The sequence below is a fragment of the Hyaena hyaena genome, unplaced genomic scaffold (assembly GCF_003009895.1).
Source record: "Hyaena hyaena isolate Hyena2069 unplaced genomic scaffold, ASM300989v1 scaffold_586, whole genome shotgun sequence".
In the NCBI taxonomy this organism is placed as follows: Eukaryota; Metazoa; Chordata; class Mammalia; order Carnivora; family Hyaenidae; genus Hyaena; species Hyaena hyaena.
The window spans coordinates 890,906-1,013,515 of NW_024081218.1; the positions used below are offsets into that span (position 1 = coordinate 890,906).

The 122,610-nt window shown below is 34.8% G+C and overlaps 1 long non-coding RNA gene across 1 annotated transcript; it reads right to left on the bottom strand.

The window, feature by feature from the left end:
- Nucleotides 1-46,236: 46,236 nt before the first annotated feature.
- On the bottom strand, nt 46,237-121,680 carry LOC120248371. Its single transcript, XR_005532563.1, has 3 exons — nt 121,640-121,680; nt 111,368-111,499; nt 46,237-46,522 (listed from the first exon to the last, which is right to left on the bottom strand). It is a non-coding gene; the product is annotated as an uncharacterized LOC120248371 (long non-coding RNA).
- Nucleotides 121,681-122,610: the final 930 nt, after the last annotated feature.

The window sequence follows — 122,610 nt, forward strand, 5'->3', positions numbered from 1 at the left end:
TTCTGTGTCTCCCTCTCTCTCTGACCCTCCCCTGCTCATGCTGTCTCTCTCTCTCTCTCTCAGAAATAAATAAAATATTAAAAAAATAATTATAAAAATAAAACAAAATTACAAAATAAATGTAAAATGTCTAATATTCAAAATTGAAGTAAAGGTAATAATACTAATCTGCTATGTCAGATGATTTTGTTTAGCTAAAACCAAATAGTTGATTACACTGCAAAGCTGGTGCTAACTATGGTCCAATTTCTTTTAAAATTACAGGGCCTAACCATGTATTATTATACAAACTCAATTTTTCTTTTTTTTTTTTTAAAAATTTTTTTTTTTATTTATTTCTAGGAGAGAGAGAGACAGCGTGAGCAGGGGAGGGTCAGAGAGAGAGGGAGTCACAGACTGAAACAGGCTCCAGGCTCTGAGCTGGCAGTCAGCACAGAGCCCGACGCGGGGCTCGAACCCACGAACCGTGAGATCATGACCTAAGCGAAAGTCGGACGCTTAACCGACTAAGCCACCCAGGCGCCCCACAAACTCAATTTTTCATTTCATAGCATTAATTTAAGTAGTGAAAACCTGTGTTAGTACAATGAAGCATAATCTCCTTTTCCCTTCTTGAGGCATGAAGACATCTTCTATTTATTTATTAAGTCAACCTCAGTTCTTCAGCTATTTGTCCTAGAAAGTTAGAGAAGAGCTGCATCTCGTATACAAAAGATCTTAAACCCGATCCAAACTGTGACAAAAATCCTGTGGCAGTATATGGCTTTTTTTTTTTTTTTTCAAATTTGTGAAGAAATTACCCTTTTAAACTTGAATATAGATTAACAGAAAAATGAAATAAAATAATTAAATTACAGACCCAGAGAAAACAGTTGTGCAATCACTTTGAAAAACATAACTGGGGGAGTGCCCGGGTGGCTCATCTGGTTAAGCATTTGACTTCAGCCCAGGTCATAATCCCACAGATGTGGGTTTGAGCCCCATGTGAGGCTCTGTGCTAACAGCTCAGAGTCTGGAGCCTGCTTCAGATTCTGTGTCTCCCTCTCTCTCTGCTCCTCCCCTATTCATGTTCTGTCTCTCAAAAATAAATAAATGTTAAAAAGAAAAGGAAAGCATAACTGGTCCATTCACGTATCTTGTCTTATGATATCATACCTGCTTCAGATGCAAATGTCTTTGAGCTAGAATTTTCTGGTAGACCAAAACAAAAGTGGGGAACTAAGCAAAAAATGATTTGATAAGTAACAAGACGGGGGCATTGATGGAATTTTATAGTACCATCTAAGAAAAGTCATCAAAAACCACCCAGAATAACTGGAAACTTAAATGGCTTGAAATCTTATTTTCATATTTAAGTGCCTGTCTATATATATAATACGCATATACATATATATACATACATACATATATACTCATACACATACACTGCATATATATGATATGTGTGAATATACTTTGTTATTTTAACCCCTATGCTTGCCTGTCATGAATAGCAGTAAATACTTCAAACCAGAAAAGACCCAAAAATTTATTTTAAGGAACAGCAAAGTAACTGGAAACTGAAGAGATTCAGTACAGATCTGTGGTCAGTTTTAGATGGAAAATATATTATGTGGAGACAAATGCGAGTATGAAAAGTAAAACAACAACAAAAAAATAAAACAAAGACTATCAGCTAGTCTCTGGGAACACACACACACACACACACACACACACACACACACACTCACAGCCATGCCCTGGCTTCTGTTAATTTATGGTCACAAAAGAGAAATTATAGAAGAATATTTACATGAAACACAGTAGTAAATTTACCCAGAAAAACAAGGATGGATATTCATCATCTGTGAGCGCTACTGCTTTTTCAGGTCTGAGAACTACCTAACAGTAAGTACAATTCTGTGGTAGGATTAAAAAGAAAGGCTCAGTCTTCCTGACACTCCCAATCCCATTACCTCACTACAAGCAACCAATGTTAACAGCTGGTTGATTCTTCCTTACTTTTTGTTTTAAATTTTTTCACTTATTTATTTTTGAGAGAGAGAGAGATTGATGGAGAGAGAGTATGAACAGGGAAGGGGCAGAGAGAGAGAGAGAGAAAGCATCCCACACAGGCTCAATGCTCCACTGAGCACACAGGGGGCTCAAACTCACGAACTTCAAGATCATGACCTGAACAGGAGTCCTGCACTTAGCCAACTGAGCCACCAAGGCACCCTGCTGATTCCTTCCAGCACTTTTTAGCATTCACTTATGTGTGAGATGATCTCCCACACTTTTTATTTTTCAAAATTTATTAATATTTTGCCTATATACTCTTACTGATCTCCCTTAGCAACAACTTATTTATAAGTCATTTCAGGAAAGAATAGACAATTCTATTTTGTCTTAACATGTAGGTGACTCTCTACATTTTCAAAACTTTTTTAATTAACATTTTTTGGCTTTTCATCTTTTCACTATTGATTTTTGGCACTGTTATGGACTCTAGATGTATTTTGTTGGGTATTATGAAAAAGTTTTCAATGAAAAAGTTTTCAATCCTGTCATTTTTCATTTAATATAATTTATGCTGTCCGTTGTCATAAAAATACATATTGTTATATAGTTGTACTGTCAAATTCTCCTTTTGTGTTTTAGTCTTCTGCCATTGTTGGAAGATCATTGTAAACTTAATAATTTTAAAAGTCCAATTTTAAAATTCAGTCATTTACTATTTTATTTAATATGGTTACATACTTTATTGATATGGAATTCACTTTGTATAATCTGAGAGGCAGGAACATAACTTTATTTCCTTTACAACACTCCATTCTTAATTCTATTTTTTCAATTGTTCCTAGGACAAATTAATAAATAGTATATTTTTTCACTTTTGATACTGTTACGTTCATAAGTTGTCAATCCCATATTTACATGGAACTACTTCTGGATCTTATTTAAATTCTACTGATCTACTTCCCTCCTTGTAAACCATTTTCATACTCAATGTCTATAGCTGTGTAATAAACTATGGTAACTAGCAAAATAAAGTCTTAATTCATTTTTTAAATGTCTTAGCATTTTTTGCACTTACATATTTACTATGAAACCCAGAATCAGTTGAAATTGTAAATTAATGTGGGAAGATTTGACTTCTTTCTAAAAATTCATAAATAATTGAATCATATAGCACATACACTTTTTTTTGCCTCTTATTCACTCAACATATTTTTCATAGTAATACATATAATTATATTTGTCAGTAGATTATTATTTCCATATTAAGTATTCCATTTTATAGGTATCCTACATTTTGTTTATCAATTCACCCTGGATGAACATTTAGATCGTTTCTTTTTGGTGTTTTTTGGCTATTATGTATAAAGTTCCTATAAATATTTATGTATAAGTTGTTAATGAACATATATAGAGTTGCTTCTTGAAAAACATGGATTTGAACTGCATGGGCCCTCTTATACATGGATTTTTTATAGTATGATACTATAATTATATGTTCCCTTCCTTATAATTTTCTTAATAACATTTTCTTTTCTATAGCTTACATATTCTAAGTTTACAGTATATAATGCATATAACATACAAAGTATACACTAATTGTTTATGTCATCAGTGATGCTTCTGGTCAAAAGCAGGTATTAGAAGTTATGATTTGGGGGGGTCAAAACTTACAAGCAAGTTTTCGAATATGTGGGGAGTCAGCATCCCTAGCCTCCTGCATTAATCAAGGGTTAACTATATTTTTGTTTCTTTTGAGGAAGTATCTAGAAGTGGAATGGCTGGACTATATAGTGCATGTGTGTTTAACTGAGTTTTATTTATTTATTTATCTGTTTATTTTAAGCTATTTATTTATTTTGAGACAGAGAGCATGAGCTGGGGAAGGCAGAGAAAGAGAGGGAGAGAGAATCACAAACAGGTTCTGCATTGTCAATACAGAGTCCAACACCAGGTTTGATCTCACAAACCATGAGATCATGACCTGAGCTGAAATCAACAGTTGAATGTTTAACCAACTGAGACACTCAGACACCCCTTTACTTTATATTCTAACCAAGAAGTTTACCAAAATGATTGTACCATCTGACATTCTCCCAGTGTGCATGAGAGTTTCAGTTGCTACATATCTTCACTTACACTTCTTGGTGTCAGTTAAAAAGTTTTAACTATTTAGTGAGAATATAGACATTGTGGTTTATGTTTGTATTCTCTTGATGATTAATGGTACTGAGGATCTTTTCAAGTGTTTATTTGTCATCCATATATCTTTTTTAAATTGTCTGTTTAGATATTCTATTTTTAAGCTGAGTTATTTGTGTTAGTGCTGCATTTCAAGAGTTCTGGTTTTAATTTTTTTTTTTTTACATTTATTTATTTTTGAGAGACAAAGAGAGACAGAGCACAAGTGGGGAAGGTGCAGAGAGAGAATGAGACACAGAATCTGAAGCAGGATCCAGGCTCTGAACTGTCAGCACAGAGCCTCATGCGAGGCTCAAACTCACAAACTGTGAGATCATGACCTGAGCTGAAGTCGGATGCTTAACCGAGCCACTCAAGTGTCTCCAAGAGTTCTTTATATGTTCTGTATACATCTATTTGACAGATATTTATATTGCAATTATTTTTCCCATTATTTTTCTTTAATTTATGTTTTGTTAACAAAGTATTTCAAAGAGCAAGTGTTTTAATTCTGATAAAGTTAAATTTATTAATTTTTATGTGTATGTATGTGTCTTATATAATAAATATTTGCCTAACCCAAAGTTGCAAACATTTTATTCATGACTTCTTATAGAAATGATACTGTTTTAGTTTTCACAATTAGGTCAGTGATACATCTCCAATTAATTTTTCTGTATGACATGAGGTTAAGACTCAAAGTTGCTTTTTTCATATAAAAATATAGTTTTTGTTGCACCAAATATGTGAGAATCTACTTGTGGGTTTCTAATTCTCTTCTGCTGATCAAAATATGTAACTTTTTAAATATATCTGACTCTGAAATTTAGAGCAATTCTTGAAATCAGTTAGTTGAAATCCTCCAAGTTGGCTCTTTTAAGAAAGTATTTTGGCTATTTTGGATCATTTACATTTTATTGTGGAAGAATTGGTGTCCCAACAATATCGAATCTTTCAAGGCATGAATATGATATATCCTCCAGTTATTTAGATCTTTTAAAATTTTCCTGTGTAATGTTTACAGCTTGCAGCATCAGGATATTAACAGATAGTTTGTTACATTTCCATGTGTTTGTGTTTTGGTTTTGATTTCTATTTCTCTTGTGACAATTTCTTTTTTTCTTTAATATTTTATTTATTTTTGAGAGAGAGAGAGAGAGAGACAGCATGAGCAGGGGAGGATCAGAGAGAGAGGGAGGCACAGAATCTGAAACAAGCTCCAGGCTCTGAGCTAGCTGTCAGCACAGAGCCCGATGCGGGGTTCGAACCCATGAACCGCGAGATCATGACCTGAGCCGAAGTCTGACGCTCAACCGACTGAGCCACCCAGGCTCCCCTCTTGTGACAATTTCTATCTTGCCTTTCATTTAAGAGTGCAAGTTTTACCTTGATAATCTTTTCCTTTAAGAATGTTTTTGTTCCTCGCATGTTATGGGTTTTGGATTATGTTTCAGATATATTTGGTACGTTGTGAAGTCTCTGGGACCTGTTAAAATCTGATAGCGGCAAGTCTTTTTGTTTTAGCCAACAATAGACACAATTAGGTCTAGACTGAGAGTGGCCTCAGCTCCTTGGGCGGTGGTTCTAACGTCGGATCATGTTTCAGAGCTTTTGTTAGACTGCTTTGAGTCTGGTAAAACCACTGCTCTGAAGTTCTGTTGGTTCATACGCTGATTAGGGGGTCCCCCTTGCCCACATCCTGACTCCCAGAGGCTGCTTTTCCTGGTCCTCTGTCTTGAATGTTAGGCTCCTCTCCAATTTATAGTCATGTGCCCTTCAGTGCAGCACTGCATGACTGGGCGCATCCTCTGAACAAGCACCAAGGAAAAACTTGGGAGTTTTTCACACAGGAATCACAGGACCTCTTTCGTCTCCTCTTCTTCCCTCAGAGTTTCAATGCCACCACTGCAGTGCAGCTTCATGATGGGGGTCACCCATAGGCAAGCTGACAACTTGCCCAGTCATATCTTATTGTCTGTCTCTTAATCTCTCTATTGAGAAATTCCCCGTCTATTAACACTTATAAGCTTATTTTCTGTATGTGGTAGTTTTCATAACTACCCCATTCTATTGCTTTTGTTTCTTTTTCTGACCATTAATGCTTGTGCTTGATAAAAAGCCATATATTTTGCAATTTAAAAAATCATTATCTGAGAAATTTTTTAAGATTTTTGGTATGACTTATGTTTGTTTCTCCCAGGTGCCTGAGGGCACGGGCAATTTAGAAACGGTCTAAAATATATTCTAAGATGAAAGATTTCCAGAAGACTTGAGTGGTATGATTTTGGATAAAAAAAAACTTCTGGGAGAGCAGGCTTGTCAAAACAAAAATGTCAAATCTTGTTTATGTAAACAACAACTTCAGGGAAAGTTATTTTTCTATTTTCTCCTTTCACTAGGGGGTTGCCTTCCAGAAGCTATATTTGTTTCTTTGTTTGCTTGTTTGTTTGTTATCTCTGTTCAGATTTCCTGAATTGTGTGGGACCCATGAAGATATTGAAAACCAAGTTTTACATCGTTAGTGATTTCCAAATGACCTCTGGACTGTAGTAGCTTCAATCGTGCCATACCTTTTTGGATTTTGAAGTTCTTTGCTTACATTAACTGCCCATACAGACCAATTCAATGAGTACAATATGGGAATTATTACATTATATAAAAATTGTAGTTTTTAGAAACCTGTAGGTAGGCATAACCCACAGATACTATGAATACTCTACCTGTACTTAAATGATTTTTCTTAATCTTTCAGCAAATCATCCTGTGTATTAAAAAATGTCAAGGTCACATTCTTTGAGCTGGAAAATAAATACTTTCAAGAACAGCACAGAAGGCTAACTGTGATTCATATCTTCCTCAGTGTCATTTACAAAATGGCCATGGTTATATCTATACCTTTCGTAGGAGTCTAGAAAGAGGAAAACATGGAGAAATAGGAAGGAGAATATAAAAACAGAATTTTTGTGCCTCTCAATTTGTATAATTTTCTGTGAAGTGTGGTTATAATTCTTATGGTCATATTTAGGACACTTTCATGTACACAATAAATGTAAGAGTAATATATACATAGTTTAATAAGTATTCCATGATCAAAGGACATAAGATGAGTGCTTTAGGGAACAGAGAATGAAATGAGGTCAGAGCTAAATTTTGATTTAGAGAGAGGTTAAGGAATTCAAAAGTAATGATTTTCAAATGTATTTCAAGGAGTTTCTTGAAAGAACTCAAGGTAGGCATGTCGACTTTATTCTGCTTTTCTTTTCTTTTGATATCCTGCTACTGCATCAGAGCTTGCAATTTATTAAAATAAAATAAAATGAGGATACGCACACACAAACACACACACACACACTCACACACTTGTATTTCTGTTGAAAGATATAGGTTAAAGCTCATTGCAGAGAAATTATTTTTTAAAGAATCCTGTGCTCTTTACTTTTTCTCATACAAGTTTGGAAATTCATAATACTTATAGTGAGATAATCCCTTATCCCATAATCTAGTAGTGGGCAGTTAAGTAATTAAGCTCTACAAAGTTTAAGTTATCTGTCACAATTCCATTGCTTCTGAAAATACTTGTGTGTCCCCAATATTGTCATATAACGTTGCAAATCATCAAAACAACTTAAAATGTCTTTTATGATCTGATGCTTATTTAATTCTCCAACTTAATCTTTGGCAAATTCTCAGTATACTCCAGCAATACTGATTTTTCTGTCTGTAGTTTCAAGTTTTTATTTAAATTCCAGTTAGTTAACATATAGTGTAATACTAGTTACAAGAGTAGAATTTAGTGATCATCACTTACATATAACACCCACTGCTCATCATATCAACTGCCCTCCTTAATCCTTATCCCCTAACCCTCCACCCTCCTCTGCACCAACCTTCAATGTCTTCTCTGTAGTTAAGAATCTGCTTTATGGTTTGCCTCTCTTTTTCCTCCCTGTATGTTCATCTGTTTTGCTTCACGAATTACACATATGAGTAAAATCATGGTATTTGTCTTTCTTTAACATTTTTCGCTTAACATAACACACTCTAGTTCCATTCATGTCATGGCAAATGGTAAGATTTCATTTTTTATGGTTAAGTAGTATTCTATCATATAGATAATATATTCTATCATATATTCTATTTATCTATATAAAACCTCTTCTTTATTCATTCTTCAGCTAATGGACGTTTGGGCTCTTTCCATAATTTGGCTATTGTTGGTAAGGCTGCTATAAACATTGAGCTGCATGTGTCCCTTCAGATCAATATTTTTGTATCCTTTGGATAAATAGCTAGTAAGTAATGCAATTACTGGATCATAAGGTAGTTCTATTTTTAACTTTTTGAGGAAACTTTGTACTGTTTTCCAAAGTGGCTATTCCAATTTGCATTCCCACCAATAGTGTAAGAGGATTCCCCTTACATTCTATCTTTCCCAACACCTGTTATTTCCTGTGTTGCTAATTTTAGCCAATCTGACAGGTGTGAGATGATATCTCATTGTAGTTTTGATTTGTCTTTCCCTGATGATAAGTAATATTAAACATCTTTTCATGTGTCTGTTGGCCATCTGTATGACTTCTTCGGAAAAATGTCTATTCGTGTCTTCTGCCCATTTCTTAACTGGATTTCAAAAAATTTTAAAGATGATGCCTTCTGGGAGCACATGCTGTTTCTTTTGGTCTTATGTGCTTATTACTATTTTTCATGCTAAATCTTGTCATCTATTATTTAAAAGTACATCATTTCATGCTTATTAGAATACTGTAATTTATTTGTATTAAGGAACTAAAAATTTAATATGTAGATAGATATGAGTATGTGGATATTTGCTAACAACATTTGGAAAGCTTTCCTAAATATAGATTATGTGCTCTACAAAGTACTCATGTAACATACTGGGTTTCTCTTGGCTTTCCACAGCCTAAAAATTTCCATTTATTATATATTACTCTAATAATCTGTTTGCTAGTCTGTTTTTTCTCCCTACTATGAGTAATAGCTACCATTTATTGAACTCATATCATGTTTCAGGCTCTGTGGTAATTACTCAACATGTATTACCTTATATCACAGAATATGGAATACCTTTTTTTATAGAAATCACTATCAAATAAAATCAAAAGACATCACTGATTATACATAACATTCAAAGATATTGAAATGTGAAGTAAAAGGGGGTTTTTTGGAATCCATGGAATATGCTATTTACATGTGTTCTTTATAGCAACCATATAAGAAAGATGGCATTAAGCCTCCTTTATGAGGCAAGAAGGAAAAACTTAAGGAGATTAAATACCTTTTTCTAAGTTAATAACAAGGTTGGAATTTCAGCATAAGTAAGTTTGATGACAAGGCTCATTCTCTTAACAATTTTATTTACTTTATAAATATGTGAGAATAAGTGTCAGGTCCATCTTGTTAAATATTGAAGTCTTAGTGCTCAGCACAAAGTAGAAACTCAATGAGTATTGGATGAATTAAATAATAAATACATTTAAAAAGTAATTTATTAACTGTGGTACTGCTAAGACAGAAGACCAGGTTTTCTGAGTCAGAACCTTGTACCTTTGATACTCTATCTTGATTTTCAAAAGTATCCATGTGATTTTCTCTAGCCCGAGCATTAATAATTTTCTATACTCGATCATTTTTATAAGATTCACGAAGAAATAAGATTAATACCTATAGAATTATACTAACTGATAAGATAAAAGATGGACACCTATGATTAAGACTACTATAATATGGGAAGAGAATAATAGAAATTTAGTATTTGAGGGAAACTAAGTAGGAAGCAGAATCTGACTAGTCAGAGGTTCTAGGAAAAGTATCTATCTCTAGGCTGAGGAGAACTAATAGGCTTGGAAGATTCATTGCCAAAAAAAAAATAAGGAAAAAAATCTGTTCATTAATCCATTGATTTAAAATGAATATTGGAATTGTGGAATATTAGAGCAAGAATGGCTAAGTAGGAAAAGGCCATGAGCCCAAAACTTTTATAAGACAAACAAATCAGTTAATATGTGATAAGACAGAACAAAATTTTAAGTCTTTGAAGGTTTAATTAAAGAAAGAATTTGAAAAACTAATTTGATAGGAATTTGCCTTATCGGTTGGAGAAGGACAGGTCCAGGAGTCAGAGGGTCAGTTTTATGGCTCTTGTAAAAACCCAGGTGTGAACAGCTGAAAATGATAAGGAACTGAACCATGACAATGATTTCAGCAACACAATCAAGTCATTTTATACCAAAAAGTAAAGAATCCAATACCTCTTGGGACTGGTGAATAGGGCAGATAAAAGAAGTGAGTAAATGATGGGCTTATATTTTAAAATCAGAGAATAAATGATTCATTGCCAGAAATCTAGAAGACTGAAAACAAGAAAAAGAGGTCAATCTTCTACGTTGTTAACATACGTGAAAACTGAATTTTACATTGTAATTTCCTATCTATCATCTATCTAATCCGTCTAATATCTACCTAAAGTGTTACTATGTGAAACTTAATAAAGCCACTACTATGACATTTTCCACCACAAGCTCATTGATGCCACCAGAATTATTTCTAAATAATATAAAAAATAAAAAAAACATGTCCTGTGTTTATTAGAATGCTGTGATTTATTTGCAACAAAAAACATGAAAATTCAATATATGGTTGGATAGGTGTATGTGAATGTTTGCAAACAACATCTTATGTGATCATTTTAGAGTCATGAACATTATCTCTGATGTACAAATCTCGGTTTTCTCATATGAATTTCACACTCAATGATATTTTGATTTTTAGTAATATCTAACCCATAAGTATATTCAATGGGTGCAATCATTGTCCTTCTGTTTCTGAATTGAATTCCTTTTAGCCAATGAGCATATTTAATAAATTGGGTAAAATATAATATTACATAATGCCTAAAGTAGCCATATTTGATAGTATTTAATTCTCTAGGGCTAAAGATTTTCTTTGTGCCTCATTCAACTATCATAAGGAAACATAATTATAAATGAAATGTTGGAACTTTAAAAATATCCTTTAAGGGAGTTGGCCAATAATTCTCTCATCTTTACCCCTCCTCTTTGACAATCATGTAGTGGTTCACCACACATGCACAAGCTCAATTTTCGGCAGAGGTTTTTGGCTTAGTCTCCACTGTGCCCATAAATCGTGAATGACTGTTTTTATGGGCATGCCCTTTATCAGGCACTTTAAAGATGAACATCAGTAAACTCATGTGTTCAAAAAGAAAATTAGAAAAGCAGAGTTTGGTTTTGGAGTACCTATTTTGTTTCTTTTTCCATGTTAGAAATTATTTTTACTTTTATATTTTTATTTTTAAAATTATTTTTAAATAATTTTTTACCATACTACACTGATACAAAAGAGTACACTTGGCATACAAATAAAATACGAGTGAAAATAGAAAAAAATTTCATCTTGGCTACTGCCATTATTGATCAGAAAATACAAATCACCCTTTTAAAATAACCTAAAACTTTTCTTGAGGCATAACAGACATACAACTGCACACATTAAAGTGTACATTTTGATGTTTTGATATATTTAAAGACCCATAAAACTATCACTCTAATCAAGATAATGAATGTATCCATCATCCTAAATTTTTCTTCTTTCCCCTTTGTAATCTCTCCTTTCCACTCCCCATGCCTTGCCTTCCCAGAAACTAATGATTTGCTCTTCGTCATCACAGATTAGTTTTTATTTTTGAAAATTTTGTACACATGGAACAATATAGTTTTTATTATTTTACCCTTGGATTGTTTCAATCAGCATATGTTTTGAGAGTCTTCCATAATGTTGTGGAGGGTTCAACAAACTATTTTTTTCCAAAGGGCCACATAATAAATATATCAGACTTGGTGAATCATGTAAGATTTTTGTTGAATATTCTTTATTTATTTATAGCCCTTAGAAATGTAAAAAATAAGAGCTCCTGGGTGGTTCCAGCAACTAAGCATCTGACTCTTGATTTTGGCTCAGTTCATGTTTTCATGGGTTCATAAGTTTGAACTCCACATTGGGGTCCAAGCTGACTGCGTGGAGCCTGACTGGAATTCTATCTTTCCCTCTCTCTTTGTCCCTCCCCCCCTCCCCAATCACAGTCTCTCTCAAAAATAAATATTTTTAAAAGTTAAAATTAAAAAAACAATAAACTTAAAAATATTTAAAAAATATTCTTAATTTGTGCATCATATAAAAACATTCATAGACCAAATTTAGCTCAGGGTCATAGTTTGCCAAGCCCTATCAAAGTTATTTCCTTTTCATAATTGATCAATAGTCCATTTGATGGAAGAACCAGTTTGTTTATCTGCTTAACTCTTGATGGACAGCTGATACGGTTCCAGTTTTTGGCTAAACATAAAGCTGAGGGGTGCCTGGGAGGTCCAGTTGGTGGAGTATGGAATTTTAATTTCTGCTCAGGTCATGATCCCAGTGTTGTGGAATCTGCTGAGTGTTGAGCCTGCTTAAGATTCTCTCTCTCTCTCTCTCTCTCTCTGCCCCTCTGTCCCATCCACAATCTCTCTAAAATAAAAATAAAAAATAAAAATAAATAAAGCTGATATGAGCATTCATGTAGAAGTCTTTTGGACATTTATTACCCCCTTTACAATGATAAAAACTTCATAGTAAAATGCCTGACAAGTGTATACTTTTCAGAAACTCCAAATTTCTTTTCAAAGAGTTCTATGATTTTTCCTTTGCACTAACAGTGTATGAAAGTTCCAGTAACTCTACATTCTAGTAAACAATTGATAAGATCAATTTTTAAATGTAAATGTTCTAGTAGTTGTGTAGAAATATATTATTGTGGTTTTTATTTTTATTTATCCAGTGGTTGATTGTGTTAAATAGTTCTCAAGTGCTTATTTGTCATTTATATATCTTCTACAGTGAAGTGTGTATTTTAATCTCTTATTTTCTTTAAAATTGGGTAATTAATTCTCTTATTGGATTTTAAGGGCACTTTATATATTATAGGTAATTTTTTTTTTACCATATATATGATTTATAAGTATTTTCCCAGTTTTCAGTTCATCTTTCCATTCTCTTAGTAGTGTCCTTTGAAGAGGAGAAGTATTTAACTTTGGTGACAACAAATTTATCTTTTTTTTTCCTTTTTTACATTGTGGGTTTTAGTGTCTTAGTTATAAAGTACTTTTCCAACCAAGACACAAAAATGTTTCTCCTAGGTTTTCTTCCAAAAGTAGTACATCTTGGTTTTACATTAGGTCTACAATCAAATGTGGCTTAATATTCTTTATACAATACAAACTACAAACTTGTTGTAGTGCAGGTATACTGCTTATGAATTATGTTAGCTTTTGTAGGACTGAACACATCTGTCCTTTATCACTATTTTTGAAATACATTTTATTGAGTATAGGGTTCTAAGTTGTCAGATATTTTTTGAGTATTTTGTTATTCTACTGCCTTCTAACTTACATTATTTTCAAACAATTCTTTCTTGCTTTGTTCCTTCCAGTCATATCTTCTTAAAAGCAACTTTTAAGGTGGTCTCTTTATAAATAAGTTTAAGAAATTTGATTATGATATGCCCTAGTGGGGTTTTCTTTACATTTCTTATTTTTGAATTTGTTGAATTTAGGCATGTGGGTTTATAATTTTCACAAACTTAGAACATGTTCAGCTTATTTCAAAAATAAGTTTTCTGTCTCTTTTGTCTCTTCTTTGGATACTCCAATTGTTTGTATATTTGACCTTTTGAGGCTTTCTTATAGTCCAAGGATGCTATGTTGTTTTTGCCCAGTATTTTCCCCATTGGGTTTGATTTGGGACAATTCATATTACTTTGTCTTCAAGTTTACTAATTTTTTTGCAGTGTCCAATTTATTGTTAATCATACTTAGTGTTTTATTTATTTATTTTCTGTCTTGGACACTGTAGCTTTCATCTCTATGAGTTTAATATCAAGTTTAAAAAATGTTTCATGTCTCTACTTACCATTCTCAATATTTCTTCCAGCTTCTTAAACAGATGTCATATAGTTAAAAAAGAAACCTGTTTTAATGTACTTGTCTACTAATTATACAATCTGAGTTATTTCTGGGTCTTTTCTGAGTAATCAACTTTCCTTATAATTATGGGTTCTATTTTCCAGCTTTTATTTTTACATGCATGGTGATTTTTGATTAAATATAAAATGTATATTTTACCTTCTTATACGTGAATATTTTTTATTCCTATAATATTCTTGAGATTTGTTCTGGGATGCAATCAAGTTATTTGGAAACATTTTGATTCTTTCAACTCTTGCTTTCAAAGTCATTTTATGTGAGATCAAAGAAGCATGTGGTCAAGTATTTAGTTTGTCCTACTATTGCGGCAATATTCTTTTGAGTGTTTCAGGCATGAATTAGGAGGTTTTTTCCACTCTGTCTGCTGGGAACAAGAACATATACAGTGATCAATTCTCAGCTGAAGGCTCAAGGAAATCTCTCTACAAACTCCAGATCTCTTGGTCTGAGCATGTGTCTTTTCTTCTATACTTTATCTTGAGAACTCTATCTACTTTAGATTCTCTAGGATCTCAGTTCTGTCTTTCCTACCTAAGGAAAATATTGTATTATGCCTGGTTCCACGCGCTGTGCCACAGCCTGGAAATTCTCCAGGCACTGAAGTCTATCAACTATAGGGCTAATCTCATTTGGTTTTAAAATCTTAGGCTCATTGTCCTTTGGACTAATGTGTAATATCTTAAATTTTTTTTCTATATGTTTCATCAATTATTTTTTACTTGTTCAAAGCAAGAGTGGGTTTTTGGTGCCTGTTACTCCATCTTGGCTAAATGCATAAGTCCTTATTTTCAAATAATTTCACCAAGGGTAGTGTGTATCTCTTTAATTATATATGTTAGAAAATATATCATTTTACAAAAGAGATCTGTTCTTTGTCTTTGGCTTCTGGGAGATAATCTCTAAGCTCTAAATTTCATGCTTGCTAGTATTTTCTTTATTCTTGCCTTAAAGACCAAGGCAAAGAAAGAAGTATGACCCATGACAAGATACAAAATGTCCCTGGAATAAAACATACCTTTTCTCATAAAAACTGAGATATTAGAACAATATGTACTGTGAGTCTTTAGGAAGGTAGTACTCATCATCTCTAAAGTTTGCACATTTTAGATATTTACCATGAATGGATTATGATTTCAAAATTTTGGCAATTACAAAGATAAAACTATAGTAGCTCTAAATAAAATTTGCTAGTACTTTAATTAATTTTTAAGGAGAAAGTATTTATTACAACCCAGGAAGTTTTATAAACATTGGTTGATATACAGAAATTGTCCTGAGGGAGAAAGAAAGCACATTACAGCCAAAGAAAAAAAAACATAAAGAAACAAATTCTGAGGAGGTTAAAAAAAATCATAAAGAGAACTAATAAAAATGATTAAACAAATATTTTTCTATCTCAAATCTCCAATTTCTTTATTAATGAGTAAGTTTCCTAATATACTTGCAACTCTCAAATAGAAATAGAACAAAAACTAATGAGCATATGGAGAAAAACTATATAACATAAAGAAAGATCTTGCATATTAAATGTAACTTTGTTGCTTCAGAAAATGTAAGATAGCTTCATATAAAAGACCATAGCAATAGCATAAGTAGTAAAACTTTATAAGGAGAAATGTCTGCTATTGTTGTTCATATTTCCATCATGATTAGTATGAATAGATAAATGGAAGAGCTGGCAACTGGAATGTAATTAATAAATATTTGTTGAAATGAATACCACTCCTTCCAAGTCTTCTCCCATCATTTCTTCTAGAACAACTCTAGGCTGAGTAAGAATGAGAGTGAAAGGAAGCAAAACAGATATCCCAAGGATGGTAAGAAAGAGAGAGTTTTAAAAAGAGCAAGAGGAAGAAATGGTAGTAACATAAATTGCATTACTTGGGCTTGTAAGAAGGAGTATATGTAATAGATACAGCTATCTACATTCTGACATGGGAGATACAATTTGCCTTCTATCTCAAAAGTTGCAGCTGGTTGACATACTAATATATGCAAATTATTTGCATAAGACATCATGGTGACAGAATAAAAAAAACAGCATTCCTTCTTGTGGACACCCAGGGATGAATGTGCTAATTGTAAGATCACTGTTGCTGGTACTACATGACTTGACTTGCATGCTGCTCTTTATCTGCCCCTACAGGTACTTGAAAATGTACCCTTTGCATGTATTATGATGACATATGACACATACCTTTCCTATCTGTCTCGTACAGCAAGAGAGCATTCACTTAGCCAAATACGGGGAATTTTGAAAAATGAGTTCATGGTTTGGTCAAGTCTGTCCGATAGTAAAAACACAATTGAATCACTGAGCATTGCAAACACACATCCTAAAATCACACATATCAAACAAACAAACAAACAAGCCAGAGTCAGTTGACAAGTGGAGACTAACTCCTTGCAACACCGAGAGATTCAAGCCTATGTTTGGTATCTGAACTTCTTAAAAACTTCCTGGAATATCACCAAGACTGTCTCATCAGAATTCATTTCCCCTGCCAAAGCATTCCATAAGTGTGGAAGAGATAAAACTGCAACACAGAAACATATGGGCAGAAGATAAAAGGAGATCAGTGAGCAGGAAAATATGTTTCTTAAAATCTGTGCTGCAGTCATTTTTCTTCTCAGTTTTGTTGTTTATTTTGCCACTGAATGCCCATAGCCAACATTAAGAATGTTTCTACACAACAGCAAAAGAATAAATTGATTCTGACCAAAAAGAGTCAATTCAGTTAATAAAATAACAACGAGAACAAAAACAGAGACAAATAGAAATAAAGTTGTTCGGTATTTTATAATAGATTGGTTGGTTTGTTTGGGTGTTGTGGAAGCACAACCTGAATGGCTAGTAACAAAGGTAAGTTTTTCATTAAGATTTTGGCTTACCTGCAATCACAAGTCTTTTATTATTTTATTTTATTTATATATATGTATTCATACATTATGTTAAGCTCACCACAAGTGTAGCTACCATTGTCGCCATACATCACTATTACAGTATCATTGACTATATTGCCTATGGTGTATCCTTTATAACTGACTTACTCATTACCTGTATCTCTCACTCCTCTCCCATTGTCCCCATGCCCCAAGCCCCCCCACCCACCAAACATCAGTTTGCTTCCTGTATTTAAATCATGAGTACTTTTAATATTTATGTTCCATTATGCTTTATGCAATGTCTGCTGTGATGAATTCTTTACTTTCTTCAAAGTATTATATTTGAAAAGTGGGTAAATTTCCGTGAAGGGGCTAAATGCTATTTGCAAACTGGTCTAATATCCTAATGAGGCAGGGTCCCATGGGTTAGTGAGGTAGCAATAGATGTTTATCTCAGCAAAACATTTTCTAGAAACATTTATTTTCGGTAGTGTATGTAATGCTAAAATCATTGATTTAAACTGTTTCCATAGTTAAGTTTAAAAAAATAAATTTTCAGTTCTGTTTGTCTAAGTTCTTTTATAACATCATAAATGGTTGGACAAATTCTCCGAGTCACTGATTGGCACTTGGAATAGTATTTACTTGTCTGGAGTCTGGAGTTTCTAGCACAAGCCCACTTCAACTATTTTGTTAAATAGTGCCAATACATTCTGAAATATTCTAAACCTTTAAACATAAATGAAATGAAGAACTGAATTAAAAAATAACTGAATTAAATAAAAGCTTTAATAGAACTTTACACATCAAAAAAGTTGCTGGTCATAAAATATGGAGATGCTGATTGAAAAAATGTATAACTGATCACTACAAAGCAAGTATGTTTACCAATATTAGTTGTATTCCACCACTAGGTACATAATTTGCATATTAGTGGTGTCTGTCAAATTTTCAAAAGAAAATTGTAAAGAACATAACTGACATCTCCTATGTGAATGGCACTGGTTGGACATGACCTTAAAATAAATTGTCCTCAATGTCAATTTTAGCTTTTAGGAATTTAGCCAAAGCATGAGTGATTGGAGAGACTAAAAGGGGGAAAAAAAAGGGAAAAAATTAATTTAGTATTTCAAGACAGGGGACAAACAAGCAGCAAAAAAATTCTATTTCTCAGCCTTTCATTTTCAATTTCAAAACCTCAGGTTTAACTAGCAATGTGTAAATTTAGAATGGCCTGTCTTATATATTGCAAATGGCAAACATTCAATAAACATCTGTTGAACAAATGAATGGATGAAGAGTGGATATGTTAAAAAATAAGATTACAATAAATCAACTGAAAAACAACACTGTCTAATAGACCCTTTAGAATTAGCATTTGAAAAGCAATTGTTAATAATAGTTACCAAACAATCTATGAGTATCTCCCATTAGTCCTGGAGATACTTTGAAAATGACAATATAAAACAAAAAGTGCATCTCTCCCCCTATCTCCCCAAAGTTAGAAGTACATGAGATGATATCAGAAAGACATAAAAGCTAAGCTGAGAATTAAAGTGGGATCATGTCTTGCAAAATAGGATGGCCTCTTTGATGTAGTGACATTTAAGGTGGAATCTCAATGATAAGGAGAAAACAGCTATCGAAAGATTGGAAAAATATGACAAGCAAAGAGAAGTTAGTAAAAAAGCTATTGTCTGATGTGTGTCATTGCCAAGCTGAGTAGAAAGTAGGCAAGTTCATCTAGAGGTTAGGGGGATAATTTATTAAAGGGCAAAGAAGATGACAGGGTTCAGATCACTTAAGCTTTTTTAAGAGACAGGTGGGGTGATTTCCATCAAACAATTGGAGGAGTTTAAGAAAAAGAACGTCACTGAAGTTATATATTACAGAATATTATATTGTTTATATTTATAATCACTGAATCTGGAGTTATTAGAGAATTCAAGAATGGAAATAAAGACAGCTGAGTGACTCCATAGGTGTTTAAACCATGAGGCTGCAGGATTTAAACTAGAGAGTGAGATAAAGGAGAAAGTTACCAAGAAAAAGAGTCTTCAGAGAAAACTGAGAAATTGATTATAACCACAAAGTGCGGTGAATATTTGATGATTTGGTTTTTTTCATTTCCCACTTTTTAAATGTTCAAATAAGAAATTAAAGAAATTAAATTATTTAATTTTTAAATAAATAAAAATTAAAAAATAAAACTGCCATCGTGTTTTTTAACTTACCTATTGTTTCTGTAAAAAATGGGTCAGTAACCTTGCCATATATGTAAATTTATAGGAATTTGCAGATCTGCACATTTTTGAAGAAGATATTCAGAATCCCAAATTTTATTTTATTTATTTATTTTTAAATCCTGGCTTAGGAAAAAAAATACTGGGATGTCTGGGTCACTCAGTAAGTTAAGCATCCCACTCTTGGTCCTTGGTCCTGCCTCAGGTCATGATATTGCAGTTTGTGGGATCCAGCCCTGCATTGGCAGCACAGAGCCTGCTTGGGAATTTCTCTCTCCTTCTCCCTCTGCTCCTCTCCTGGCTCCCACATGTGTGTGTATGCTTTCTCTCTCCCTCTGTCTTTCTGTCTCTCTTTCAAAATAAATAAATAGATTTAAAAGAAAAAAGAAAAACAAATACTACTGAATCAAAAAGTATTTGTGGAGGGGCACCTGGGTGGCTCAGTCGGTTAAGCATCCGACTTTATCTCAGGTCATGATTTCGCGCGGTTCATGGGTTTGAGGCCATGTAGGGCTCTGTGCTGACAGCTCGGAGCCTGGAGCCTATTTCAGATTCTGCATCCTCCTCTCTTTCTGCCTCTTCCTAGCTCTCTCATTCTCTGTCTCTCTCTTTTTCCCAAAAGTAAATAAACATTAAAAAAAAACAAATAAAACAAAAAATATTTGTGGAACTTGAATGCTCATTTATTGCTGATTGATTGAGTTATTCTGATGTACACTCAAATAACTAAAATAAATGTCAGTGTATTTTCTGATTTAATTCTGAAATTTTTTACTGACCAATACATTGATTATTTAAGATAATATGGAGGGAGACATATTTAAGATAATATGGAGTGCTTCCAAATGTTTAGATGAATTGCTTAGAGAATTATCTAATTTAGACATACCAAATAGATTTGATTTAGTAAAAGTATCTTATTATTTGGGCTGATGCTTTTTTTTTTTTAAATCACTTATATGTTCAAATTGTCTGAATAACAAGTTAATATTATGGCCAAATTATCTAACCTACTGATATGTAATTAAAATATATTTAGGATTTGTTGAGTATTCTCCACTGATGAACTTCCAAATCATTTGTGAAGGGAACCATCCAATATAATAGCACCCCCTCCCCCTTATCCATGGTTTCACTTTCCTAGATTTCAGTTCCCCACAGTAAAACTCAGTCCAGAAGCAGATGATTCTCCTGATATATAGTCACATTGCCGAGAGTAGCCTAACACTATGTCAGAACCCCTAGGTCCTTCACCTCACTTCATCTCATCACATAGGCATTTTATCATCTCACATCGTCACATGAAGGAGAAGAGTGTACAATAAGGACAGTAAGATATTTTGAGAAAGACCACATTCACCTAACTTTTATTACAATACATGGTTACAATTGTTCTATTTTGATTAATTATTGTTGATATCTAACTATGCCTAATTTATTATAGGTATGTATACATAGGAAAACCCATAATGATGTATAGGGTTTGGTACTATCTGTGGTTTCAGGCATCCATTAAGGGGTCTTGGACCAGTACCTCCAAGGATAAGGGGGCACTGCTGTATGCCACATGACCTAAAAATTCAAAGTATACTTTCTCTGTGTCCAGCGTTTTAGGATAATTTAGAAATAACCTTGATATTTTAAGCATATTTTTATTTTATATCATGGAATTGTCTAAATTGGTAGTAAAACAACAACAACAACACTTGGGCATGTACTACATGCCTATTTGGGTCATATTGATCATATTGGTTAGTGTGTTGGGTAGTGTGCAATTAGGAATGAAATAGAATATTAGAAGGCGGGTTAAGCATATAGAATTGGAATGCATATTCTATGTAAACAAGCTTAGATTTTTTGACATTTTAGAGTCTGCCATGGAATATGGGGTGCCTAGGTGGCTTAGTCAAGTAAGGGTCTGACTTCAGCTCAGATCATGGTCTCAAGATTCGTGGGTTCGAGCCCATGTCGGGCTCTGTGCTGACAACTAAGAGCCTGGAGCCTGCTTTGGAATCTGTGTCTCCCTCTCTCTCTGCCTCTTCCCTGCTCTCACTCTGTCTCTCTCCCTCTCAAAAATAAACATTAAAAAACAAGTTTATAAAAAAGTCTCCATGGAATAAATACACAGTTGCAAAAGAACTCTCAAATCTTCTATACCTATCATCAAAGCATATAAAGTTCTCTTCTGTGCCATCCTTGTTGCAGGTCCCTGCATGGTCAAGTTGAGTATTGGCAAGTGGCAGAAACATTCTTGGTAGAGTTGTTGTTCAGCACCTGGACATGGAGCAATTTTATCCCTACCTTATTAAATAGATTGTAAGAGATTTTAGCTTGTTTTTAACTTTATTTTCACACACTTGGGAGTCTGAAGATCTTGAAACATCAACTTTATATTGCAACTACAGAAACAGTATTTTTTAAGTTTATTTTGATAGAGAGAGAGTGAGAGAGAGAGAGAGAATCCCACTGTCAGTGCAGAACCCAATATGTGGGGCATGAGGTCATTACCTGAGCCAAAATCAAGAGGAAGATGCTTATCAACTGAGCCACTAAGGTGCCCCAGAAACAGTAACTATTAATCAAAATTTAAAAAATGTAAAGGAAGCTACAGGTCTTTTTATATTTTTGCAGTTTTAATTTTGTGTATGATTTTAATTTTTTTACTTTACATATGTGTAAAAGATGAGTACTATGTTGTGTATATTCTAAAACACATATTTATCTTTATATTGGTATCAGCATCTGTAAAATGACCGGATATCTTCTCCAAGGATGTATAAACTAATTATTTAAATAATGTTTAACTTTTTTAAAACACTAGAATTGCTTTAAATTTACAAAATTTGTTTTTTAAAACCACTCATTTATAGTGTTCCTGGCCACTTCAACCTTGCAAATGTTGGGATCATGCTGATACATATTTTTAATGAGGAAGCTTTACGTCCTGATTTATTGGCTATATCATTAAAGAACAGATGAGCTTGCATGTGGAACAGATTACATTTTGTTCTTAATTTTATATTTTTGAGAATTAGAGCAGATTTTTAAGCTCCCAAGGGTTTATGCATTCATACGTCAATAGCCATAAAAGAAACAGCTCTTGCTACTATACATAAATGGGTTTATTTACTTGTTTAGGATTCAGAGAACATGGGGCTATTTTATGCCAAAAAAGCCATAATATTTTCATAGAAAATTTAGTGTTTTTTCTTGCTGACCACTGTAATTGATGTGATAAAAATAGCAGGCCTGAACTTCAGCCTGTGTACTCAGAGGGAGTTCTTCCATAGAGCTACATTCAATGAGGTTTGAACCCAGCATGTCGCTTGTCATGGTAATATGAAGACATGCTCATATTTCTGCCCATATTAGATTGTCAAAATGTGAGAGTCAGGGTGTTTTGTTGTATATCCATCTGTCAAGTGGCTCAGAGAAGAAACAAACACATAACCCCGATATTGCAACATCTTTTCTACTGTCCATACTTGACACATCTTTGGGAAAAGGTAGGAAGGAGAAATGAAGGGAATAATATAATATTTTAAATTGAGGGCATCATAATTTGTTATCTGTACCATGATCTTGGCATTAAAATTAGTGAGATGCATGATTAGAAATGCCAGTGTTGGGGTGTCTGGGTGGGTTAGTCAGTTAAGCATCTGACTCTTGTTCTCCACTCAGGTCTTGATCTCAGGGTTTTAAATTCAAGCCCTATGGTGGGCTCTGGGATGGATGTGAAGCCTACCTAAAAAAATGCTGACATGGACCTGTTATGGCAAAGAATACACTAGATACTTTAGTGGTCTCACCTATGATTTTTCCTGTGAACCAATAAAAAAATTTCTTTTTACGTTAGGAACATCTTAATACATTTATTTATGGTGTATATTTTTTTATGCAGCTAAAATTCATGGGACTCTCTGATCTAGGATATTTAAAAAGTATTTTTATTCCTTTTTCAAGAGCGTGGGCAGAAGAGTAGAGAGAGAGAGACAGAGACAGAAAGAGACAGAGAGCAAGACAGAGAATCCTAAACATACTGCATGCTCAGCCATGAAGGGTTGGATCCCATGATCAGGACCTGAGCCGAAATCAGTTCAACTGACTAAGCCATGCAGTCACCCCTTTTACTGCTTTTTTTTTTTTTTTTAAGTTTATTTATATTGAGAGAGAGCAAGGGAGGGGCAGAGAAAGAGGGAGAATGAGGGAGAGAGATAATTCCAAGCGGGCTCTGTGATGTCAGTGCAGTGCCAGAATCAGGGCTCCATGTCACAGGAATTGTGAGATCATGACCTGAGCCAAAATCAAGAGTCAGATGCTTAACTGACTTAGCCACCCAGGCACCTCCTTTTTAAAATAATTTTTCACTATCTTATCTTATTCACCAAATTATTTGTATTTATCAGTATGATATGCACTAAATCTGTTTATTTACTTATGTATGCTTGCAACACTTTGAAAAAAATAGTGTTTTTTCCATGTTCTTCCAATAGTTAAATACAATGTGATACATATAGATAGTTGTCATAGTAATGAAGAAACATTTAAAGCAATTAGTAGAAAGAACCAATCACAACATTCCAAAGATGAAAAAAATCTCCAAATATTTTTATGATATAAAGATTGCTTTTCAGTAGAATGCCTATCAAATATTAAATGTTTGATGTTCAATGTTTTCAATGTTTATTTATTTTTAAATATTTAAAAAAAATTTAATGTGTATTTATTTTTGCGAGAGAGAGCGTGAGTAGGGGAGGGGCTGAGAGAGACGGAGATAAAGAGTCTAAAGCAGGCTCCAGGCTCTGAGCCGTCAGCACAGAGCCAGGTGCAAGACTGGAACCCACCAACTGTGAGATCATGACCTGAGCTAAAGACAGACGCTTAAGTGACTGAGCCACCCAGGTGCCCAAATGTTCATTTATTTTTGAGAGAGAGACAAAGTGAGTAGGAAAGAGGCATAGAGAGAAGGAGACACAGAATCCTAAGTAGGCTCCAAGCTGTCAGCACAGAGCCTGATGTAGGGCTCAGACTCACAGAATGCAAGATCATGACCTGAGTCAAAGTCAGACACTTGATTGACTGAGCCACCCAGACACCCCATGATGTTCAACTTTTAATGTTGAACATTTAATGTTCAAACTGTTGTAATTTGTTTGATATATGGATAACATTGATTTTGTGTGCTTGCCTATGACTTTCTAAAACCAGATTTGTGTATTAGGCCAGTTCCCAGGATGAGACTCATCACAGGGTCTATGCCATTAAGAATGAAGAACATTTCTGCAAATCGATTCTCACCTGCCAATCTCTGTAGTACTATTCTAATAACAGAGCTGGGAAGAAGCTCTTGCTATCCCTCTTATTTACTTATTAGGACACTGAATGTGGGCGAGATTTAGTGAATTCCCATGAATTTACAGCAAAGAAATGACAGACCCATGATCGAATCCAGGCTTTTCTGCCTGGAAGAAGCATCCTTTTTCCATAGGCAGGTGGCATTGGTGTCACTCCCAGCATGTGGAAGCCAGCTCATCAGAAACATGCATTAGAACATGTAAATAGAAAATTACACAAGATTATGTGGAAACTAATTTGAAAAATAAACTATTTGAAAAAAAAAAAAAAAAGAAAATTACACAAGAAAACATGCATTAACACAGTTCAGTGCTTTGAAATCAATCAAGATATCAATTAATTGAAGACATATTTATTACAGCCTCTGTTCAATATACTGAACTAAGTCCTTACTATCTACCCATCATCTATCTATCTATCTATCATCTATCTATCTATCTATCATCTGTCTACTTCTACCTACTTATTTATATATATATATATATATATTATATATATATATATATTCAACTATATATATTAAGACATTGAACTTAACCTGGTAACTGACTTAGACTCCTGGGGTGCCTGGGTGGCTCAGTCGGTTAAGCATCCAACTTCAGCTCAGGTCATGATTTCGCAGTTCGTGATTGTTGACAGTTTGAAGCCTGTTTGGGATTCTGTCTCTTTCTCTCTCTGCCCCTTTCCCCTCTTGCACCCTGTCTCTCTCTCAAAAATAAATAAATATTAAAAAATTAAGAAGCCTAATTAGAAAAACACACACACACACAAAAAACAAAACAAAATTTAAAAAAACACCCTAAATAACCTGATGAAGAAAGTAATAGAAACTACAGCAGCTGTGTGGTAATAGGTATTTGACACTCTGACTAATTTAAATATTCTCAATTTATTTCTGTGGGTATTAATAATTAAAGATAAGTTGGGGGAAAATTTATTTACCCTCTTATTCTAAATCATCACAAAGCAGGTCTCATTATTTCTATTGTCTTTGTCTCCTGGTCCACTACACTTATTCTTGCTACTGTAATCTCTACAAAGTAAACCAAATCATACTTTTAGGCTGATAGATAACTTTTCAGTCATTTAAATATGGGGGGGCATACTTTAAACTATCAACTAGTCTTAAGGTGCCTGGATGACTTAGTTAGTTAATTGTCCAACTCTTGATTTTGGCTCAGTGTTTGGAGCCATTCTGAGCCCACTAGTCGAGAAAGCTCATGATGAGGTTAAAGCAAGTTTGTACAGTCTCTTGCCAATCAGATGACGACCGATATCCACCCTGCACTCAATCATTTCTGCTTGATCACCGACCCCCAAGGTACCTTGTTGATCAGTATTGGGAGTGACTTGTCCCCTTATTCTGGCCCTGGTATGATGGTTGCACCTTGTGAAGGAACTTATTGTGGGAACTTCTTTTAATTATGGGAACAGACATCATGCCTCCAGCAGGTCCTGTTTCCCTTGATACTCCCCTTGAGCTATGAACAGGCTAATGACCCTTACTCAAAAAAGATTGACCTTTACATGTACAATTCTGTTTCTACTGTTGCGTTAGTCCAAGAGGTTTATACAGCTCAACATGTAAATCAGCTAACCAAAAATGTCTCTCATGCCCTAGCTATCAAGAAATCATAGACAAAAAACTAGACACAAAGGTAAATGCACTCGAAGAGGCTATTCTATGTTAGAATAGAATATTGGAAATGAGCTAAACTCTTTAAAGGTACAGTTGGCTCTCTGGTGCCATAAAGAATATAACTGGAAAAATCAAGTCTTCCCCAGAGACAAAGAACTTAACTTGGAGAGAAGGAACAGATAAGGGCAGAACATAAGTCACTATATATACCTTTGCTAACTGATGATGTATAGCAGTCCCTTCCTTAAGGCCTACATTCCACAAACACTTTCCCTTACACTGGCAGCTGTGATGAGGATGGATAAGAGTATCTACAAGTTAACTTATGACTTAATGTTAGCATTATTAAAATGTGTGTTATCCTGTTTTTCACTAAGGACACCTTGTTATTTTCTTAGTTACTCAACCTCACTATAATTGGGGTAGTTCTGCAAGAATATTTCTGTAAAACCTGTTTCTGTACATTTTCCAAAACATCTTATCACAGAGAACTATCCATGGTAAAAATTCCATTTTCTGATGCCATGTGAACATTTGACCTATAAATAAAGACACCAAAACCGACAGGACAGAGATGCCTGCCTGGTGATCAGAAAGACTCGCGTGGCTCTCTCATTCCCTCCCTTGCTGACACCTTCCATCCTTCAGGGACCCCTGGACCTGGCTGGAGCTGGACTCTGGCAGCTCAGGTCATAAACTCACGGGTTCATTAGTTCATAGTGCAGAGCCTGCTTGGATTTCTTTCTCTCTCTCTCTCTCTCCTTCTCCCTCTCTCTCTCTTTGCCCCTCTTCTACTCATGCATTCTCTCTCTCTCAAAATAAATAAATAAACTTAAAAAATATCAACTAGTCTTACAAATAAAAAATCATTTTTAGTGATTTTAAAAACTGAATCAATTAGGAGATTGTTAAAACAAATAGTATCTCAAGAAGTGGCACCTAATGTTTCTGAAATCCTGTCTTAAATGATCAAAGGGTTATACAAGCAGAAGAAAAACTAATATAGGGAGGCTAATATCCATGAAAGACAGACCTTGAGAATTCCTTTCACATAAATTGCTGATAGGATCGGATAGAAGAGAATAGCTAGCATCTGCTCACAATTGGCCTTGAGAAGATGGTGCTTTAGCCACAGGATGTAAACAGAGCACAATTTGGCCAAAGTGCTCCACACCTAGAATTTTCTTTCTGGCAGGGTGTGTTTGGATGCTGACTAAAGACATTCTAAAGGAAAGATAAAGGGCTCTTTCCTTGCAACATCACACTAGCATGAATAAGCAGCTGCATTAGGCTTTCCCTAAGCAACCTGACCACCTCTAATACAAAGCATCCCAAGTGGAAAGGGAGCCTTTTGCCTCAAAAGGCTTTGTACTGAGTAAAGCTGAAAATGGTCCCATAATCTACCTAGTATAGAAGCCAGACCAAAGAGAAAAGTATCTTAAGTGTATAAAGTAAAGCTCTACACTGGCACAGTGGCTTCTCTAGACATCAAGAAGAAATTCAAGACAGAAATTCTGCTCCTGAGGTGGTACAGCCACTGTTCTCCGCATCACTGGTGATGGACCTGGTAACATATTCTTTTATTTTTTTTTTTTAATTTGTTTTTGATAGAGAGATAGAGACAGCATGAGCAGGGAAGAGTCAGAGAGAGAGGGAGACACAGAATCTGGAGCAGGCTCCAGACTCTGACCTAGCTGTCAGCACAGAGCCCGATGCAGGGCTCAAGCCCACGAACCGTGAGATCATGACATGAGCTGAAGTCTGACGCTTAACCGACTGAGCCACCCAGGCACCCCAGTAACAGACTCTTATAGTGACTGATTAACTAACCATATAGATCGAGGAAAAAGAAAAAAAAAAAAACACCTTGAAAAGGAATGGAGGTCATCAATACAATGAGAAAAGTAATATATCAATGGTGAATTTTGAGTTACATAAACAGAGTACAGAGAATAATTCTTTTTTATTACCCCTGGAACATTACCAGATTTTGGTTACATTACTTTCACACATCCCAAAAATTCAATAAACTTGAATAATCAACCCAATAAGTCACATATTTTGGCCAACATGTAATATAACTGGTAATTAATAGCACAAAATATGAAACATTAAAACTCATATGTATAAAAAATCACTTTAAAAATCTTGTAAATGATAACTTATTTAGGTAATTGAAGTCAATGAACACAATACATATAATAATATATGGGATATAGCCTAAATCTATAATCAGAATAAATAATAAGCTGTAAACAATTTACTTATTAAACATAAAAATAAGTTTTCAACTCAAAAAAGTTAATAAGTCTTATAAATATGGCTGGATTTTTATAAAGGATATGTTTAATAAATAAATCTAGGGGCTGGATAAACTATAAAGGGTAAATTTAATAAATATATCTAGAAATATTGAAATGGCCAATATAAAACACACAAATAAAAAATATGTCAAGATCAGTCGATATAAAAGAAAAACACAAAGAGAATGAGAAAAAGCTTAAAATCTTAAATAAAGAAGGAATGGAAAATCTCTACCTCTGGTACAATGGCAGAGTAGATTCTCCAAAGGTCTTTCTTCAGAGTATGCTAGACTGTCAATTCAGTTACAGAAAATATACATTTCAACACTCTTCCAGAATTTCTAGATCCTAATGAAACCCTCCTCTCCCTCCCCCACTCTATAAATGAAACAGGAAGTACTGAGGATTAATACAGCTCAATAGATGGACAAATATCTAGATCTGAACTGAAATGGAACTCTGTGCTTCGCACCCTTGGGAAAGAATTGGAGTGGAGTCCTAGACTTTTTTTCCACTTAGAACTTCATAGATGGAAGCGGTCAATGGTAGTTGAGGAAAAAACAGACTCCTTGCTGGGAGAAGCCCATAGTTAGATTCTCAGGATTACCATAAATATAGCTCATGACAACAACAAAAAAGCCCAACAGATAACAAAGCTGCATATACAAATACCTTTTACTCATTCTACTTCTGGCAATATATCTCAGATACACTAGCAAAAATACATAACAACACATACACAGAATATTAATTGCAGCTTTATTTATAATAACTGAAGACTGAAACTATATACTGGACTGGTGAAATAAAACATGGTTTATCTGTAATTGGATTATTGTGAATATATAAAAAGGAATAAGTAAGGTCTTCATATACTATCATGTAACAACTACTAGAATAATTTTTAACTGAAAAAAGCACAAAAAGCAGATCAATGTTTAAGTATTCATCATATAAAAACATCTTTTTTGCTTGAAAGGGAAATATATATGTCTGTGTTTATCTGTGTATGTGTATATACTTGGCATGTGTGTGTATGTTTTAATTTTAAAAATTAAATCAAAAAAGAAAATAAAGCAATGCTTAAAAAGTGAAAGTAAATTGAAAAAAGAGTCCAAATATATAAGAAATTATTAAAACTTATTTTCCTTCACAACTTTGGCAAAATTTGACCTAATTCTGTTCCACTTTTGATTCTCAATCATTTATTACCTTCATCTTTTTTTGTTGGTGATGTTAGTGAATGTGTTTATTTTTGGAAATGTTCATATATATACATATATACACATATATATACATATACATATATATATATACACACACACATATATATATGACATTCTTTTCCATTGACTTTCTCATTTTTTTCCTGGAATTCCTACTATGCAAATATTAGATTCCTCTAATAAGAAGTCATAGATCAAGAAATGATTGCCAAATCCAATATCATGAAGCTTTCCCCCTATGTTTCATTCTGAGAATGTATAATTTTATCTCTTACGTTTAGCTCTTTGATCTATTTTTAGTTAGTTTTGGTATTTGGTGAAAGGAATGGATCCAACTGCATTCTTTTGGCATGGATGATACCTAGTTTTCCCAGAAAAAGAATTCACTTTTAAGTAAATATTTTCATAGACAATCAGATGCTCTGTCCCATGCACCATCGGCTAGAATGCACATGATAAATTCTCAGACAATGAGGATTTTCTTTAATCTTCATATTATAGGTAAAAAATACACACAGACAAAATGTCTTTCCCACAATTTCATCATTTGTTCCTCCGCTGAACAAAGTACAGCTGAGAAGCAGTCACATAGAGAAGGAAGTTGTACACTTGTTCTGACTCTCAGTTTAATGTTCATTCCTTTGCCTAAAACTATATTTCTTGTTATTCTTTCATTGTTTCCGAAATTGAAATATCTGAGCGTTGCTCCTGGGAAGGGAAGCAAGGGCAGTGTTAATTTCACAAAAATGGAAATTTCTGAATATGAAGCAAGCAACACTGTATATAGGGTTTAAAAGTTTAATAAGGTTAGATAGAAAGATATTATGAAGCTGTATATTACTAGTATTAATATTTAGCCATTATTGGAAGAATAGAATTCTCCTTCTATTCAGCATTAAGATTTTAATTAATTTTATTGATGCATGAAAAGATTTTACTAATAATATATAATCCTCAAACATTATATTTAGAGATTTTGGTTTCTTTTGATGCCTTTAAAATCATCAAACTGTGTCCTTTTTTCCCCTAAGTAATAATTTTCTATATTATGGCTCTCTTCTCTACAAAAAATTCTCATTAAAAAATAGATTTAGAAAATTATGGTACTTGGAATTCTATTATCATCTCACTCACTGGAATTTTGTAACACAGTTGCCTAACAGAATTTGGCTGATTGCTTAAACATCAGATCAAGTAAATGGAAAATAAAGGCAATAGAAACAGTTTGATTTTCTTCTCTATGGGCTTTCCAAATGTCATGCCACTGTTGAGACCGCTTTGTAAAAGCAGCATAAGAAACAGTGCCTCTAAAATGCAAAACTGATCAAAGACAAGAGGAATCATTACTGAAAATTCTCCCCTGGAGGAAAAGGAGTGGGTGAGCTTGAATAAATAAATGTGGACCAAGCCAGGGCACAGGAGACTCAAGAAAATGTTCTCCAAAACCTATACACTAACAGATAGATCATACCCTGACTCATAAAGGCCTAGCAAATCTGAAAAGAAACACTCTTGTGAAGACGTCTGTAGGACTGCAACCCTGGGCAGCCAGCCCGCTTATGAGCTCTGCAAATGTAGTCTGGATACTGAAATGATGTGTGTATTTTCCTGGCACCTGGATTTGGTGGGGGTGCGGGGGAGATTCCAGAGGCAAGAGAGGACTCTCTTCTACCTTGTACTCCAGACTAATATAAAGGGCGAAACTGAGAATGCACTATACAGGTTTCCTATAATCAATAAAATAATATTCCACAAAATTAAAAACCCTCATTTAGATATATTTTTTTTAAAAGACCATATGGAAGGAATTCTCCATGGATAGCATTAGATGTGGCTTTTGGTAATTTTTTAAGATATATCATTGCTCCCTGTTGAGAGCCATGCTGAATAAAGAGAAAGTTGAACAGAACTGAAAAAGAGAAAGTAATGATGGGGTTGGAGCAAACAACTGGTGAAATAAAGAATAAAGTCTCTCCCTTCACTGAGGAGATACAGACATGTCAAAACAATGAGCCTGAAGGGAGACTGCACAGTTGATGCTGTTGCCGACACCTTCAGTTGTCTAATTTTCTTGTTTGGGATTTGGCTACTAATAGCAGAGGACTGTATTTCCCCAAACCTCCCACTACCCAGCCATCATGTGAGCAATTAATTATTAAAGAAAAATGATCTGCAGCAAAACTGAGGAATAATTCCATAGCAAAGAAAGATGGAAAAGGCTAGGGTTAGGCTTGTATGAGTAAAAATAACTGTAATAATAACAGCTAGCATTTATCATTAAATATCTGTCAAGCACTTTGCAGACATAAAATGAATTCAACATATGTAAGGTGCTTTACATATATAAGACATTTCTTATAAATAAGAACCATATTTATTATCTTTAGCCTCCATAGATGATGAAGCTGAGGATGAAGGAGGGTGTGTATCTTACCTCTATATACAATTGGAAAACATCAGAGCAAACCTAATCAGTCTGACTCCAGAGTCTGAAAGCTCAGCAAGATTACTATATCACCTCTCTACAAGCTCTTTATTGCCCCTTGCACAGAGCTCTTTATTTCTATAACCAGCCCTCACTGATCTTCTCAGTCTAAAGAATCTGTACACCAACACAGAAATAACTTAAAATACAATGTACTCAATAATGACACTCCTCTGTAAATGCTCAAGAGAAATGCAAACATATGTGTATCCAAAAGATATACGAGTATGCTCATAGCAGCAGTATTTTGCCCAAAGCTAAAAATTACCAAAATTTCATCAACAGTAGAATGGAAAAATACATTGTTTTGTATTTATGCAATTGAATGAGAATGAACTCATTCATTCACTACAACTATGCACAACCATGTGGATGAATATCCCAAACAAAATGCTGAGCAGAAGACAGATAAATGAAGCAAGCTAGACACTGAAAATCAAACACTGCATGGTCTTATATGTAGAGTCTAAAAAGTCAAACTCATAATAGCAGAGTTGAATGGTGATTTAAATAAGGAGACGTTGGTCCAAGTGTAAAAATTTTTAGTTGCGAGTAAATTCTGTAGACTTAATGCACAGCATGGTACTATACCTAATAATAATGTACTGTATACCTGAAATTTGATGATAGACCTCCATACAAAAAAAGGTAATTATGTGAGGTGACTTATATGTTCATTAGGTTGATTGTGGTAATCATTTCACAGTGTAAACAGATGTCAAGACATCAAGCTTTTACCTTAAGTACACATAATTTATATTATTATATATATATACGACAAATTTTTTATTTCTTGATCATACCTCAATAAAGCTCAGAAAAAGAGTATCTTTGTCAGCACTCATTCTTCCTCCTTTTTTTAGAGAAAAAATATATTCCTCCTTAGAGCCATACATTTAATATCAAAAATCGGAAATAAGCTAAATGTTCATTATTGTAGGAAGAGACAAAAAAATACTTCTGTATCAAATAGCCATTTTAGAAAGGAGGCATTTAGAGACGGCTGGGTGACTCAGTCAGCTGAGCATCCAACTTCACTGACTTCAGCTCAGGTCATGATCCCATGAGTTGGAGCCCGAATCAGTCTCTGTGCTGACAGATCAGAGCCTAGAGTTTTCTTTGGATTCTGCATCTCCCTCCCTTTCTGCCCTTTCCCCACTCATACTCTCTCTCTCTCTCTCTCTCTCTCTCTGTGTCTCGAAATAAACATGAAAAAAAAAACTGCAGGCATTTAAAAAAATGTGATACACAGGATGTCTGGGTGGTTCAGTCTGTTAAGTGGCAGACTTTGCCTCAGGTCATGATCTTGAGGTTCCTGCGTTTGATCCCTGAATTGGGCTCTGTGCTGACAGCTCAGGGCCTGGAGCCTGCTTCAGATTCTGTATCTCCCTCTCTCTCTGCCCATTCCCCATTTTCACTCTGTTTCTCTCTCTCTCAAAAATAAATAAATATTAAAAAATATTTTAAAAAAGTGATATATATGCACATTCACCTGGAAATATATGTTTTTCAATGTAAATTATAAAACAATATGTATAGTTATTTATTTTTTATAAAAGCAAAATATATTTATGTGTATACGTATATATGTATACATGTTCCATCAAGGCATACAAAATAAATCAGCTAAATATGTATCAAATTGTTAGCAGTGTGCAGAAGAAGGTGGTTTGGGCTAAATTTAGGGGATTGATGCTGGGGCATTGAAAGTCTAAAGATAAGAACTTATTCTCCAAAACTTAAAAAAATGGCTACTTTTAGTTTTTTGTATTTTCAGTAGTTTAAAAACTTCAAAAAAGGAAAATAAATATTTGACTTTTTACTTTTTTATATTTTAAAAACAGTTTACTTATTTTGAGAGAGAGAGAAAGGAGGACAGAGAGAGAATCCCAAGCAGGCTTCATTCTGTCAGCACAGAGCCCAACATGGGGCTCGATCTCGAGAATGGTGAGATCATGACCTGAGCCTAAATCAAGAGTTGGACACTTAACCAACTGAGACACCCAGGCTCCCCATTGACTTTTTAATAATCTCTTACTTTTTCAAGATAATTTCTTTCTTAAGATTTCTTATCCTGCTACCCTCAAATGTTTACTTTTCTTTCCCTCCTCATTTCTTTCCCTCAGCTTACAAAATGCATTCAAGTTTTATTCTAAATAGAAGAAAAAAAAAACAATTCATCAATTCCAAATCCCCTTTAGCAAACTATCTTGTATCTTATTTCCTCCTTTCATAGTCAGGCTAATATATATTGCCTTCACTTTCTTTCTTGTTTCTCTTCTTATGCTTTAACACACTGAAATTAGGCTCATATTTCTGACTGCTTATTAAAACATCTAAAGCAAAGTTCATCAATGATTTCTTAATCAATACAATGGATTACTTCTAACATCACATTATTTATATTTATTTGTTGGCCTCTAACATTAGTCCTCTTCCTTCCTCTGAAAACCCTCCCTCAGCTTTTGAGTTAGAAGTTTCCCCCTATGTTCTTCCTAATTCTCTAATTATTTCTTCTAAGTCATCTTTCTGAAATCACTTAGTCCAGCTCCTTCTTAAATGGTGGTGGGTCCAAGGATCCTGTTCTTGGTCTCTTTCACTCTCACTTTGAATAACCTTGGATGATGGCAACCAAACTTAGAGATTTAATCACTACATGGTGAAGGTACCCAATCAATGAGATCAAGTCTGGAGTGCAGAGCCCCTGTGAGGAACTAGTCTCTGAGTATTGATATTGGAACATCCTCAAGACAGTTCAAAAGCGGCATACCTCAAACTAGTCTGCTTCTCTCCTTTACTCCCTACGTTAGTTACTATCACAGGTTCACCATGTTTCTAAGCTAGGAATCTGGGTGTCTGTCTTGAATTTTATTCATTCCACCACTACATTTTATCCATTGCCAAGTCATATAGATTCTAATCATGTTTTGTGTAAGAATCTTCCCTCTGCAACTCCAATATTTGTGTGTTGATTCAAACTTGTGTCATCTCTCACTGAGATTATTCTGACTTTAAAAAAAAAATTTAATGTTTTTATTTATTTCTGAGATTGAGAGAGAGACAGTGTGAGCAGGGAAGGGTCAGAGAGAGATGGAGACACAGAATCTGAAGCAGGCTCCAGGATCTGAGCTGGCTGTCAGCACAGAGCCCAACGCAGGGCTCGAACCCACAAGCCGCGAGATCATGACCTGAGCCAAAGTCAGACGCTTAACCGACTAAGCCACCCAGGTGCCCCTGTTCTGACTTCTTAATTCATCCTATTCCTTCCCTTCCATCCTCCATCTGCACAGTGCTGCTGATCTTATCTTCCTGATAATGTAAATCTGATCAATGGCTGCCATGATTGAATATTTGCAGTGTTTTACATTGTTCATAGACCATCTACTGACAATTCTTCCTTTATATTTTGCCATGCCTTTCTCTTCATATACTTATAACTAGTAGTACCCTAGCTAATTATGGCTACTGTAATGGACCATGTTGTTTTGTACCCCTGTACACCTGTCCATGGAACCAAGAGTGCTCACCCTTTCTACCTGCTTAGTTCCTTTTCATTGTTTAACATATTTTCAAAGATCTTTTGGGAAAAATAATATAATTGCTCTGTGTATCCCTGCTATCCTAAGACTAACTCCAGAATTTTAAATTCCCAAATAAGCAAATATCAGCATCCAAGTATACCAGTTTGCATTTTACACAATCTGTTTCCAAGGCAACTAAATGCTTAAGATGGCAAATCTCATCTCGGCTATGTGGTTGGCCATCTTTGTTCATTTATATGCTAATCCAAATGGAAAGCAATATGATGTAATGATGATGGTTATTCCAGAAGACTGTGTGCCTAATACCTTTTTAACACATAATTTAATATTGTAATTCAGGGACCAGCAATAAAACTTGATGCCTTCTGTTGTTTTGCAAATCTGTTGATTATTTCCTTAAGGAAATAGTGTCAAACATTTACTTCTCAGTTGAAGGGGCAGCAAGGTCTTAAAATCTGTTCTGGCTCATTGAGCTTCTTAGTTATACACACAAATGTTGGAGTAAGTTAAATGACTGTGTAAAACAACAAGAAAAAAAATGAATGATGGGATACAATGTGGAATTCTGCCCACTCACTATAGACCATAGTATTCATAAGTAACAGAAGCTTCTTTAATTATATGGCTTACTAAAAGACTAAGTATTTTGGTTTTAAGGAATGCTTTAATAAAAATCCATGATCAAAACATTTAACTGATAATTTTTCATAGCACTAATGGGCTAATATTTTTATTAAATTACTTTATAAACGTTAAATTGGTTTTTAAACCCTGCCTATGCAGATAGTGAATTTCATTATCCTCATTTTACAAATAGAGTCTACATATTAAAATTTTCAAGTTCCTATATATATCAATTACTCATTTGGATGAAGGACAAAGATTTCTTCATGTTTTGAGTTAATCTGTGTATCATAGAGTAGAGCTAATATAAACAAATGTGTCTTTATATTTCGGCATTTCTCACTTCCATTCTGCCAAAATGTCATATAGTTTAAGTGGGCAGCATTCTAAATTTAAATGCTTTCCTGTTCTCTAGTACACAGTCAATATCAAGTTACTGGAGAGATGATTTTTAAAAGTGGCTAGAACATAATCCATATAGACCAGATTTGGCACAATGGTAGGACCACTTAGCCATCCCATTCATGAGGCACCTACTTTATATTACCCTCCTCTTAACAGTAATTTGCATATGCAATTTAAGTATAAATGCCTGAGGTCAAGGACTATGCCTCATGTGTCTCAGTAATCCCAAAACTACTAGATTAAACCCTGCACATGGCATCCAATACTAAGTGTTTATTAATTTATTGCCTGAGATATAGCATTATTTGGAATAATATGTCTTTGTTTTGAAAGAGTTAAGCTTTAATAATTTAGGGAAAGAAAGAAGATGTTTAAGTGTTTGGGAGCTGGAAGGAAAAATTAGCAGTAACAACTACAATCTAGTGTACAGGGCATGAATTCATATTGCTTTTGTAGAGTAAAACCAGGCATATGGTTAAAAAAAGACAAAGTCACAGGATACAAGGGGCTCCTGAGTGGAAACTCTTTACTAATGTTTGAAATTTTATATTTTCAAGAAGTAGTGCAAAGAGAATAAGCAAGGAATGCATGCCTTTTTGGATGTGGGGTGAACGTGAAAGGTTTCAAACATTGCATCTGATTTCATTCCTAAAAGTGGAGTTCCCTCGGTCCATGAGTATAGGTCACCTGAGACCATCCTAATCCAGTGTTCAGGGGTTGCTCCCTGGGATATTGATGAGCATAGGACATCACAGAGATCAAGTCCTCTTCCATATTTGAGAATCCTGTTATATTAATCAGCTAAGTAATTATCAGTCAGAAAAAATCTCAGAGTGTAACACAATGAGCAATTTTTTTCTTGCTTACACATCTTTGGTTCAGCTAAAATGGCTTTAGTTCATATTGCAGGTCTTCTGCTTCAGGCTATAGATGTGTGAGTCTGTTGAGATGCCTCTCACTTCTGGGCCTCCTTCTCCAATATAATAACTTTGAAACTTCAAACAATTTAAGTGATAGGCTGGTAATGTTAAAAACAAATAGTATGCAAATGTTATCCAAAAATAATTTTTTAAAAAATTTTTCCACCATCAATGCAAGCTCAAATATTAATCATACTCATTGAATTCATGCCTGGTAGTTGTGTATGTAGTCTACAGCTTGAATGTTTTGTAGTGTATTTGACCAAAAATGTTTGCTGATGATGCAAAAGATGTAGAAGTCATGGAGATCTATAAGAAAAGTAGTAATGTGAGTCAAAGGACTCCTAGAGGGCAAGAACATTTTTGTATACTCAATGTCTATGGGACTTTCCATAATGTAAAAGCAAGTGATGGCTACATCCAGAATGCATGAATAAATGTAGTTTCACTTTTGCAACAGCAAATTGGATAAGAGCAGTGTAAATAACATAAATGACTTAAATTTTTTTTAATGTTTATTTACTTTTGAGAGAAAGACACAGAGAGAGAGAGAGAGAGAGAGAGAGAGATAGGAGAGAGAGATATGAGCCTGGGAAGCATGGCAAAGACATAGAATCCAAGGCAGATTCCAGACTCCTAGCTGTCAGCCTGATGCAGGGCTCAAACTCACAGACCATGAGATCATGACCTAAACTGAAGTTGGACGCTAAACCAACTGAGCCACCCAGGTGCCCCTTTAATGTTTATTTTTGAGAGAGAGAAAGAGACAGAGTGTGAGTAGGTGAGGGGTAGAGAAAACAGGAGACAGGCTGTAGGCTCTGAGCTGTCAGCACAGAGCTCAACTCAGGACTTGAACTCACCCATGAGATCATGACCTGGGCCAAAGTTGGATGCTTAACTGACTGAGCCACCCAGGAACCTGATAGTAATGTAATTTTCTATTGGGCCAGCTCCTTCTTACCAAGGGCAGAGCTGACATTGCTCATTTATCAGTCATTAAAGAGTTTTAATTGGAGGCCCCCATTGTAATGTTTTGGGGTCACAGATATAAACATTTTCTTACAATGGAATCTCAATGTTTTCAGGCATCATTAATGTTTATTCATTTAAAATATTTTAGGCAGTTAATCTGTTCCAGGTACAGTTTAGATACTTCAATAACTCTGGTGAAGTAAAGGTCAGGAAACATCTTTTCTTTTAGGGAGCTCACATTCTCAAGGAGGAGAAAGACAAAGAGTTTTGTTTTTGTTTTTTCTTTGATTTTTTAAGCAATAAAATAAATAAGAAATATTTTAAAATATGCATGTTCTAAGGAAAATTAAAATAGGTTGATGTGGTGGAGCATGGCTGAGAAGTTACTTTTTTTTTTCTTGCATGCAAAAACATGCACTTATTATAGCATGAGGACAACATCCTTGGGCAGAAAGAGCTGACCGGGATTGTGAGGAGCTATATTGATTATATACTTTTAAGTTGGGGTGGGGTAGAGATAAAGGAAGTCTCTAAAGGGATTTTCATAAGTTAAAGGGGATTGACAGAATCAGGAGGTCTGGCTATTGTCAAGCTAGGTTGCTTTTGATCTCATGATTATAGAAAGTACCTTGAAAAGGTGACATTTGAGACCCAAGAGAAGGAGTGAGCCAGGTAAAAACTAGAGGAAACACATTTCAGGCAAAAAGGCACTTTGTGCAAAAGCCTTGAGATAGAAATGAGGTTAGCCAGTTGAACAGAGAGAAAGCCAGAGTGGCTGGAGCATACTGGCAGAGAGTAAGAATGGAACAAGGTACAATAGTAGACAAAGACAGAATGTTTTGTCATTTAGCGTTTTACACATCAGGATAGGAAGTTTAAATTGTACTGTAAGTGTGATGAGAGAATATTTAAACAGAGGAATGATTTGACTTGACTTCTATTTTTAAAAGATAATTAAGACTACAATTTAAGGAATCATTTTTAAAAGATAGTAGCAGTCTGGGGGGAGAGATGGCCTTGACTTTGACTTGAGTGGTTAGGGTTAGGGACAGAGAGAAATATACAGATTCAGTATATGCTCTGTAGGCTGACTACACAAAATTTTGTTACAACTGATATGAGAACTGAATGAAAGAAAAAAAAATCCAGGTTAACTTTCTGATATATGGCTTTAACAATGGGGTACATGGTAGTGGGGTTTACTGACATGGAGACAATGCAGCAATGAGAAGCTTAGATAAAATTCTAATGTTCATGTTGAGATTCTTATCAGAAACCCATGTGGGAAATCACATGGTAGATAGCTTAATAAAAGGGCTCTATATAAAGACGTGTGCTGGGTATAAGGTACAAGGGATAGAAATTGTAAGTTTGTTTGTTTTTGCTTTGTTTTAATTTTACCATCTTTATGTTAAAAACAACCAGAGGATTAACTGAACCTGGAAGGAGTTTCCTATAGAAGGACTACTGTAAGAGAAAAAGTGGAACTGGTCAAAGAACACAATCAACTCATAGATGCTTGCAAAGAGGAAGCTGAAGAATTAAACATCCCTACCAAACTCTCATACTGGGCTCTGGTCTGCTGCTAGTGTTCTCCATTGGCTGAAGCCAACTGGAGAGAAGTCAAGAAATCTAACTATAAGCCATACAAATCAGCCTCCCAGGGCACAGAATAGGGTAGAAAAGGGTGGAGGAATAATAAGAAAGGCAAAATGGAAGCTCTGTGGCTCAATGGCCACTAGATTTGACAATTTAAACTTTGTGGCTGACTTTCACTGGAAAAATATTCGTAGATTGCTTGGAACAGAAACTCAGATGAATATGAGTTGGGAGATTTTGAGGTGAGGGTGTGGAGAAATGGACTCTATAACACACATGGCTGTGAATGAAATCAGAGTTATGGGAGGGGTGAGGGGTCCTAGTGTCAGGTGCGGGTCAACTGAAAATTCTTGTTTTTGTTATAGTAGAGAATGTACGCTGAAAGGAATGATCTAACAGAAAACAAAAATATACTTGAGAGACAGGGATAATGACAGGAGGAATGATTCTGAGATCAGATGAAGTAAATCAAGAGTAGGGGAAGATTTGGTCCATGACAGGAACAAAGTAAAGTAAACTTGTATACAGTACAAAAATTTTTTTAAAAAAGGAAAGCAAGTTTGTGAATGAATATTGGTAGGCTTATCTGCAGAATGGGAAAATTAGGAAAATCCTATCTTACGGAATCTATTCTCTTAGTCATCAGGTGAGAGTAAAGTTTGCAGAGGAAAAGCAGAGAAGAGGAAGAAGACTGAAGCCTTTTCTGGATAAGGGGAATATGAACATAGTAAGGAAATGCAGTAACTTTGCTTGGAACTTGTGAGTACTGCCAGATACTTGGCCCTGAATTTAAATGAAGCAGTCAGCAAATGTATATGTTTCCCTTTAGAAACACTCACCATCTTAAACTCAGGTGCAAAGGCAATAGAATGTTATGTTTAACCTTAGCTGGGTATTTAGCATTCATGTTCAATGAAAAGAGAAGCAATGAAACTAAAGGGTTTTGTAGGAAGAATTAAATAAACCATACATTCTAAGTTTATAAGGAGTATCATGAGAACATAAACTTGGTAACTGAGCAGGAGAAAATGATAGGTAATTCATTAGAGCTCTCCATGTGGTGGAAGGTAGGATATAGAGGGTATTAAAGTATATACGCTAAAAGGTTAGAAAGTAGCAAGAAGGAAGGATAGTTGAAGGTTTTATATCTGATGCATTTAATAAAAATACCCCTGTGACCATGGCTGAAGTGATAGTGGAAGAGAGAAGAAATGAAGGAACGGAAATACCAAGGTTCTGGAAGTATCATCCATGTGAGTGGTGAAGGTGCCAGATAGTTGATTATAGCGGTAGAAAGGTCAGCAGTGAGCAAGGGGAGACAGTAGATAAGAAACTTAAAAACAGTGACTGGCAGGAGCCCAAGAGTTTGGGGGGGGGAAAGCAGGAAAGAAATTGTTTAAAAGAAGCAATAAGGACTAAAGAGTATTTCAATGCCAAGAATTAAGGTAAAGCTGTGTGAAAGGAAAGGAAAACAGCCTTCACCAGAGAGGGCTTTGCAGGGCTGAGTAGATTTCATTTGGGGCAAGAGGGACAGTTCAGAGGTACTGTTATGGATATAGAGTATTTGCTGTTAGTAGGGATCATTAGCCATAGAAAGGAAAACTCAGGAAAGGAGCAAGGGACTAAAATTCAATCAGCTTAACATATGCACAGAGTGGTATGGAATTGGAAGGAGTCTTCAGGCTAGGCTTTGGCATCAAGTGAAGGAAATAAGAATGTGAGGCATGAAAGGATTAATCATGACAATCTCTTGCCGAAAGCTAGATCACCAATTTAAGTTGAATGTAAGGGGTCTCAGACAACTTACACAATATTCTTAGGGATAAATGAGCTAACCTTAAAATTAAGAACTCATTTTGCTGTCTTGTTTAGTGCTCTCTCACACAGAATATTAAATAGATTCTGAAAAAAAAAAAAAAAAAAAAAAAACTCCACAATTAGGTCTAGGTTTTTCCAGGAGCAATCCCATGTGGGTTCAGAAACAAGTACTGGACCTCAATAAATAGTTTTTGAATGAGTGATATTTACATGTGCTCTTCTGCTATGGCTTCCTAGTTGACACTGGCTGCCTCTAAGCCATTTGAAAGATGCATTTTCCCCAACTCTGTTTCTGATGCCCTCTGTCAACACTGACCAGGTATGATCTTATTGCTCAGCCTGCCACCATCACTCATGGTGGCTCCACAGTCCTGCTCTGAGTTTTGTGCAGGAATGAAGGGAATGCCCCTCCCTTCAATCCTCCTATCTCAGACAGCCCTGCTTCCCTCAGGCTTTATGATTCTTCAACCTGCACACCATAACATGTAACTATAACTATGACCATCTGGTAGACAAGTGCTGTATTTTCAGCCATTTCCTTCTGCTATTGTTTCATCTAGCTTTCTTGCTGACTTTCCCTCTCAGATCCACTCTGGCATCAAAATATGTAAATACCTATTTTGGAAGACAATTGCCCAACACACCTACTTTTCAGTTAGATTCATCACAGTTTATCAGGTAACTTATATGATAAAGATTCCTAAAAAGAAAAATGTCTGTCTCATTTTCTAATGTTTCTCTTAATTTATTGTACATGATGGTACACAGAACGAACTTCTTGTTATGCATTTTTTCCCCTTAATTCAACTGCATAGGATTTGGAGTATGTCAATTTATTTTCCCCCAAGTTATCATATCTTGCATTTCTTAAAGTGATTCTACTAATGGGGGTTGGTGTGGAAAGAGGATTGATTACATGGGCCCAACATTCTTAGCTAACAACCAGATTTAGATGGCCCTGATTTAGTGGGAATTTTAACTCTTTAGAAATTTAGTTAAACTCTTAAGTAATTCATAGAAGTGAGACATTTATGTAAGAAGTTACACAGATTAACATCATTTCTAAATAATAAAATAGAATCTGATGAAAACTAATCCTCAGACATCAACAAAATGTTTCCATCATATTAAATATGAAGAATTTTTATTAAAAATGAAAACCATTAGGTATAGGTAATGTATACTATGATCTGAAATAAAAAGTTTAATCCTTAATGTTTCAGAATTGTGATCATTATTAAATCCAGGTAAAATATTTTATAACAGAGAATATAAAAGAAGGTTAGCACCATCATTTAAATCTAATAATTCAATAAGGCTATGAGGATTATAAAATCTAATATATCTGGGCAAGTCAGTTAACTTGTTATGCTTAAGGTTTAAAAAAAAACCTTTACATTTTAAGTTACATTAATTTTTTTTTAACATTTTATTTTTGAGAGACAGAGAAAGACAGAGTGTAAGTGGGGGAGGGGCAGAGAGAGAGGGAGACACAGAGTCTGAACCAGGCTTCAGGCTCTGAACTGTCAGCACAGAGTCTGACGCAGGGCTCAAACCTACGGACTGTGAGATGATGGCCTGAGCTGATGTCTGACACGTAACTAACTGAGCCACCCAGGTTCTCCAAGTTTACATTTTAAGTTAACACTATTGACATATTCACAAGGTTGTTGAAAGATGAATAATATAAAAATTGTGAAGCAGTTTAGAAACATAAAATGCTACATAAATGCCTGAAGATGGCTATCCTTCTGTAAAGAACGACCAAATTTCTATTTATTTCATCAGTATTAAAGTGAAACACTCTCATATTACTTGAATGTTATGACAGAAAAATCAAATCCAAATTCTCCACACATAATGAAGAAATAGTTGACACAAAATGAATTGTGACACAAAATTTACATATTTCAGCTCTTACCTGACCTTTTCATATTATCTAAAATCTTTGCCTACAATAAATGGCTACTTAGTCATCTAGAAAGTCAAATTTAGTTGGACCAAATACTTTGCAATAAAGCTGTCCCATAAACTAAACTGCCCTCTGAAGAAACTATTCGTGAAAAGAAATATAAGTATCAGTTGAAATACTGTCCCTGGGAGACTAATTTAAACTTATCCAGAGAATTATTTTATTTATCTATGCCAAAATCCTCAGCTGACTGACCCTGTGTGTGACCCTAGATGTGTTCTCCAACTCTAAGCTTCAGGTGCTGCAACTATAAAAGAGAGGCAGATAAAAATACCTGCCTTACAACTTTGCGAGGTAATCATAATATGATCAGATGTGTGAGTATTTGTTAAACACATTTCTTGCATGTTTACATGTAAGGAAGAAAACTGCTGAAAAACTAAAATGTGACTTTTAAACATGTTGACCTAAACTTCCCACTTAAGAAAAGTAAAATATCGAGGTGCCTGGGTGGCTCAGTCGGCTGAGCATCCGACTTAGGCTCAGGTCATGGTCTCACAGTTCCTGGGTTGAAGCCCCACTATCGGCTCTGTGCGTAGGACTCTGTGCATCAGGCTCTGTGCTGACAGCTCTCTCTGGCCCTTCCTGGCTCAAGTTCTGTCTTTCTCTCTCTCAAAAATAAAATAGAACATTAAAACAATTTTTTAAATGAAAAGAGAAAAGAAAGGCAAACTATCTATCCATGTACCTACTTTCCTTGCTCCCTCTTTTCAGGAGCAAATGTTCATGATAGCAACATTTAATGAAGAAATATTTAAATTAGTCTTCATTTATTTTCATTTCAGAAAAAAAACACAAAGAGTTAGCTCGTAGACATATATGTATATAATAAAACATCTATAACCTGGTTAAATCATTATAGTTTCATTGGCGGTATGTTGCAAAGTATGTTAATAGTATAGTTAGATTTGAACTAGTGCATTGCTACATATATTTCTGTTAACTCACCAAGGTAAAGTAACTTTTTGGTATATATCTCAGCAGCCAACTTAACTAATAAAAATATTTCCTTGAGTAAGCCTTGTTGAGAAAATGTAAATCAATGTATTCAAACATTATGGAAGTAAAAAGAAACAGAATTATGATTCTGGGACTGTATAAGCAGAAGCAATGTCTATTAAGTATGGTGTATGTATGTACGTGTGTTTGAGTATGTGGGTGGCATATAATAAACACAATTATTATTTACTTTGTTTTATAAAACAAAATTATTATTTTGTTTTTATAAAAATGGGATTATAGAAGATGCTCTCTAACTTGCTTTTTTTGTCTAACTGCCTCTATCTATGTATCTATCTATGTATCTATGTATCTATCTATCTATCTATTTATCTATCATCTATCTATCTACCTATCATCTACCTACCTATCATCTGTCTGTCATCTCTGTTACTATCTGCAGGACCATCTTCCACAATTACCCTTCATATTTACTTCTACAGTATGGTGGTATAAGAAACAGTAGAGCAGGTAATGTAGGCATGCCAGTTCTCAAAGTCAAGACAAGAAATGGGAATCACAAAAGTCTCTCAGCAGATAGCAGGACCCTAACCGGGAAGCTCAAGGTCAGTGGAACAGTGCAGTCCATTGGAGACAGTATGGTAAAAATATGAGTGAACCAGCCAGCAGTAGAGGATTTAGAGTTTTTGTTTACTAGAAAATGGAAAATTAAATGGGAACCCAATTATCAGAATTCAAGCCTAAGGTTATATACAGGGCAGAGTAGGGAAGAAACATGTTGGGATTTGAGAACAAGGAAGAAGCCTGACAAAGAAAATTTTCATTCTTCCATTTCTTCAAATGTGTCTTTTTCTCACTTCAAGGCCTTCAGTATGCTTTCCCTCTGTCTGAATGTAGTCCTCCTGACTTTCTTTGGCTGGCTCTTTCATAGTAATCCTTCGGATACCTTCCTCAGAGAAGCCTTCTGGAACTCTACAAGCTAAATTGGGTCCTCTAACATGCTTCATATCAGTTAGCTTCCACTGCATAACAAAATACTCTGAATTTGGTAGCTTAACAGAAATCATTTATTTAGCTCATGATCATGTGAATCATTATTTGGCACTGTGTTCAGTCACGTTTTTCTTCAGCTGGTATCAACTGAGCTCACTCACGTCTCTGTGGTCAGCCACTGGTTCTACTGCCAACTGGCATTTTGGCTTGAAGCTGGCTGGTCCAAAATCATCTCATTCACAATGTGGGGACGGACTGGCTGTGGAATAGGGCATTTCAATTTTCCTTCATGATCTCTCATTCTCCAGTAGGCAGCCTGGTGGACTCCTGGTGCTCTCAAATTCTAGACATAGCAAGAGAATAAGTCTTTTTTTTTTTTTTTAACTTTTCTTTTTCTTTCTTCTTTTTTAAATGCTGATTTATTTTTGAGAGAGACAGAGTATGAGTGGGGGAGGAGCAGAGAGAGGCAGATACAGAATCCAAAGCAGGCTCTAGGCTCTGAGCTGTCAGCACAGAGCCCAACATGGGGCTTGAACCCATGAAGCGTAGGATCATAGTCAGCCGCCCAACCAACTGAGCCACCCAGGAGCCTCATTTTTTTCTTTTTAAATTAATTTTGAGATATAATTGACATATAATATTGTATAAGTTTAAGGAATACAGCATAATGATTTTATATATGCATATTTTACAAAATCACAGTAAGGTTAGTTGACGCATCCACCACTCACACAGATACAATTCTCTGTATTTGTGGTGTGAAGTTTTAAAATCTACCCTCCTAGCAATTTACAAATATGCAATGGAGTTTTCTTAAGTATAGTCACCATGCTATACATTATATCCCCTAACTTACTCATTTTACAACTTCAAGTTTCCTTCCTTTGACCACCTTCAGCCATTTTCCCTACCTCCCACCTCCTGGTCTTAGCAACCATTAATCTGTCTCTGTTTATATGAGTTTGTTTTGTATTTTGGATTCCACATATAAGTAAGTTCATACAGTATTTGTCTTTCTCCACCTGACTTATTTAACTTGGGATAATGTCCTCAATCTTCATCCATTTTGTAGCAAATGACAGGATTTCCTTCTTTATTATGACTGAATAGTGTTCATATATGTTATATGAATTATATATTAATATTATGCACATTATATATAAATTATATATATCATATACACATCATCTATATGTATGGCCACCTTCCCTTAATCCATTCATCTGTTGATGGATACTTAGGTTGTTTCCATATCATGGCTGCTGTAAATAATGCTGCAATAAACATAGGGATGGAGAGCAAGATTTGATGTGCAAAAACTTCTCATGTCTTTGTTTGCATCATATTTGCTAAAGACCTGTTAGCCAAAGTAAGCAGTTTTTGCTTAGGTGAAAACGAGATTCCATCTCTTGATGGGAAGATCTGCAGTGTTATATTACAAGGGCATGAATTCAGGAAAAGGAAGTATTTGTGGCTACTTATACAATCTACTGAGCACTCTCTCATAATCTCTTGAATTTTTCTTCATAGTATCAATATTTATAAATATATAGTTATTATAAATACTATCATAAATTATGAATTTTATTTTATATATATTCTATATTACAGATTATAATCATATTATTTATATATGTTACTAATTATTTTTTACTATTCTATACCTACTATTAGTTTATAAGACTATAAATATCATGTGGATAGAGTCCATGTGTATATTTTTTTGCCACTCTATTTTAACTGCCAAGCCCATGGTCTGCCTGATAGCAGGCTCTTTGTACTTAGTTATTGAATGGATGCATGAATGAATCAGAACTGGGACATAAAATTACAGCTTGAATTGTAGCATGGGTAACTCAGTAATGAGTCTGAGTGCTGCATTACAGATGCATAAGTGCTTCTTTCTTATAGTTCTCAGTTTATAGAGGAGAAAAATTAATTTCTTCTTGCTTATCCACTTATATTTTGGTTATAGTGGAATACAAGTCCTAACTGATACAGTAAAGGAAATATGTAGCATTGGTTACAGATAGATCTATAAAACCTATAATGGCATCATCATTTTGGTGATAGGACTATTTAGGTTGTAACACAATTGTATAGGTTAGAAATATTCATATAGCTATGGCAATAATAAAACCAGTTTCTTCCTACTAAAATGGTTATTTATCTGTGTTTTTAAAAATACTTAATTAATCCCTTTTTGGTTCATTATCATCAGACCAAGGAATGAATCTCTGCTGTATCAGCAGGATAGACTCAGTTATTAGCCTACTGAGATTTTCTGATCTGAAACTTCACATTTCGGGTACCAGATTTTTTTTTTTTCATAGTGACTTGTTTCTCACTGTAGTATGGTCTGCAATAAGAAACTGCTATATGGATGCTTCTATGATATTGGTTGTTCTTTTTTTTTATTGTTTATTTATTTTTGAGAGAGAGACAGAGTGTGAGCAGGGGAAGGGCAGAACGAGAGGGAGACACAGAATCCAAAGCAGGCTCCAGGCTCTGAGCTGTCAGCACAGGGCCAGACGCGGGGCTTGAACTGAGAGATCATGACCTGAGCTGAAGTTGGATGCTCAACCAACTCAGTCATCCAGGTGCCCCAATATTGGTTGTTTCTTTTTAAAAATTAGTAAAGTTAACAGTAAATTCTCCTATGACCTATGCAGATAGGCCACCCCACCAAGGTGAGTGACTGCCTCATGTACTCTGTGCTCTCAGTTGTCTTTCAGGACATCTGGCCTTCATATCACATCACATTAACTAACATGAAATTGGAAATTAGTTAAAATCTTACTTGTCAGCAGTCTCTTCTGTTATCTCATCTCAGAACTTTGTAATTTGCGGGTGAAAAACTACACGATGTCACTGTCAGTATTTTCACCAAAGGCTCAGTAGTTCTAACATACGGTTAGTTTTTGATAGTCTTAGTAAAAAATACAAATATATAATAAAATAAAATCTATTGAATACTGAGTCTTGGATTCTCCTTTTCAGTTTTATTTTAAGAAACAATTACTGTCCAAAGACCAAACTGCTCTACTTACAGTTTTTAATTATTTCATTCTCACACCTCTGTTTGGATGTAAATATGATTAATCAGATTTTGCAAGTATTAAAAGATGTTTTCCCCAAGGTCAAACTGAATTTTAAAGCTTTTCAAAACAAAAAAACATTAAAATATAAATTGTTCTCTTTATCTGTTCAATTAGTGTGTTTTTCTCTAGATGACACTATTAAGTTGCAAAATTATTGAAGGCAAAGAGAAGTGACATAAATTTAATTTTGTGCAGCCTATTGGACTTTTTACTACAGTTTATTTTGAATGGGAATTATGTTAATTATGAACAATGAAGATAAAAGTTTGCAAAACATATTATATCAGCTTTTCAATTAACCAGATAAACATGACGATACAGCATGGTATGGATGGGTTCTCAATACTCCAGGATCTTAATAATATACGGGAATCTTTAATCAGTTACCCCATCTCCCAGTTTGTTTACTCTGGATTTTATAATCCTTTACTTGTTCATAATTCTCTAAACTTCCTTGAATAAGGAGAACAGATGAAAAGAATAGGGCTAAGAATGGAGCTGGGGTTTAATTTTGGTTTGGAATAAAGGAGAGCAGACAAATCAAAGGAAGGAAGGAAGGAAGGAAGGAAGGAAGAAAGGAAGGAAGGAAGGAAGGACACTGCATTCCTAGAAAGGACAGCAACATTATATATTCTAGTTAAGATTAATTAGTTAGGATATCTCAGTATTTTCGCTGAGGATAAGAGAGTTGGTCAGGAAGGGATTAGCTGAGCTGCACACAGGAGGGGAGGAAATGAAGGCGGGATACCTTCATTCATCAAAGGGTAAGCAAAAGCCAGCCTAGCAGAGGGTCTTTATGAGGGTAAGTGTAGAAGGGGAACAGGAATCAGATCTCTCAAGGCCTCCAGGCTAGGGGAGGGCCAGGCTTCTCTGTGAGCTGCTAGGCCCTGGGAGGCTGCTATAATCGATGTACATTTTAAAAGGAAAATTCTAGCTGCTGGGGTGAGAATATATTGTTTGAAAGATAAAATCAGAGGAGCATGATTCAAAATGAGAACAGGATATAGAATTACACCAGCTGTACTGCTGCCCCATTATTTTGTTTTTAATACGTAGGACCAATTTTTATGGACCAATATAACTAACAATATCCTATTTATTCTTATAAGAAAAGCAACTAGGGGCGCCTGAGTGGCTTAGTCGGTTACGCGTCCGACTTTCGCTTAGGTCATGATCTCGCGGTTCGTGGGTTCGGGCCCCGCGTCGAGCTCTGTGCTGACTGCCAGCTCAGAGCCTGGAGCCTATTTCAGAGTCTGTGTCTCCCTCTCTCTCTGACCCTCCCCTGCTCACGCTGTCCCTTTCTCTCTCTCCTAGAAATAAATAAAAATATTTTTAAAAAATTAAAAAAAAAGAAAAGCAATTAAAAAGGTAACTCTTGTTTTCGTATTTTTGTCAGATTGAAGTATCCTGTATGAGAGAAAAGTATGAAAAGAAAATAGAAATTTAGAAATACATTAATATATTACTTGAAATAGGTAAAGAAACAGTCCATTCATATCTTATGATGAACTGACCGTACAAAGGCATTTTGAATTGATTAGTGAATAAATAAATCTCTTCTGAAGAGCAATGAGAGAAATAAAATTGGAAGAATTAAAAGTTTTAGAGAAGCTGAAATGTATTACTTCTTGTAACCAGGTGTTATTTTTATTAGAAATTACCTTTCTGAAAAGAGAAAGCAATAAATGGAAAACAGATCATTTAAGACACATTCAGAGAAGCCTCCACAAGTTCAAATAATTATCTCAGAATAATGGGGCATCTATGCAGGACTGCCATAGAAATTCTAATTGAGTTGTATCTTTTTCACTTGTAAGATATAAGACATATTCACATAAAATAAATTATGTAGAAGATAAAAAATAATGGATTCAGCTACCATATAAGCACAACACAAAACTCTGTGCGCTTTCATTGTTTGCTGTGGAAAAAAAAAAACAAAAACAGAACAGGAAAACTAAATTCTGAATATTTGAGTCATCGACTTTTCCATTCTGGAAATAATTAACTTTTTAAAAATCAAGTGCTTAGTGATGATGATGATGATGATGATGATAATGGATAATAAATATTTAGATACAAATCCCAACTCTTATTTCCAGCTGCATGGTTTTGGGCAAATTAAGCCCTTAAGCATCAGTATTTCCATCGGCACAATGAAAATAATAATAATGAGATATGCTTCATAGGATTATTATAAGTGATTAAATGAGATAGAGCTTTTAAAGTGCTAGCACAATGCATAAACAATAAACACTACTTTTTCTAGATGTCACTTTTTATTATACATATTCAAAGAACATCAGGAAAACTGGTCATCCAAAAATTATACCATAATATAGTGTTCAAAAGTTTTCTTTAGGTTTCTGTAAGGGTCTAAATAGTTTATTTTATATTGTCTAACTTAAAAATAATTTTCATCAAAATTCTATGCCCTTGCCACAACAATCCACATATTTTGAGGAGCTAAGATTAAATATTGTGATAAGCCAAAAGGTTATATTATTTATTTAACTATCATAGAGTATCTTTCATATTTTCCATGTTAAAAATACTGTGCTTTTTGGGGGTGCTTAGGTTAGGAATGTCATTGAAAATGTTTTCTTAGGAAAAGGTAGCCCTTCACATCTATCATTTTCAAGATCTTAAAGAAGGAAGCCTGCTAGGCAGAGCAAACAGCTGACACAATTTTCTCCAATCCTGTCCTTCTGTCTTTAATACTCTTTCCCTAAAGAAAGAACCATAGTCAGGCACTGTATGACTTAGGCATTGAAAGGCTATGTTCTCTTTTATGGGCCTCTCTTCTTTCTTCTAATTCATTTCTACACAAACCATGGCCTACGGACACCCATGCCAGTCTATTAACTGATTCTTACCAGCTTATAAGAAGAAGGTCCAGAAAATGAGAGGAAGTACTTAGAAACAAGATAAAGATATTGTCATGCATATAAGCATGTAGTCAGTGGATTCCTCTCCCTAAACAGGGGGTAAACCAGTTCGGACCCACTTGGGTAGAGTTGCATTTTTATTATGTGCAGGAGGGTCATATAAAAGTTATGAGTGTTTTTAATACTTGTTTTTGAAACAAATTGAAGCATATAGAAAATTTTCAAGAATTATAAATAACTCCTGTAGATTCTTGGTCCAGAAACCCCACTTATGTTCTTCCAGAAGCAAAAAGGGTACAACCCAGGCTCATCTATTCTACCCAACTGTCTTGTCACCCTAGCCTTTAACCTGGAAGTATTACTCCATCTTTTCTTGAATTTTATGCCCTTGAAAATTTTACCAAGATTACAAAGCAGTAATACCACATACACAATGTCATTCAATTTCACTTAGAGTGTCTCATAATTAGACACAGATTATATATTTGTGATAGGTAGATTACAAAAATGACACTTTTTATTTCATCTTATCAGGTGTCGCTGGATATTAATTTGTTTCATTATTGGTGATAACAAATTTGATAATTAAACTTTTTTTTATTTGTTGAGAGAGAGAGAGAAAGAGAGAGAGAGAGAGAAAGTGAGTGGGGGAGGGGCAGAGAGAGAGGGAGATACAGAATCTGAAACAGGCTCCAGGCTGTGAGCTGTCAGCCCAGAGCCCAGCTTGGAGCTTGAGCCCATGAACGACGAGATCACGACCCCAGACAAAGTAAGACACTCAACTGAGCCACCCAGGCATCCCTGTAAATTTGATAATTTGATTAAATTGATATCTGAAAAGTTTCTTCATTACATAGTTGTCTTTTTGCCCTTGTAATTAAAAAGTATTTTGTAAAGAGATGCTTTGACACTATGTAAATTTCTGTTTCTCATTCTATTTTTGCATCCATTGGTGTTTCTTGATTTTATTATTAAGAATATTGCCAAAAGGTTCTTTTCTTACTCCACATTCCTTCATGTATTAGTTGTCATTCTATCTAAAGAAAGCTTTACTATATGTGATATAGTATATGTGTATATATGTATATCTAGAAAGAGAGAGAGAGAGAGAGAGAGAATGAGAGTGACAATGTGAGTTGAGAGGTTATTTATTAGGCCTATCTTTTCCTTGTTTTGACCCCTGATTATCTGATCCTTGTCCCTATGGTGTCATTTGGCCTGGCTGGACCCAGGAATAAGAGGGGCACGTCCCCAGAATTGGCACGTTTCCCTAGTGATTGCACCCCATCACCATCATTGTGCCTGAATTCAACTCCCATCTGACCCCACCATTTCTTTTGTTTTAATATATAAGACTTTATTGAATGTTTAGAAATGTCACTGTGGGGGTTCTTGGGTGGCTCACTTGGTTGAGTGTTTGACTCTTAATTTTGGCTCAGGTCATGATCTCATGGTTGGGTTAGATGGAGCCACTATTGGGCTCTGTGATGAAGCCTGGGGCCTGCTTGGGATTCTCTCTCTCTCTGCCCCTCTCCTGCTTGTGCTTTGTTTCTCTCTCTCAAAAGAAATAAAATGAAATAAAATGAAATGAAGTGAAATGAAATGAAATAATAAAATAAAATAAGACATAAAATGTCATTGTGAGACAGAATAGAAATTTTACCTCAAAGGTTTTTTCAGAGGCTTCTAAGGCCACAAAGCAATAAAAACCACATAAATACATGTTCTATGAACCACATCTGAACGAGGTGCCAGAAAAATCAGGGCTCCCGTCAGTATCAGTGATTTGCAATTGCTGGGTACAGAGTAGGCACAAGTAAGGGATCCAATCCCTATCTTTTGTAGATGGTCTTGAGTCTGATGAGTCAGGTTGATTACAGTAACACTTCTACCCTTTGGTCCTGTCTCAGGTCCTTCAGTCACCTGTGATTGTCAAGTAGGGAATTCTCCTTTATAGACATCAGAAAACCATGAGTTTCCTCAACAAACTCAGCTTTTGACATCCCAAGACCCTACAGGGCACACTCTGGGTGTCTCAAGGCCTCACACAGCACAGCCTCTCCACTGTGGTCCAAAGCATTTCAATTCATGTTGAGTCTTTCCAGGACGTTACTGTTGGTGAAAGCTGAAGAGAGATCCTTGCAATAGACGCTAGTTAACTTATATATTTGTCTATGTTTATTAGTGTGGATTTATATTTTATTCAATATTATGCTCTGCTATTATCATTATTCAGTTTAATATGGAAGTTATCTTAGATTTGGTCAGTATAAATACCTTCAGGGCAGGCTGCCCTCTGTGTCTTTGTGACATGCATTATTTATTGAGTACTTCCTTATGTTCACCCACAATAAGATTATGGGGTCTTATACTATGCATTCCCTCCCCAGCCTTGGGATTAGCCATATCTCCAAGGAGCACTGGTTATTTTTAGAAGAGTGTATTCAAAATCAGCATGTGGGTACTAGATATGCTCACTATCACAAAGGTATTTCTGCTCTCAGACTATATCTGTAGAAAAATAAATATATAACTTCTCCCTCTGTTCCTGTTTCTGTGTGTGTGCTCCTATCTCTGTCTCTGTCTTTGCCTCTCTGTCTCTCTCTCTCTATATTCTATGTATATGTGTGTATGTGTGCACTGTGCAGACACGTGTGTGTATATTCTCTATGTATATGTAAATGCATGTAATACATATGCTTCCTTATTTGTATCTATATTTATATATCTGTCTATATGTGTGAACCATCAATTCATGCTGTTACTTCTGATTCTAATCCAATAACACAAAGTTAATTCTAGCTTCTCCCATTTCTATATTTGTACCTCCTTTCTCCATCAATAAGAAACCGGCATCCCTTATCCTCAATATCTTTAATTATTACTAAATCTCCTGTATTTAGCCAATCTCCTGACCGCATCAGGGTTCTCTCAACTGCTTTTATGAAGCCATTCTCAGGAGGCTGCCACTGCTACCTTCTATGGTTCTACCTTGCTTGCCTTCTGAAGCCATTCTCATACAGACTGACAACACTGACTATCACAGTAGTGTCTCTGGTCTATAGCTATCATCATCTGCCTCAAGCCTGCTCAGTGAAGTGTATGTATGAGCCCTGTATGTATGTAAGTATAATCCCTCATTTAATGAGTTGGATGTTGTGGCCATAATTGATGACAAATTGATAAAATCACTATATGTTACTCCTGGAGATGTCCTGCATAATGAAGAAATGAAGTCATCATGTAAGTGGCATTGACAACTTCTTAGAGGATAGTTTAGATGGGTAGGAAAAACTTGGTTCACAATTTCTTAAGTTTTTTGCAGGAATGCCGCTTTACCGTAACCTACCGTAACCTGGCTTTGTATATTGATTTGGAGAAGTCTTGAGATTCTAATTCTCTTTCTCTTGTAAGTTACTTCATCTTTTTGTCTAAAGGATCTATAGATTTTGTTTTTTTTTGTTTAAAGGTCCAGTAGTTTTACCAGGATTTGTATTGGAACTGGCCACTCTTTTCAATTTCCAAACTAGTTGATGGAATGCTTTAAGGTATACATTCAGACTCCTTTTTCAATTCTGGAAATTTTTCTTGGGTTATAGTTTTAAATGTCAGTTCTGTACCATTGATTTAATACAGTTCTGTGACTCTAATTGTATAAAATGTTGGATCTTGCTTGCCTGTATTTCATTTCAGCCACTTTTTCTCTGACTTTCTTGTTTCATTTTTACCCCATTTTTAGTCTCTTGGTAATGAGCCTGTTTCCTTAAAAGTCCCTTACTAAAATTTCATTTAAATTTTCATTTGCATTTAATTTCTGCATTATGTACTTTGCAAATTAGACTTCATTTCTGACATGATTTTGTTGTTCTCTTCTATTTCTTTCTTGACTTCAAACTCTCATTTTATTTCCATTTATTTTAGTCAATTTTTGTTGTTAGTTTCTGATTTAAAACAAAAACAAAAACAAGAATCTTCACATCCTGTTGGAGAATATGCAATTTTGTTTGGAATATTGTGGTGCAGTTAGGTTTTTTGGTTTGTTTATTTTGTTTCTTTGCACATAATTTTCACTAGAAAAAATTTCACTACCACATCATTATTTTAAGAATTTTAAATTGTTTGGAGTGATATGTTACACTTCTCCTAAGATTTTTTTACCTTTTTTAAAGTTTGTTTATGTATGTATTTATTATTTATTTATTTATTTATTTATATTAAATATTTTTATTTATTTCTAGGAGAGAGAGAGACAGCGTGAGCAGGGGAGGGTCAGAGAAAGAGGGAGTCACAAACTGAAGCAGGCTCCAGGCTCTGAGCTGGCAATCAGCACAGAGCCCGACGCGGGGCTCGAACCCACGAACCGCGAGATCATGACCTAAGCGAAAGTAGGACGCTTAACCGAGTAAGCCACCCAGGCGCCCCTGTATGTATTTATTTATTGACAGAGACAGTGTGAGTGGGAGAAAGGCAGAGAGAGAAAGAGAGGAAGAGAGAGAGAATCCCAAGCAGGCTCTGTGCTTTAAGTGCAGAGCCTGAGATGAGGCTTGAACTCACAAAACTATGAGATCATGACCTGAGCCAAAACCAAGAGTCAAATGCTTAACTGACTGAGCCACCCACGACCCCCTCAGCCTCTTTTTTTGAGGGTAACTGGTAGAAATTTAATCACTAGAAATGTTTTGATTTGCATTAATGGATTTTTTTTACTCTAGTAGTTGTATATAGACATGACCTATTTTTTAACAGGGCTCCTGTTATGGGAATGCCCTACTCTGTCATTTCTAACCTATTCTGTGCAGCTTACTTTGTGGATATATGATTGGCTATGGTGGAGAGGTGACTGGAATATCTTGGTTCTTTTCATTTCTGTGGGATTCTATTTTCCCTCATTATTTCCTTCTTTTCTTTCAGTTCCACCAATCCAAGAGGATCCTGTCTTCTCCATAAAATCTAATTCTATCCCAGATGTAATTCTTTTGTACGTATGCCTCTAAGTACCTTGTTTATTTTTAAATCCCTCCTTTGGTGACAAACTTTTGAATTACCAAGTCCCAGACTGTTTTAATATATTAACATTTAATTTTGAATTTCTTCCTTCTTGGGTTAGTTTTGTCCCTATATCACCTAAGTCCTTCAGTCATATGAAATCATTCCATAGGGTCTTTTAGGCTTTTAGTTATTTTAAATCTTTAAGCTTAGAACGATAAGTAATAGAGGAGGATTTATTAGAACGTGTTTATTTTTGTACTTACAAATAACCAGAATGTTATAGTACTTTTCTTTCTCTCATTACTGTTGAGGCATTGTTTTATTTGTTTTCCTTGTTGATTTTATTGTTTCGGTGGAGGATATGTAGAGAGAGTAAAAATCAGGGAGTTATCTCTGTCCTCCAAATCTAGACATTCCTTATAACTAATCTTTTTATAGTAAAAAATATTGATGCTAATAAGATTTTTGGTCACTTTCCTACTTCTACAGTCTTCACAGAAATATATATATATATATATTATTTATTTATTTATTTATTTATTATTTATTTATAGAGAGAGTGAACACAGGGGAGGGGCAGAGAGAGACAGAGAGAGAGAGAGAGAAAGAGAGAACTGCAAGCAGGCTCCATGCTCAGCATGAAACCCAATGAAAGACTCCATCTCATGACCTGAGCCTAAATCAAGAGTCAGACGCTCAACCAACTGAGCTACCCAGGTGCCCAGAGATATTTTTTGATGTACTAACTTTGCCCCAGAAAGAACCATGAATTTTCATATTATAATATTATACACAGTCAAAATATATAATCAATGATATCCACATGACTAAAAATGTTATAAAGATATAAACTATGTGGTATGTGTAAATATACTTTACTATAACAAATTTCCTGTCATGATTTTTATTTGATTTAATATTTTTTCATTCAAGAATAGCATGTATACTCATAAAACATGAGGAATCATGGAAACAACAATAATCAACATTGTTAATCATTTGGTTTCTAGCTTGATGAAATCAAATATCTTCTAATATTTTGAATTTGTAAAAACAGATTGCTAAGAAGGAAGAGAAATCTAAAAAAATAAGACTAAGAGGAAGTAAGAGATGTAATTTGTCACTTTATTTGTTGTCACTTCCATTTCTATGTGGTTCTAAAGCAGAGCTTAGAGGATGATCAGTAATGAACAGATAAAATTAGTTAAAAAGCCTGGGTGGCTCAGTTTATTGAGTGTCCAACTCTTGATTTCAGCTCAGGTCATGATTCCAGAGTTTGTGAGATTGAGCCCTGCACTGGGCTCTGTGTTGAGCATGGAGCCTACTTAAGATTCTCTCTCTCATCCTTTGCCTTTCTCTGTTGCTCACATGCTCTCACTCTCTCTAAAATTAAAAAAAAAAAAATACAAAATAAAATATTTTTAAAAAGCTAGTACAGAGAAGACTTATCCCAAACATTAAGCAATAGTAAATAATTCATTTCCAATTATCAAACATGTAAATATTGAAAAACCTTATATTTAAAATGGAAACCAAGTTGAATTTATGGTAGCCCAACCCTACTTGCCATGGCTATGTTTCCTTATCTGATTTTACCTACCTAGTTTACTCTCTCAGGGGTCTAAATATTCTTACATTTTATAAACCTGTCAGCTCATATTATATACACTGATGTCTTATGTCAATAGTTTTTTCTATATAGACTTAATTTATTTTAACAATGAGAATATAATTTAGGACAAAGGATAATTAAAGATTAACAAAGCTCTTCCACTATGTCTTCTAGGTTCTTTCACTATACTAGTTGTTTCCCATGGGGACTTTTCTTTCAGTTGTCCTTCTTAAAACATGACACATAGCAATGCATGTCTTCAAATTTCAGTTAAAATAGTGGAGTGCAAATCTAGAAAAGGATAAAGGAAGAAACAAAAGAAAGAAGAAAGAGAAGAAGGAAAGACAAGGAGAAGAAACTGGGAGAAGAGAATTTGAAGAGAAATTTGAATAATGGTGATAAGTTTTGTGAGAATAAAATTCCTTAATACGATTTTTTCCTGAAAAATTTATATTAAATATGCTCTCTATATTTCTTATCCTGTTCCTTAGAGAGAAACTATACAGCTATGTTATGTTTTTGAAAAATATGTTTAATATATGCAAGACCAGCCAAATTCTAACATCCAATAATTGGTCTAAGTGCATTTTTAAAATGCGTAAATATGAACTTGACACTGTTGGCATTTATTTCAATAAAAGACTTCAGAAATCCAAGTGTATTAGCCATTCAACTAAATTCGTAGTTCTGGATGAGCTATTAGGTTTTCTAATATGTGTTCTTCTATTATTCCTAAAATGCGACAATTTTTCCTTTGAGTATTTCACCATTTATCTATCCTATAGGAGTAAAACCATTTTACGCTAAGAAGTTTTAGTAAACAGCAGGAAAAAATATGGCCACAGTTCTGTTGCTATTGAGGCAAAACCTGAACAGTCTTCCTCTTAAAGGTTAAGTTCGAAACCCACAATCACAAACTATTCATTACAAGCAATTAGTGTGTCCTTTGTTGCCACTATGTATCATCTGTTCGATCAAAACATTGTTGGATAGTAGTAGGCAGAAAAACTACCCAGACTTAAGTAGATAGCAAGGAAATGAAATGAAGTGTCAACTGCAATTATCCTAACAAGCCAGGATTTAACAAAATAGTGTCAGGATGAAAAGAAAAAGTATTGCCTTCATTAAAAATATTCAGATGATAAGGCTAAAATTATAAATGGGTTTTTGTTTGTTTTGCTTTTGCTCTGAAATATTCAGAATATTGCCTAAATATCCAAGTTCACTTTATTATTGAAGATGTACATTTGTATAAGACTACAATAAGAATTAAAAAGTTTGTGCTACACTTGAGTTTAAAGAAAGCTTAAAATGGCTGAACAGTGGACAACATTCTATATGTAAGCATATTCTAATAGTAAAGAAAGAGAATATTACTATAAAATAAAATAGTCTGGGGCGTCTGGGTGGCTCAGTCGGTTAATGTCCGACTTCGGCTCAGGTCATGATCTCACAGTCTGTGGGTTCAAGCCCCGCATCAGCCTCTGTGCTGACAGCTCAGAACCTGGAGCCTGCTTCAGATTCTACGTCTCCCTCTCTCTCTGTCCCTCCCCTGCTCACTCTGTCTCTGTCTCCCAAAATAAAATAAAAGACATTAAAAAAATTAAAATAAAATTGTGTTCACTACATCATAGGGCAACAATAAGAGGTCGTGGTAAATATTCGAAGGTGAAGAAGGGAGACCTGGATTCCGACTGTGGATCTGGCACTTATTAAACTTATATGATCACTGACAAGTAGTGCAGTCTCTTTCAGACTCAGTTTCCACATGAACTCTTGCTCTAGTTTACACAGTAATATGAAGATCACATGGTAATATGTGGATGAAAGAGGGTAATAAATTTTACAGTTTATTGCAATTAATCTATGGTAAATTCTAACTAATGTATTTAGGCTTATGATTTTCAAAACCTTAATTTGACAACATCTTTATTATCCTTAATAAAATTCATGGAGCAACTAACCTACCTACATACATAATTTTGAAAATAAGTATTGCAATTGCCAAACTACCTATATGGATGAATATATAAAGATAAAATAAAAATAAATTATAATTAAATAGTATGCATTTCAGCATATAAATATTGTCATAACATACCTAGAAGACATAAGTAAGCTATATAGCACGACTATATGAAGATTATCCAGAAAATCATAGCCACATAGACTGATGCAGCTTGGCTCTATAGGTAGTTCTAAAACCACCAGCAGTCCTGTGTTCAGTGATGTCATTTTATGAAATGGTTAATGATTCTTACACATTTTTGAATGAAGAAAATGTATCCCTCTATTTGCAAGCTGGTAGCACTCCTGGGAATTCTATAGCAACTAAATATTACAAAAGTAAGCTATATTTATTTTCAGTTTGAGTAAAATTCTAGTCTAACATGGTTTTAAACAGGTTTTTCAGTTACATTAAAATCTGGTGGACATTGGAAATGTGTGCTGACTGTGAGATCATTCTGTATATTTTGCAAGTCTGTTTTAAATATTGTAGGTTGTCTAGTGTTTCTGACTACCACCCACTGAAGGCCAATGTTTGCTTCTAATCATTTTGATAAATAAAAATATACATATTTTATAAATACTTTTGTGTGATGATATCACCACTATTCCAAACTATGAGTTCATATATCAGTAACATCGAAGTCATAATTTTCCCCAGGAGTAAGCCTGAGTATAGAAATCTATCATATTTTAATAATGATGGTTGATTAATTTGATTTATATTTGATTGAAATGTCAGTCAAATGTATGTGGAAACTTTATTTAATCTCACTTTTACTAAGATTATGAAGTCCATCAGCCTTCATAATGATCCAATTTTAGTAGAATCATCCAACTGTCTAGTACCCCATACCCTTCCCATTCAATCTTTCCTGCACACAACTTATGTGTTTTGCCCATGACACCACTAGTTTTATCTTTTATAGATCTGGTAAGGATTATTTTTTCATTCTTATTCTTTTAACATTACAATAATAGTAATGGGGGTACCTGAGTGGTTCAGTCAGTTAGGCATCCCAACTCTTGATGTCAGCTGAGTTCATGATCTCATGTTTGGTGTGATCAAGCCCTGCATTGAGCTTTGTGCTGAGCATGGAGCCTGCTTGGAATTAATCCTCTCTCTCCCTCTTTCTGCCGCCCCCCAACTCATGATCGCTCTCACACACTCTCTCTCAAAAGAAATGAAAATAAAACATTAAAAAAATTTTAAGTATAATAATAATAATAAATATTTATAGTTCTTTATACACACTAGGCAAATTTATACCTATGTACCTCTGCTCACAATGCTTATTCTATGTGTAAATACCTGTCTTAATCTCATTTCTACTGTATTCTGAATTTTCCTCCAATGAACATAAAATCATCTTTTGTTGTATAGTATAATAGTCACCTTCTCTAATTTTTTTCAAGTAAATTTATGAATCTCAATAACTCTGTTTTAAATAAACTAATATCACAATACTTCTCACAATTAATTTTAGTATATTGTAAGTACATTCTCCTTCTTAGTTAGTTGCTAAAGCCTGGTCAATAATTATTTCTCACCCCTCTGAATCAATTATTTCTTATTTATATAAACCAAACTTAAATTCTGACATATGAGTCAATTAAAAATATTTATTAAAATATATAAATAAATTTGTTGTTATTAGATATGTTGATAGGCCTTAAGGACTAATGGTCTGGCAAAAGTATTTAACATTTTTTTCTTTTTAACTAAAAAAATTAAATGAGATTCACCAAGAAGGCAGAGTAATTTGCAAAGGACATGTAATATCTCCAGGGTTCAGAATCTGACTGATGTTAATTTAATAATCTTAACATTCTTAAGAGTGATCTGACAACATTAAAATTTCTAAGGAACAAAAATCAGGTGTCTTTTCAATAATGAAATGAAGTTTTCTACTTAGATATTTTAAGCATAGCTTGTCTCCTCCATTTTTTTTTCTTAATCAGATTAAGACATTATTTGGTAGTTTAACCAAAATCTCTTTTGGATTTTCTTTTAAAAACCCCAAATAATTATTATGTGTAGAAACAGCCTTAGGAAAGACAGACCAAAATATTTTTTAGAAGAAAAAATATTTTTATATATATCATAAGCTACTGGGAGATAGAGTGGACTGTCAGGGTTTGCCAAGAGCATTGTGAAAGGGCAGTGAGTGTAAAGTCAAAATTTCCTTAATTCCTTAAATCAGATTTAATATACATGGTGATATTGCATGTGCTCCAACAAACTATTTTAGTTATAGTTGGTAACTGGTGTCAGACACGCTATATTTCCATTAAAAATATTTACAATGTAGTATAAATTTAAAATTAACCCAGTATACTGTCATCACCTAGAATGAGAGAATGATATGAACAGTATTTATTATAAGCTTAAGAACTTGAATTTAGACTGGTTTTTAAACTCCTCATTGGGGAATCAGGTCTTCAAAATGGCAAAAGTATGTCAAAGTCTTACTTGCTTTGATATAAATGTTTAACTAGACCCCAAGCTATTATAAATATAGATATATTTATTTATATTTATATAACAATATTTTTATTTATTATATAACATATAATATTTATATACTACATACATTTATGTATTACACATTTTAAAAATTATAAATATACCTATATGACATCTACATGTTAATTTTGAGGATGCCCTGGAGCTTCCCAGTCAACTGCTTCTGGAAATTTTAGCTATCATAATAAATATGCTTCCATTTTTGTATTTAAACCTCTATTAGGCTGCAGATCTTCTCTATCTTGTTCACTTCTGAATCACGAATGCCTAATAAATATTTATTGAACGGAAGATGACTCAGCAATAGATATTTTTGTTGTAGTGTGGAAGGAAAAATAATTAATGTTATTAATTTAGATGATTTGCTATTTGATTTTTTAAGTTGGTATATACACTAATAATAATAATTATTAAAAGGAAGAGGAAGAGATAAAGAAGAAAGAGGAAAAAGAAAGAAGGGAAGAAAAGGACAAATAAGGGGAATGGGTGAAAACAAGAAAGTATACGGATAGGATAGACTTGATAGGGGGAAGGGAGGGCGCCTGGGTGGCTCAGTCAGTCTATTGAGCGTCTGACTTGGGCTCAGGTCATGATCTCACAGCACCTGAGTTCAAGTCCGCCTCAGGCTCTGTACTGACAGCTCAGAGCCTGGAGCCTGCTTCGGATTCCGTGTCTCCTTTACTCTCTCTGCCCTCTCCCCGACTCTGTCTCTCAAAAATAAATAAAAAACATTAATTTTTTTTTTAATAAAGGAGCAAGAGAATAGAAAGTATGTAGCAGAAGGGAATTGGGACAATTTATATAGTCAATAAATTGTGTTACAATAATTAGTAATACATATGGAAAAATAAAATAAAATTGCTCTAATATACCTCATACCAAAAAATGTAAATTCCAGATGGATTAAAGATCTAAATCTTTGAAAAAAATCTTTCAAATCTCTTAAAAGAAACCATACAAGAACAGCCTCAGGGTAGAAAACATCTCTTTAAAAGTGAACATACACAATCACAAACAAAAAAGAAATTTTTTCATCAAGTTCAAACAAAAAATAAAACTCTTCATGTGACAAGGTATTATAAGAAAATTTAAAACACAAATAAAAGACCTAGAAAACATATTTGTAACGTATATAATAGACAAAAGTATTAGATCTTTGAATACTCTACTACCTACACATAAATATGGAAATTACAATTTTTTTAATAATGTACAGAGAAACAGACAAGAGGCAGAAAAGAAAAAAAGAGAATGGCAAATAAAGATATGAAAAGATTATGTTACCAGTACTTAGAAGGATGCAAGTTAAGAGAATAAAGAGGTATTATTTCAAACTCCCCAAATTTGAAAAATTAGAAGTCTGATAGTAGTAAGCATTGTGAGAATATAGAATAACTAGAACTCTTTTCCACTGCAGCAAGAAGTATTAATTGGAAAACAGTCTTCCACTATCTAGCAAAGCTCAAAATGCACATACCCTACAAGATAGCAACTGTACTTCTGTGTAATGTCGCATTGACATTCTTGTGTATCTGTATTGCACAAGCACCGATGTACAAAATCTTTAATAAAGCATTGTTTTTAATAATAAAAATTGACCTAAATATCTGCCAATAGGGGAATGAGTAAATACAATGTAACATAATTATTTCCCAAATTAAAATAAATGATTTAGACTTGAGGAGAAATCTCAAAAAGAATAGTGAGAGAAAAAGTAATTGCAGAAGGGTTTATAGATATATGTACGTTATAAATATACACACATATATAAAAAAGCACATATAAGATGCATAGGTTTATGTATAAAATAAGTATAAAAACAAACAGGATATAGACAAATCACAATAGTACTTATTTTGCAAATGGAAAGGGTACAAAATAAATTCAATTATATATGTAATCATTTTTTATTTATTCAAGGGGATTTATAAGATCATATTTAAATAGGACAGGACTGTTATCTTTGCTCTTAGTGGAGGGTGTATGAGTGCTTATTGTGTGTGTCTCCATATTAAAAAGAATAAGAACAATTACCACTCTCTTGACAAGTAAACATACTTGCTCCAAGATTACACAGCTAATAATAATGTTTGAGCAGGAACCTAAAAAAAGTATTTTATGATTCTAAAGCCCATGGTTATGATATCATCCAATTCTCTTTCAAGCTAGATTGTTTGCAACATTACAACCTAAAAGCCTTTACAATCTCCAACAAAGCAGGAAAGAATATCCAATGGAAAAATGAGTCTCTTCAACAAATGGTGTTGTTTGGAAAACTGGACAGTGACATGCAGAGGAATAAAACTGGACTACTTCCTTACACCTTACACAAAAATAAATTCAAGATTGATGAAAGACCTAAGTATGAGATAGGAAACCATCAAAATCTCAGAGGAGGTCACAGCCAGTAACCTCTTTGATGTTAGCCATAGCAAAATCTTACTAGACAAAGCCAAACACAAGGGAAACAAAAGAAGACATGAACTATTAGAACTTCATCAAGATAAAAAATTTCTGCACAGTGAAGGTAACAATCAAAGGCAGCATACAGAATAGAAGACATTTGCAAACAACATATTGGATAAAGGGTAAGTATCAAAAATCTATAAAGAACGTACCAACTCAACACCCCAAAAACAAACAACTCAGTTAAGAAATGGGCGGAAGACAAGAACAGACATTTTTCCAAAGAAGACACCTAGATGACTAATAGACAAATGAAAACATGCTCAACATCACTCAACATCAGGGATACACAAATCAAAACCATGATGAGATCAACCTCACACCTATCAGAAAGACTAAAATTAACAGCACAAGAAAAAACAGATGTTGGCAAGGATGTAGAGGAAGAGGAATCCTCTTGCAGTGTTGGTGGGAATGAAAATTCATGCAGCCACTCTGGAAAACAGTATGGAGATTCCTTAAGAAAACTAAAAAAAGAACTACCCCACGATCTAGCAGTTGCACTACTAGGTATTTACCCAAATGATACAAAAACACAGATTCAAAAGGATACCTCCACTCCAAAGTTTATAGCAGCATTATCAACAATAGCCAAACTATGCAGAGATCCAAATGTCCATCAATGGATGAATGGGAAAAGATGGGGTATACATATACAATGGAATATTACTCAGCCAACGAAAAGCATGAAATCTTGCCATTTGCAATGATGTGGAAGGAGCTAGAATGTATTGTACTAAGTGAGATAAGTAAATCAGAGAAGACAAATACCATATGATTTCACTCACATGTGGAATTTAAGAAGCAAAACAGATGAATATATGGGAAGAGAGGAAATAGGAGAGAGGGAAACAAACAACAAGAGACTCTTAACAACAGAGAACAAACTGAGGGTTGATGGAGGGAGGTGGGTAGAGAATGGGCTAGATGGGTGATGGGTATTAAAGAAAACATTTGTTGTGATGAGCACTGGGTGTTGTATGTAAGTGATGAATTACCAAATTCTACTACTGAAATCAATATTGATTGGCATGTTAACTAAAATTTAAATAATAAAAAAATATCCAATGTAAATATCTCCTATTCATTGGTTACTTTGTGTTTACCTCTGTTGACTATGAAAGCTAAAGTTGTTCAAGGGCTTCAATTTAGACATATATTTTGGCAGATTAACACAAAGCTATATTTTTGAAAACTTCAGTGAAGAAACTAAGGCCATTTCTAAGAGCTTTTATTCCTAAGAAAAGATTAAATAATTATTTCACTAATTAAAATGCCTGGACATATATCAAATCATTATGATGTGCCTTGTATCCAACTTGGTTTTGGCTATTACCTCCTACTATCTCAGTAACTGCATACTTTTAATGTCAAATACTTGTTCATTGTTCCCGAATATATATTGTCTACTTTCTTTTCTTTTTTTTAATATTTTTATTTATTTCTAGGAGAGAGAGAGACAGCGTGAGCAGGAGAGGGTCAGAGAGAGGGAGACACAGACTCTGAAACAGGCTCCAGGCTCTGAGCTGGCAGTCAGCACAGAGCCCGACGCGGGGCTCGAACCCACAAACCGCGAGATCATGACCTAAGCGAAAGTCGGACGCTTAACCAACTAAGCCACCCAGGCGCCCCTACTTTATTTTCATTTCGGCTGGGCATATAGCCTGCCAGCTGCAGATACATTCTCTCAGACTCCATGCATCTGTGTTGACCTTGCAACCAACCCCTGGCCAATGGGGAGAAAGCAGGAATGTTGACTGTATATTCTATCACAACCTCAATATGGAAACCGCCTGCCTTCATTTTCTTTACTTCACCTTGCATCTGCTGGAAATTATGATTATGAGCCTTGATTCCAGAGGTAGAAGCCACGCATTAGGATTACAAAGACATCTTGTCAACCCTGGACTGTTCAACTCTGAACTATTTTCATGGGAGAGAAATAAACTTCCTGCTTATTTAAATCATTGTATTTTTGCATCAGGCTAATTTTAACTTGTTCTCTAAAATAAATGAACAATTACATGTCACAAAAGAGTAATTTGATACTCAAAAATTAAAAACTTTGTGTATGATTATACAAATAGGAAGCATCAAAGTGAGGTGTAAGGAGTGGTATTTCTGACTCCAAACCCTGGCCAATATGCACCTTCCTAGGAGGCAGGGAAAGTCTGTCCCAAGTGCACGAATTCTCATACGTAATTGTAAAAGGTTGGCCTCAAAGTGATTGCTGACGAAAGACTAGGACACACGGAAACACTAATTAGAAAATATTTTGCTCTTTTATATTTGTTTTAAAAGATGGCTGATATAGTACTAGAAACAACTCCAGGCACAAGTTTCTGGATTTAATCTGGCTCGTAGGTGATGAGGAAATTACAAAAAATGCCTCTCAGTCATTCCACCACATCCACCCTGACAGGAAGCATAAAATATTTTGTTACCTAATGGGAAGTTAGTTCTTAGAAGTCACAGTTAAATTTCCTTGCATTCGGCTTACAGCACATAAAATATCACCAGTGTCTTAGGAGAGACACTGATAGAATCTATTTAATTTTCTCAGTGGCTTAATGAGGACTGTGTCAGTGAAAGAGCTCAGCAGCTAATGTCCCAAACAACACCGACCACAAAATTTTCCTACGCAGACGTAGGAATATAATAAATCTAGGCAAAGAAGAGCTATTTGGTTACCAAGCAGTGATTTGGAACCAAGGCAGCAATTCTTTCTCAATCTAAAAAGAAAAAGCATTTCGTTCTTGCAGCTAATTCAATTAAAATAAAACACATGAAAACATTAAATTCTCTTTTCCCTGGTGCCAGAGTTGCAGGAGGACTAAAGAGATACTTAACATGGGCAATATTTCAGCCATAAAAACTAACCTGCTCTGTTAGTGATGTGTTCTGGGGAAAATTCAAACCCACCAAGTACATCAGAGTGGCCCAGATGCACAGCAGATTCGAACAGCACAATATAAACAGGAGCTTTCATTAGAGATTTCCTCACTGTCAGAACCACTATCATCAAATAAAGACAACAAATATTTGAGAGGAAACTGGAGAGAAACAAAAGGAAAATTGAACACTTCTGTTTGCCAATGTTTACAAGCGAAGACATTGAGCAAAATAAGAACTAAATGAAAATTAATTTTGAAATCCGAATTCCTTTCTTGAAAATTAGATCTGAATAGTAATATAAATGTGAGTATATATGTGTGCATGCCTGTGTGTGTGTATGTGTATGTGGCTATAACCACATGTATTTACACAAGTGTGTGAATATAATCCATGTATGTCTGTGTGTAATTGCATCTCCACATACATACATATAGACACATATACATTTAAGGAAATTGGAGGTTAAATGGGAGTTCTTTTTTTTTTTTTGTCATAATGATAAAATGAAAGAAAGAGTTTTCTTCAACTGTTATGTTGAGAAGTCATGTTTCTTAGATTCTTATTTAAAATAGAACAATAGGGGCACCTGGGTGGCTTAGTCTGTTAAGTGTCAGACTCTTGATTTCAGCTCAGGTCATGATCTCATGGTTTATGAGTTCAAGCCCAACAGCATGGAGGCTGCTTGGGATTCTCTCTGTCCTTCTCTCTCTGCCTCTTGCTCTCTCCAAATAAATAAATAAAATTAAAAAAATAGAACAAAAAATTCTGGCTCTGATTTTTTCCATATTAAGTTTTAAATCCATAGAGTAGCTAGTACAAAGCTATTTGTTCTCTGATAAAGTGTATGGAAGTTCTATATTAGCATATTCAGTATATGTTTTATTAGATATGCTATGGTAGAATTTTAAATAGTTCTAGAAGACAGAATTTTGAGGTTAAGAACTAATAAGAAATACTGTGAATTCCTTCTTGTTAGCTTTGTAATCTCTAATCTGCCATTCATTCCATTCAGGGTATTTTTCTTTCTAGATATTGTGATAGTCCTTTCTAGTAGTTCAAATAGGATCTTTTTATAGTTTCCATCTATTTACTTTTTACACATATGGCATATAGTTTTAATTTCTTAATATCCTTGTCTGCTAATTTTAACGCCTATGTCAGTTCTCAATTCTAAATTATTGATTTTCCCCCTCCTTCTAAATTGTGTTTTACTGCTTCTTTACATGCCTGGCAATCTTTCATAGGATGTCCAGTTTTGTGAATTCTACCTTGTTGGGTTCTGAAAGTTTTTGTATTTCTGTTTTTCTTTAGCTTTTTTTCTGACATATGCTTAAGTTACTTGGAGATAGGCTGATAATTTTGTATTTTGCTTTTATTTTTCATTTGGTTGATTACAGGCAGAGTTCAGTATATGGCTAATTATCTGCACTGGTGAGGCAAGCATTCCTGAGTATTCAATATTCCATGCTAAGAGTTTTTCCAGTCAGGCTGGTTGGAATAGCCTTTTTCTTGGCTTTGTAAGAGCCAGGCACTACTTCTTCTAATATTTGCAGATAATTCTTTTCCTAGCCTTGGGTAATGTCCTTACACATATGCAGTAATCATTACTCTACTCAATACTTGAATAAGATCCTCTGTGTATATTGCCTTTTAGTATTTTGTCCTGCAAAATCTAAACTTTTGGTTCTCCCTTGAATTTTGTTTGTTTGATGTAGATCTAAGACTTTACATGATTGAGGATATGGGTTAAGTGGATCTAAATAAAATTACTAACATATAACAAGTAGATCAGATTTGTTTATTTAGTCCTAAATCATAAAATATTTATTAAGGATACAAACATCAGTCATTACTTGGCTGATCTTTCCCAATTATCTAAGCTCGTAATTTATTTTAGCAAAATTTTTCTTTCTATGTAACTTTGTTTTTCATTTCCAGTCTCCAAAAATGGATGCTCTGTGATACGTGGAGGAAAAATTATCATGCTTTTTTGACCTTGTAAAATGTATTAATTGCCACAGTAACTGCCAAAACATTTCCACAGGCTTCCACCAGAAACATTACTTAGATACCACTTCTATGGATTGACAGAAACATATCCATATAGTGAAGCCTATTTTGTCATTTAATTAAAGACTTCTTTCTATAGAGGAGGACGTCAAATTGATTTCAGTCTTGCTAAAGGCAGGTTGATGTGAGACTGGTCTGCTCCTCTGAATAAGAAAAGAGACATTTCATATTAAAACAATCTGGAATGTCTTAACATGGTTTCAGTAAACATTGTTCAGTGAAATGACCCCACATAGAGTGAGGATAATATGCTCAGGGGATAGTCTCACTGAGCCATTTGTGCAGCAAATTCATTCTTCCTGGAAAAAGTGGGGACAGAAAAAAAAGCAACAACAAAACAACAACAACAACAACAAAATGATTGTAACAGGGATTGCAGATATCCTGGAAGGTTTTTGTTTGAGATAAACAAAAATCCAGGAAAGTAGGGAACATTTAAAAGATAGATAGCAAAGGTAACATTTATGGTGCTGGAAGACAATATGAGAATTAGAAATGTATATGTTTCACACCATTTCTAGACTTTTAACAAACATTTTATAAGATTCAATAGCGATGTAAGCAAGAATAATTTCAGTTTAGGAGAGCAAATAAAATGAATATAAATGATATTTTTTTCTTGACTGGCAAATACAGCATTACATAATTCATCATGAGAGCCACTTTTATATACCACATAAATGAGTTTTATGATGATAGCAAATCAGAGGTATGTGAGAAATATTATAATCTGAGTCAAAATAATTTTACCATTAATGCCTGGTTTAGTTTACTGGTAACTAAAATTTATTGTATGATAGTTCATAGAGATGAGGAACATATGCCATTCAATAAACATTAAGAAGAGTAAAAAGAAAAAAAATGAAGTTGGAAGTCATTGGAGAATAGTTCTTTGATTGTTTTCTTGGAATAAGTATAAAACTCAGTGTAATGAATCATATAAGGGCAGAGAGGGAACACAAATGAAAAGAAATCATATATTACCAAATAGCACCTTGATAAGCTCCAACATGACATTTTTTTGGTAATAATAAGATTATTATTGCTTTGGAAAGTTATAGTTTAGGACAGATTATACCACATTATGAGAAGAAAACAGATGAGAAATAGCTATGGAAATCAGAAGAGTGACAACAGCAACTGGATTGCTCTCATTGGCTATAAAATTAGAAGACACTTTGAAAGCACAATAAACATATGAATTATGTTTTGAGTGATTCAGGCTGGAAGTTATCACACAGACTCAGAGAAAAAGAACTTGGAGTTGAAACTAGTCAAAATTGATCAAAGTTCTCTGGCATGATTTTCCTTTCCTGTTATCAAAGAATTTCATTTATTCCTTAACACTAAACTTGATGCCAGAGTTTTAATCAGGCCAAAGTACATCGATCCTTAGTTCTGGCACTTCCAGTTAGTTTCTTGAATAGGAAGTAAAAAATATAACACACAGGTGAGCAACTGAAGACTTTGCTTTGTATATCAAACATTTTAATACCAATAATTACATTTTGAAAACTAAGACAATGTAATCATTAATTATCATGGGTTAGAGCCCAAACTGTTACAATTTACTAATTTGAAAACTTGAATCACATTTTATAATTAGAGGAGTCTATCTTGATCTTCCATTTTTATTCATTATGTCTCCTTAAATTGCAAGATATTAATGATAGGGATGGAAGAATAGCATCGGTTCCTAATTGAGCAATAAATGCTAATTCTTTTCCTTAAGTTCATTAGCAGATACATTAGAAGGTGTAGCTGTCTCAATTATTTTTTTCTAGAGAAAAGGGAAAAACAAAACAATAGCTTCCTGGGAAAGGCATGCGTCACCATCCTTGTAAATAAATAGTCCACAGTTTGATGGTAGGAGCCAAGTCTCTCATTAAATAATTCAATAAATAAGCATTCTCCAAGTGATAGGAATACAACTATAAAAACATACAAAAATCTCTGCACTTATGGAGCTTGCATTCTACTTTTCAAGACAAGTATTAAATAAAATAAATGGGAAAGCTATGTAGGAATTTAGGTAATAATAAGTGTGAAGAAAAAGAACAAAGTTGAAAAGAGGTATAGAAATTGTTGATGTCTGAGTGGAGACTCAAATGTATATAAGGTAGGCAGGGCAAATCTTACTGAAAAGATCACATTTAAGTAAAGAAGTAAAATTAGTGAAGGAATAAACCATGGGGGCATCAGGAAGCACATTCCAGAAAGAGAAAATAGAAAATACAAGTCCCAAAGGCAAGAGATGCCTAGTGTGTTTTTGGAACAGTGATGGCACCATTAGAGTTGCAACAGAATAAACAAAAGAGAGAGTAGCAAAAGATAAAATAATATGGGTAAACAAGTATCAACCATACAGAGTTTACAGACCTTTAGACTTAGATCTCCACTATGAGTGATATAAGAAGCCATTAGAGGCTTTCTTTTCAACAAGGTTACTCTAGCACTTGAATTGAGAAAGGCATAGAAGAATAAGGAATGCCATTTAAGATGCTATTGCAGAAATCCAACCAAGAGATAAAGATAGCTTGAACTCATGTAGTAACACATGAAGCAATGTAAGATTGATTGGATTTTAAATGTATTTTAAAGACAGAGCCAAAATGAATTCCTGATGGATTGGGCATGGAGCATGTCTAGTCAATAAACACAGTCAATAAAGGCATCAAGCAATCAAGGATGACATCAAGTCCTTTGGCCTATACATCAAGAAAAATGAAGTTGACATCCACAGAGATGGGAAAGATCGAAAGAGAGGCAGGTTGTGGGGGAGAAGATCAGTCAATATTCACAAGAACAATTTTGCAAGATTGGACCAGGTTCAAGAAAAAAAGGATGAGGGCCATTGTAACAGTGGAATAGACTACTTCTTCAAGGAGTTTTGCTTCTCAATTAAGGAGATAGGTGAGACTATATCTGGAATGGGAACGTAGGTGAGATTGCATTTTGTTGTGTTTTAAGATATCTGGGTATGGATTTGCAAATAGAATATTGAACAAAGTTGAAGATGATAATTCAGGAGAAGAATAGAAAAATTGCTGGACACCATGACTGACTCATTCCTTGGGATAATCCCAAAATTAAAATTGGCAGATATTATACTTACTACTTTTTAAATACATGCTACATAATGTTTACAAAAATTGGGTAATAATATCAATATGCATATAATAGTTTAATATTAAAATAAAAGTAACAAAGAACTCAGAGAGGCTACAAAATTCTCAGATACTATGTATGACCCTATTAGTTTTGGGGAAGCTACTTAAGAGCAGATAACTTTGCATGGTCAGTTATCTGCCTCGGTTTGTCAAACAAACATGCCATTTGCACTCATGGAATCAATTTAACACCAGGTACAAATTAGGGTAAACCTGGTTATGCTACAGTAACAACACATATTGTCAGTCTTTTATCACAAAATGAGTTTATGTTTTGTTCTCATAATATGTCCATTATCAATTGATAATGGCTGCTGCTCACTTCAATCACTCAGAGAGCCAGGTTATCAAAGACTTTCTCTTTTATCTGTTTTCACAATCAGGTTGAAGAGACTGTGACTATGCTTCATATTGCTTATTAAGATAATTTTTCCAGGAAGCAATACAGATTTTGTTGGTTAAATTGAAACTACAATTTTACCATGAACCACAAGAGCAAGAAAACTGAAATCTTAACAATTGTAAAGGATAACTACCAGAGCTGGGGAATGTGAAGCAAGTATGCATTCCTCTACCAGATATGTACATTTGCGTTTTGTGAAGTTTAAGAATGGGTATTGAAATGAATATATTCCATACTCTTACTGATTACAAGAGCCTATGTTAGTTAATGGGTTATAATGATCTATTTAAGCAGCAAGTTTTATCTCTTGATGTTTCTCTCAGTTACCTCTGTTTCTCCAATCTCGGTGTGGTTTGTGATGATTTGATGATGGAAAGGAATGAATATTTTGGGGTAGAGTCATGGAAATTTAATGTTAGTTTGGAACTCCTAAATTTTACCAAAAAACCCCTCTCTTTTGAACAGGATTTGATTGTAAATATTATCTGACATTTGTATGGAGTATGATATATGATTCTATCAGTTATTGCTGTGTGACAAGCTGCCACAAGACTTTGCAACTTAAAAGAACACACATATATTACGTTATAATCGCTATGATTCAAGAGTCTGACATGACTTACCTGAGTTCTCTGTTAAGGAACTCACAGGGCTGCAAACAAGGTGTAAGCTGAAGACTCAACCAGAGATGGACCCACTTCTAAATTCTCTCACATGGCTTTTGGTGTGATTCTATCCATCAGAATCAAATCAGAAGAATTGAAGGCTCCAATTCTTCTCTGGTAATTGGACGGAGGCTTTCTTTAATTCCTTAACACCAGATTGTGTTCAGTGCAAACACATGAAAAGCTCCAGAGAGAAACAAGGACAAACAGACAAACATGAGTACAGAAATCTCAGTCTTTTATAACCTACTCTTGAAAGAGACAATCCATCACTTTTGCCATATTCTTTTTTTTTTTAATGTTTTATTTATTTCTAGGAGAAAGAGAGAGAGACAGCGTGAGCAGGGGAGGGTCAGAGAGAGAGGGAGTCACAGACTCTGAAACAGGCTCCAGGCTCTGAGCTGGCAGTCAGCACAGAGCCCGACGCGGGGCTCGAACCCACGAACCGCGAGATCATGACCTAAGCGAAAGTCGGACGCTTAACCGACTAAGCCACCCAGGCGCCCCAACTTTTGCCATATTCTTTTTGTTAGAAGTGAATGACTAGGCCCAGTCAACCCGTAAAAGGAAAGGATTATGCTGTTTTCTGTGGAGAACAGAGATAGAAACTACTATTGGCTACTAAGTCTGTGCTAGTTTGGAGAAGAAAATAGATAATTATGATACAATATAATGAATACTCTGATATTAGAAATTGCATGCTATGGAAACAAACAGCAGTGTCCCTCGGCCCCCCCCCCCAAATCTCCCCCATCCTAAATGATTAGTATAGCTCAAAGGGCTAGATCAGAAAGCATAGTACCAATACTATAGAAGACACTAAAAAAATCAACCTAGCTCAGATCACCAAGTCCCTGTAATCTATAATTGTCTTACTTATGGTATTTGATATTAGAATGAAATACTAACATTCATCAGCACAAATATCACAAAGTTGTTTTCTTATACTTAAGTAACAAATATGTAAGAATATTGCATCATTACTTTGAATAATCTCTAATCCTACATTTGATATTAAGTAGCAATAAAAGGCATCTGACATTTTTTAAAGATATGGATATAACAGAGTTTAGATAAGCATTCAAACATCTGAGCTCTAACATATTTTCTAACTCCAAACAATTGTGAATTTTTGTTACTGATACTAAAGGCATGTTTTTCTTCTGACCTTTAGTCACTTAGTGATCATTTACCTTTTCTTGGAAAAATACCAAGAGAAGCATAATTAGCAGTTGGCAATTGATCCCTTTTGTTTTTGGTAAGAACATAGGTCAACAGCTCACTCCATGTGAAGTAGAACTATTTTTTTTCCAAGCAGTAGTCTATAACTGTTTCTGTTTTATCATTAGCATCAGCATATTGTTTAACCTTGAGGTTAGTTGTTTTGAGAGTCTGCATCTCTGTGTAAATGCCCTATTTTGCAATGCAGAGGTGATACTAAAATATCTTGCTCTGAAGATTACATTAATTTTTAGTGAAAATGACAATATTGTTTTGTACCTCTCCCATGAGCTCTGTAAAGCTCCATACTGGATTCCATAATTTCTTTTTAAAACCAGGCAATCAACAAAGTAGACAGCATGATTTTTAACCAAAGATTTACAAAAAGGTGCAATTAAAAAATTGTCTGATATAAATGCTCTTCGGTCATCTACAGGTTGGGAGAAGACGTAGTGTTTATGAAGTGTCTGCCACACAGTAAATGTCAATAATTATTGAGAGAATTTCTCACTAAATGATGATAATTAAGTAATTATATCATAGGTACTATTCTCCATTTAGGGAAAGAAGGGAATATATACATTTTATTGATTGTAAAAAGTACTATTCCTTAACAAAAGAGGTAGGAAAATCCAGTTTCAAGGAAAATTTCCCAAATATTCCTCTTGGAATTCCTTATTTTTCTTTGTGAAGAACAACAGAGACAAATGCAAACAGAAGAAATTCTGGGTGTGTGGAACCAACTCTTGATAAATGAGTCAGGGATGTTCTGGACACAGTACAGGAATTCGTAGAGAAACAGAAGCTGCTATTGAAGAGTTGCCTGGGAAAATCCAGGGATGCAATCTGCAGGATCTAAGTGCAAGTTGCTATAAGCCCTGCTCCCCCTTCTCTGTCTCTATCTGGTCCTTAGCAGTCCAGCTCCACAGATTCCCCCAGTAAACCCCAAGAAAACATACCCGAGAGGTCTTTCCAGGAAGCATCCTGTAATAATGGGGACACTGGGGGGCACCTGGGTGGCTCAGTCCATTAAGCTTTCAACTTCGGCTCGGGTCATAATCTTATGGTTTGTGGGTTAAAGCCACATATCGGGCTCTGTGCTAACAACTCAGAGCCTGGAGTCTGCTTCGGATTCTGTGTCTCCCTCTCTGCCCCTTCCTCACTCACATGCTTTCTTTCTCTAAAAAATAAATAAAACATTAAAAAAAATAATGGGACACTGGATGTCTACCTTGGGCTCTGTTTTTCCCACTAGAGAAACCTTGGGCCTAGGGGAGCTTCTTGGGATAGTACTGTGCAGGTCTGGGGCAGCAGTGATGTTGTCAAAGTGATATTGCTCTTCTTACCCTTCTCATGTGGGTTCTCTGTCTGTGCTCCAAGAGGGTGATTCAGACTCACTATCAGTTTCTGGGATTTTTACGATGTTATTTGTCTATGGATAGTTCTTCGTTGGTATTCTTGTGCAGAGGACGAGTCAAGAATGACTGATTTCGCCATCTTGATGACATTACTCCTCTGGATTTCTCTGTTCTTTTTTATCACTTTTCTTTTTATTTCACATTCTTCTCATTTCTCTTTTCCTTAATTCCAAAAATCCTTTTTCTTTGCTATTTATGCTTCAACTAGATGTTAGCTTTAAATACAAATGTGTTATATTTATTTAATAAAACTGTGTTAATGGTTCTCAATTCTAAGAGCAAGTGGTTGTATTTTATACCCCCCAAAAAAGCCCTCCCGAAAGTTAATTATATTTTTGTTTTTATTTATATTTTTGGTTTCGCAGCAGTTTTCTTCTGAGGGTCAACATCCCCAGATACACATAACAGAGACTGTTTTCCAAGGAGCTAAAAGTAAAGCCATAAAATCAAGCATTGTAGGTAACTTTTGAATCTTGACCTTAGAAGGTTAATACTGCATTTAATATACTTAATTGGTCCTCTTGACTTTAAGAAGAATAAATAAATATAGTCAAAGAAAAACAATACAGAATTAAAAAGTTCTTCTCATATTTATTGGCTGACTTATTTGATTATAGCCCCCCCCCCGTGTTATCTGCACACATATGACACAGTGGACGTGACTGCAGGATATGTCTTTTTTGATAACAATGGGGAGAATGAGTCATTATATGTGCAGTGTTTTGAATTGTGTTTCTCCAAATTTCATGTCGACACAGAACCTCAGCATGTAACCTTATTTGGAAATGGAACTTTAACAGATTTAATTCAGTTTAGATGCAATCACACTGAGGTAAGGTAGACCCTACATCCAATGACAGATTTCTTTATAAAAAGAGGAAAGAAGACTCCAACCCAGAGAAGGCTGTGTGAAGACTGAGGAAAGAATGGAATGGTCCGTCTAAAAGCCAAAGATGGGCAAGGATTGCTGGGAGCAACCAGTAGCTAGAAAAAGCCAGGAAGGTTCCTTCCCTAGAGCCTTCAGAAGGAGTATGTGCCTCCTGACACCTTGATTTCAGACTTCCCGTTTCTAGAGTTGCGAAAGAATAAATTTCTATGATTTTAAGACATGAACTTTGTAGTATTTTGCTATGGCAGCCCTAGGAAAATAATATGATATGTTCTGTAAGCTTTTTTATGTTATGCTTTGGAATCTATGGAAATTTCTCCAGAGGCCCTCCTACCCAGACAGCATAGATTTATGGTTGTTGTTTTTTTTTTTAACTTCTCAAGTTTAACCAATTAAGTTAACTTAAATTTATTCAGAGTCAATAATATTTATTACATATTCTAGTGAGTTATAAATATTTCTCTACACATTTTTCTGCCAACTAAACTATAATTTCTCCTTGATATGAATTATATTACTCACATATATCTAGAGCCAATCAATAATCATAAAAAAAAAATAAGAGGAGATAGGGAAAGCAAAGAAGGGAATAAAGCAAGGAGAGGGAATAAAGCAATAAGATATTAAAGGGGAAAAGAGAGGAAGAAGAAAGGAGAATTTTATGATAATGTTAATGCTGGCGCTATTTGATTTGGTTGTCAGAACCACTTGGAAACCTTAAGGTACTTAGGGGAAATTTTTCCTTCAAGGAATGGAATGGAATAAAGACCAGAGGTGAGTAGAAATATTGAATTATATTAACAAGAGTAAATATTATTGACTACTCATCATATATAAGGCACTGTGTTAAGTAACAGCCATGAATTACCATGCTTCAATTTTGCAAAGATCTTCTGCGGCACCCACAGATGTAATTGTATTCAGAGTGTATCAAAATGTATCTAAAATCTAAAATGTAGACAATGTCCAGATGGGTATTTAAACCCAAGAAAACTGATTCACAGCCATTTTTTGGGCATTTCTGTTACATCTTCTAATGTAAGAAGGGCTCCATACTTTGTTCTATGGTTCTCATATGATTTCTTGCCTTTGATCTGTTTTGGTCCTCTCAAGCCTGCTTCTGGACAAACTTCTTCATTGTAAAACTTTGCTCTGAACCTCTCAATTCATTTGTCTCTCATCCTCCCTACTAGCAAGACTTGACCCACTTCATTGGCATCAAATGTGGATAGGGATTTGACAGTTTCCTGAGTCAGCCATGTCTGCAGAGACAGCATTCCATTTCCTTCCCAATTCTGATGCTTGGAATTGACAGGGACACCAATGTAAAAACTCTGTCAGCAGCACCCAACAAGCAACATCAAGTAAACTGTCATAAAAATTGGCCTCACGTTTTTCATCTACCATGAGTCTTCTATAAATAAATATTGATGTCCTTTCTTTTCACATTTGGCTTTCCTTCTGAAGACTATAGCAAATTTACTACCCCCAAAATATGCTCATTGTTAAATGGCAAACTCAAATCAGAAAGTTAATTTGAAGCATATTTTGGAAAAACACTGTATTATTCTTTCGATGACACTTAAATTATATATAACCACATTATCCTGGGAAAAAATGATTCTGACAACTATATTCAGACTAAAACCATACTGCATTCCAACAAAGAATATTTGAGGGGAAAAACAGCACAGTCTTTGAGACAAAAAGAGGAATATAAAAATGTGCATTTTTAAAAAGAGATTATACCCAACCTCACTCACTTTAGTCAATTGTTTTTAATATATTATACAGTGTCTTAGGCTTAAAGGGTATGATGAGATCTTGACTTTAATTCACAGTAGCCATACTATCCCTGAACGTGATATTTTAAGGAAAAAATTCAAATTTTTAATAAATAAGTGTAAGGCCAATTTATATCTTGAAAATGACTGAATACTCTGCTTTGGGTTGGTTGGACTCAAATCGAGCAGTTTCTAGCAAGTTTATGATAATCACCCTTTATTTTTAAGCAGCTCTTTTTGGTTAATCAGTACATCAAGAGAGATTTCATTTCTACTTAAAGTTTAGTTATGTAAATAACCATAATGGACAGAGATCAGACAATCAAACTATCATATGAAAATTAAAAATAGAAGTAAATTAGAAGAAAATGCTTATTGCTTATTTGCATTTTCAGAGGGCATATACTGTAGTTTCTGATGCATCACTCATTATGAGGCTTAATAATTAGCTCCAGTATAATTAACTGGTAAATCAAGAAAATGTAGCCAGCTTTGCTGATGAGAAGTTTAAATGGTTCTGGGTTCCCAAGTACAAAATATATCCTTTCCTTAAGGTAGACCAATATTCCCCTTTTCTTTCTTTATAATTATAGTAAAGCCTATCTATTTGGAGAGAAGTATATTGTGCAATTAACTACAAATCCTGAAAGTGTTAATGTTAATAGCAATATTTCTATAGCATAATATATTTTATTGTTAAGAGGTTTTTTTGTAGATAAAGAGTTTTATTGACAGATTTTTAACATTTGATATTTTGCAAGGGCCCTTTCAAACCTGTGTATATTGATGAAATTTAAATGTGGGCTGCTTTGTCTTCTAGATATTTTACAAGAAAGTGTCATCTATAATAAATAGCAAGAGGGGCGCCAGTGTGGCTCACTTGGGTGAGTGTCCAACTGTCAGTTTAGGCTCAGGTCATGATTTCACGTTTTGTGAGTTCAAGCTCCACATCAGGCTCTAAGCTGAGAGCATGGAGCCTGCTTGGGTTTCTCTCTTCCTCTCTCTCTGCCCCTCTCCCACTTGTACTGTCTATGCCTCTCTCAAAATAAGAAAATAAACTTAAAAATTTTATGAAAATAAATAGCAAGGAATAAAAATTTCAAAAAGGGATAGAAAGATTTGTTAAATAATACATGAAAAGAAATTAGTAAGAGTATATTAAAATCAAAGATGGCTGCTTATCAACAGACACAATATGTGAAAAATAAAGCTATGGAGTAGGAAATTTGTATAAAGGGTGCACACTACCATGTATGTAATGTGAATATACTAGAAAGTACTTATATTTAACATATAGAAGAATCGTTCAAGTCAACAAAAAAGGAAAGATGACACAATTTTTTAAAGTAAGGACAGAAGATTAGAACAGGCACCTGACAAAGGCAGATAGCCAACTGGCCAATAGATATTTTAAAAGATACCCATTAGCTATTAGGGAAATGAAAAATTAAAACCAGAGTGACATACATATCCATCAGAAAGACAGACAATTCCATGTGTTGGTGAGTAACAGGAACATACACAATGCTAGTAGGAATATAAATTGGTGCAACAATTTAGAAAAATGACTGCTGCTTTCTGCTAAAGCATACTACATGACTCAACAATTTCACTCACGTGACTAAAGGAAATTCATTCACATATGTAAAAAAATAATGTTCAAGAATATAGAGTACTAGTATTCTTCATGATAGCCTCAAATTTCTAGCAACTCAACTGTCCATCAAAATTAAAATGGATAAGTACATTGGATTTTATTCCAACAATAAAATATACATTTATATACAAAGCTATTACTACATATGAAATACAAATGAATTTTATAAACACTGCACTGAGTAGAAGAAGCCGGGCACAAAAGAGAACACACTATATGTGTACTGGTAAAGTTCTATTTCTGATATGGGGGCTGGTTACATTAGCATGCTCACATTGCGAAAAGCTATTGAGTTTACAATTTAAACACTTTTCTGTGTGTAATTTATACTTCAAGAAAAAACTGGGGCGCCTGGATGGCTTAGTCGGTTAAGCATCCGACTTCAGCTCAAGTTCTTATGGTTCATGAGTTCTAGCTCCACGTCAGGCTCTGTGCTGACAGCCCAGAGCCTGGACCCTGCTTCGGATTCTGTGTGTATGTGTCTCTCTCTAAACAAACAAACAAACAAACAAACATTATACTTCAAGAAGAAATTGACGTAAAATAAAACCAAATAGAAAAAAAGATATATTTTCTGCTACAAAAATCAAGTAGCAAAATGACATTTTAGGGGAAATAAACACTAAAAAATTCATTTGGGTAGATGTTAAGACATACTAAGATTATTTATGTTAATGAGGTCAAAGCCACGCCTGTGAAGAAACACATTTGTTTTTAATGTAGTGTTCAGTCTCATAGGCACCAAAGAGGCAGGAGAATTTCATGGAAGGTCACAGCTTGAGAGTTAAACATATCTAGCAAGGAATCCTAATTCCAAAAGTTGTTATTGGCTGTATGATTTTAAGCCAGGAGCCATTTAGATACTAATGAAATGAAGATAATAATGAAATGAGGATAATTAATAATGAGGAAAATATCTACCATGAAAGATTTTGCTAAGGATTAAAGATGACATAAGTAAGTTTAGCTTATAGTGCTTGCCATAAAGTATGTGATCAATATATTGTAGCTTAAAAACAGACACCTTAGAGAGAAAACCTAATATGGTGGCATATATATCAATAATAACTGTTCTGCTGTCTTAGTGTAAAAGCAACCTTAGATAAACAAATGGATGACCCTGTGTTCCAATAAAACTTTATTTACAAAAACAAGAGATGAAACCTATTTAGCCCATAGGTCATAGTTTACTGACTCCTGCCATATGGCATTATGGTCACACACCTGAAGCTAGGTTGCTACCACTTTTAGATATTGGTCAACTGGAAGGAGAGAAAATATGAGAAAAGGGACAATGTCCCCTTAAGGACCATTACACTCAGAGTGGTATACATCACTTCTGCTCATATTTCACTGGTGAAAATTAGGCATATCTAACTGCAGTGAAAGCTTACAATTGTAATGTTGGACAGATTTGGGCTGGCTACAATTCTATTAATATGGAAAAAAGAATAAAATTTGGTGGCAATCTAATAGACTCTGACACCTAAGGAGAGCCTGATTTTCTCCAACATGCCTGATTTCCAATGTTAGCTTTGCACCTTACTTAATGTAATATTTATGCAGATTCACCTCTTATGTCTTTGATATTCTCATCCATAAACAATGGAAACAATAGGAAACAATAGAACTCACCTCATATTGATTTATGGTGAATTTAATGTTATATTTGAAGCACTTTCAATGCTTTCAGACAATGCTTCAAAATTGCACGGAGGTGATGCTAATTTACATTTAACAGATGTAGAAACAGAGGTTCAAAGATTTAAGTGCCCTACTTAAGATCACATAGTTAATAGATAGCCGACCAAAACTGAAACCAGGTCTTTGATTTCATACTTTGACTACACCACATACTGAGTACAGAGAAAGGACATCAATGGAGTAGGAACGTGTCTAGAATACCAAATGCAGTTTTTAACAGATATATGATATTACAGCATATTTGCATATTGATTGGACTGACCTCATAGAAAGGCAAATATTGATGACAAAGGAATAGAGACAGGATAATTCCAAAGGAACAGTCTTGAATAGACAAGGAAAGCTGGGATTGAGTCCATTAGAAGAGGGTTTGACAATAGATAGAAGCACAAATGTCCATAGCAGCAAGAGGGTGGAGTAAGGGCAGGGATGCAAAGGCAGGCAGGTTCATATGGAATGGTGTATGGTGGTGGAAGCGTAAGAAAGTTCCCTTCCAGGGGCCCCTGGGTGGCTCAGTCGAGCAACTGACTTTAGCTCAGGTCATGATCTCGGAGCTGGTGGGTTCTAGCCCTGCATCCGGCTCTGTGCTGACATCTCAGAGTCTGAAGCCTGCTTCGGATTCTGTGTCTCTGCCTCTCTCTGCCTTTCCCCTGCTCATGTTCTCTCTCTCTCTCTTACTCTCTCTCTCTCTCTCAGAAATAAATAAACACTTAAAAAAAAAGAAAAGAAACTTTTTAGGTTGTTGTAGTTCCACTTATTTTTTCTTTTGTTGTCTTTTTTTCTTTTCATGTCAAATCCAAAAAATTATTGTTAAGACCAATGTCAAAGAGTTTACTCTGTTTTCTTCTAGGAGTTTTATGGTTTTAGTCCTTTCATTCAAGTCTTTATTACAATTTGAGTTGATTTTTTTGTATGGTGTAAGATAAGAGTCTAAGATCATTCTTTTGCATATGGATATCCAGTTTTCCCAACATCATTTATTGAGACATTATCCTTTTATTATATATTATTGGCTCTTTCCTCAAAAATTAATTGACCATATATTCATGAGTTTCTGTGCTATCTATTCTATTTCATTGCTCTGTGTGTTTATTTTGAGCCCACTACCTTCCTGTTTTGTTTGGTTGGGTTTTTGTTTGTTTGTGTCCCTTTTTAATTGTCTTCACTTATTTTTATTTTGATTACTATTGCTTCGCTTTGTAATATAGTTTGAAATCAGGAAGAGTGATGACTCCAGCTTTGTTCTTTCACAAGATTGCTTTGGCTATTCAGGGACATGTGTGGTTCCATGCAAATTTTAGGAGTGTTTTTTTTTTTCTATTCCATGAAAAACATCAATGGAATTTTTAGAAGGATTGCATTGAATCCTACACTTTGGGTAGTGTCTACATTTTAACAATATTTATTCTTCCAATCCATGAACACAAGATATTTTCCCTTTATTTGTGTCTAAATTTCTTTCATTAATGTTTTATAGTTTTCGACATATAGATCTTTCACCTCTCTGGTTAAATTTATTCCTAAGTCTTTTATTCTTTTTGTTCTATTATAAATGGGACTTTTTTAATTTCTCTGATAGTTCATTGTAGGTATATAGAAATGCAACTAATTTTTATAAGTAAATTTATAAGTAAATTTTCTATCCTGTAATTTTATTTAAATTGTTTATTAGTCCTAGTAGTTTGTTGGTGGAATCTACTACTAGGACTAATAAACAATTTCAATACTATGCTAAATAAAAGTGGTGAGAGTGGGCATCTTTGTCTTTGTCCTGAACTAAGAAAAAACATTGAATATGATGTCAGCTTTGGGCTTGTCACGTATGGTCTTTACAATATGAAAGTATGCTCCCTCTACACCCAGTTTGTTGATAATTTTTATCAGGAAAGGGTGTTGAATTTCATCAAATGCTTTTTCCTACACTTTTTGAGATGTTACGAGGTTCCTATTCTTCATTTTGTTAATGTGGTACATCATATTTGTTGATCTATAGATGTGAAGCCATCTTTATATCCCTAGAATAAATCTCATTTGACCTTCAGGTAGGTTTTTATTTTCTTAGTGAACCAGATTGCGGGGTCATAGTGAGGTAAAAGGAGGGATGTTAGAGTTGTGAGAGAAAGGTGTGAGTTTTCTCTGAGGGAGGGAGTATTTTTAGGCAAGAGAAATGGATCTAGGCAACATTAAGTGCCCTGGTAATTAGTCACATTTTCAAAAAGAATAGGATCAGTACAGTTTTGTGTACTTTATCCACCCAAGTCAGCTGTCAAAATTTAGATGTTTTTGGATAGATATATAATTGTGTTGAAGCAGGCTTGGAGCCTAAAGGGCTATACCAGGAGAAAAAAACAAAAGGAGCTGAAAGTGCATGCAAGAAAATCAACCTGGTAATGAACTACAAATACCATGTTGGATAGAAAGGGATTGGAGAATATAGAGGAGTAAGGAACATTTATTAGCAGGTAGAAACAGAGGCAGTTTTCTTTAGGACCTGGTGGAGTCAAAGAATTGTAGTAATTGGATAAGAAGAGGAAGTAAACTGGAAAGATAGAGAGTTGTATTCAGATGGTGGAATATTGAAATTGAGATGATGAAAGAAGTTGATATTGACAGTGTCTGTAGTTTGTCCATAGCAGTGAAGGCTGAGAAAACATGACAGAAAAGATCAGGTGAAGGGGATATCAAGAAACTAGAAAGTGGTAAAAAACTATTGGAGGAAGATAATCTACATTGATATTGAAATTACCAAGAAACAAATAAAATTGGTATTAGAAAGAATAGCAGTACATATGATGCTAAAATACCCAAGGAATTAGAAGCAGTGATCAGGGGATTTCAGATGATTGCAGTAAAGAGAAATTGCAACTATAGAGTCTTGGCAAGTCTATTGTAATTTTAATAGTTTCTTCTGAACATACCCCTTTTTATATTTCTCAAGTACTGTTCAGTGAATAAAAATAATTTAGTATAAATAACAGTGATTTTCATAACTGTAAATAATGGACAAGAAGTTGTATGGAGTCCATGATTTCTTATACTTCAAAAATAAAATCACAATAGAAGTAATTAAATTTACCTAATGAGAGAAAATGCTTGAAATTCAAGTAACCAGTTGACCTTCCTACTGAAATATTTTGATAATTACAATTAAATTGTTTAAAATCTGCACTGGTTTCAACTAAACTTTAGTGATCAACATTGGCTTCCAATCCCTGAAGATACATAGTAATAAAAACAAATAATTACTTTGTAAAGAAGTCACATTACATGCAAACATATTGGCAATTGGGCCTCACATTGCAAACATCATTTCTTTCTAAACATAGCTAAGAAATATACCATATTTACTAGTTGTGGAGCTCAATGCAAATCCAACTAGCACAACTACATAAACACTAAACAACATTATACAAAGAATAAATTTTGTGGTCAGCAAAATCATATAAGAGTTAGAAAATGCTAAGGTACCATTTGGAGAAAATGATTCTGATTTATAATGCCTATGTTTAGTGTTTCAACACTCTTAGGCTCTGTTTATATATCACTAAAACATTAGGTCATTTAATTGACCAAACGGCTGGTTTGACTACATTCTAAACTGAATTGACTGAATTTCTAAATTTACTTAGTCACAGACATAACAAAACCATAAAATGGAAAAAGGATTATTATTTCCATCTCTATGTACTTAAGCAGCAGAAAGGTTTAGGAAATCATGTTAATATAATAAGGCAAGCAGAAGAGGCGAATCTGAGGCTCCCTGACATTTGTAATGTCATGCAAAGATAGAAAAATAAGGAGTATGCCCCGAGGCTCAGGTCAGGAGCACAGAAAAGCCTAACTGACATTACTAAGGCAGGGTGGGATTTATTATACCAGTCACATAAATTGGTACCTAGCCATACTCAGAATGAATCCTGTAGAGTCAAAGGAAACCAGGGGTCTGGCTTTGCTGTTCTGTCATACCATGAAGCTGGTGTGGAATATATTACTAAAAGTAAATATTATTTTATCAAACTGGGAACACCTTAGGACTTAGGTGTTTAGAGTCCTTCCTTTCTGGATGTGGCTTTTCTTCTAAGTCACTTCTGGCTGTCTGACATTCATGAGAGTGTTAGCCACACTTTCAAGTCTTGCCTCTCTTAATAAGGAAGGAGAGTGGAGATCCAGAGAAAAATGATTAAAGTCTGCTTTTAGCTTAATCAGTATTTTTTGAAACATCTTTATTGAGATATAACTTACCACATGATTCATTTACTTAAAGTATATGACTAGGTGGTTTTTAGTATATTCACAAGGTAGTGCAATGATCACACCAGTCTAATTTTAGAATATTTAAATTATCCCCCATGACAAACTATATCCATTTGGTAGTCTATCACCATTCTTCCCACCCCATGCTCTAGACAACCACTGATCTATTTTCTGTCTACATAGGTTTTATTTCTTTTTGAAAGAGAGAGAGAGAGAGAAAGCAGGGGAGGGGCAGAGAGAGTGAGCAACAGAGGATCTGAAACAGGCTCCAAGCTCTGAGCTGTCAGCACAGAGTTGAAGCAGGGCTCAAACTCTTCTTATATTTAACCGTTTGCAACTACATGAAGCTAAGCATGAGTTAATACTAAAGTCTCTAACCTTAATCCATTATTGCACAGATCATTCTACCTTCCTCTCCTTGCCTACCTATAAACTCCAACTATAGGGGCACCTGGGTTGCTCAGTCAGTTAAGTGTCCAACTCTTGATTTCAGCTTAGGTCATGCTCTCAGAGTTCATGAGTTTGAACCCTGCATCAGGCTCTGTGCTGACAGCATGGAGCCTGCTTAGGGTTTTTTCTCTCCTTCTCTGTCTGCCCCCATTCCACTTGTTCTCTATCTTTCAAAATAAACAAAACTAAAAACCTTTAGAAAATAAATAATAAAAAAATAAAAAATATAAACTCCCACTACCATAATTAAAAACCCAGCTCTCACTGTCCATTTACTTGTTTTATTATATACATATATCACTGTTAATTATATTATATTATATTATATTTATTATATTATATTACATTACATTATATTATATTTAATATAGTTTTTACTATCATATAATTAAGACCTCATAGTTTCCCTTTAAGACAAGTATTATCATTCCTGTTTTGCAGGTGAGAATATTGAGGCTAAAGGAACTTAATTCATTTGCTCAAAGTTGCAGTGCTTATGGAACTAGTTGAAATTCATACTGAGAACAGAACTGATTCCAAAATCTACCAAGAGCATCAAACTCCTTCTACTGAGGATATAGCTATGATTCTAGTTACTGGTTAATGAAATTCCATGCACCTATCATTCTGTTTTTTAAATTTTTTTAATGTTTTATTTATTTCTGAGACAGAGAGAGAGAGAGAGAGCGCAGAGAGGATCAGAGAGAGAGGGAGACACAGAATCTGAAGCAGGCTCCAGGCACTGAGCTAGTCATCAGCACAGAGCCAGATGCGGGGCTCGAACCCATGAACCGTGAGAGCATGACCTGAGACGAAGTCAGATGCTTAACTGATTGAGCCACCCAGGCATCCCTCCATGTGCGTATCATTCTAATGGAATAAAGCCTGGAATGTAGAGCCTTTCCCTCAACAAAGAATGATGTAGGAAATGTTAAAAATGTCTCCCCCTTGACTACAAACATGAAGTAAGAGTATTTTAGAAGAGAGGAGGAAGTGGAGTCAGAGAAAGATCAGATAGGTCTGAAAGGATTAGTAGGGAAGGCAAATAGATCAAGAGAAAAAGACTTAAATACACTGTTCAATGTGAAAAAACTAAATAGGCTTACTTTTATTAGGTAAGTCATATGAAATGGCTGACATTTGACTCTTCCTGTCTTACATAAAAAACAATTTCATTTAGTTCAATCTGTACATTCCTGCCAAAACTTTGAAAAAAGTTTTTTTCCCCTTTATAAGTAATCAGTAGATAAAGTTAGAACAAATGAGATTGCTTTCCAAAAAGCAGTACAATTTTATATCTTGCTCCCTTACCTCATTTAAGTCCAAGGATAATAAATCTCAGCATAACCTTCTCTTAAAAATATAAAAGTTTTCAGGGTGCCTGCGTGACTCAGTCAGTGTTGGACTTTGGCTCAGTCTTGGTGTTGGACTTCAACTCAGGTCATGATCTCACAGTTCGTGAATTCGAGCCCCATATCAGGCTCATTGCTATCAGCACAGAGCCTGCTTCAAATCCTCTGTCCCCATTTCTCTCTGCCCTTCTCTTACTCATTCTCTCTCTTTCTCTCTCTGAAAATAAATAAACCTTGAAGAAAAATATTTGAAAGTTTTCTTTCAAATGGCTTTTGTTCATTTTAATTTGTTTTGATGAAGATTATTCAATCTCTTCAAACTCTCCCAATCATGATAATCTTTCGTTCTGATTGCTATCGTTGTTAGGGTCATCATTAGTCATAGTAGTGGTATTAACGGCTGTCATCATTGTCCTTACTGCCACTAATGTCACTGTGTCATAATAGTAGTATTTTCTCTTTTGCCAATAGGGTGTCAGATAGGTATGAGTGAAACATAGTGCAAGATTTATCTTGGCTATGCTTGCTAAATTGCTATTTGCATTTTATGCAGTGACTTTAACCTCTCAGTTGCTTATCTCTTTAGCTGGAAAATATGGATTATGCCAATTTTACAAGGTTACTATAAAGGTTAATGTTTGCAACTTTTAAAGCTTCTTTGGTAAGAGGCTGAGAGGAGAGAAAGTATTATTCTATGCTGTTTGGTTCCTTCTGTCATCAGGCTAAGTTGTGAATTTAGAATCTGATTAAAACATATCATTTTTCTCTTTACCTGTCAATTGCCCATTTATTGAATAAATAAATTGAATATTAAAGTCGGCATTTACTTAAAAATTCCATCAGATTCAGCCTCTTTTCACTGACTGTTCCAATTTCATTTGTTTAAAAAAAATGTATTTTTTAGTGTGTCTGTACTGCAAAATACTGAATAAAATTACCATGAAAAATAAGTACTGTCTGCATTAGATTGATGAAGTAATTGAATGATTACAGTGAGCTTAAAATATCCTCTGATGAGCATATATTTCTGGTTATCATAAAAACAATATTTGAAAAAGAACTTCTCCAGTTGAATTTAAGATTTCTTTTAAAAACTAGAAATTAATAAATTTCTCTTTCTTCCATTAGGATAGAAGAAATGACACCTTTCCTTAGTTTCTGGGTAACTTAAAAAGAATGTTTAACTGGACCCAAGCCAGTTTCATTTTACACCAAACAATTTCTCTTGGAGTTAAAAGTATATTTGGTTCTTTGAAGATTCTGAAGTGTTTTCAAAAGTAGTTGTGAATCTCCTCAGGTATTGAAATCAGATTGTTCTTTCTATAAAATGAAAACTTTTGAAGTTCACTTCAATATAGATTTTTCACATGTATGTCCACATATCTGAGAATGGTTAATAAAGTATGGTATATTCACAAAATAAAATACAATAGAATTATTTTAGCAATCACATTTTTATGTGTTTTAAAATTTCCTTAGAGAAATAGAGAAACCATGAATAGGATATTATACATATATGTTATAATTAAAATCCCATTATTGGATTGTATATACTGAGAATATATATATATGTGTGTATGTACATACATATATATAATTTAAAAAGATATAATAAACTATTAGATTGTGCTTATAATAGAGTAGTGGTGGAAATGCAGGTAGTTTTTATCTGTGTTTCATTTTTGCGTATTTTATATATACACAGTTAAAGTTAGAAATTTCAAAAATTATATGGACCTATATTATTTATAAAATTATTAACATGTATTTACAATCATGTACACCCATCTCCTGCAGAATTAGACTAGGGAAAGAGGTCGAAAGGGCTAATTCTTGTGAGAAACACGGAAGATAGAGTCTACTCATTCCAGAATCGAGCAGCCGAGAGCTTCATGGTTAGCATCATGGTGGCTGAGGGTGTGGCAAAACTATGATATGGATTTCTGGTAGGGATGAAAGTGGCCAAGAAAATGAAATTATCTGAGAAAATCAACAATGACATGAATGTAAAGATTTTTGTGGTTTGTGGAGTGAGAATATTCAGAGGTTTTTAGAGCACTAAAGAATCAGGGGAAAGGGATTAAAGGACTTTTAATATTATGTGGGTTATGTTTTTTGATCTTTTAATATTCTTCAAGGATGAAAGCAAAGGATTTGACTTATTTTACTATTAGTGTTAGAGACTGATCTATGATTTCATAAATGCAAGCCAGTTCCAAACTGGGATACATGGATTGCCACAGATGTAATACAGATATAGATATAGATGTTACTTGTGTACTTTCTATTCCATAATTATAAAAGGTATTTTTAACTGTGTGATTAATGAATATATCTTCTCTTACAAAGGCTTTTCTTAAGTCAAGCAGTCTATCAACAGTCTTATTTCAAAGCCATTTCTCGTACCCCTGAAATTCATAGCTGTTTTTTAATTCACTACCAAACACTCCCAAGTAGTCCTATGGTCTTAATAAATGGCTCACTCTGCCCCATGGTGAACATGTCATAAAGTAACTTAAGAGAGCATACTTCCAGCATAAAGGAGGGGTAACATGTTTTGGTAGGAAAAGAGTAATCAGAGATTTTCTAACAACACAATCTAGGATGAAGAAAACAAGTGTCCATCCACAATGGTCCTCCAATTAAATGCATATTCAGTAAAAACTTATAGGACAATATGTGCTTGATTGCTGAATAAGAGGCATGATATGGTGAGATCCTGATAATCACACAAGTATAGGTGATGAAGCACTAGCCAACCATTTTAAACAGAGAAGTATCATGTTCAAGTACATAGTTTACAGTGATATGGAGGATGCTCTGGGAAGAAATGAAATTTGAACAGTTCTCTCTGCCCAACCTATGTTATATCCTCATATTTTAAGACACTTCAGCATTCTTTAACATGCATTCAACACAGCTGGCCTAGAAAAATGCTCTGTGACTTTAATTTTATTCTGCCAATTTTGATGAGTCTTTACCCTCTTTAGGCCTTTGCAATGTCATCCATAAAATAAGACAGGTAATCTCAATGATCACTAATACATCATTCAGGTTTCAAATTACCTGAAATAGCAAAATTAAATGGTTATGTGAACTTCTAAAGGTTTGTTTTCATAGAACACCCACCTCTTGGATTCTGAGAAAAAAAAAGCCATCTCTACTTAGACATCTACAAAAAATATATTCAAAAACCTTGATAATTTCTTTTGGTTTTCTGCTCATTTTTTCTGATGCATAATAGTATAAACCTGTATGTAATTAATAAAGGGAGGAAAAAAAGAAATGATAAGAATTTGAGATTCCTCTTCAGAATAAGGATGCTCAATATCTTAGTTGCTATAAAAGTTAATGAGGATGTCAAGTTACTTTGAAGTTCAACCCCCAAAGGACATTCTCAATTCTGCCAAAAAGCAAAAGCTACGCATGATAATGAGCATCTCTGAGGGAGATAAAACAATGATGATGGTAGAAGATGCATGGCTCAATTATGTGCAGAATAATAATAAGCCTTGCATCCTGTATACATTCCTAATTGGGTAACAGTGCAATCCTGTGTACTACAAATAGTACAGAGTGCTCATTAAGGCAGAAAGGAAAACAAAAGTATCTTGTCTTAACTCAAATGCTGTGAATTTAGAAGAAAAGACATATCTGATACCAATAGCTGTACATATTTTTTCATAGAGGTTTCTCTGAACTTGACAAGCTACTGGACCTGAGGTGAGTTTAATTAGTTCGATGCATCATGCTAAGTTGTAGAAAGAACTAAAACTGGGAAAAAAGAGAAGTATCTTTCTTAGTTTAATCATACAAGTCTATCTGCAAATCACTATATTGAAATGCAGGAACATGTTTATTTATTTTTGAAGGAGAGAGAGACAGTGGATGAGTGGGGAAGGGGAAGAGAGAGAGAGGGAGACACAGAATCGGAAGCAGGCGCTGGGCTCTGAGCTGTCAGCACAGAGCCTGACGAGGGGTTCAAACTCACAATCCATGAGATCATGACCTGAGCTAAAGTTGGACACCCAACCGTCTGAGCCATCCAGGTGCCCTGGATCTTTAACTTTACTCCACAACTTTAGAAGTCTATCTGTATGTGATCGTCATTCGAGATTTTTCCAAATCTATTTTCCTGTTTCATATCATCGTCTGTCATCAAGGTTTTTTTTTTTTTTCTTGACAACAATAGCTGTTCCAATCAACAAAATGGTTAAGAGGAACCACCTGCTCATATATTTTATGACTGTAAGAGAACAATACATGTAAGGTATAGGAGGACTGGAATAATAAACCACTACTATTTATGCATCTAGGAAATTCCAGGCATTATCTGTAAAGAAAAAGAACATGGAAAGAAAAAGGAAGGAAAGAAAAGAAATGAAGAGGGGAGGGTGAAGACAAAAGGAATAGAGGTCAAAAGAGGGAAGGAAAGAAAATGAGACATTAGGAAGAGAAAAGAAAGGAGGAGAGGGACCATGGCCCACTTGGCAGAGACAATAACTGCCAGATCTAGGCACATGACCAAAAGAGAGAAAAAGATAAATATTTCAAAGTTTAAGGCAGTTGTCTAGGACTCTAAAATACATCTTCTTAAGATAAATCTTAGAGGAAAATCAACAGCTAATGTTCAACTATAATGTACCAAAGGATTCTTTGTAGAGGAAATATATTCTTATTACTGTTCAAAGGTTCCTAGAGGAATAGAACCTTTTTCATTGATACATCTATCCACTATTCAATATTTGGTAAGATAGAATTGAGAATCACAAATGTTTTTCTCCATCTGGAGTAAATCCAACTCCTTCACATTCATAAATTCTATAAACTATAAATCATACCCTAACTCTGAGCCACATAGTATAGCTAGTGGCACCAGTACCAGAAATGTCATTATGTTTGCTTCCAGATGGAAGATTTCAAGAAAAGGAGCGCCTGGGTGGCTCAGTTGGTTAAGTGTCTGACTCTTGATTTCAGCTCAGGTCATGATCCCATGGTTTGTGAGATGCCGCCCCAAATCCCTGTGCCAGGTTCTGCACTGCTAGGGATTCTCTCTTCCTCTCTCTCTCTCTCTCTCCCTGCCCTTCGCCTGCTCACACTCTGTCTCTCTCTCTCTCTCAAAACAAACAAACAAAAACAAAAATAAACAACATAACCACATTATTTTAAATAGACAAATAACATAATAAAAAAAGAAAAGGGAGATACATTCTCATTACTTTTATGTTTCTGACTTGAATTTCATCAGGTCACTGTCATTACATTGTTCTAAAATAGGCTAAGCATTGCCTCAAAGATTTCCATTGTTTTCAAGTACAAGCTAAATTAGCTTTCTGGATTTACTATTCTTCAAAAGTTTGAAAATTATTTTAGGACTCAAAAAACTAGTTGCTACAGTCAAAGCCATATGAGGGCCATGTCTATCTCAGGTGAAGTTACCCTCACCATAATATATAAATTGATTTCATAATTTCTTTTAGGAATATGTTTAATATCAGTGCCTTAACCTCTAACTATTGTTTGGGAGTGGGGTGAGATTTCATATACCACCAAGGAACTTCAGAATTGTTTCTACATTCCTCACACAGAATAGCATAAAGTGTGGAAGTCTAGGGCTAACCATCAGCGTTACAGTTGCTCTCTCACTGAGAAATAATCATTACCTTCTATCATCTAAACAAACTATCTGCTTTCTCCCTATGCTGCCCTTCTGCATAGTCTCTTCTCAATCTATTTCATTCTAGCACCAGAATATCAGGAAGAGCTTGACTTTATCTAAACAACTGATTTCCTTTGACCATAAAACTATGATCATGGTTCCACCTTGGTAAGGACTCTTACAAGATTCAGAGCTAAACTCATGAGCCTCTTCTAGCAAAGTGTAGGGAAATTTGTGGCCTATATTGGTTTTTTTTTTCCCTCTAAACTACCCTTATGTGAATTTCCATCATTTTCCTCATATTATTTTCTTTCCCCCTTTTAAACTATTTATCTTCTACTTTCATATATCTATATTCTCCTAAATCCCTACTGGGCAAGAGGCTAATGTGTTATGTAGGTTGCAATGAGCTGAAGGTAACAAAGAACCTGCTATGTCTTTATCCAAATTATACTTTTCTGTTTTTATATAAAATAACTCGAGGTGTATAATACTGGTCTAGAATTTTGGATCCATGGCTTCCTTATGAATCCAGGCTGGTGTCTTTCTACTTTGTGTGTGCCTTCCATATTCATACAGGCAAGGTAGCTGCCACTCCACTAGAAGGCAACAAGCAGAACAAAAGGTACATATTGACTGAATCCATCTTTATATTTTTTTAATTAGCTCACACATAATGCTTATGTTTTCGTTTTATTTGTTAAAATTGGCCTGCAAGATGATGTGTTGCAAGACATGATTGTGAATTTTTCCCTCTGGGCAACTTGAGACAATGGAATGATTTATTATTTGGTTAATTGTAGAAGATGGAGAAAATGGATATTGGGTAAGCAATTAAAAGTGTCACTATCATAGATATATCAAATAAATATTAGAAAAATATACATTGGCATACATGCAGATAGACTCATACACACACATACAATTTTTTTTTTACTTTTCTTCTTTTTCCTTTATGATACACCCATACCTAAGAACATAAAAATACTTCCCCCACCCATGTAAAACCTAACAACTAAATCTATATGTAGTTTTCAGCTTGCATTCATGGGGGAATAAACTAATCAAAACAAAGTCTCATTTTAACCAAACCAACTTTTATTTGGTATTATTACATGTAAAACATTCTGCTAGTGATGATCAGGAATTAAGAGATTCAGGTTCATACCATTTTTAGAGGCTCATAAGTTACAGATGGGATAAAGTATTTGTTCCATTTGTGATCTTTATAGAATTTTCACTTTTAAACCATGATTTCTAAATTTAGTTTTATCTATTATCTTAAGAAATGCTTAAAAAAGAATACTTTTTCAAATGTATATAAGGCTATGATAGCTCCCAGAGAATTTCCAATGACTGTCCTAAAAGTGATCTAAATACTTTGTTTCATTAAAAATGAGGGCCTGAAATACAGAAAATCGTTGTTTTTCACCTAATTTGCCCCCCTTTCACATATACCTTTCCTCCTCACCTTTCCTGAGTGAACTGAGTTATGTAAACACAGCATTACTACACATAAGTCAGTTAGCATCATTTTGAAAATATGCATTCCCTAAATGAAGGGACTAGGAAGGGATATTGTGACACACATTACAGCTTGTCAGTTCTCTACCATTTTTATAGTAGATTTATTCTTATTTTCCCTCAATTGCATTCCATCAACTAGTTATTTTGATGATTTTGTATTGTAATTATTTTTATAGCCATTTCAAATTGATTTTCTAATTATGTAAGGAGCAATATGGAGAAAAAGTGAATATGAACAAAAAAATGATGGAGCATGAAGGAGAGATATGTTTTAATCACGTCTGCAACCACTAGACGTGCCCATTTGTAGTAATATTCTGATTCTGACTTCCAAGTACAGAGAACCTCATGTCACACTTTTAAGAGAAGCTACTGAATCTGAAAATGGGCCAGAGCTGGTGAATACTTTAGTGTGACCATAAACATGGCTCCAGCTATCCTATAAAATGGCTAACTCTGACTTCTATCTGAAGTATGAAGACACTGTGAACATTGTATGCACGTTAACAGGGTGGACAACACAGAAATCAGAAATAACACATAATCATTCTGGTTTCATATGTGACTGGTAAAACAAATAAACCTCTCTGAATTCTATTTCATAATTCTCTCCTATTGGTAAAATTCTCTACATCTACCTCACTTTCAATTTTAGAAAGGAGTCCATTATTTCAGATTAAGCATTATCCTTTAATTTGTATCAATAAGCATTGAATTAATATAAGTAAAAACTAACATTCTGAACATTAAATTTATTCCACTATAAGATGATCAAAACAAACTTTAAAAAATAATTTTGAGTCAACAATTTTAACACTAATCAAGTGCTAGCATACTCAAATTAGCAGATATGAACAGTAAATTGTCTTTAAGAGCGAAAATGTATACAGTATTCAATATTATATTCTTCTTTTGACTCTAAGATTGTCTTTGAATAGAAATTTCAAAATAGTTAACTTGAACACCAAGAACTTTTTACCTCATTGTCTTGGGCTCACTACATTCAATTTTAGTTCTTTAAAAATATGATGGTGTGCTAACAAGACCTTCTATTACCTGCCTGTTTAATTCACTGTTTTGACTTCCATAATCACTTTGTTTCTACATTTAACAAGTGACTATACTGTTATAGCTGTACTATTAGCAATAACATTCAATTAACACTCACACTGTGAGCTAAAATTATACTTCACTAACACCTAACTTCTACCTTCTGCTCTCTTGCTAAATGGTCGCTAATCTCTTCTTTGCACTTAATATTGCTGAAGTTAAAGAAATCTGTAAGAAGAAATGTGGAATATTTTGGGAAGAAACATAGTTTATAAGGCAAATTAATGTGTCAAGTAACATGTATTCATTGATCATCAATACTAGTGAGGCATTAATCAAAACAGGCCAGTGGAAGATGAGAGAAGCATACACTGAGTGTTCATACTCTCAAGAAACTCAACTAATAAATTAGACATTGCAAACACACAGGAGAGGAAAGGAAGGAAAGGAAAAACAAAATAAGATTTGTGTAATTAGTGTGTATATATTTTTTCTTGAAATTTCATATTTTTACATTTAACTTTTGATAGATTATTCATTTTGAGTTAATATTTCACCCTGAAATATTCAGTACAGTCCACTAATGATGTTCTCGTTTATTGGTTTTCTCCTTTTTATTCTTTTACCTTTAGCATTACAATTTATCAAATATACTAACATTCTTTTACTTCTTATTAAGTGACATTATTGAAGTATTATTCTAATAATATTAATTGCATCCACTTTAAGCATAGAGTTTCTAATGTGCTGACAAATATATACCTCCATGTAACCATAGCCTGTCAAGAGATAAACATTTCTATCACTCTAAAATGTCTCCTCATACCAATCTATAGCCAATAACCCCACTCTCACCCCTGTCCCCAGGCACTAATTGACCTGTTTTATGTCATTACACATTAGATTTGCCTGCTCTGGGATTCTATATAAGTGAAATTATACAAAATGTTCTATTTTGTGTGTCTGGCTCTTTTTACTAAACAAAATTACTAACAAAAATATTACTAGGGAAAAATAGAATCATTTCATAACAATAAAGTGGTCAATTTTACAAGAAGACATAAAAATATATGAATCAAAACAGATAAGAACAAATGGAGAGATAAATTTATCATTATACTAGAGACTTCAAGACAATCATTCTGATAATTGATAGAAAAAGAGAAAACTTGAACAATATCATCAGCCAAATTAGACAAGTCTACCCAACAAAATTATTTTGAGAATCATCCATGTTGTGGTAAATATCAGTAATTGGATTTTAGGTTAGGTAGTATTTGATTGCCTTAAATATGGTATAATTTCCTTATATGCTAATTTTTTGATGAACATTTAGCTTTGTTCCCAGTTTTGGATTTTGAGACTAATGATGCCATAGACTTTTATACGCAAATATTTGTGGGATACATGTGTTTGTTTCTGTTTGTTTCTGTTTCAATAAATAGAATAGAATTGGTGGCTCTGTTCCAAGTATGTGTAACAACATTCTCGGGGTATTTTCTAAAACATTTTACTATTTTATATCTCCTTCAATAATATAAGGCAGAAAGTTATAAATATACTACAACCTTATCATTACACATATCATCAGCCTTTTCATTTGAAACATTCTGATATGTTTTGATAACTATTTTAATTTGAACTTTTCTAATGAAAAATTACGCTAAACATATTTTATATGCTTATTGGACATTTGTATATATTCTTCTTTGAAAGGTTTGTTTAAATCTTTTACCCATTTTATTGCATTATCAAATTGCAGCCATTCTTTATATATTCAAATGCCAGATTATTTATATTTGCATATAATATGAATATATTATATTTGCAATATAGAACTATTGCAAAAACATATACATAAAATATGTATATATATTAATCTGTGGCTTCTTTCGTTTTAATAATAAAATATTTTGAAGAGCAGATGTTTTTAATTCATAATGTTCATGTGATTGAATTTTCTTTTAGGATTTGTACTTTTTATGCTTTATATAAGAAAAATGCTTATTTCAAGGTTACAAAAATTGTTTATATTTTCTTTATGTATTTTATAGTTTTAGCTTTTGGGTTTAAATTTATGATCCATTTTAAGTTAAGTTGTGTGTGTGTGTGTGTGTGTGTGTGTGTATTATAAAGAGAAGGCTGAGGTTCATTTTTATCCAAATGGCTACTGTTCCCAAAGTATTCATTGAAAAAACATTTTTTCTCAATTAAATTGCATTAGGAACTATGTCGAATATGAACTGACCACCATAGACCTATTCAGCTCTACCCCTAAATAAGGCTGTAGTACAATAACCATTCATTTTCAGCTTGTTCCACTTACCAAATCCACCAGGTCATGAACCAAACTCAGTTTTGTCTCTCTTTCTTCAGACAGTTATAAGAAATTCCCCTCACCACCGCAAGGATGAACTCAGGGAGAAGTGCAAAAGAATAGTGGTAGATGGCATAGTGTTCAGAATATAGAATCTCGTAGTACACTTATGCTCTTTGAGCCTGCATGCACCTGGTCCTAGTGTATCTTGCCTTTGCGGCTCGACAGACCCAGTTCACAAGGCGAAGCTTTGGTTGCATGGTGGCTTGATGTTTTATGGTCAAATTCTTTATCTTTACTAGAGCCAGCACCACATACCAGAACATTTTGAATGCTGTCTGTCTTTGCTATAGATGGCACATACATCTTTTTCTCAGTCCCTCATAGGTCTAGGTTGCAATGTGATAGTGTAGGTAGCCCTTACCCCATATAGTGTTTTTTCCCACTCAGATTCCTCTAGAGCTACGGTTCTCGACTAGGAAAAATTTTGCCCTTCAGGAGACATTTGGCTATGTCTGGAGACATGTATGATTGTTATGACTAAGGATGTGAGTATGCTACTGGCACCTAGTGGATAGAGATCAAGGATGCTACTAAATATCCTATATTGCACAGGACAGTCCCACAACAAGGAATTATCTAGTCTAAAATGCTGATAGTGCTCAGATTGAGAAACATCAGTCTAATACAGTATTAGGATTCTCCAGAGATATAGAACCAATGGGAGATATCTATACATCTATATAGATATTTATTTATTAAAGGAATTCGCTCACAGTTATGAAGAGGTCTCATGTATCAGCAGCATTTGCTGTGCATTCTGGGCAGGAAAAGAGTCCTTACATGTTAAGAGCCCAACTTAAATTTAGAAGTGTTTTATACCACTAGTAAATGAATCCTAATAGTATTCTCATATGTTGAAGTGTGAGCTATGTTTTCTCCAGATCCTGGAAAGACCTCCTGAGTTTTCACTTCCTTCTTAGGTGTGAAAAGTGTGAGTTGCAATAATTTGCTTCTTTATTTTGAAGAAGTTTTCCTGGAATGCCTCTGGACACTAAATCCCTAAAAACTTCAGGCCCCTGAAACATTATAGGTTTTATCTCTAACTTCTGGAACATATGTGTTTTATCAAGGCCTCCAATATACTTGCCACATCTTGCTCATCTGGTTTAATTAACTTGATGTCATCAAAATAGTGGACCAACTTTATCTTCTGTGAAACATCCAGATGGTCCAGGCCCCTTCTGAGTTTATTAAGGCAAAACAATTAGCATAGCCTTACAGCATGATGTCAAATGTGTTTTCTTGTTTGTCCCATATAAATGTGAACTGCTTTTGATCAAATCTCTTGAAAGCAGTGAAAAAAATGTTTTGACCTTATCATAGCTATACTTCTAAAGCTGAGTTGATCTGTTCTCACAAAGATATCATCGGTCTAGGGCTTTTTGTTTTGTTTTTAAACTTGCAAGGAGTTTCAAATTGTAATTATATAATTATATATTGATTATAATCTGCAGTATTTAAGGAAGCTAACACTTAAAGGGTGTTTTGGAATGTTACATGGACGGTTATTTGTGTTATGTGGCCTAAGCAAAATAACCGTAACTTTTGAAAAAGTATCCCTTGAAAAAGCTCAGCTACTTGACTACCATATTTAATATAACACATTAAATATATTTAATATAACACATTAAATATATTTAATATAACACATTAAATATATTTAATATAAACTTTGTAATCATTTTATTCATCTAAAAAATAAAACATTTTTCATCTAAAGACTTCCCCTAAGTTTTTCCACCCAAATAATAAAAAATAAGAATAGTAAATATGAAAATAACCAACATAAAAGAAATTAAAGTTGTAATAATTTGAAATTGTCTTAAAGTTTTGTGTTAGACCTTAACCTGCAGCAAGAGTGGCCTCAGAATATTTTGTGATAGAATGTCTCATTTCAAACACCAATGGTCTACTCATTTAGTTTGGAATGGGTTATGTTTTTACTCCCAATGTCATTTTTGCTTTGGCTTGTCTCATTTCAATGTTTGGATTGAAGACAAAGTCTTTTGTTGTTTGGTTTTCTTCCATCAGCTTACACTTAAGACAATTATAGCACAGCTGGGCAAATATGCTGGCCTGCAAGTGCCTTTCTGTTTCAAAACTCCATTGTGAAGACACAGCCCAGAGAGTCAACAGTAAAATAAATTACAATTGAAGAGAATAATCTACATCATATTCAAGCACTATTTTCAAACCTTGACATAAATAAGACATTCATGGTTAATTCTTTATTATTATTAGGCATATTTTGAACATTTTTCATACAATAGAACTCTGAACCTGTTATTCTAAGCTAATTTCCCTCAGTCCTGGGTCTAATTAAACCTTGGATCAAGGAGAATTAAATGTCAACAAAATCACAGTCAAAATGGTGGTGTGTGTGTGTGTGTGTGTGTGCGCGTGTGTGTTTAATCATATTGATTTGTCATGGGCCTTCGGGTTGGTGTTACAGATGATTGTTGCAAGTGAGAAATTCGGTAATATCTTTACCAATGCATGTAAACAAATAGTAGTCATGGAGGCAAGAAAGTACTTGGTAGTGGGATATGATGCAGGCTCCTCTTATTTGTGATGTGAAGTCCAGAACTTATCATTCCTGCTACATAATGAATTGAATTCCACTGTGAAGGGCAGGGCCACATAGGTATTGATAATGTATGCTAAGTATAGGCTAACTTCTTAATTCATGACAAGGACTTGTGACTGATGGCTTCCAAAGCAGAGACTACAAGTAGTCATAATGTCACCACCATCTGCAGTGTGGAAGTGAGTGCTAGGTAAGTGGGTGACACAGAAGTAACAAAAATGAAAGTAAAGGACTTCCTGTGACTTATTCATAGAAGACTATTCTTAGGGCATAGTTGCATTTTGGCATCTTACCGAAACGGTTGTTTCTCAAAAAAAAAAAAAAAAAAAGTCCTCAAAACAAAAATGAGGGTGGTGTAAATGGTCAATTTTTGACCAAGAACTAGGAATGTTAAGATGCGTTTTTTTTTGAGGGTTTTTTATGTTTATTTATTTTGCGAAAGAGACAGATCCTGAGAAGGGCAAGGGAGAGGGAAAGGGAGAGGAAGAGGGAGAGAGAACCCCAAGCAGGATGCACTGTCATCAAAGAGCCTGCTGTAAGACTCCATCTCACGAACTGTGAGATGGTGACCTGAGCTGAAGTCAAGAGTCAGAGGCTCAACCGCCTGAGCCACTAACATGCTGTTTAAATTCTGATTTCAACTTTTTTTTTATTTTTTTATTTTTTTTTTGTTTGAGAAGTTTTTTATTTTATTTTATTTTATTTTATTTTATTTTATTTTTTTACAAATAGTTTATTGATTTCAACTTTTATGTGTAGCTGGAAATGAGCTACCTTTCGGAAGCATGAGTCAAAGGGACAAAAATGCACCCACCTCTGTCAATATCTTACTTTATGGACATGTGTGAAACTTGTCAATAATATGAGTAACTTAAAACATTTGGTTTAAAATAATTTTCTACTGGTTTATCTTAAAATGCCTCTGACAGGTAACCTCTAAATAGGGTAATAAATATAAAAAGTGAGTGTATATATATACACATATATGTGTATATATATGTGTATATATATGTATATACGTATATATACATATGTATGTATATGTGTATATATACATATATGGTGATAAAAAAGAAGTTACAAGAAATTTCAAATATTTTATGATAACAAATTTGAAAATTTTGTTAGTGTGGAACCCTTTCTACAAATAAAAGTGAACTTAATTTATAAAAAATATAATCAGGCAATAATTTCACTAAAAATACAGAAGTATCTGGCAGAGAATTCTGAGTTTGTATCCACTTATGTTCAACTGAGCCTGAAATCTCTAACTTCTGTCCTATTACTACGAATGTGCTTTCCACACTACTCACTGCTGTGTCCTCTACTTGTGCCCAAAACAAAGTTATTTATATCCTACTCATTGCTTTATCAATTTCCCCTCTTTTTGTTACAATATGAAAAATTTTCTTACCATTATCTCTTGAAACTGCTTCAAATCAATATTTACCCTCACTCGTTCATAGACACCTGTCAGCAAGCTCAACAAAGCCGTCCATATTGCTAAGTTCATCACCCAGTTCTCCACTCCTGTATGACTTTGCAGCGTTTAACACATCCGGTTATCTCTCACTTAAAACATGTTCTTTTGGGGGCGCCTGTGTGACTTAGTCGGTTAAGCGTCCGACTTTCACTTAGGTCATGATCTCGCAGTTTGTGGGTTCGAACCCTGCGTCGGGCTCTGTGCTGACTGCCAGCACAGAGCCTGGAGCCTATTTCGGAGTCTATATCTCCCTCTCTCTGACCCTTCCCTGCTCATGCTGTCTCTCTCTCTCTCTCTCTCCTAGAAATAAATAAAAATATTAAAAAAAAAAAAAAAAAGACAGTATTGACCTTTAAAAAAAAACCAAACATGTTCTTTTGGCTTCAAGCCTATTTTTCTCTCTGGCCACTATCACTCAGTCTTTTTTTTTTTTTTCCTCATGTCTCTTTTCCCTTTGATTGCCAAGTGTATAAAGTTCTTAAGACTCAGACTTTGGACATCTTCTTTCATCTGAAATCTAACATACCAGAACAGAGTTCCTGATATTCTCCAAACCTACTACATAGTCTTCTCCATCTCATTGAATTGCTACTCAAAGACCTTGTAGTCATCCTTGAGTCCTCTTCTCCCACCCAGCATTTAATCCATTAGTCCTATCTTCAAACTGTGCCTGAATTCCAACCGTATGCTACCACTCCATTGCTAGCACTCCTGGCCTAAGCTATAATCTCTTTGCATTTAAGTTTTCAATAATTTATCTGCTTCCACTCTTGTCTACCTACCATGCAATGTCTCAGAGAGGGCAATATCATCTTGTTAAACTAAAGTTAAGTCACTTCACTTTTCTGCTCAAAAACTCCCAATGTTAACTCATCTCTCTCAGAGTAAAATATAAAGTCATTCCTATGACCTCAGAGTTCTAAATGAATAATGTTCCCCATTATTTGACTTCATTCCCTTCTATTACATCTGAGTCCTTCTGATTAGAATGATCCTCTCAGGATATTCTCATGCTCATTTCCTCAACCTCATTAGGGCTTTACTCAAATGTTGTCTTTTCAGAAGCCTTCCCTAGTCATTCTTCCTAAAATTTCATTCTCCTGTCACTTTTTAACATAGTAGACTCTATTTTATTTTTAGCAGCTATCACTGCATAACATATTTTTTTCTTGCTGTTCTTAACTATTGTCTATTTATTTCAGCTCCATGAAGGTAATGATATTTATATATTGAATACAATGGTGCCCAGGCAATCAGTACATATATTTTAAAATAAGTCCCCATGCAGTGCTTTGAAAAATTTATCACCAACCTGAATCCACTGCAAAAGTCATGGGGCATACACTGTATTATAGATGAGTTCTATCAAGTAAACTTAATCATAAAGAAGATTGAAGCTACCATAATTAATGTTATCAATTAGTCTTTACACCAAAATCTGCTCAGCACAGAAAATAAAAGTACAAACTAAACTCCTATATGAATATAAATTAAATACTCCTTTAGTAGGCAGAATAATAGCTCCCATCAAAGATTTCCACATCCTGATCCCCAGAATATGTGAAAATATTATCTCACATGGGAAAAGGAATTTTACAGATGTCATTAAGGGCCTTAAAATGGGGAGATCATTATAGATTTTCCAGGTTGCCCCAATCTAATAGCATGGGTGCTTAAAAGTGGAAACCTTTCAAAAAAATGGAGGCTTTTCCAAGTCACAATCATAAAGATGAAATGTTCCTGGCTTTGAAGGAAGAGGAAGGTACCATGATCACCTGTAATAGCTATGTATCAGCTATATGGGTTTTAAAGTCTTCAGTCAAATAACTGTGGTTAGCTTATTGCCTTCTAAGGAAATGCATGCATGTACAAACATATAGTAAGTATTTGATATTCATAAAAGCTATATTCTTTATTAAAGCCCCAAATCTATGAAGACTATTTAAAAATTATATTACTTCCTCCACAACATGAAGCTTAAGTGAAAATATTAACTGATCCTTTTAGACCATTAACTATTCTATAAATATAGAACTAAATTCATTTAGAAATCTCATATAATCATACAATCCTTCTTTTCAAATTTCAATAGTTTTTTTGTCACCAGACTCAAAAATTTTGTGTTGTTTGAATTGAAAGGTAATTATACGAACACCATTCCCTTTCCCTCTCTTCCCCTCTCTTTTGTTTGCATATAAAAGTTATGGCATATTTGCCATTTCTGTATCAGAGCAACAGCAAAGTCAACATTCTCCTTTTTATTTTTCTAAAACTTCTCTAATCTAAATTAAAGCTACCCTTTTTTTCCCTCAAGATTTTTTCACTTTTAAACACAGAAAAGGTGATTGGTTTTCTTTGGGGGTCCAATTTTCCATAAAACCACAAGATTTTATTGCTACCATATGTTACTGTATACAGAACACGTAGAATAAAATGAAGCCACGCTGAGCTACAGATGCTAGACAGTGAGCCAGGATTGCTTACCAACACTCATTCTCACAAGCCAGCCCTCAGTGGATCAGATTCAGTTTGTCTCAGGACTATCACAAGCTATCACATATCATGGAAGTTCAGCAGGGATCTGCGGGATCTAACCAAAGCCTATTCAAACATCTACTCTATAATAAGGAGGACAGAACGAATAGGGTTGACTGAAACCACAGACAATATACAGTTCAATTTAATAATTGCTGGCCACTCTCTTCCCAGGCAAAGAGAAGAAAAGAAAGGTTCTAGACAATATACCAACTTTTGAAACACCCCTGACTCCTCTATTTTCATGCTTGTTCCCTAGTATCACAGTTTATATGACTTTTTCAAAAAAATTTTTCAATGTTTATTTTTGAGAGAGAGAGACACACAGTGTGAGCAAGGGAGGGACAGAGAGAGGTAGGCACAGAATCTGAAGCAGGCTGCAGGCTCTGAGTTATCAGTGCAGTGCCCAATGCGGGGCTTCAACTCCTGAGCCATGAGATCATGACCTGAGCCGAAGTCGGACGTTTAACCGACTGAATCACCCAAGCACCTCACAGTTTATATGATTTGAACTGTTTTTTCTGTAATGGTAGTTTTCACATAGCTTTTCAGAGTTGGGTTTGCAACATATATACAAGTTTAAAAAAGTGAATCAAATAGATTTAACTGCTGATGAAATTCTCAAGTTGTGATTCAGAAAGAAGCAGGGAAAACAACTCTTGATTAAAGTTCTTTTGTTTCTCTCAATATAGAAGTATATTTCCTTCTTTCTCCTGACCCATTTCTAAGTATAGCATTTTAAAATTTCCTGTCTCAACATTACCCTAATCAGCCCACTGAAAACTAACTCTCATAGACCTCCCAGAGTGCATCTGATTGTCAAGGTGAAACCAGAATCAGATTCTTTATCTTTAATTAATAAGTAAATTCCCTCCTTCTCAAGAGGAGGGTCAGAAGAAATGTTGCAATCTAGTCTACCAATCAGATATTTAAGAAAACAAGGAAGGCTTATAGGTCAGCAGCTGAATTTTGCAAACAAAGCAAAGCTAAAATGTATTCCTTTCCTCTCTCATTAAGCCAACAAAAAGGACTGTATTAAATCAAACAGCCTTGGATTACTGAATACAGAGAAGAAACACTAGGAAAAAGAGGATGCACATGCAATCTAGAGCACTAATTTAGATATTTTTTTCATAGTAACAATTAAGAGAAATAAACTTTTGAAGAGCTTTCTAATTGGAGCTCACTGTAGGATTTTCCAGTTTCTTTTTTTCTTTTTCTGTTTTTGCTAAAAGTTTTGGACTAGGTCATTAGTGCTTCTAAAGCAGAGTTCAAATCTCTAAATGTAGGCATCCCATTAACTGAGGCTGTTTCATGCAAAAAAAAAAAAAGGAGATAAATAAAAGAGTTCAGATGTAGCTTATGAATCATTTCCTTTATTTCATCAAGCACTTCTCTAGATCCTGATGTGCAAAGGACACCCTGTGTTAATTGCTAGCAGACAGAGCTTCTCTCTGTTTCCTGCCTTGGTCTTTTTTCTCAGCATGGCCTTCCCTTCACTCCTTTCTTTCTGTTCCTTACCTCTCCAAACAGTTACCTGATTGCAACCACACTTGATTTAAGAAAAACTGAAAAAATGTTAAACTTCAGGTCTAATCCTGTACAGAAGACACAACTTAACAAGGAGAAAGATGAAAGGAAAGCAGAAAGAGTTGGGGAAAAAAAAAAAAGTAAAGCACAACACAGGAGCAGGCCGGGACTCTGACACAGAAAGGGAAGGCAATTCACAAGAACTTTAAAAAAACCTTATACTTTCAAAAATAAATTTTCCTTTGAAAAAAAAATTCTACAAAAAAGTCTGTCTTTTTCTTTTATCTTGTATTTCTTCAGTGAATCTGAAATATTCCCTCTAGTAAGAGGTGAAAAAAATGAATATTTCATCCCATAATAGGAGTTAAATTGGGAAATGTAATTTCCCACAACAAACAATCCAAACTACACCATGACTGAAAATGATTTTCTTAGTAAATCTCACTAGGAAGTCAGGAATACGTTTGTGATTTAGTTGCACATGTTTTAAGATTTGTAAACAATGTTAGTAAGATTGTACGTAGTATGTTGACTTTGGTGAAATCTTATATCATTAAACAATTTATTTAGATAAAGGCTTTTATATTTTCATAAAGGCAAAGCACTTGGAAACTGACATAAAGATACTGAGGTCAGTTTCTCTAATTGAAAGATTTTAATAATTCTGTACGCAAGGTCATTCCTGACTTGGCCATTTGTTGTATTAGTGTTTTCCATGCCACCCCCTTCCGGCACAACCTTCTATTCTCTATCAGGTTGACTTATTTGTCTTAGTGCTAATAGGATGATTTGATCTTTTCCATTGTTACCTTATTCCTTCATTACTCATTCTCTCTAGAGTTACTGTGTTAGTATACTTTTATTATGCGCACATATTCCTCTGTCCAGCTGAACAGAATTAAGAGTGGATCTCTGCCCAATAAATGATGTTTAATGAAAGAGACATAAGAACTAAATTTATAATACAATAGAAATGGGAATGAAATGCCATCAGATTGCAAGAGCAAGAAACAAATTATTCCTCAGTTGCAGGCTGACGGGAATAAGGGAAGACTTAGAGGAAGCAATGTTTGGATGGGTCCTGAAGATAAGGAATGGTGTAGTATAAAGAGCCTTTAACAAGGCTGAGACATGAGCTAGGTACCAGTGAAGGAATGCAGAACACAACCTTCACACACTTCATCATTTTGCTATTTTTCTTTACGCTATCCTGGAAAACCTATGGACTATATACTGGTTTCCAAGTGTTGAAGCTTGTGATGTGGCTCAGAGGCCCACGTATTTCAAAAGCCATTCTTAAACTATAACTTTCAAATAGCTTAATCTAGTGACTTTTAGGAAAATATAGAAAAAAAATGTTAAAAACTTATTTAACTCATGAATTCTATGAGAGTTTCAGTAAAATGGCCGTATAACTGATTCAAAGAGTAGTTGAAAACTTAGGCTATTTTTAGAATGACAGGGTCAGGTTATATAATTAGTTACTGTTGTTAAAACACAATGTTTAAGTGAGGACATTTGAAAATCTAATTGGCTTTATTACAACTATTCATAAATCCAATAGCATCCAATCTAGCAGGTAGAGGGGAGCTCCAAGAAGCTGTACAAGATCTAAGGTTTTTAAATCAGGAAAGCTGTGAAAAAGGAGTTTATTAGCAAGGAATTCATTGTTTCAGGCAAGGTCATCCTCCTAGGTGGAATAGATGGGATCTGTTAGGTGACTACCTCCCAGTGTTGATAGGAAATTCCAGTTTGTTGAGTAAAGGTTACCTTGGGTGGGGGGCATTGAAAACTGCAGTTAAATTAGATATTAAGTCTTGTTTAGCGACACCACTTTGGGCCTGTGGTTTTCTGTCTAACACTGCTCAGCAGAGCTTTGAAATACAATCTCTAAGGTTTATGTATTCCCTGAAATTATTAGGCAAGAATCTACAAGCTAACCTGTAACTTGCAACATGTCTGAGAGGTAAATAGTGAATCCAACTAAGTAAATTCCCTTATTTAAACAATGTTCAGTCCTCTTTGCCTTAGTATAGCACTGAAAAAAATATATCACCTATATGTTGCCTTATTTTCCAACTTTGGATGAGTTTTCAGACACTGTACATATAATTCTGATTTACAGCCATTGTTGGAATGATCTTAACTTGGAGTGTCTATGACTATTAAAAGCCAATATAAATATGCTCCATATTTCTTCTTCCTTTATGTGATTTGGTGGCATTAGGAGTAGCATGTGGAGAGTGGTTGATGCTGAGATTAGAACAATGGAGGCAGTAAAATCTAGGGCTCCAGGATTGTGACAGAGGGGAGAAAACACTCCACCTTTTGTGAAAGGTACATAAATAGCTAATTTCACTTCTGCCCATTTGTTTTATAGAAGATGACATCATATTTTTATGGAAAAATCTTAGAATATTATTTTGAATGGACTTAAGTAACAAACTATCTAGAATGTCAAGCTTAAATAGCCTCTTTTTCTCAAATTACAAAAGTACTGAAAAAAGTGTATTTGATTTATTGATGTGATTGATTAATATAAAAAATTGTATGTATGCATCATGGCCATTTAGACATATGCCTGATATGGATATGGTATATATGACAAATTTGGCCAAATGGTTACAGGAGTTTATTTTTTTTTATTTTATTTTTTTTTAAATTTTTTTTTTAATGTTTTATTTATTTCTAGGAGAGAGAGAGACAGCGTGAGCAGGGGAGGGTCAGAGAGAGAGGGAGTCACAGACTGAAACAGGCTCCAGGCTCCGAGCTGGCAGTCAGCACAGAGCCCGACGCGGGGCTCGAACCCACAAACCGCGAGATCATGACCTAAGCGAAAGTCGGACGCTTAACCGACTAAGCCACCCAGGCGCCCCTACAGGAGTTTAAAAGTGACACAAAGGTCACATACTTACCAGTGTGAACCACGGGTATTTTAAATTGCATGTAGAAAATTATCGAACACTTCTTTCAAAGTTCCTAAGGTGACCTTGAATCCTTTGCATTTCTTTCCAAAGGTAACATCAGCAATTTGTAGGAAGCAATATCTATTTGAGATATTAAATAAGAAAAAGATGGGATTTAACAAAGCACACCTCTCCAAGTAGGAAATACTTCTTATGGCAAAGGTCATGTTGAAGGGTAATATAAATTCAAATGTGAACTAATAATCAGAATCTTGAAGATAACTTGGAAGGCACCCAGAGTGAACTTTAAAACATGTTTAGTAAGAAAACTGGGCCACTGATGACTTTATCTATTAACTAATGTAAAGTACAGATTTCTGAAAACCACAGCAATGACTTACATTACAAAAATGTAATAATATGTTAAGGGTATAGGGAACAATTTTAATAGAATGATAGAATACATGAATATAGAATATAACTGGATATACACTGACCCCATAAGCATTTGTGACATGGTGCTACATGTTAAATAAGACCACCCAAATGCTTTTCTTTCTTCACATTCTCTACCAGTTTAATCATAAGTTTCCAACAAGAACATCATTAACAACAGCATTTCATCAAATTGAAAAATCAGATGGTTTTCAACTTATTTGCAGTGAAAATTATATCATTGAATGATATATGTATCATTGAGAAAGGTTAGCTTTCCTGGTGTTTTAAGACACATTGTCTACTCTCTTCCCCATTTCCCCCAAACAATACAATAAAAGATACTCAATACGTATTACCTGATGATTTGAATGAATCTGTGGGAAAATTACAGAACTTGCCTTCACTTCTCAAGCAGGGATTTTTTTTTAATCTTGACATTTGCCAAACTGCCCTTTGTTAACCATGAAAAGGCTATAGTAGATTTTGTCTAGAAAGAAGATTATGGAGTCATCATCCTAGCTCCAAAATGGGTGTGTATAGGAACAATCAAATGGACCCTGTTGATCTGCAAGAGGGAGCATGTGGTGTTTGAGAAAGGAACCTTTGCTTTGTCTTTATATGTACTTAGCTCGAGGAAGGTGATGCGGAAGAGGAGAACTGGCAGGAAATGAAGGGAAATGAGCCTGCTCATTTGGGTCCTTTTGTACCGGTGAAATAAAATGGGGTGATATCCAAGAAAACCACATGTGCCATCTATGCTAGAATCACCACTTAACTGTTATTTGTACGAATGAAGTAAAACTGTAGACAAGTCTCCTATGCCAATGACACCCAGTACCAAGTTTATATGAACAGTGGTTGAGAGAAAGGGAAAAGACAAATAATAACGAGCTTCACAACTTTCTCTTTCTTTAGGCCATTACTCTAGAAAGCAGAAACACTGTTAAGGTGTGAAATAACAACAAAATAAAGGAAAGTACACATTAGGAGAAAAATTTCTGAGATTGAGATTCTAAATTGGACAGCAACTCTAATTTTACTGAAGGTACTAAAGCACACGATTGCTAGACTGAATTTACTGAAAAAGGACAGAATAATCAGTTTTAGAAATAAGACAGCCTAAGCCATAGCTAGGCTGAAGTTGTAGAGGAAAATAAGAATACTTTTATAAGACCAAGACAAATCTCATGATTGCATGTAAATATATATCTGACTCATAGTCATTAAGTATTAAGTATTGTTACTATATTTAAGGTTAGTAAGGATAATCACTTCACTGTTCCTGGATTGGCATAAACCATATGGTGGATAAATACAAAAGAGAAAACAAAAGCACAAAGGGCATATGCTTAATCTGTTACTTCCAGTCATATTAAGGTTAACTTCGCATTGCCATTTATGACCAGGCTGATTGTCATGTAATTAATAGTAGGCATTAAAAATTGTTCAACTTCCACGACAGGGATGTCCACTCTCACCACTGTTGTTTAACATAGTGCTGGAAGTCCTAGCATCAGCCATCAGACACCAAAAGGAAATCAAAGGCAAAGAGGAAGTCAAACTTTCACTCTTCGCAGATGACATGATACTCTACATCGAAAACCCGACAGACTCCACCAGAAGCCTACTAGAACTGATCCAAGAATTCAGCCAAGTTGCAGGGTACAAAATCAACTTACAGAAATCGGTTGCATTTTTATACACCAACAATGAAGCTACAGAAAGAGAAATCAAGAAACTGATCCCATTCACAATTGCACAAAAAACCATAAAATACCTCGGAATAAACCTAACCAAGGATACAAGAGATCTGTATGATGAAAACTATAGAAAACTTATGAAGGAAATTGAAGAAGACACAAAGAAATGGAAAAACATTCCATGATCATGGATAGGAAGAATAAATATAGTGAAGATGTCATTACTACCTAAAGCACTCTACACATTCAATGCAATTCCAAGCAAAATTGCACCAGCATACTTCTCAAAACTAGAACAAACTATCCAAAAATTTGTATGGAACCACAAAAGACCCCCAATAACCAAAGTAATACCGAAAAATAAAACCAAAACGGGAGGTATCACCATCCCAGACTTCAGCCTCTACTACAAAGCTGTCGTCATCAAGACAGTATGGTATTGGCACAAAAACAGACACATAGACCAATGGAACAGAATTGAGAACTCAGAAGTGGACCCAAAAGTATACAGCCAACTGATCTTTGACAAAGCAGGAAAGAATATCCAATGGAAAAAAGACAGCCTTTTTAACAGATGGTGTTGGAAGAACTGAACAGCAACATGCAGAAGAATGAAACTAGATCATTTTCTCACACCATGCACAAAAATCAATTCAAAATGGATAAAGGACGTGAACGTGAGACAGGACACTATCAACACCCTAGAGGAGAAAGCAGGAAACAACCTCCTTGACCTCCACCGCAGCAACTTCTTACTTGACACATCCCCAAAAGCAAGGGAATCAAGAGCAAAAATAAACTGCTGGGACCTCATCAAGATTAAAAGCTTCTGCACAGCCAAGGAAACAACCCAGAAAATTAATGGGCAACCAACGGAATGGGAAAAGATAGTTGCAAATGACATATCAGATAAAGGGTTAATATCCAGAATCTATAAGGAACTCACCAAACTACATGTCCGAAAAACAAACAACCCAGTGAAGAAATGGGCAGAAGACATGAACAGACACTTCTCCAAAGAGGACATCCAGATGGCCAACAGACACATGAAACGATGCTCAGCATCCCTCCTCATCAGGGAAATACAAATCAAAACCACACTGAGATACCACCTCACGCCAGTCAGAGTGGCTAAAATGAGTCAATCAGAGAACTCTAGATGCTGGCGAGGATGTGGAGAAACGGGCACCCTCCTACACTGTTGGTGGGAATGTAAACTGGTACAGCCCCTCTGGAAAACAGTGTGGAGGTTCCTCAGGAAACTAACAATAGAACTCCCCTATGACCCAGCAATAGCACTGGTAGGAATTTACCCAAGGGATACAGAAATGCTGATGCATAGGAGCACATGTACCCCAATGTTCATAGCAGCACTCTCCACAATAGCTAAAACATGGAAAGAGTCTAAGTGTCCATCAACGGATGAATGGATCAAGAAGATGTGGTTTATCTATACCATGGAATACTACATGGCAATGAGAAACAATGAAATCTGGCCATGTGTAGCAACATGGATGGACCTTGAGGGGGTTATGCTGAGCGAAATAAGTCAGGCAGAGAAGGACAAATATCATATGTTTGCACGTATAGGAGGATTAGGAGGAACTTGACGGAGGAACAAGGGGGAGAAGAAGGGCGGAAATGGTGGGGGAAAAGGAGAGAGGCAAACCATGAGAGACTCTTGAATGCTGACAAAAACTGAGGACTGATGGATGTGGGGGGGAGGGGGGATGGGCATGGAGGAGGGCACTTTGGGGATGAGCACTGAGTGTTATGTGGAAACTAATTTGACAATAAACTATTTGTAAAAAAAAAAAAATTGCTCAACTTCTATTGTTCAGTTGTGAACTCTGTCTTAAAATGAAACTGGAAGACATTAAATAATGTAAATAATTTCTTTGTACATGTACTGGTGTGGTAAGTGTTGGCAGTTTCTTCTGTGATCTTGGTTTACTCATTTTATGTAATTGAAAAATTACCTTCAGGGTATCATGTATTTAATTTTTATTCAACGATAAACTGAAGCAGGCGGAACAGCAGCTGTTTTACTAAATAGAGAAAACTTTATGGTTTTTTTTAAAGATTATTTTTTCTTCCTTTTTATCCTATAAGAAGTGTTAGTCTTAGGTATGTCTAAACTTTATCTTCCAGTGGAAGTAGAAGCAATCATAATAGTTATACAAACTTTACAAATGCAATTGAGGAAATGTATTTGTTTTGATAGACTTTTCAATATACAGGTCTTTACCTTATATTTCAAAATGTTTAAATGCCCTTAGTGTTTGCTAACAAATTACTGATTTAGGAAAAGGAATAAATATGAAATTAAAGGTCCTTGTTTATCTTCATGATAAAATACATATACATGTGTTTATACATATTTCATTGGAAAACAGAAAATAAACTGCATCAAAACCCTGTCTTGATGTTTTTTATTCCTAGACTTTTAGAAATAACTCACTGCTTCAAAACAACTGTTAATATCCCTTACTCTCATCCACTTGCCTTTAATCTTGATAAGTTGATAATATAGAGGTTTTGATGGTGTGAGTGACATTTTGTGATTAAAGCCATCATTTGTTACTGATGATAGATAATATTTATATATGACTCTTCCTTCTCTTGATATTATCACTTGCTAAATCTTTTTCATTCAGATCCCGTATGATTCTCTACTGCCCCTTCTTATAAATTCTAAGTAGCACTACTGTAGTGCAAAGTCTCTCTTTCTCACCTGATTTACCATGATAGAATTCTACTAATCTCCTTATCTATAGTCCAGCGAAACTAGAATATTGAAAAAATTATCTTACCTAAACTCACTTGACTTGTTGGATTAGGCAATGGACTCTACAACTCTTTTAATGCCTGATGTCAATATCAGTTGAGTTGAATACTTACCATGAATCAATTGTGTTTATTCTCAAACTTTTTTATGCCAGTTTTACTTATAAGTAAGAAATTAGGAGATATGGTAGATATACTTTGTTGTTGAGAAGAGCAATTGTGGAAAACGCCTACCTCTGAGAGCCAATCAATCCTCAGTGTAATCAAAATTCATACCATGTGTGTATTTCCAAAACCTTTAAGGTGTAAATATATTTGTATATGACCTCTGAATGGATGGGCTCTAAATAACTGGCAAAACACAATAAATTCTCTCTGGAGAAAGCCACCATAATCCTAGGTAACAAAAAACTTCCCCAAATAATTTTATAATAAAATTGAGTAGCTAGTAGACAAAATCTTTCAGCCCCAAGGAAACTAGTCACTGTGAGTGAGAACTTGCTACCCCTACACCAAGGGGACAGAATCAAACCTATAGAGAATATGGACAAGTAATTTTGAAACCTGTGCTTATTACTATTTCAAGAAATAAAATACAAACTTGAAAATATGAACAGAAAACAAGAACCTACAAAATTTTGAGAAGATTTGCCAACTTAAGCAAATGAAAATTTTAAATGAGAAATAATAATAAATTAAAAACCCAATGAGGTGCAGATCTGCAGAGTAAAATGCGGAAACATACATTCGCATGCCCCGCCCCCACACACACACATTAGAGACTTGGTGAACTGGCCTTTCAGCTTATATAGATCAGAAGTTGTAGGAGAGGAAAAAAGAAGACCAGAGCATACATTGCTTAATAACTTACAAAGTTAGCCCCTTTATAAAGTTGGAATCCTATCTCAAATGACCCTGATCCTCATCCAAGAACGTAAGGAAAAATTGCCTGCCTTAAAGTTTGGTGTGGAATAAAGTTTGTGTGAGAGGTCCAATCATGACATTTCATAAGAACAGGCTAATCCTTACATGAATTTGTAGCTCAAAGTCATAACAAGCGGTCGTTTGTATACAAATGTTTCTCTCTCCAAACAGAAAATCTGTGCGCTGAAATAGATTTTCCATCCATCCCTAATATATACTATCCTTACTACCATCAGATAAACACACATAGGTGAATGACTAGGCAACACTAACAACAGTCCTACACTAGTGTGTATTGGGAGGAAACTCAAGGAGATAGGAGTAGATGCATGCCTTCTTACTGCCTATTGCGTTCTGTGGCAGTACATATTGATTCAGCTAGGCTGAGTGCCAGAACCTTATAACTTATAATATGAGGAAAGTGTCTTCTCCTTTGCTGGAGAGAAATCCTTTTACAACAATTCAACACACTGGCCTCCGTCACTATTCTGCTAATGCATCACCATGGCTGCGTCAACAATCCCTTCCTTAGTTTTATCAGAGTCTTCAGTCAGGCTTCGTGGTTGTGGCTACATGGCACAGCTTCAGATTAGTTGCTAGCAGTGATCAGTATTTTATCAAGTTGATTTCCTACATACTTACTTGCATGATTTCTATGGAATATTTTCAATTCTCCAAAAATTCTTAAAAATCTTGTCGTACTCACAGAGGAAGCATATGACAGAGTTATCTTCCTTCAGGTGTGTGACAGGAAAAGGATACAAGCATTTATCTATACCACCCTATGATACTTTTGTCGGGACTATTTATTTTGGTACTTAGCTTTTAACACCTTGAGCAGTTTCAATATATTTCTTGTTTTGAATCAGCTCAATTATATTATCTGAAAATAGATTACCTTTATGTTCTCTCAAGAAACTATCAAATTGCTTGGATCTTAATACATTTTTATAAAGGAATTCAGTGAGTTTCAAAATACTACCTGTGACTTAAGATGGGATACTATTTTTTATGAATAACCCATCTTTATGGGGAATGTTGTTCACCAAAAGTATTACAATATATTGGCTGATTTTTTTTTATCAAGTTAAGATAGATCTTTTTTAATCAAGTAAAGCTAGTTCATTTAAGATTTGGTATTCAAAATAGAGGAACAAATGATTTTACTTATCTAAAGGTAGACTAAAACCCAGTTATCAAACTGTATCTATCAAATAATCAACTAATTGACCCTAGGTAATTGTTATAACTTTTCCGAGTCACAACTTCCTCATTTAGAGTGATTATAAAGACCAGGCTCAGGTGCTCTATGTATTGTAAAATTATGTGAACACGTCCTATTGGTAGCATAGCAGTACTAATCCTGTTTTATATTTGAAGGATATAGTGTTTCTCTAGCACCATTTATTAACTCCAAGAGACATATATATCCACTATTAACACAGGATTTACAAACAAAAGAGGAAAATGCTAAATAAATAATAGGAAGGGAAAATAAACCAACAGATAGTAAATGTTGTTTTGTGTCACCTAATATTTCATAGTGTTTGCATATTCACTCTTTTCCAATAAATTGTAATAATGGCACTCTGAATTGTACATTTATATAAATAAACCAAATAAATCTGCCAAATAAGTCCATGTGTTCATCATGGTCTGCAGAGATCTAATTGGATTTCAATTTGTGAAAGAAAACTTGATTAGCAAAATATATCATGACAAAAAAATTTGAGTATGTACTCAGAAAAATTACAAAAGTAATCATTTAAATTTATCCACATTGTGATTTAAAGTTTGTTTATAAATACTATATTTTGATATTTACAGAAATCATGTGAGGTAGGCAGGGTTGACATTAGCAGTTTTATAAAATTTAAGTGTCGTGACCAAAATCATAGAGACAGCAATGTTGGACACAGAAGAACCAGAGTGTTCTTAATCTAAATTGAGTATTCTTTCTATATTTTTCACGCCACCACGGCAAATGAGATGAATATAAGGTTCTTCTATTTTGTTCTGGAATGTGTCAAAAACCTAACTCATGAGGCTAATTATCATTAATTTATCAATTTTAAATTTAGAATTCCTTTAAAATATTATTAACTTTGTTAATAAAAACAAACTGATTAAACATAATGGCAGCAGTGAACTAACTGAATTTTTGTAAGTGTTAAGAATTCTGTAGCTTAAGTAAAGCAACTCAGTGATAGCTATATGGATGAGTTCTGTTATGATTTGACTGTTTTCTGTGAGGAAAAAAAAAAGAACTAGATCTGGAGTAATTACCACCATGTTTCAAAAGTAATTATTTAAAATAAAATACAAAATAATTTTAAATTAGAAAAATAGTTCAACCAAACATTCTCTGTGGTTTTTTAAAAAGTAAGAAATAGAATTAAAGTGACCTTTATCTTTTGTATCTTCTGTTCCTTGAAGGGTAAAACAAAACAGAACAACAACAGCAACAAAAACACTGAAGAATCTAAAGAGTTTCTGATACACACAAAATTATCACTTGTGGGCCACCAGTTCTAACAAGAATTATACTCTGAGGGTTAAATTGTGCCATATTAGGATATTCTTTATTGTTCCTGACCCAGTCTGCTTTTTACAAAACCTGGTAAGTTTAAAAGAGGGAATCAGACCTAGAAAGAAAGATAGAACCTAGAGAATTTTTTGTTTTAACTCAGTTGCCAGTTAAAGTTAACAATATTGCAACTCAGGTTAAATTTTTACTAGCACACTCAAAGAACTCAGAAAAAACATTTAACAAAATAAGAGCATTTTCCAAGGACTTATTCTATGAGTCCCAAAAGATAAGTGTAAGCAGAAATGGAAGAAAAGATAGATCAACCCAAAAACGCAGGGATAACATGGGAGCGAGGAAACCCTGAACATGGGAGGCCAAGACCTTTATAAACCTTGAGTTTCAATAATAAACCCCAATTTCAGTGAAGTTCCCTGAAGAATCTAACATACAAGGACAAGAGAAAGAACAGATATATCTGAAACGTCTACTACATTTCAGACTTGGGTTTATTTTATATTTAAACATTCAAGTATCCATTAATTGTCACCATACAAGAAGCTATCTTTTTTCATGTGGAAATGTTGAAAATTAAAGACTTTTAAAGCTTGCCCAGGATGATACATGCAGCAGATATAGGACACAGAAGTGTCCATTTAAACTGAGGCTTCAAAATAGGTAGAAGTCTCTGTATTCATTCCAGGATTAAAATGGAGACTCAATCCTCTCTGAGAAAAGTAGCATGCATGTTGGAGTTTTCCACTTCATCAAAGGCTATATTGACATTAACTAGAGCAACTGGACTTCTCCCAGAAATTCTTGGGAAACACATAACTGAAAATTTCAAGGATGAAAAGTAGCAATATTCTGGGAGGTTCTAGCCATACCTTGCCTTTTGCTACAAATCATCTCCAACTTTTAGTTAAGAGTGGCCCAGGTGTTCAAGCAGTATATTGATTATTGTCACTCTTTTCTTTTACTTTCAATGAAAAGCTTCTTAAACCTTGGAGACATGAACATCCCTGGTTCAAATACATTAGCTTTTAGTCTTTTCATGATTTTGAGTATTATATCTAGCATCTTAATACACTGTTAGGATTACATCCTCTCCCCTACATTCCACTTTCACTTTCTGCAGTGAATTTATATTACACTATTATATTGCCAACTCATTTTAGGGGTTACCTATCCCTAACATGAACGTATTTTAGCAGCTTGTCTATTCCCAAACACGAAGTTTTATTGAATAATTGGAAGTTAGCTTTTCGATTCTTTGGTTTGCTTCTCAATGCATTGCCTTCTTTCAAAAACATAATTACATACATTCTCTATCAGATTCTTAGTTGGTTCATTTTCTTCTGCATCTTAATGTTAGGTATTCATTCTATGTATTTATTCAACTCTTCTCTAAGCATCATATAATTGTGAAATAGAATTGCCAGCCCCTAATGTTATCAGCAAAATCCATTAGGTAATTTCTGTAGCCTGAATTGCCCCTATCTTATTAAAGCCTACTGTCCCCAATGATTCTTTTCTAGCTTAGATAATGTTCTTTAAAAATATAAGCAATTATAGGGGGGCAAGATGGTGGAGAAGTAAGGAGCTCCGTACTTGCACTCGCGCCCATACATCACACGGAAAAGATCTGAAGCCATTGGAAACCTTACAAAACCTGAGAGATTGGAAGAAAAAGGACGCAGAATCTACTGAGAAAGTCTTCTAACGTGAATGCGAACCGGGGAAGATAAAATCGGGCGGGGATCAGAGACTCCAGGGTGGGAGGCGATCCCCCTCTGCCCTCTACGGGAGTGAGAGGGGAAAAGGAGAGAGTCCGAAACAGAAAAACCTCCGCTCAGGGGGAAAAACCTCCGCTTGGGGCATAGAAAGACCATACTTGCCAAATACCTGCACACCGGGTCCCCTCGCGCCAACTGGTCCCGGGGGAGCTAAGAGCACAGACTGCTTCTTTGTGCTGCTCCTGGAGGCTAGACTTCAGAGTAGCAGTGCGCCTGCCGCCGTTGTCCTCCCAGGCGGCTTGGGCCCCAGAAAGAGCCGGGCGCACGGACACCGGGCATCCGCGCTCCTGGCGGGCTGGAACTCTAGAGGGAAGGCAGAGAGCTAAAAACTGGGAAATTTGCCTGTGAGTTTGTGTTTCGGGTGAAGAGACATAGAGGGACCCGGTTTTCCTCACTCCAGCGGGCTCGGGCTCCGCGCACCTGGCAGGCAAGCCCCCGCCCATGCCTGCCAGCCCGACCCAGAGAAGGAAGCAGCGATTCTGACTCCGCCCCCAGAGCTCGGCAGGGGGCCTGGAATTGCCCGAGGGGGTTGCCTGGGAAGCTGTGTCTAAGGCAATTTCAGCGGGGCGCGCGGACGGGGATTTGGAGATTGGAACTGGCCTGGGTTGAAGAGTGCAACCAACTTCGGCTGCGCCCCCGGTACAGGGAGTTTACACGCCCAAAAAAAAGAGGTGCAGCGCTTGCTTCAAGAAGGGACTGGAGCACCGTCCCTCCCTACAACCGCCGAGGCAGAGCTCCCGCCTGAGGCATTGGATCACGCCACGCCCATCCCTGCCTGAGAGCTGCCCTCCTCCCTTTTTTTTTCTTCTTTTCTTTTTTTCTTTTTCTTTCTCTTTTCTCTCTTTTTTCCCCAAACACTGACCTGATTAACTCTGGTCGCCGGCTTGCTTAAACAATCACAATGAGTCCATTCTATAGATGTAAATTCTACACCTACCGACATCTTCATCTCATTCCCTCAAGAGTAATTACACTATATAGTTTCTCTGGATAATTGCAGCACCCTTCTCTCACCTATCCAACCATATTCTACCCTTTACCTCTTTGAAAAAAGCTTCTTATCCCTTCTGCCTGTTCATT